Here is a 144,179-nt window from a genome sequence, read left to right on the forward strand (position 1 = left end):
TGATCATAATTTCACTAACCGTGTTCGGAGGAAGAATAATGATGAGTACCATGCCAAGAACGCCATCCCTAATGTGAAGCATGGGGGTGGTAGCATCATGCTTTGGTGGTGTTTTTCTGCACATGGGACAGGGTGACTGCACTGTATTAAGGAGAGGATGACCGGGGCCATGTATTGCAAGATTTTGGGCAACAACCTCCTTCCCTGAGTTAGAGCTTTGAAGATGGGTCGAGGCTGGGTCTTCCAACATGAGAATGACCCAAAGCACACAGCCAGGATAACCAAGGATTGGCTCTGTAAGGAGCATATCAAGGTTCTGGCGTGGCCTAGCCAGTCTCCAGACCTAAACCCAATAGAGAATCTTTGGAGGGAGCTCAAACTCCGTGTTTCTCAGCGATAGCCCAGAAACATGACTGATGTAGAGAAGATCTGTGTGGAGGAGTGGGCCAAAATCCCTCCTCCAGTGTGTGCAAAGCTGGTGTAAAACTACAAGAAATGTTTGACCGCTGTAATTGCAAAGAAAGCCTACTGTACCAAATATTAACATTGATTTTCTCTGATGTTGAAATAGTTATATTCAGCACTGTAAATACATCAGGTCCGGGGCTTCATCAGGGAATGCATGGCAAGGGACCCTTCAGCGCCCTGAACCGACGACGGGTGGCAGAAAGTCACCGCCGATCCAGGACTCATTCATCTTTATGAATGTGAGTCTGTCCACGGAGTCTGTGGACAGACGGGTCCTCTTGTCCGTGACCACCCCACCTGCCGCGCTGAATGTCCGCTCAGATAGTACGCTGGAGGGGGGGCAAGACAATAACTCCAGCGCATACTGAGCGAGCTCGCGGCAGGTGTCCAATCTGGCAACCCAGTACTCCATGGGGTCGTCGGTGCTCATACTGTCAGAAGCACCGACGGACGCCATGTAGTCTGCCACCATGTGGGCCAGCCGCTGGTGGTGACTGCTGCTGCTGCTGCTGGTGGTGGTACTGGGTCGCTCGGTTTGGAAGAACATCCTCATCTCTTCCATTAGGTCCCCTGCTCGGCTGCAGCTGGGTGCAGCCACCTGCTGGGTGAGATGAGGGGGGACAACTGGAGGCCGGGGAGTTGCCTGCTCCAACCGTCTGACAATGGCTGCCTGCAGTTCCTCCATCCGGTGCTGCCTCCGGCTGGCTGGGATGAACTGCTCCAGTTTCCCCTTGCACCTGGGATCCAAAAGGGTGGCCATCCAGAAATCATCCCTCGTCTTGATGGTCTTAACCCGGGGGTCCCTCCTGAGGCATCTCAGCATGTGGGCAGCCATGGGGAAGAGCACAGCCCGCTGTGACTCCTCAATGCTGGCCAGGTGAATGAGGTGCGACTCTTCATCCCTGAGGCGCTGCTGGTCAAACTCAGACATGCCCAACCCCCGGACTATCGGTGCCCCCAACACCGGCTCTCCCTCCTGACCAGGCCCTGACTCCGGGACGACACCAGCAACCACCTCCTCCTCCTCTTCATCATCATCCTCCTCCTCCTCCTCCTGGTCCTGGCCCTGGTCTCGGTGGAGCATTGCTGACTCCTCCTGCTCCACCAAGGCACTCTCCCCAGCCTCGAGCAGGCGATCTAGTGTCCTCTCCAGCATGAACAGTATTGGCAGCACGCTATTGAGGCCAATTTGCTCACTGCTGACCATCTTGGTCGCCTGCTCGAAGGAGGACAACACTTGGCAGACCTGGTTTATCTGCCCCCACTGCGCACAGGCGATGAAAGGGAGTTGTGGTGAAGCCCTCTCAGTGCCTAGTTCCATCAGGTACTCCCTCACCGCCCTTTGCTGCTCCCACAACCTCTTCAGCATGTGGAGGGTGGAGTTCCACCGCGTCACACTGTCCACAATCAGCCTGTGAAGGGGCAGATTGTACTTCCGCTGCAATTTGGACAGGGACGCGGTAGCGGTTGGGGAGCGCCTGAAGTGGCTGGCAATCCTACGCGCCTTTGCCACAATGTCACTCAACCCTGGATAAGTGCGCAGGAACTTCTGCACCACCAGGTTGAGGACATGTGCCAGACAGGGCACGTGCGTCAGACTGCCAGCATGGAGGGCGGCGAGTAGGTTGCTGCCGTTATCGCAGACAACCATACCTGGCTGGAGCCTTCGGGGTGTCAGCCACTTCTGGACCTGAGCTTGAAGTGCTTTCAGCACTTCTTCTGCAGTGTGTCTCCAGTCCCCTAAACTAACAAGCTGGAGCACGGCCTGACAGCGCACGTGCCCCACACTTGAGTAGCTACGGGGGCGCTTGCTGGGAGGCTCAGCAGCTGCGGAGACAGTGGCTTGAGGGAGACCAGCAGTTCTCCCCTGGACACCCCGGGGCGGCACCACAAGATCGGTTGCCGACGATCCCTCACCGACGCCTCGGAGGGAAACCCAATGGGCCGTGAAGCTGATGTAGCGTCCCTGCCCATGCCTGCTGGTCCAGCCATCCATTGTCAGATGAACCCTGTCGCTGACAGCGTGATCCAGCGACAGGGTTACATTCTGCACAATGTGCTGGTGTAGGGCAGGGACACCAGTCCTGGCAAAGAAATGGCGGCTGGGGACACGCCATTGGGGTTGGGCCTGCTCCAACATCTGCCTGAAGGGGTTGCTGTCAACTATGTTGAAGGGCAGCAGATGTTGGGCAATAACCCTTGCCAGGAGCCCATTGAGGGAACGCACACGTCGGTCTCCAGGGGGGAAGGGAGTGGTGCGGTCAAAGGCGTCTGAAATCGACGCCTGGCGCCGGACGGCAGTGCGGGACACAGACGTGGAGGGTGCTGTGGAAGTAGAGGTCTGGCTGCCGGTACCAGTACCTCTACTAGAGGGAGCGGGGGGGCATGACCTGCTGGAAACAGATGAAGATGTGGCAGGGGCTGCTGTACCCTGCTCACTTGTGGTGGTGGCGCTGCTACCACCACCACGCTTCATCTCGTCATACAACGCCCAGTGGTTTATCCTCAGGTGCTGGTTCAGGGCTGTGGTACCCACCCGAGCCAAACACTTCCCTCTCTTCACCCTCACTTTACAAATCCGGCAGATGGCCACGGTAGGGTTGTCTGCCACCAGGGTAAAGAAATTCCAGACAGGTGACTTCAGCACCGCCCTCCTGTCAGATGGGGTGACGCTTACTTGCACCTGCTGGGATTCGGTGCGCACAGGTGGAGCTGCCTGCTGCTGCTGCTCCTCCTCCTGACACCTCCTGCTGCCATCACCAGTGGAGACCCTGACGATGGTCTCCCTGGTGGTGACCTGGCGCACCGTTTCACCAGGGTGCCTACCTTCCCCGTCGTCACTGACGTAGTGAGCCGACGCGTCAGATGGCAACCATGATGGGTCACCCTCTTCGCCCCCAGAGATGTCAGACCAAGGGCTGAGATGTGTTGGTCTGAGGGAACCACGTGACATGGAGCCTCTAGCCTGGCTCCGCTGTCCCCTCACCCACGCCTGGGTCTGACTAGGTGCTGCTGTTTCCTGCACCAAAACAGCAGCACCAGTTTGAAGGGATGTCTCTGGGATACTGCCAGCAGGTATCCCATCCTCCTCATCCATCCCTTCAAAAAGGTCCTGACCATCAGGACAGAGCTGGAGGTCTGCCTGATGCATGGCCTCCCCCAAGAGATCCCTATCACTGTCGCTGTCGAACAGTAAGATGCTGGACTCTTGGGGGCTGGGGGGGGTAGTACAGGCAACGGTGTAATGGTGGTACTACTGTGAGTCGGGACCGACGACTCAGTGGCACTGCTGTGCCCCATGTAGTCCACCACTACTTGAGCCTGAGATGGCAATATCGGGCGGCTGCCCGATGGGAAGAACTCCCGGATCAGGCGTACTCCCCTTGCACCCGATCCTCTACCACTAGTAGGGGCACGAGAGGTACCCCGTGCTGGCAGCGATCCAGCACTGGGAGTAACTCCCCTACCCCTGCTGCCACGGCCACGGATGCCGCTCATTATTGCTGATATGTGTGTGGGGGGGGGGGTAAACTTTATTGGGGGGGGGGAAATGTGAACAAAATGTGTTTTTGTGTTTTTTTTACAAGACAGGCACGCAGACAAAGACGTACACAGACAGCTACTAAACTATAAGAAAAGTAGTACACCAGACAAGGACTACAAAATTAAAGAAAAAAAAAAAAGCACTAAACAAACACTAACTTTTTTTTTTTTTAAACACAAAACACAGACACTAAACACACACTAAGCTAAGCTAGATGAAATAAATGTACACTAACAGTGTGTACACTTACTACACAAAATTTAACTAAACTGAACACAAAACTTAGCTTTTATAAAAGCTCTTTAGGGAAAACTAAACAAAATTTGAACTGAGATGCCTATCAAATATCACTGAACAGCGAACCTGCAAGATCTAACAGTAACACAAGATGAACAAAACTTAGCTTTTAGAAAAGCTCTTTTATAAAGCTCAGCAAAATGTGTTCTGAAATCTCTTGCAAATATAACTGAACAGGGAGGATTGCAGGATCAAACAGTAACACAAATGAAAAAAACAGCACAAAACGGCACAAAACGTAGCTTTGAAAAAAGCTCTTGGGTCTATTGCTTTGAAAAAAGCAGTTGATATACTGGAAAAGATCCACTGGAATCACTAAATAGCAATGCTGGTGATGATCTAAATCAATCAAGAACAAAGACACAGGAAACCAGGAACACAGAAACAGCCTCCACACTCTATAGCCAGCTTCTGAATCTGCAATGAAATGGTGCTGGGAGTGAGCTTATATAATGTCCTATTGGTTGCTAACCTGTGACGAGTGTGGAAGGAGAACTCTGATTGGCTCTGATGCAAAAGGGCGGAGCAAATAATCGCGCAATATTCCTATTGCCGAATATTCGCATTGCGAATATTCGGCAATATAAAATGATCGCTTCAGCTACTCGGCCCAATGGCTCTAATCATACCAGCAATGCTTTCAGACGTCTATGGAGATCACTAGGATGTGATCTGTTTTAAAAATGAAACTGTAAAAATCGCTCTGATGCGGAAGATCGGGGCGAGGAAAATAATCGCGCGATATTGCGTTTGCCGAATAATCGCATTGCGATCTTTCTGGAAAATTCAATGAACGCTTCAGCTACTCGGCCCAGGGTCTCTAATGATACCAGCAATGCTTTTAGACGTCGATGGAGATATCTAGGATGTGATCTGATTAAAAAAAAAAATTGTAAAAAATCGAATATTCGGAATTGCGAATATTCACCGCGAATTTCGAAATATAGCGCGATTTCTCGAATATGCTATATTCGAGTCGAATATTCGCAATGCGAATATTCGTGAGCAACACTAGTCTTGACTGACTTTTTTTTTTTTCAAAGTAGAGGTGTTAAAAAAAAAAAAAAAAAAAAAAAACTACAACTGAGGTATGTTTTTAGTAGGAGGGGTTATCCTCGACTTGCCTACAGTTTTTTTTATTGTGTTTGCTGGTTTGCAATTTTCCTGTCAATAACTGACTAAAAATACTTTTATCATCGCAACTGTAAGATGCCTTTAAGTTGTAAAGAGCAGTTAAAGCCAAACTCCAACATGGTTATCACTTTAAATAGTTTGTTTGCGGCCAATGCTGGGCCAAACTAACCATTTTCTTTAAGACCCCTTTCACACTAAAAATTGCGCCTGCAAATCAACCTGAAACAGCCGCTGCTGTCTCTCCATTGTGAAAGCCCCGAGGGCTCTAGCAGGACAGTAAAAAAAAGTCCTGCTAGCAGCATCTTTGGAGCAGTGTGTATACCGATCCTGCCCATTGAAATTAATGGGGCACCGCAGCTATACCGCTGGCAGAGCGCCTCTACAGAGGCGCTTTGCGGTGGTTTTAAACCCTTTCCCAGCCCTAGCAGGCGAATAGCGGTGCCAAATTGACGTTAAAGCGCCACTAAAAATAGCGGCGATTTACCGCTGCCTCCACACCAGTGTGAAAGTGGACTTACACCCCGCCCCTTTCACACTGGGCGGGGGTAAAGCGCCGCTATTTTTTACCGGCGCTTTACCATCAATTTTGCGGTGGCATTCGGCCGCTAGTGGGGCGATTTTACCCCCCCCCCCACTAGCGGCCGAGAAAGGGTTAAACACCGCAAAGCTGCGCTTTGGCAGCGGTATAGCCGCGGTGCCCCATTAATTTTAATGGGCAGGAGCGGTATACACACCGCTTCAAAGATGCTGCTAGCAGGACTTTTTTTTACCGTCCTGCTAGCACACCGTTCCAGTGTGAGAGCCCTCTGGCAGCGGCTGTTTCAGGTTGGTTTGCAGGCGATATTTTTTGCGTTATAGTGCCTGCAAAGCGACCCAGTGTGAAAGGTCTTACTGCAGTCGCTGCCACTGCTATATAAACTGTATGTAGGATGTATTGTATTTGTATCCGTAAATCCCAATCTCCACCTCAGCTATTCATTCATAAAAATGCAAAGGCTAAGCAGTGTTGATGCTATTTTGTCCCAGTAGCATACTGGACACGCCCCATACCACTGCCGACCACAATTATGCATACTTACTGTAAGTAGCATTTGCTACTTAGAGTTTATACAAGGCCAACAGCGTTTGCAGCAACTTGGTCCAAACAAACTCTTTAAAGTGATAGCAAAGCTGAAATTGGACATTAAAAAGCATATTAACAAACTATAATAGCTCTGCAAGGTTCTAGGGTTTTCGGCTGTCGGCTTCTGACTCTTGCATTTTACAGTACTTTCTGCTTAACCTTGATTCACTCCACTGTGCACCATTTTCAGTCTACTGTTAATTATTTAACCATATGTGCACTCGCTTCCATACTACTGTAATCCCCATCTATAGATTTGCCCACACCACCTTTGCTGTCTCTAAATCTGCATTTTCCATTTACACTCCACCCTCTAGAATGCATGTGTAGGGCTCTCTTACACATAAACCTTAAAAAAAAAAAAAAGCAAAGCAGCACGAGAACTGCTGTAGAAGGCGAAACTTGTATGGAAAAAGCTCAAATTAGTAATCTGGAAATAACCGTTTTATCGATTCTGAATCAACAGCTCATTTAATGGATAACCTTTAAAAAAATAAGAAAAACCCGGTGAAAAATAACATACTAAATAGTGGTACAAATAATTCCTCTCTGTCAATGACAACATACAGTATATGGAGATTTAATGTATTGCACAGTGCGGAACTGTAGTAAGTATACGAATGTAAAGCACAGTGTGTAGTGGAAAAATGGATATTACCGCGCTTATCAAAGGGGGGGAAACAGAGAGGGGAAGAAAGGGGGAGGGGAAATGAAAGTGATGAGAAGTGGAGGTACAGCTGCGGCACTGGAAGGTGTATCAAACCATAAGCAATTGAAAATGGGGAGGGTAGTGCTGCGCTAATCAGTGGTGAATGGATAAGTGAATAAACAGGTGGGGGAGGGGAATGAAAGTAGGTGTAATTGAAATGAGGAGCAATATAGCCCAAATGGCATCAGCATAAAAATAAATATAAATGATCAGTGAACAATAACAGTAATGGTGCAAATCATATAACTACACAGGTTCCTCTTAATGTGATGAAATACACTATAAGTAATGGTGCAAAAAAATTTTTCAGGTAACTGTGCTAAGTGACACTCCTATATTGGTGATAAACAGTCCATCAACAGAGTTTGAAAAATATTAGCAAAAAATATAAGTAAAATTTCAAAAGTCCAAGAAAGCAAAAGTGCAAGTGTAGGTCCGCAATATGGAGTGAGAGGAAAATGGGTATCCAGTGATCCTTTTAGGGTAAGTAAGGATGTCCCCTTACCTTACTGCTGTAAGGTAACAGCATATAGATCCAACCACATTAGATGGTTCACTCGATGGGCTCTGATCCAACAACGGCAGGTCCTCCTTGGGGTTCTCGTCCCAGATTGGTCAGTTTCTCGCCCCAAAGAAATAAAGCATCGATGGTGTGATACCGTTTTAAAAATTTTAATTCTCAAAGAAAATAGACAGGGGTACTCACATAATCCAAAATACAATTGAGCATGTAAAAAAGAGGGGCAATCTGTCGCCAACGTCACCTCCGATACCTCTCAGTGGACTCATGCGCATTCGTCACTATCGGAGGTGACGTTGGCGACAGATTGCCCCTCTTTTTTACATGCTCAATTGTATTTTGGATTATGTGAGTACCCCTGTCTATTTTCTTTGAGAATTAAAATTTTTAAAACGGTATCACACCATCGATGCTTTATTTCTTTGGGGCGAGAAACTGACCAATCTGGGACGAGAACCCCAAGGAGGACCTGCCGTTGTTGGATCAGAGCCCATCGAGTGAACCATCTAATGTGGTTGGATCTATACGCTGTTACCTTACAGCAGTAAGGTAAGGGGACATCCTTACTTACCCTAAAAGGATCACTGGATACCCATTTTCCTCTCACTCCATATTGCGGACCTACACTTGCACTTTTGCTTTCTTGGACTTTTGAAATTTTACTTATATTTTTTGCTAATATTTTTCAAACTCTGTTGATGGACTGTTTATCACCAATATAGGAGTGTCACTTAGCACAGTTACCTGAAAAAATTTTTTGCACCATTACTTATAGTGTATTTCATCACATTAAGAGGAACCTGTGTAGTTATATGATTTGCACCATTACTGTTATTGTTCACTGATCATTTATATTTATTTTTATGCTGATGCCATTTGGGCTATATTGCTCCTCATTTCAATTACACCTACTTTCATTCCCCTCCCCCACCTGTTTATTCACTTATCCATTCACCACTGATTAGCGCAGCACTACCCTCCCCATTTACAGTGTGTAGTATATAACATGCAGCACAGCATAGAGAAATTCGGTGCTGGCTGCAGTTATAAAATAGACCTTGGGTTCATGGGCAATTACTATCATAATGTTTAATATTGATACGGAGACTGCTCAAGAACACCTATGCATCCTCGTGTGGGTAAACTTCATGTGCACAAGAACTTACAATATGCAGAAGCTTAGAATAACTACAGATTATTATATTTTAGCATACGTGCACAAAACATTGTTTTTAAATTCACAACTCTAATATTAGAAAAGGTTGGCAAACAAAACTTGCAATATGTACAGGAGGTCTGTATAATATGGATTCTATAGCGATGTTAGGTCCAGTGCTTCTTCAGGTGTTCCTTTAACTGAGGAATAGTGGTTTGCTGAACTTTGCACACATTACACTGAAGAGGAGATTTAAGGAGCTCGGATGTTCCATCTTTTACCTCCACGCTTCCTTTTATTTTTATCATGTCAATTACATCTATAAATAAATTCATAACACAATTAAGAAAACTGAGTTTTAGATTTAAAGCAGATAAAATAAATATCGAACATGTCACAATTTTTCTAGGTAAATGCATTTCTAAAGGTGCTATCGAAATGAAATTTTCACCACATCGGTAAAAACCCATGCAATCCATCCATACAAAGAAACCAAAACAAATAAGTTCAGAAATTAAGTTATGTGTAATAAAATGGTATGACACAGGGAGAAAGTATTAAACGCAAGAAAAGGGAGGTGCAAAAAGGCATGGAACGCCAAGCCATCAGCTGAAATCTATCAGTAAGCAATCCTGACCCTTATCAATGGAAATATCAGCTGGTTCAGGCTCAAGTGATGGCCTATAAAAAGGTGTCTCATAACACAAGTAACATCTCATGATGGTTAAAAGAAAAGACCTCTTTCAAGACCTTTGCAACCTTATTGTTGCAAAACATAGTGGCATTGTTACAGAAGGATTTTTTAATTCCTGAATGTTCCACTGAGCACTGTTGGGGCCATAATTTGGAAGTGGAACATCATTTCACCATAAACTGGCCACGACCAGGTGCTCCTTGCGAGATTTCTGACAGGAGTAAAAATAGTTATCAGAAGAGTTTTACAAGAGCCAAGGACTACCTGTGGAGAGCTTCAGAAATACCTGGAATTTAGCAAGAAAAAAAAACACTTAACATTAAATAAATGCATTCAACCGCCATGGCCTGTATGCACACTCGCCACGCAAGACCCCATTGCTGAAGAAAAATGTAACTCTTTGGATGCCATAACACAAAGCATGTTTGGAGGTCAAATGGCACTGCACATCACCCCAAAAACACTATACCAACTGTGAAGTTTGGAGATGGGAACATCATGGTGTGGGGCTGTTTTTCAGCATACGGTACTGGAAAACTTTATATTAAGGAAGGATGAATGGAAAAATGTATCAAGACATTCTACCAGGATGACAAAGATGAAACAAGGGTGGACATATCAGCAAGATAATTATTCCAAACACAAAGGCAAGGAAACTCAACTGGTTTCAAAGAAAGAAAATAAAGCTGCTACAATGGCCCAGCCAATTGCCTGACTTTAATCCAATAGAAAATCTATAGAAAGACCCAACGATCAGAGTTCATAGAAGAGGCCCTATAATGCTTTAAGTCTATCTATTAAGTTCTTGCGGTAAAACCAAGAAAGCTTTAGACTTCTGTAGTGTATCAATACCACACAACTCATAGCTTCCAAAAATATGCCTACACATATAAGCATGTACAATATGTACACATTAAGTAAAATAAACAGTTACTCAACGTAGGGGTCAAGATGTAATGTCCTTCATGGTTCCTTGCTCAGAGTCCAACTCACAAAGTTCTTGAGCTCCTCGCATCCATGTCTTCCTCTTTGTCCTTCCAAACACCTCTGTTGTCCAAACACATTTCTTTCAAATGCTCTGCAAGTCTCTGCCTATGTGGATTGGGGGTGTGTACCTGTCAGCTGTCTTTGCTGTATGCCCAGACTTCACTTCCAGTGCTGAACAGGAAGTGAAAATCTAACACCATATGCACTTTCTAAAGAATATATAAAGCTGAAAACAGCAGATGTGTATCATCTGAGGCTATCCACTTCACTGGGTATATGTGAGGGTTTACATCCACTTTAACCTTCCGCTGTTCACACCAGGTAAAATAAGCCTTCCAGGTGCAGTAACAGACCTTGAGAGAGGTCGATTTTCTGGCACTCAAAAGTGTAGGGAAACCAAATTAGCCACACCCCTATCTGTCAGGCTGACAAAGACGGCGCATGAGAAGCAGGATGAAACACCAGACCCTGAGACAGCAGTACCACCTTCTTGGCCAATTTGTGGCAATTGGTATCACAAGGATTCCCTCAATCCAGTGAAGTAGGCGTGGAATATTTTCATGAGGAAAAGCATAAAATCAGGGAGAAATTATCCCAAGGGGTCACCAGGGGGTCCACTGCAAAACCCATTAGGTCTTGTGACATGATTCCTTCCAATTTGTGGTTAACTCTTGACTCTCCCCATCTCCTACAAATGACCTGAAACACCTCTGGGTGCTAGGTCCATTCTTCCAAGTCTACCTGAGGAAGTTTCAATTTTACACACCTATAATGTGCACAGTGGACAATGACAAAACATGCAGAATCATGTTTTCTCCCTTTTTGAGCTGTGTAACTTCTGGTCTGCCCCGGTGGTTGATAAATGCCACTGAAAGCGCATCAGCAGACCCTGATGGAGGTTTTTCTACATCTGGAGAGAGAGAGGCGAATAGCACTGAGCTCGAGTGTTGATGGGAAATCAGGATTATCTCACTTGTCAAGGTTCCTAGACTGCCACCATCTGAGTACTGCTTGCCAGCCCTACAGGCTGGCATCTGTTGTGATTACAGTCTACAATGAAAGGATTTTCCAGATTCAAGCATTGAAGTGAATATATACAATGTCAAAGAAAGTCTGGCCTCTGCCAATCGGTTACTCCAGAGAATAAAAATAGGATGCTGTGTTGTAACTGCCTGGAGTGAATCTGGGCACACAAACCTACTTCAAAAGACCCAGACCCCTCATGCAAAACCATACTGAGGGTCAATGACAGGATCTTTAAAATCGGGATCTTCCCCTGTGGGAGATGCACTTAAGTCAGGGCTGTGTCCAGGACAAGACCCAAGTACTCTAAGCGTTTGGTTCAGATGCAGACTTCTGGAGGTTGAGAAGCAAATGCTGCAGCAGTTGAGCCATCCACTGAATGTTGTAAGACAGTGTCTGACAGCTAAAGCCATCCAGGTACCCCACAATGTGAACACCCTGGGAAAGAAGTTAGAGGTGAACTGGAGGCAGGACCTTTGGGAAAACCCAAGGAGCCATGGCCAGACCAAAAACAAGTGCCACAAACTGAAAATAATGCCTGCTCAGGGCAAAACACAGAAAGTGTTAATGTGGAGGAAAATGGGTAAATCCAAGAAAGCATACTTGATGTCCAGAGCAGCCAAGAGGTCCCCTTCTTGAAGGAAGGTGATGACTGACCAGGCCGACTACATGTGGACTTTTTAGGTATTTGTTAAGGCCCTTAAGGTCCAGAATGGGATATACGTTGCCTTTTGGCTTTGGGACCATGAACAAGTTAGAGTAAAAGCCCTGAAACCTCTTCCACCATTGTAATGGAAAAATTGCACCCAAGGAAAAAATTTGCTGGCGGTGACCTGAAGAGTCTGTGCACAAGAAGAGGTCCATCACCTACAGGCACTAGCAAAAAAACTGAAGACTTATGGAGTGGGAGAAGGTTATAGGGAGGAGGACCTCTGTTATAGCTCCATACCTTCAGGTGATTGTATTGTAAGTCATGGTGTATGACCTAATTGCTTGTGTTCTGTACTGTATGATTAAGATAAAGTTTTACCCTTATATCTACTTTAGCCGAGGCACTAAAATGATTAAGGACAAGTTTAAACCTTTTTTTATGTAATGTTTTAAAATCAAATGATAACATTTTTACTGAATAAAATAAAACACATACATTTTGTTATAGAAATCAGCTTTTTTTTTTTTTTTACTTTTTCCTGATACTATAGCAATTTTTATGGTTTTCGGAAACCAGATTTTTTATTTAGAACCATAGACATTTTTGGTCACAGCCACTATCGAGCGGTATCAGAATCCCGGGGTAAGGACTGATGCAGAGAGTTGAAGAAAAAAAAAGAGTGCCAATCCTATCTCTGCAATTAACAGAATCGATATTGCAGAGAAACTACTACCTAAGATCATTTCCCTTTATGGGCACAGCAGATAAAGATGAAGGGGCCTTTATCTTGATCTGCTGTGCCCATGAAAAGCTCACCTTTCCTCCAAACCGATCAAGATAATTACAGGAATGACATGCTAGGTCATATCTAATATTTGTGTACCAATTTAACCAGTTGCCGACCAGCCGCCACCGTTTTACGGCGACAGGTCAGCTCGGCTGCGCAAAATCACGTAATATTACGTGATTTCAGCCACTAGGGGCGTGCGCGCCGCTGATGCCGACTCGCTGCCCGGCGGGCGCGATCACCGCTGGGCACCCGCGATCGCTCGTTAACACACAGCTCCCGGTCCTGTCAGGGGGAGAAATGACTGATCGCATGTTCATACAATGTATGAACAGCGATCTGTCATTTCCCCTAGTCAGTCCCACCCCCCCTTCAGTTAGAACACACCTAGGAACCTAATTAACCCCTTCCTCGCCCCCTAGTGTTAACCCCTTCCCTGCCAGTGACATTTTTACAGTTATCAATGCATTTTTATAGCACTGATTGCTATAAAAATGCCAATGGTCCCAAAAATGTTTCAAAAGTGTCTGAAGTGTCCGCCATAATGTTGCAGTAATGAGAAAAATCACTGATCGCCGCCATTACTAGTAAAAAAAAAAAATTATATAAAAATGCCGTAAAACTATCCCCTATTTTGTAGACGCTATAACTTTTGTGCAAACCAAACGCTTATTGCGATATTTTTCGTAAAAAAAAAAAAAATGTAGAATACGTATCGGCCTAAACTGAGGGGAATTTTTTTTTTTTTTTATATTTTTGGGGGATATTTATAATAGCAAAAAGTAATAAATATTCATATTTTTTTCAAAATGTCACACTTTTTTTGTTTAATAGCGCAAAAAATAAAAACCGCAGCGGTGATCAAATACCACCAAAAGAAAGCTCCATTTGTGGGAAAAAAAGGACGCCAATTTTGTTTGGGAGCCACGTTGCACGACCACGCAATTGTCAGTTAAAGCGACGCAATGCCGAATCGCAAAAAGTGGCCCAGTCATTGACCAGCAAAATGGTCCGGGGCTGAAGTGGTTAAAAGGCTACATATTAGCCATTTTATACTTCTAAAAGTGAAAGTCCTGCTTTACAGCAAATACCACAAGACACTGCTATTAGCCAGAAGATCCTGCTTTTTTACAGCCCAACATCAGAACTAAGCCATCAAACTGGCATTCCACAACCCGAAAAGAGGGCTTAAAGTGTTACTAAACCCAGGATCCTGCATTCACGCTGGTCACCCCCCCCCCCCCCCCCCCCCTCTTTGCTATTATATAGGGATGTGTTCCCGCATGTTTCACTTAAAGTCCCACATTTTTCCCAATTTTTTTATCATTCAGGATAATACAACCACTTTCCGGCCGTCATTCTGCTAGATGGCAGGCGGGAAGTAGTTAAAGCGTTACTAAACCCAGGGCCCTACATTCATTATATCTGGTCTCCCATAGTACACAGAGCACGGAAATGCAATTATTTTAGTAAATATAAACTGCTAAATACCTTTTCTCATTAGCTGTATATAGCAGTCTTGTGACTTCCATCAATGTGTAGTTGAAGCGTTAGACCCCTTTCACACTGAGGAGTTTTTCAGGCGTTTTAGCGCTAAAAATAGCGCCTAAATACCGCCTGAAAAACTCCTGCCCTGCAGTCTCTCGGGCTTTCACACTGGAGCGGGACCTCCAGGACCGCTCCAAAAGTCCTACTAGCAGCATCTTTGGAGCGGTGTGTTTACCTCTCCTCCCCATTGAAAGCAATGGGAAACCGCGGTAATACCCCTGGCAATGCGCATTTCCGGCGGTATTAACCCTTTTTTGGCCACTAGCGGGCGTTAAAAACGCACTGCTAGTGGCCGAATACTGCCGCAATTCCGACGGTATAGCGCCGCTAAAAAAAAGTGTGAAAGGAACCTTAGAAAGAGTTTTCATTCTGCTCTTACTGTCCTAGAAAACTACTGGACATCTGATCCACTGGACAGTGCTGATTGGTCATGTGCTGATCACCCCTGTGCTGATCACATGCACTCTCCCAAGAGTAAAAAAAAAAAAAAAAAGCGATACACACCAAACTGAGCATGTGCAGCCAGTGTTAATTTTGGCCAATTTCGATTTTCCGCAGACAAAGCTTCTGACTTTTGTCTGAAGGGTGTTGGCCATGAACTTGTCTTGCATACAAATGGCACACAATTGTCGACCAACAAACATGAACGTAGTTGCGTACCATGTGATTTTTCAGCTCTTTAGCGCCACCCTTTGGGCACCTTCTGCTAATGTCGTGTTTGGTGAGCATTGATTCCGAGCATGCGTGTTTGTACTTTTGTCCGACTGACTTGTACACACGCTTGGAAAATCTGACAACAGACCGTTGTTCACGGAAAATCTTAAAGCCTGCCATCCAACATTTGTCCGCAGAAAATCCGACAACTGTCCGATGGAGTGTACAAACGGTCAATTTTTCCGCCGACAGGCTGTCAACACACAATTCCCGTCGTAAAATACGATCGTGTGTACGAGGCTTTAGTCTTGGGACTAAAATGGCATTTTAGTTTTAGTCCCATTTTAGTCTTCTGCAATTGTTTTAGTCGTATTTAGTCAACTAAATCTCCAGTACATTTTAGTCTACTAAAACTGCATTTAGTTGTCTAAAATCGAATGGGTGTAATTAAATTGTAATGCATTAGTTAACATTTCTCTACAATTTCCAAACTTATTATATACTGCTGGAGTGAAAAATCTAATATGCTATTATTTTTTGGTATTGAGGTATGAACACACACTACAGACCAGTGTTGATTTTGAAGTTTAAATTTAGCTTTAGTCTTCGTCTTTTGACTAAAATTGCATTTTAGTTTTAGTCCCATTTTAGAATTTTGACTAAAATGCCATTTAAGTTTGTCGTATTTTAGTCATCTCAGTTATTTTAGTCTTCTTTTAGTCTACTAAAATAGTATTCATTTAGTCGACTAAAATGTGTGCAGCTTGTCCCCTAGCCTCTGTTCTATCAGCAGATAGACTGGGGACTAAAAGCATGTTCATTGGGTAGGAGAATGACAGATAACATGGATTAAGTCATAAAAGTAAAGCTAACACAGCAAAGGATCATAGAGAGGAGTTTTCTATGGTGTCATTTCTAAGTAACAAAAAAGGCTTACTTTATTGCATCCTGCATTTACAAAGGCATAATTTAACCTTCAAACATTTTTTACAATCTAAACATTCATACTGAATTCAAAAAATATTTATAATCAGCTTGTATAGAAGGTGATTAGGGATTTGTTAAAATGTGAACGTAGTAGCAACTGCCATTAACTTAAAAAAAAAAAGAATGTTATATTATTCCTTGAAAAGGGCAACTCTTACCTTTAGAATCTAAAAAATATTCTGTAGTGAAAGAATTCCAGTGTTTCTTGTTTTTCAAGCAAGGAGAATCAAAATCTTGACTTATGACATGTAAATGAATATGGCTATGAAGAAGAAAAATAAACTATTACTTGCATACTGGAGGAAAATGACTTTCGGTTACCGACACAAAAATACAAAATATATCTTACCTCATGCTTGGAATAGCATGGTACCCAAGCCGAAACTTTGCTTTACTTAGAGTTGAATGTTCCTGTATAATATTCTCCCCAACTTCATACATGTGCTCTAACAAATCTAAATGTTCTGATCGAAGTGCTTTTAGACTGGAGATGGATTGCCATGGTAAAACAAGCCAGTGGTAGCGTGCCTTGGGGTACTTGTCCTTGATTACCACTACTTTATCATTTTTGAAGACCTTTATCGAAACAAGAAGAATATTCAACAATACTCAAGGTAATTTTTACAAACATAAAGCCTCTTTATTCCAATTGATAAAATGCACCTATTAGTTATGTACAATGATATCGGCAATCAAAAAGAACACCCTGAAGAAGGATACAGCTTTAGACAATCGATAATATGAATAGAAATACAGTGCACAGCAACAGAGAAAAAAAAATATCCTCATCTCCAGTCATCTCTAAACTCTGGAGAATCTCCAACCCAAACTTTTTTCTGATAGAGTAGGGATGCTGTGGCATGCTACATTGGGGAAAATAGTGAAGTTTCATTTTTATTCATTGTGTCAATGTGATAGTCGGCCTTTAAAGATGCGATTTTTAAGGGTTTTTCTGCTTTTGTTGTTCAGGTAGAATTACCTCCTTTCACTGTGAAACACTGATGAGTGGTGGTAAAGTCGACCAACTTAACACTGAGCTGTCGAGCAGCTCTAAAGTCACCAGTTTTTGGGTCATTTACCATATTTTTTGTATGGTAGAATGTATACTGTGACATGTCATTCTATGAAAAAGCACTTCTTTGACCACTTGCCGCCCGCCAATGACAGATTGACATCGGCAAAGTGGTTGTAGAATCCTGACTGGACGTCATATGACGTCCTCAGGATTCTGAGCCGCTGCGCGTCCCCGGGGGCGCGCATCGCAGCGATCGTTGTTGCAGGGTGTCAGTCTGACACCCCGCAACACCGATCTCGGTAAAGAGTCTCTCACGGAGACTCTTTACCACGTGATCAGCCGTGTCCAACCACGGCTGATCACGATGTAAATAGGAAGAGCCGTTGATGGCTCTTCCTCACTCGCGTCTGACAGACGCTAGTAGAGGAGAGCCGATCTGCGGCTCTCCTGACAGGGGTGCCACCTCATCTGTGCCCGTCAGTACTACCTCATCGATGTCCATCAGTGCCATCTCATCTGTGCCCAGTGCCACCATATCAGTGCCCGTAATTAAAAGAGAAAACTTACTTATTTACAAAAAAATTACAGAAAAAAATAAAAACGTAATTTTTTTTCAAAATTTTCTGTCTTTTTTTTAGTTGCGCAAAAAAAAAAAATCGCAGAGGTGATCAAATACCACTAAAAGAAAGCTCTATTTGTGGGGAAAAAATGACGCCAATTTTGTTTGGGTACAGTGTAGCATGACTGCGCAATTGCCATTCAAAGTGCGACAGTGCTGAAAGCTGAAAATTGGCTTGGGCGGGAAGGTGCGTAAGTGCTTTAGATTTAATGTGTCATCTGCACCTGTCTTTTCACTAATCGATTAGAATTAGTCAATAAAAATAAATGATAGGTTTCTCTTTAATATATACCTGCATCTTGGGATCCTGCATTGAAACCTTTAGCCCTTGACTCCAGTGTCCCACTGCAGACTACAGAGGGGGGGAAAAAAGTATAGAACAATTAAGAACAAACATAAATTAGAACTGAAGAAAGCACACAAGGCAAAGTAAATTACAATAATGGTACCAGAGTAACAGTAAAGAGACAAGTTTTATGGAAAAAAGGTACCTGAGAAGAATGTTGTTGCTGCTCAGATGAAGTATCATCTGCACTCTTGTTAACATCCAGCACGTCGTTAGATTGCATTTTTGAGCACTTTGTTTCTATGCTCTTATTTTGAGAATTCTCATGTGGCCTCTTGCTGGCGCCTTTCTTCTGTTGGTCCCTGGAATCAGACTGGCCTGATCCTCTTACAAATTCGATAGTGTAAGGATACAACTTATTTACCATATATAAGATATGACCAGGCTTCAGCTTTACTCCTTGATCTTTTGCAATGTCCACATTGTCAATACTAGTTGGGTTAGTTCCTATCTAGAAAAAAAAATAAAAAAAAAATAAAATAAGCTACAGTATATGAATCGGAACTTGTCTTATTAAAAGGTTGCGATTAGTATATACAAGCAGTGCCAGATTTTAATTTCTCTGCCATTATTTCTTTCATCTAACACCAGAAAGAATGTTATGATACATTTTACCCTACTGTATGTGTCAGCAACTACTGCAATGAAAACCTACAAAATTGCAGACAAACAAGCTCCCAATATAATACAATTTATTATCACAGTAACGGCTCATTCACACTAGTGCGATAACTGCTTTGTCCTTACTTGAAAAACATGAAGTCACTTCTAGGTCACATAGAAAACAATTGGTTTTCAATGTGCCCTGTTCACACTGCAGCACATCTTGGCACCCACCATAATGCACATCATAAACCAATCGTTCAGGGAAGGGATTGTAACGATCACCCTCAAGCAAGGCATAATAAAACCCAACCTCGACCCTAAAGACCCAAACCATCGCAGACCGGTAACAAGCCTCAACACCATCTCCAAGATCATGGAGAAAGCAGTAGTACAACAGCTTCAGCCCCATCTGGACGACCACAAACTCCTAGATCCCCTACAATCAGGTTTTCGCCCAGGCCACGGCACAGAAACGGCTCTCCTCAAGATATTGGATGACGCCCTCGACGCAGCAGATGACAGAGAATCCTGTCTCCTAGTGCTGCTGGACCTTAGTGCAGCCTTCGACACGGTAGACCACAACACATTGCTCACGCGACTCGAAGTAGCCGGAGTCTCTGACTCGGCCCTACCGTGCACTCAGACCGTGAAACTTGGAGGCTTTACATCAGAAACACGGACCATTACATGCGGAGTCCCTCAAGGATTACCCCTTTCACCTGTACTCTTCAACATTTACATCTGCCCGCTCCTCAATCGTCAGCAAACAGGACCTGCACTACCACTCCTTTGCTGACGACACGCAGCTTTACCTTCGAATCACCAACAAAAAAAACAATATCATGAACTAGGAAAATGCCTCGCACTGATCGACAATTGGATGACTGAAAGCGGATCCTTCACGCAAATCGGAAATCCTATTCTAGGACCACATGGACACCACCCACCATCCTCGGACAAACCATCGCGCCAAGCAACAAAGTCAAAAGTCTCGGAGTCATCTTTGACTCAGACATGACGATGGATGCACAAATAGGATCAGTCGTCAGCGGTTCTCACCATCTGCTCCGCATGCTACGTAGACTCATCCCCTTCATCCCGGAAGAGGACACAGCAGTAGTGGTTGGAACTATGTTCAACTCACGACTCGACTACGCAAACTCCCTCTACTTAGGACTACCGAAATACCAGGTTTCACGTCTACAAGTCGTCCAGAACATGGCAGCCAGACTGGTAACAGGTAAAAAGCCGTGGGAACCAATCTCCCCGGTCTTGAGGTCCCTCCACTGGCTGCCCTACAGGACCGGGTGACATTCAAGACACTCTGCCTCATGCACAAATGTACACAGGGTAACGCTCCTCAATACTTAAGCGATAAAATAAAACCCTACGTCACCAGGCGCGTGCTCCGGTCAACCAACCAAAACCTTCTCCAAATCCCTAAAATCACGCTACAAATCTAAGGGAGAACGTAGATTTGCAGTCCAAGGACCACGGCTCTGGAATGCTCTACCCACTACCATCCGCTTGGAAGAAAACTATCTGGCTTTTAGGAAAAAACGAAAGACCCACCTCTTCTGAAGGACCAGGACGACACTGGATGCAAAGTGCCTTGAGGCGATTAAGTTCGCATTTGTTACGCTATACAAGTTACTCACTGAGCTGCGATAAAAATGCAGGCATGGTGCATTTTATCACAGCACACTGGAAGGCATTGAATGTCACCGTACAGCAGCGCAACACCTGTGAATTTCAAATAAAGTTCCCAAATAAAAATAACTAGCATTACACCACCCCTCACTGCACCCAAAACGGACAGCTGAACACACTAAACCATTATGGTTAGTGTGTGGGCAGTGTGAATGGGCTCCCAAAAAAAAAAAGACAAAACAAACGCTAAGCATAATTAAAGACAGAGAAGAAAAGAGAGAGAAATGTGTTCAATCACAAAAAACTAACAGTAAAGGTCATTTCCTTTTTTGAGAAAGTCAATTTGCTCAAATTGAATGTTCAAAGACAATTTTTTTTAAAAGTACTTTCTATTGACAATCATTGAGTCATTATTTGTACTGAGAGGAATTTCCGTAACAATGTTCATATGAGCGTTTGTTCGAAAACCTACTGTATGACCAGCTTTAGGGTAGTCAAAATGTCTGCTTGAACAACTATTCATTTATATACTGTAGTAACCAAAGCTACACAAATTAGGTGTTTTATGGGAAGGAGGAGGTGGAATTTAACAGCAAAATTGCCATGTGGCAGCAGTGCCGCACTTAACAGCCACTGCCCCCTATAAGAAAATAGAAACTGGCTACCTGCCATTAATAATGGGTCTATGTCAAAGTGGGATCCAGGCAAATGGCTAAATATGTATATAAGGGTAATGCCGCGTACACACAACCATTTTTCGGGTTGTAAAAAATTACGTTTTTAAGGGTCTAGAAAAAACTTTTTTTTCAACCCGATCATTAAAACGGCCTTGCCTACACACGATCGTGAAAAAAAAAATGCTCTAGCAAAGCGCAGTGACGTACAACACGTACGACGGCACTATAAAGGGGAAGTTCCATGCAGATGGCGCCACCCTTTTGGGCTGCTTTTGCTCATTTAGTGTTAGTAAAAGACGATTCGCGCTTTTGTCTGTTACAGCGTGATGAATGTGCTTACTTCATTACGAACGCTAGTTTTACCAGAACGAGCGCTCCGTCTCCTAACTTGCTTCGGAGCATGTTTTTTTTTTTACGTCGTTAAAGCCCACACACGACCATTTTTTACGACGTAAAAAAACGACAACGTTAACGACGTGAAAAAATAGAGCATGTTCGAAATTTTTAATGGACATTTTTTACATCATGAAAAATGCTCTGGAGCCCACACACGATCGTTTTTAATGACATTTAAAAATAAAACGTATTTTTTTACAACCCAAAAAAGACGTGTGTACGCGGCATTACAGTTTAACGCCATGAGATTTTAAATTTTTTATTGTGCAGCAGCCAATCCTACGATTTACTGTGTAGCCAATCCTTTCATTTACACCCTCTGCAACGCCAGGAAGATCACACTACTACATTCTGGTTTTGCTTTATTACTTCCCAGTTTAATTTTATGGCTTTCTGCATTTCATCCCTGCTAGATGGTTAGAGTGGAAGATGCTGATGCATCGTTTAGTGAGCAGTGTGGAGGGGGACATAGAAAACTGCATGACTGAAACAGTGGTATAACTGTGCTTGTTCTACAGTATAGCAGATGTGGTGTTCACAATTTTGGCTGTACAGAATTACAAAAGCTTGAGCAAAAAAAACAAAGATGTATAAAGATCTGATTTAACAGCTAGAAAAAGGTTGCCAATAGTTGGGAGGTCTGAATTGGGTCCCCCCACCAAAATGTCTAATTGCAATGGAAGTATACATCCAAAAAAAACTGTTTGAAAAACATACACTTATGCTGCGTACACACGGTCGGAATTTCCAACAACAAATGTTTGATGTGGGCTTGTTGTCGGAAAATCCGACCGTGTGTATGCTCCATCGGACATTTGCTGTCGGAATTTCCGACAACAAATGTTTGAGAGCAGGTTCTCAATTTGTCCAACAACAAAAGTTCTTGTCGGAAATTCCAATCGTCTGTAGCCAATTTCGACGCACAAAAATCCTACGCATGCTCGGAATCAATTCGAAGCATGCTCAGAATCATTGAACTTAATTTTTCCCGTCTCATCATAGTGTTGTGCGTGACCATGTTCTTGACGTTGGGAATTTCCGACAACATTTGTGTGACCGTGTGTATGCAAGACAAGTTTGAGCTAACAATCCGTCGGGAAAAAAACACGGTTTTGATGTCGAAATGTCCGATCGTGTGTACGCGGCATAACTGTGTAAAAAGTGAGCGAGACCTCCCATAAAAAAAAAGTCCATTCTGGGGGACAATATGTCACGGTCATGAGTCAGGCTCAGAGACCAGTAGCTATAACAGAGAGGTTCCATCCGACCAGCAGGATAAGTACAGAAGCAGGTCACCCTGGCGGATGACACAGACTCATAACCGGTCTTCACCAGAGCTAATGGTGGAGATGGGTTTTGCTATGTGCGAATGGCAGGTTGCTGTCCTCAGGATCGCTCCATCAGAAGGTGAACAGGCCGGGGTGTGGTAGCAGGTAGGGATCAAATGGAGGATAGACAAGGAACAAGCCAAAGGTCAGTACCAGGTGGTTGCAGGTTGAGATCATCAACAAGAAGCATCTTCGAGGAACAAGCCAAAAGGTCAAAAACAAATGGTTCTAGCTTTGGATCAAGCAGAAGCATAGTCCAGAAACAGGCCAACATTTGGTAACGAGTGGCAGTGAAGATATTGATGGCAGCAGGAGTGAGAAGAGCACAGTAATCTGGCAAACAGGAAGTGCCAGGACATGGCTTAAATCTGATGTTCATGGGAGGAGCACAGAGTTCAATATTCATCAGAATGTACAAGGCAAGATTGCACAGCATCTCAGGTGGCACAGCAAGAAAAACTACAGGCAGACACTGCAGAGGTTGCAGGCTCAGATGCAGACCCTGACAGTACTCTCCTCCTTCCAAGATGGCCCCTGGACATCTTAGGGCCAGGTTTGTGAGGAAACCTCTGGTGGAACTCTTTGTCAGTCTGGGAGCATAAGCATTCTGCTCAGATTCCCAAGAATATGTAGTGCTCTTCATGTTTTTATGCAAATAAAGGCATTTGGGTCTCAGTTTGGTGTGCAGCCATCTGGATTTTCCTTTTAATGATTGCTTCAGCTGCGACTGGGCGAGCACCCTGCAGTGACGAGATCAGAGCCGACCCACCTGTGAGAAGCATGGACCTTTTGTAGATTGTAAATTGTTTCTAAAGAACCTGGAATAAAGGGTTCTCTCAATCACAAATTATTTTTCACCCTGTACCTCAACAGGTTGAGGAAGTGGAAGAATTTGCCATCAAAATGAAACTGCTGAAATGGTGATATGTGAAAACTGGATGAATCTTCATACTGTCAGAAAATTTTAAGCAAAAGATGACTGGGTTTATTTAAGCAGAGATCTGGAAAGGTCCCACAAGCTTTTGACCCAACTTGGCAGATGGAGCATGAAACCTTCAAATTGTTGGTACATAACAACAAACCATGTCACCCACATGCAAAGTAGGGAATGATCTATGACGCATGTCAGCAGCCTTCCCTACAGGCTCCATTTGGGGAAAAAAAAAATTAAAACATTTTTTTTACCTGCAAAAGGGCAACTAGAAGGTATTTCTGTCCCTGGGAGCAGTTCAATGTGGAGGAGGTAATTGATCGTCATTCTTTTTATTACAGACGTCTTGAAAATCATTGTATTGTGGAGGCAGGTTCTCATAACTGGGTAGTGACCACATCATTTGTGATAACTTGATCTGTGGAGAACTCATTTAACAAGGTTTTCTACAATGTTTCTTGCAATGGGGGGACGTAAAATGTATAGTCCATGCTCCCCAGTGAATGGGGAGACTATGGGTAGAAAACCAACGAATGCCCAGAATGACAATCAGCTGAAAGTCTCACAATGGTCAGCCTCAAATTGGGATACCAGAGGAACCTTTTCATGTTGGCTGTTCTGTACAACCAGCCTGTTGTTTTTTTACCCATCACTGTATGCTGATCACTGTATTCTCAAGGCTCCCCACTGTCAGAATACAATGGCATAGCAGGAGGATTCCCCCATCCACATCAAATGTGTAGATGGGGGAATGAGACAATTTTTTTTTGTTTATCCCAGCTATGTGCTTGATTCACATCACAGCACACCCTGTTCACATTGTGGTGTGAAGGGGGCACAAAGAAAACAAACGGTTTCAGCGATTTTGGCTCCTGACTCCCGCGCGCGTGCCCGGCGGTCGGGATCACCGCTGGGCACCCGCGATCGCTCGTTACAGAGCGAGAACCGGGAGCTGTGTGTGTAAACACACAGCTCCTGGTCCTGTCAGGGGAGAAATGCCTGACCGTCTGTTCATACAATGTATGAACAGCGATCAGTCGTTTCCCCTAGCGAGTCCACCCCCCCCTACAGTTAGAACACACCCAGGGAACATACTTAACCCCTTCCCCGCCCCCTAGTGTTAACCCCTTCCCTGCCAGTGGCATTTTTATAGTAATCAATGCATTTTTATAGCACTGATCGCTATAAAAATGCCAATGGTCCCAAAAATGTGTCAAAAGTGTCCGAAATGTCCACCATAATGTTGCAGTACCGAAAAAAAAAATTGCTGATCGCCGCCATTGCTAGTAAAAAGAAAAACATTAATAAAAATGCCATAAAACTACCCCCTATTTTGTAAACGCTATAACTTTTGCGCAAACCAATCAATAAACGCTTATTGCGTTTTTCTTTTTTTTTGAAAAATATGTACCCTAGATCAGTGGTCCCCAACCTTTTTGGCACCGGGGACCGGCTGCATGGAAGAAAATTTTCCAAGGCCCGGTTGGGGATGGCATGCGGGGGGTAATCGATTTTTCGCGGGCAATTTGTCAGCGCATTATTTCTATTTATTACATTGTAGTAAAAAATAAAGTTAAACCCACCATAATGCAGAATCAGTGGGAGCTTTGAGTGTGTCACTTGCCATGCTGCCTGCCACCAGATGCGGATTGTCACTTGCCATGCTGCCTGCCACCAGATGCGGATTGTCACTTGCCATGCTGCCTGCCACCAGATGCGGATTGTCACTTGCCATGCTGCCTGCCACCAGATGTGGTAAGGCCCCAACAGATGAAGCTAGTGCCCCCACTAGGCCCTGCTCACACTCACCCTGTCACTGGTAGTGTTGTCCTACTCTGGGCTCCCCCATTAACAGTACTATCATCTGCCCCTATTTATATCATAACCCCACATTACAGTCGTCAGTCCCCCCCACACATTATAGTCCTCAGCCTTCCCCCCCACACACATTACAGTCCTCAGCCTTCCCCCCCCACACACACATTACAGTCCTCAGCCTCCCCCCCCACACACATTACAGTCCTCAGCCTTCCCCCCCCCACACATTACAGTCCTCAGCCTTCCCCCCCACACATTACAGTCCTCGGTTCCGTCCCCCACACATTACAGTCCTCGGTTCCGTCCCCCACACATTACAGTCCTCGGTTCCATCCCCCACACATTACAGTCCTCGGTTCCATCCCCCACACTTAGGGACAGATCAGAGGGAGGCACAGCATGAGGAGAAAAGTTGCAGGGAGGGAGGCGGGACAGTTCTGGATGGAGGGCCGAGGTAACAAACAGGTGATTGGCTGCTAGGATGAAGGACAGTCCTGGCAGCCAATCACCTGTTTGATAACCTCGGGCAGCTCCGCCCTCCACCCAGAATTGTTCCGCCTCCCGCTGTCCGCTCTATGAGCGACGCAGGAGGAAGAAAAGTCTCCTTGCGGTCCGAATGGCAGAGTGCCGCGGTTAGGGTTGCCACCTTTTCTGCAAGCCAAACCCGAACACTTTTGCGGCGCCAATTTTTTTGTAGTACATACTATAGGATTGATAAATACCTGGGACACCTTGTGGGTTAACTCAAAGAGAGTAGTAATCAGAATGGACGGTGTCAGTAGGGCAGTGGACGGTGTCAGTAGGGCGGAGGACGGTGTCAGTAGGGCGGAGGACGGTGTCAGTAGGGCAGAGGACGGTGTCAGTAGGGCAGAGGACGGTGTCAGTAGGGCAGTGGACGGTGTCAGTAGGGCAGTGGACGGTGTCAGTAGGGCAGTGGACGGTGTCAGTAGGGCAGAGGACGGTGTCAGTAGGGCAGAGGACGGTGTCAGTAGGGCAGTGGACGGTGTCAGTAGGGCAGAGGACGGTGTCAGTAGGGCAGAGGACGGTGTCAGTAGAGCAGTGGACGGTGTCAGTAGAGCAGTGGACGGTGTCAGTAGAGCAGTGGACGGTGTCAGTAGGGCAGTGGACGGTGTCAGTAGGGCAGAGGACGGTGTCAGTAGGGCAGAGGACGGTGTCAGTAGGGCAGAGGACGGTGTCAGTAGAGCAGAGGACGGTGTCAGTAGAGCAGAGGACGGTGTCAGTAGAGCAGTGGACGGTGTCAGTAGAGCAGTGGACGGTGTCAGTAGAGCAGTGGACGGTGTCAGTAGAGCAGTGGACGGTGTCAGTAGAGCAGTGGACGGTGTCAGTAGAGCAGTGGACGGTGTCAGTAGGGCAGTGGACGGTGTCAGTAGAGCAGTGGACGGTGTCAGTAGAGCAGTGGACGGTGTCAGTAGAGCAGTGGACGGTGTCAGTAGGGCAGAGGGCGGTGTCAGTAGGGCAGAGGGCGGTGTCAGTAGGGCAGTGGATGGTGTCAGCAGCATTGTACCTCCATCCAGATCAGACAGTGCCTGTGCCCCCCCCCCCCCAATAGAAACCTCCATTAAAGCTGGACAACAAAAAAAAACGTACCTTCCATGAGCCACTGCAAATATGTTTATGTGAACCTGTTAGGGGGCGCAGTCTGTAATATCATGCAAAAGCGTCCCAGTCCAGTGGCCCTCCATTCACTGTCTCTGGTGGCGCCGGCGGCTGGGTGGGAGAGAGAGCACAGACAGTGCTGTATGACCCAGCCGCAGGATATTAGCCCCCCTGGAGCCGGAGGAAGAAGGGGGGTGCATGTTGTTTGGGGGTAGCTGACAGAGGAGGAGTGGGGGGTGACCGAGAGGAGGAGTGGGGGGTGACCGAGAGGAGGAGTGGGGGTGACCGAGAGGAGGAGTGGGGGGAGGGGGGGTGACAGAGGAGGAGAGGGGGGTGACAGAGGAGGAGGAGGGGGGTGACAGAGAGGAGGAGAGGGGGGTGACAGAGGAGGAGAGGGGGGTGACAGAGGAGGAGAGGGGGGTGACAGAGGAGGAGGAGGGGGGTTACAGAGAGGGGGGTGACAGAGGAGGAGGGGGGTTACAGAGAGGGGGTGACAGAGGAGGAGGGGGGTGACAGAAAGGAGGGAGGGGGGTGACAGAAAGGAGGAGGGGGGGTGACACAGTAGGAGGGGGTGACGGAGGAGGAGGGGGGTGAAAGAAGAGGAGGAGGGGGTGACAGAGGAGGAGGAGGGGTTACAGAGAGGAGGAGGGGTTATAGAGAGGGGGGTTACAGAGAGGAGGAGGGGGGTTACAGAGAGGAGGAGGGGGGGGGTGACAGAGAGGAGGAGGGGGGTGACAGAGGAGGAGGAGGGGGGTGACAGAGGAGGAGGAGGGGGGTGACAGAGGAGGAGGAGGGGGGTGGGTGACAGAGGAGGAGGGGGGTTACAGAAAGGGGGGGTGACAGAGGAGGAGGGGTGGCAGAGGAGGAGGGGGGTTACAGAGAGGGGGGGTGACAAAGGAGGAGGGGGGGTGACAGAGGAGGAGGGGTGGCAGAGGAGGAGGGGGGTTACAGAGAGGGGGGGTGACAAAGGAGGAGGGGGGGTGACAGAGTAGGAGGGAGGGTTACAGAGAGGGGGGGTGACAAAGGAGGAGGGGGGGTGACAGAGTAGGAGGGAGGGTTACAGAGAGGGGGGGTGACAGAGGAGGAGGGGGGGTTACAGAGGAGGAGGGGGGGTAACAGAGAGGGGGGGTGACAGAGGAGTAGGGGGGTGACAGAGAGGGGGGTGACAGAGGAGGAGGGGTGACAGAGGAGGAGGGGGTGACAGAGGAGGAGGGGGTGACAGAGGAGGAGGGGGGGGGTGATTGATAGGAAGGGGGCTGACTGCCGCTGACAGAGCAGATGAGAGCGACCTTAGGACTGGAGACTCACAGCGTGAGGCAGGACTCGGGAAGGGGTAGCTGACGGGGGTTGTCTGACAGAGGGGGGGGGGGGTAGCTGAGTAAGCTGACAGAGAAGGGCAGATGAAAAAGATACCTCAGTGAGGAGACATATCGGAGCACACGCCAGGCAAGGGGCGGGGCTACGGGCGGCCGCGATCAACCACAGTCAAACTCCAGCCCCGCTCCAATCACGGACCCTCGTATCTCGTGTGCGCCGCCCGCAAGTGACCTATTCAGCCAATCACAGGCTGAATAGGTATGCCTGCCGCTCGCCGCTGAGCCCGGCTCAGATGCGGAGCGCACAGGCATTACTGTGTGTGTGACGTGACCCTGTAATACTGATGGCGGTCGCGGGAATCGGGTTGCCCTGGTTATATGTGCCCGGGTTTCAGGCGGGTCAAAAATGGACAGGTGGCAACCCTAGCCCGCGGTCCGCATGTGGGGCTCTCTCATGCCGCCTGCTCGCGGCCCGGCTGCAGAAGTGCCGCGGCCCGGTAGTGGGCCGCGGACCGGGGGTTGGGGAACACTGCCCTAGATGATGTGTGAATAACACGAAACGCCGTCGGGTCGCCTCCACTGCCGCCTCATACTATAGAATATGCGAGTTTTTATCCAGATACATGTGAGTGCACTTGCTATCTTTTTACAATAAATACCCAGTTTTATACCGGTTTACACTATGTGGCCCTTCTCTTTCCATTTTCTTTCAACTATTTAACCCCTTGCTGAGCTGCAAAGATTCAAGGTTATCCATTTATGATCATACACTGATTGATTACTTCTATCAAGTTCCTTGGTGATTGCTACTTTGTGTACCCTATCTGGTACTTGAAGCTTGTTATGACTTGATTGACGTACGTCATTTCAGGTCCACCATCTTCGGTAAGCCTCCATTTACTACCACTGGTGGCGGTGATCACTTACTACACAATTTGTCTCGATGGGATTCTAATCAAGTTCCCTCATTTTGCACGTGGTGTCTACAGATATATGGACTTTGTGTTTACAACCATTGGACTTTATCTTTCACGAGAACTTCTTTATTGCATTTGTTACTTTATTTATGTTCCCATTTTTCCCATGAGGAACTACCATTATAGATATTAATTTGCCATAGCGCTACACAATTTTGTTTCTGTTAGAAAAATATGTAGAAGAATACGTATCGGCATAAACTGAGGAAAAAAATAGTTTTTTTATATATTTTTGGGGGATATTTATTATAGTAAAAAGTAAAAAATATTAATTTTTTTCAAAATTGTCGCTCTATTTTTGTTTATAGTGCAAAAACTAAAAACCGCAGAGGTGATCAAATACCACCAACATAAAACTATATTTGTGGGAAAAAAAGGACGCCAATTTTGTTTGGGAGCCACGTTGCACGACCGCGCAATTGTCAGTTAAAGCAACGCAGTGCCGAATCGCAAAAAGTCCTCTGGTCTTTGACCAGCAATATGGTCCGGGGGTTAAGAGGTTAAACAAAAAAGAAGAAAGAAGAACTACACTTGTTTTCTGTCTGAGGATCTACACTTCTAGGAATGAAAAGAGCAAAACTTGCAAAGTAGCACAAACATTTTATACATAATATTTAATATATATATATATATATATATATATATATATATATATATATATATATATATATATATATATATATATATATATATATATATATTACACTTCCATGCTTATTTAATTTAAAATGTTATCTTAACCAGGCCTATTTTTCAAACTTGTTTACAAGTTAATTATTTTTGTTTTTTGCAAAAAAATTACTTCGAACTCCCAATCATTTATATAATATATATATATATATATATATATATATATATATATATATATATATATATATATATATATATAATTTTTTTTTTTTTTTTTTCTAATACCCTGTTAGAGAATAAAGTGGCGGTCATTGCAATACTTTTTGTCACACTGTATTTGCGCAGCGGTCTTACAAGTGCACTTTTTTTGATTAAAAAAATAAGACAACAGTAAAGTTAGCCTATTTTTTTTTTTATTGTGAAACCTGTTACGCTTCAAAGTTGCGCCCGCTCGTGGAATGGCAACCAAACTTTTTACCCTTAAAATCACCATATGCAACATTTAAAAAAAATCTACAGGTTGCATGTTTTGAGTTGGAGGAGGTCTAGGGCTAGAATTATTGCTCTCGCGCTAACGATCACAGCGATACCTCACGTGTGGTTTAAACACCATTTTCCTATGGGGACACTACTCGTGTATGCGTTCGCTTCTGCACACGAGCTCGGCGGGACGGGCGCGTTTTTTTTTTTTTTATTTATTTTACCTTTTATTTTTACACTGTTCTTTTAAAAAAAAAATTGTCACTTTTATTCCTATTACAAGGAATGTAAATCCCTTGTAATAGAAAAAAAGCATGACAGGACCTCTTAAATATGAGATCTGGGGTCAAAAAGACCTCAGATCTTATATTTACACTAAAAGGCAATAAAAAATTAAAAATTAAATGTCATTTGAAAAAAATAAATAAAAAAGTTGCTTTAAGAGCTATGGGAGGAAGTGACGTTTTGACATTGCTTCCGCCCTGCAATGGTATGGAGACGGGTGGGGGCCATCTTCCCCTCACTCATCTCTATACCTAACAGGAAGAAGGAGGAGATCACCTCCGCCACTGTCGGCAGCTCCGGTAATCGGCGGAGGGCACCGGAGAGCGGCCCTCCACTTTTATCTGAAAGCAGACTGCCCGCTGAAGAAGAGGATACCAGGGTTATGGCAGCTAGTTGCTGCCATAACAACAATATCCTTCTTTAAACAGCCGACGTATAATTTGTTCTTTAGCCTGCAGTAAAATAGATTTTTATGGTTTCTTGAACTTCATAGAACTGACACTGATACACTATAGTAAGTCAAATTATTTTTAGAATTGCAGCCTCAAGAGAAAAGTACACCAATAATTACCTGCTTGACCTTCACATAACCTTTGTTGCAATCTGAGGTCAGCTGCACTGCAAAAAAAATTGAAAAAAAAAAAAAAAATTATGTAAGGATAACTAAATAATAATTTTAAGACTAGGATCCTCTAGGACAGTGGTTCTCAACTCCTGTCTTCAGGGTCCACTAATAGGCCAGATTTTAAGTATTGCCTTGGGGAGATGCAGACTAGAATACTGCAATCACTGAGCAGCAAATGATATCACCTGTGATGTATTTCAGTTATCTTGCAAACCTGGCTTGTTAGTGGGTTCTGAGGACAGGAGTTGAGAACCCCTGCTCTAGGACTATCAAAAATTCACACTGCTCTTCCTTACAACCCTGCCAATAAAATGATGTATAGCAAACATGTCAAAATTCCAACCCCTTGCTCATGTGATTGGATATATCGTATATGGTATAGACAGATTTTAGGCATCGCCCTGCTATAGCCATTTCAGCTTTTGAATTTTGGGGTGGCAGCTTTTCTTGCTGAAAATCTGATTAAGGGGTTACACTGGAAACAAAGTTCCTCCCTTAGCAATGTGTTTTAGAAATTTCTTGCAAAACATACAATATCTACAGCAGGGGCAGATCCAGAGGGGGGCAACGATAAATTAGTGACGGGTGAGCGGGCAGACCAGTCGGCGGGTAAGCGGGCGGGCAGGCCAGTCGGTGAGCGGGGGAGCAGAGAGATGACATCTCTCGCCCTGCAACATCACCGCAGTCCTGCTCACTCTGCAGCCGTGGGCAGGAGAGAGATTACATCATCTCTCTGCTACCTGCCTTCACTCTGGGACACAGCAAGTGACAATCCTGCACCTTACCTAGCAAGTAACAATCCGCAACTTGTGGCAGGTAACGTGACAAGTGACAATCGGCATCTGGTGGCAGGCGATGTGGCAAGTAACAATCCGGAACTTGTGGCAAGTGACAATCCGCATCTGGTGGCAAGAAACACGCTGCATCTGGTGGCAGTTGACATGGCAAGTGACACACTCGGGGCTCCCACTATTTCTGCATTATGGTGAGTTGAACCATTTCATTTTATATAACAATGTAATAATATAATGTGCTGCAATAGTCCTGACAACATATCAACCATGGTGCCATGATGATTGAAGCCCCAACACCACTGCCCTGATAAATTCTAACGTATTTTCTGGCAGTGCCCCTCCCGAGATTAGACTCTGGATCCACCCCTGATCTACAGAAGTAAGCAAGGATATGAATTGCTATACAGATAAGGTGCAAGAGACTGTTTTCTCAACAAATTTGGATATCAAGTTTTACAGAGGGAAAAAGGTAATCATTCTCAAGTTATATACACTTCAATTTTCACAAACTTTATTGCGCCCTTACTTTTTCTGTACATAATAAGAAAAGCCATCCCAGTGAGCCAAGTGAACAGTCCGTTTGCTATAATCACATTCAGACCTAACATTGCAAAAAGAAGCAACACATTCCCACAGCTAACCATTCATAAGATAAAGAAACTGGACAACAGAACTCCACATGCACATTCAAACACATCTGTCACTTAACACAATTTAATATTAATACATTTGTGTTAAGTGACAGATGCCTAGTACTGGTGGTAGCACACAATGTAAAAGCCACCACTGATGTAAGCTTTACATCGGTGGCAATAAAAATGATTAAGGGTTTGTTTTAGGTGGTGGTTTAATGATGGTGAGCGAGAATCATGTGTTACGTGCTTGTTTTTTTGCGGGGTGGGTGGGGGAAGGGTCAGAACCTCAAGTTTTTATTGCAGTCCAAGTCCCCATTGGCAATATTCAACACTTTGTACTGGTGAACATGGTCAACAACAAGGGAGGGTTAAGGGAGGGTGGTTCTGATTAGCTTAGATTAAAAATATATATTTTTTTAATATTATAGTGAACCTGTGGTCATTAGAATTGTAATATTAGGTCTAGAGTGGGCTGCACATACCTCCATATTTTTTGCAGTATGTCCTGGTAGTCCTAAATCTTGGGGTTCTAATTATGTTAGTCTCCAATTGAGCTCATGCCTGACCCCTTCAGTGGTTCATTTTTTTAGTATTGAAGCCGCTCTACTTATTTAGGTTCACTTGAAGTTACAAATGGCTAGTGGGCTACAGTGTTCTCGTGGGCATATATGGTGAGAATTTCGTTATTTTCTTGTTGAACCAGACAAAATTTGCCATCAGCCCTATCGCCACCCTTCTATCTGACAAATATTGATTGAAAAAAATTGAAAGAATCAGATGCAAAATTGTCGGCAGAAAAAAAACTACATCCAATTAGATGCAAGCACTGCTGCTGTATTTGTGGAAGTGGAAGATTTGTCCATCCATGCTTGGTAGCGGATTTGCTGAAAACCTGAGCGTAGCTTTTTTTGCTGCGCGGGATTTTGTACAGGTCCCCAAGGTAAAAAGCAGAAAAACTACTGTAATCTGCCTAAAAAAAGTTCCAGAACTTGTTTGAGCTTCAGGCGTTTTGGATCTTCTGGCTTCAGGCTTTTTGGAGTGGAGATGTGAATCCTCTCCATAGAGAATAGATTTTTTTCCCCTGCAGAGTTTTGTAGCTTCAGGCTTCAAGCTACAAAACGCTCAGGTATGAATGGGGCCCAAGAGTATGGCCTGCTTAACCTGTTCTACAGTATATCTTAGCGCCATACTATTCTTAGCATGTTACCTTGCTGTCTGGAACATTTTTTATCCACAATCTGTGTCTCCGGTCCTCGTCCAATAACCACTGGCACAGCATGTGGTAGTTTGATTCTACTACAAGTCTTTTCCATACCCACTAGCCAGCACTCCAACATTTTTCACTGTTAAAAAAAAAATTCTAATGTTGATAATTGAAATGAAATAAATAATTAAAAAAATAACAATAAAGCATATATTAAAGCATTTAGAACATTTTTTGAGCAAGTATTTTTTATTTCTTTTTTGGCAATTGTTTTTTTCTGTTATGGAAGAATGCTGTTGAACCGAGTAGATTCTTACTACCAAAGAGGCCAATAGTAGCATTCCGGTTCCATCCCATGCCACTCATATCATCACTTGCCTTAGGGCTGAATTCACTAAGTGTTATTGCATGATTATTTGCATTAAACTAACTTATGCAGTATTTACCTCAGGAATGTGCAATTCACAAAAAAAATGCATGTTAAATACCACAAGTAAATTTTTTTTTGTTTTTGTATTTGCACGTTATTTTACTGCAGACCAGTTGCAGCAGGAACTGAAACATTTAAAAGTGGTATTCTTACCACTGTTAAATGTGGCAGTTCAGCTCAGGGCTGCTGGTTGTGAAGGAGTCGGCAACCACTGGTGTCCTAACAACCATGACTCACCCCTGTTGTCAGTGTGGATTACCCGCTGACAGCAAAATGTAAATAAAAGAGCCGACAGTAAAAAATTAACACAAAAAATGCATCCATCCCAATCTACGGCTCATCCATGCCACTAAAGTGCCCATCAGTGTACCTACAGTGCCTCACAAAAGTGTAATGGTCAAATTAGATTTGAAATGTATGCCCCTAGAACACCTGATGGTGCTCCATGCATGTTGGGCCAGGCTTTGTATAAGTCTCACACATGTGGTATCCTTAAACTCAGGAGGAGTAGCAGAATATATTTTGAGGTGTATTTTTGTTATGTACATGCTATGAAATATTGTATAAATGGACAACCTTGTGTAAAAAAAAAAAAAAAAAAAAAAAAAAGCGTTTGTTTTCTCTTCACATTATCAAAAAACTTGTGGAAAAATAATTACATGCTCAAAAGACTCATTATGCCTCATAGAATATATGTTGGGGGTGTTTGCTTTCCAAAATGGGGTAATTTTGTGGGGCGTTTCCATTGTCCTGGTGCTCCAGGGCCTTCAAAAGTGAAAGAGGTAATCAAATTGTATATGTAATTTATGTTGGGCCTCTCCATGTGGCCAGGCTGTAAAAAAAGTCTCGCATATGTGGCATCGCCATACTCAGGAGCAGTTGTAGAATATGTTTTAGGGTGTAATTGTAAGTTTTCTTATGTTGTGTGAGAGAAATAACCTGCTAATATGACAATTTTGTGGGGAAAAAAATGGATTTTGAAAAGAATTGCAGGAAAAAGAATTCCAACTTCAAAAAACTCACCATGCCTCTTACTAAATACTAGGGATGAGCCGAACACCCCCCCGTTCGGTTCGCATCAGAACCTTCGAACGGACCGAACGTTCGCGCAAACATTTAGAACCACATTGAAATCTATGGGACTCGAACGTTCGAATTAAAAACTGCTAATTTTAAAGCCTAATATGCAAGTTATTGTCATAAAATGGGTTTGAGAACCCGGGTCTTGCCCCAGGGAACATCAATGTAAAAAAAAGTTTTAAACTGACGTTTTTTCTGGAGCAGTGGTTTTAATGATGCTTAAAGTGAAAAAAAAATTTGAAAAATTCCTTTAAATATCGTACCTGCTGGGTGTCTATATTATGCCTGTGAAGTGGCACATGTTTAGAACTGTCCCTGCACAAAATGAGATTACTATAAGAAAAAAAAAACATTGTTGAACAGTGGTAGAAAAATTGGGCCTTTGGTGCTGGCGCTGGTGCCACAACACTGTAAATCCTCACAGTTACTCTTGGTGGGTGCAGGAATGGGCCCTGCTGTGAAATATTAGATCAAGAATTGTAATTACATGCCCCTGTTGAACAGGGGCAGAAAAATTGGGCCTTAGGTACTGGTGCTGGTGCCACAACACTGCAACCCCTCACAGATACTCTAGTTGGAGCGCAGGAATGAGCCCGCTGCAAAGTATTGCATCAAAAATTGTAATTACACGCCCCTGTTAAACAGGGGCAGAAAAATTGGGCCTTAGCCACTGGTGGCGGTGCCCAGAACCAAAAATGTTCTTACAACCTATCAGCATGATCATTGAGGAGGAAAAGGATAGACACTCAGCATCAGCATAGGCAGTCTTGAAGGGATCTGACATTTAAAAAAAAATTATTCAGTTACATCAGCATCAGGTGCTTGGTAGCTGGTGGTGATCCAAGCCTGATTTTTTTTTTTATAAAGGTCAGTCGATCGACCGAGTCGGTGGAGAGGCGCACCCTGTGAATCAGTTACCAACCTTTCAGCAGCACTGAATGTGCGTTCTGAAAGAACGCTGGATGCAGGACAAGCCAGTAGCTCAATTGCGTACTGTGCAAGCTCTGGCCAGTGATACATCCTCAACACCCAGTAAGCCAGAGGATTTTCGTTGGTAAAGGTGTCCAAGTCTGATCTTGCCCCTAGGTATTCCTGAACCATGTAAAACAGACGCTGGCGATGGTTCCTGGAACCGGTCATACCTTGGGGCTGTGGACTAAAAATTGTCTAAACGCATCGGTCAGACGGCCACCTTCTCCACTGCTCCTTCTGTGACTGACCGAAGCCTCAGCAACACGTTGTCCAGGACCAGGATTTTGTAACCTCCCAGTCTCTGGGAACTCATTGCACAGACCTTTCTGCAAGGCCTCCCGAAGAAGTTTCATCTTCTGCTCCCTCTGTGCCGGCAAGATAAGGTCCGCAACCTTACTCTTGTAACATGGATTAAGGAGGGTTGCCAGCCAGTAATGATCCCTCTCCTTGATAGCATGAATACGAGGATCCTTCCGCATGCTTTGCAGGATCAGGGAGGCCATACAACGTAGGTTTGCTGAGGCATTCGGTGCGGAGTCCTCTGGGTCACCGAGGACAACATGATCCGCAGCCACCTCGTCCCAGCCACGTACAAGTTCATGTTTTTTTGGGACTGTAATTGATCCATTGAAGACTGCTGCTGATTCCAATTCCAGCTGAGTGCTAGGCTCCACCTCCATGCTGACACAATTCTCCTCCTCTTCCTGTGTGATAGGCGGGCAAGCAGGAACACTGTCTGGATAAAGGGGGCCTTGAGAGGTAAGAAAGTCCTCCAGGTGAATAACAGGGACAGTGTCACTGATGCATGCACTGTCACTGCTCACCATCTTCGTCGCCTCCTCAAATGGTGACAGGACAGTGCATGCATCCCTGATCATGGCCCACTGGCGTGGGGGAAAAAACAAGCTCCCCTGACCCTGTCCTGCTGCCATATTGGCACAGATACTCATTGATGGCCCTCTGCTGCGTGTGCAGCTGCTGCAGCATGGCCAACGTAGAGTTCCACCTGGTAAGCATGTCACAGATTAGGCAGTTCTTGGGCAGGTTGTATTCCTTTTGGAGGTCTGCCGGCCGAGCACTGGCATTATGACCATCGGAAATGCACACAGACTTTCCTGGCCTGCTCCTGTAAACCCGGGTACCTGCCCAAGAACCGCTGCAGCACCAAGTTAAGGACATGAGCAAAACAGGGCACATGGGTCAGTTGTTGCAGGGCGGAGAGGACTTTGGTGCCATTGTCGCAAACCACCATTCCTGGCTTAAGCTGGCGTGGCGTCAACCACCTCTGAGCCTGCCCCTGCACAGCTGACAAAACCTTTGGCCCAGTGTGGCTCCTGTCCCCCAAGCACACCAGCTCAAGCACCGCATGGCATCTCTTTGCCTGCGTACCTGCGTAGCCCCTTAAACGCCTACGGAACACCGCTGGTTCCGAGGACACATCAGCACAGGAAGAGGCCACAGAGGAAGAAGAAGAGGAGGGGGTGGAGGAGAGAGGTGTGTCACAACCAGTAGTAGCATTTTGGAGGCGTGGTGGCGGAACAACCTCCAATACTACTGTACCTTGTCCTGCGTCCTTCCCAGCTGCCAGCATAGTCACCCAATGCGCCGTGAAAGATGGGCAACGTCCCTGTCCTTGCCTGCTGTACCATGAGTCAGCGGTAATATGCACCTTACCACTGTCCATCGAGGCATGCACATTTCCTTACACATGCCGGTAGAGAGCCGGAATTGCCTTCCGTGAGAAAAAGTGGCGTTTGGGAACTTGCCACTGAGGTACCGCACATTCCACAAACTCACAGAAGGGGGCAGAATCTACCAACTGAAAAGGCAGCAGTTGAAGTCCTAGCAATTTAGCTAAGCTAGCATTCAACCGCTGGACATGTGGATCGTTGGGAGAGAACTTCTTTCGGCGCTGCAGCAGCTGGGGCAGGGAAATTTGCCTGGTACAATCTGCCATCGGTGTACCGATAGTAGATTGCCCACAAGTACTTAGCTGTGACGCACCTAATTCTACACCTTCAGTCCTATCGGTGCAGGCTTCAGAGAGGACTGAGGATATAGTGGGGTTGGAGATCCCAGCTGATGAGGAACAAGGAGAGGTCCGCTTTGTTCTTTGGTGTGGGTCTTTGTGGTACGCTTGCCAACGAACTGCATGGCAGGTCGACATATGTCTGGTCAAGCATGTGGTGCCCAAGCGGGTGATGTTTTGGCCACGCGAGATACGCTTGAGACATATGTTGCAAATAGCAGCGGTGCGATCTGATGCACTCGTCTCAAAAAAGGCCCACACCAAAGAACTTTTGGAATAACGCAGAGAGACAGCAGCGCCCTGCACATGCGTAGCTCTGAGTTGTGATGCAGTCTGTGTGCTGCCCTCAAGCTGGCCCCTGGAGGGCATCCTGCCTCGTTAGAGATGTGCCTCCTCCTCCTCTCTCCTATCAGGCACCCACGTAGAGTCAGTGACCTCATCATCCCCTCCCTCATCACTGTAGAAAACCTGGCAGTATGCTGCAGCTGGGGGAACATGACTGCCAGATTGCTGTCCTTGGGCACCCCCTCTCTCTGCGCTCACGTTACTGCCTTCCTCTAGCTGTGTACCATCATCGGAGCCTTAAAACCGCTGCGCATCCTCCTGCAGCATGTACCCAACACTGTGGTCAAACAGTTCGGGGGACTCCTCAGGAGGACATGGTGGGGCTAGGGAAGGAGTGACTGATGCCATTGAGCAGAGGGAAGAGGCCGCGTTGGCAGCTGCTTTGCCAGACAAAGTACCCTGAGCCTGGGTGAGAGAGGATGAGGACGGCTTGGTCATCCACTCTACCAAGTCTTCGGCATGTTGCGGCTCAACACGGCCAGCTGCTGGAAAAAAAGGACAAGAGTGTCCCACGGCCACGTGCTGATGAGGATGCACCGTGTCCACGACCAGCACTGTTGCCTCTAGACGCAGAGCCTGCTTGCCCTCTTTTATTGGGTCGTGACTCTCTGCCTCTCCTTGTTTGTCCTTCCAGACATACTAATGGCCTGCAGAGGACACAGACAGTACACCACGTGAAAGTACTTGCAGCAATATATCCTCCCTGTACTATTAATATGAGAAGATCTCTGCTTCTAGGAGTAAATATGATAAACACCAGCTTTACGTTAGGTGCACAATGTGCAGAGGACACAACAGTACACACACCACGTAGCTTTAGGTGCACACTGCAGAGGACACAGACAGTACACCACGTGAGAATACTGCAGCTAGCACAATCACCTGCCTGCCTGTCAGTAAATTAGGAAGAGCGGATCTAGCTAAACTATACAGTGTATAAATATATATACACAACACCTGGGATGCATATATATCCTCTACACACTGTAATTCTAACTGACTAGCCTGCCTGCCTGCTCTATCTAACTCAATTGAAATGACACTGTCTCTCTCTCTCTCTCTCTCTCTCGGTCTCTATCTTTAACCACCGCCGCAACGCACTACACAAGGCCGACTTGCAGGCGGCCTTTTATAGTGTGGGGCGTGTACCAAACCCCCTGAGCCATAATTGGCTAAAGCCACCCTTGCTTTGGCCAATTATGGCTCTCTGTTTTTTGCAAGCTGTGATTGGCCAAGCATGCGGGTCATAGTGCATGCTTGGCCAATCATCGGCCAGCAATGCACTGCCGCAGTGAATTATGGGCCGTGACACGCCACTCGAATTTGGCGCGAACGGCCCGTAACGTTCGTAATTCGACAAACTGTCGTGAGTTCGACTCGAACACGAAGCTCATCCCTACTAAATACCTTGGATTGTCTACTTTCTAAAAAAAGGTCATTTGGCAGGTACCGTATTTTCATAATACAGTCAGAGTAAAATGAAATCTCCTCCTACGAGCTTTAACCAGACACTGATAGAAGTCATAAGACTGCTATAAATTGCAGATGAGAAAAGGAATTTAGCAGTTTATATTTACTAAAATAATTGCAATTCCATTTCCTGTGTTTTGTAGGAGACCAGATAAAGTGGTACTAAACCCAGGACCCGCATTCACTATAACTGAACAAGCTGAAGATGGAAAATGTTTTTTATGAACAGCTATTCCAGGTTTTGTCTGCTCTAGTTTTTGATATATTCTGTGAGCCATTTACAAAACACAAGGCATTCTTTGCCATCAGTGTTCCATTGGGATGATTTCCCTTCACTTTTTATCCTGCAAACACAACAGTAAGTGAGAGGAAATGCCTTCTTAGGGATCGTATTCCAAGCATCTTCATCAAAAGATTTGCCCTTTATTCCTGTTCTGGTGACAAATCAAAATTTTGGATCTTTTGCACAAAAAAAAAAAAAACAGATGGAGGTTTTAAGCGTTCCCTACTCTGTCCACAGCTCAAAAACAAAAAGTATAAAGTATAAAAATATGAACAGGATCTTCATTGCACAGAAAGGTCACAAAGCTCTTTAGTGCATGCTGGAAAAATATCTGGTAATTTAAATGGGGCCATGCACTGCAACGAGTGCCAAAAACTGTGTAACTGCATGCCTCGTACACATGGCAGTTTTGATTTACTGTCTGCAAGACCTTGTGTAAAAGGTATCCATAGTGCATCTGAACTTCTATGGACACCTGTTCATGTCTGTAAGCTGTTCATGACCTGAGAATTATAATTTCTGTGCCACCGCTACTGATTACACACTACTGATGCAGCGGTAATGCAAGTGCAAAATGTGCATAATAATGGAGAAGTTAAATCACAAATAACACCAATAATCATAATGAAGAAATATATTAAAAAACATAGGAAAAAAATGTTTTTCAAATAACACCAATAATCATAATGAAGAAATATATTAAAAAACATAGGAAAAAACAGTTTTTCAAATAATAAAGTCCAGTGCAAAAAATGGGAATATCGAAAGCAATAATGTGCCTTCTTCAAGAAGATGGCGAGTGCTTGATAGACAGATGTCGGTGTCAGCGATCATACATTTGTGCCGAATCCCAAAATAGAGAGAACTCCACCACCATGTGCAATGGCTGCTCACCTCAATTCCAAACGTAATGAGCATCAAACTGCAAAAGCAATCTCCATATGCTATCCTCAGTTATTGGTCATCGCACATGTAACAAGGAAAAACGGCTCCTGTGTTTCTTCCCTTAGACTTAAGCTACTCCCAGCCTTCTCTTTCATCTGCACCTTCTCCCAGAATCAGCTGTCTGTCGCCCTGGCTTCAGCATCCGCCTCCAGCTCCTCCTGCCAGCGACCGCCTGCGGCAAAGTGCAATGTCTGATGGACCTCCGCTGGTTTCCCCTGCTCAGCCGCCATTGCGCGAGTATGACTGTGGGGTGGTTTGGGGTAGCAATTTTTGCGCTGTTTCCGTGGACAGCTGCATCCTTGTGGTGGTGAAATCAGCATTGATGCATTTGGGCGTTACGCCAGGCATGGCGCCCGCATCGTTCCCGGGGGCGGGTTTTCACCTGGGTGGCCCCCTGTGGTCTGTTTCACCAGTGGGTTTGCACCTGCCGCAGGACGTCAGTTAATTGACGTACTGACGCTAGAGTTGTTTGACAAGGAGACAGTGGATAGGTCTAGGCGGATCGATGTGAATGTTCAGGCTGAAAAGGCGAAGCAGCTTCCTCGCACATTTGGGAACTGGCTGCATGGTTTCTGCCCCTATTCAGGGGTGCTCTGTGAGAAGTTTCAGGAGCTGGGCCCTTCCCTCTTCGGATACCTGGATGGCCGCCCGAAAAGAACTGCGTTTTGACTGCCAGTATGGGAGTCTTTGGCTGCTACTCATGTGCCCTCATAGACCGATCACCTTTCAGTCCCCTGCCGGAGCATCCGCAGCATCCAAAAAAGCAACTGTAAGTGGTACACCTTGTGTCGCTTTGAGCATGAGTGTTCCACTTGCGAAGGGGCTCACCCAGCGGTCCACTGTTTCCCGGAAGACGAAACAACTAAGCAGGATTACAGACCCGACTTTCCTAAGCCGGAGGATGTAGGTGAGCATCACAAGAATGCTTCCCTGGCTCGCCCAGTACCCCCTCAGTAGGGAAGCATTGATTTTTTGGGACGTTTTTTCCCCGGGGATTTTGGATTCCCTTTGTGCCGTCAGATGAGCCCACAATGTCCCAATAATCTGAACCCCCACGCGCAGTTCGAGTCTGTAGTTGCTGAAAAAATTGAGAAAGTTACTAATGGGCCACATGGCGGGTTCGTTTGGCCTCCCTCCTTATCACAACTTGCGGGTTTCCCCGCTTGGCATGGTGCCTAAAAAAGATACTGGCAAATTCCGACTATTCCATCACCTTTCCCTTCCGTTGGGTTCTTCTGTTAACGACAGTATTGACAAGGAGGAGTATCAGGTGCAATATGCCTCTTTCGATACGGCGCTTGGTCTGTTTAGGTCTGCAGTTGCTTCTGCCCTCCTGGCCAAGGACATTGAATCTGCCTTTCACCTCCTGCCCATCCACCCGGACTGTTTCCATCTCCTGGGTTGTTTTTTCCAGGACAGCTATTATGTGCCTCCCAATGGGTTGTGCCATATCATGCTACTATTTTGAACTTTTTAGCTGCTTCCTGGAGTGGGTTTTGATTCAGTTCTCTGGCTTACACTCAGTTTTACACTACCTGGATGACTTTTTGTTTATAGGTCCTGTGGGGAATGACGCTTGCCTTCACATGTCTGCTTTTCAGGTGGTTTGTAGTTCCTTGGGCATCCCACTGTCGATTGCTAAAACCCGAGGGCCAGTCCCCTGTTTTGTCCTTTTTAGGTATCGAAATTGATTCGGTGTAAATGGTCTTCTGGCTCCCGGCAGAAAAATTGGTTTAAGGCATTGGTGCGATCCGCTAGGGACGCCAGGAAGCTCCGGCTCCAGCAGATTCAATCCCTGTTGGGACATCTCGTCTTTGCTTGTCTAGTGTTTCCCATGGGTAGTGCCTTCTGTCAGATGCTGTCCTGGATCACAAAGGGCATAGCGGCCCTTCATCATTACGTACGCATAACTAAGTCTTTGCATGATGATTTGGAGGTGTAGCTTTCCTCCTTGCAGACCTATAATGCAGACTTATAATGGTCATTCCTGCTGGCAGCTGGAGGAAGTGCTTAACTCGCAGTTGGAATTCTACACAGATGTTTTAGGCTCCTGGGGTTTCGGTGCCTTTTTTACAAGGTGCTTGGTCTGCTGAACCCTGGCCGGCCTCATGGGCCCAACTAGCTTTGTTAAGGAACATGATATTGTTGGAACTCTTTCCCATTGTGGTGGCAGTGGAATTGTGGGGGGAGGAATTGTGGAACAGGCGTGTGGTTTTTTTTTGGACTAATATGAGTGTGGTACAGGTGGTTAACTACCAACTTTTTATTGCTATCGCTGATTCCCTTTCTTGTTCACAGTTCGACTGTTTCCACTCATCGGCCCTGAATGTTTCTCCAGTGGGCCTCCCTTGCCCGAAGTTCTTGTGGACCCTTGTTTCTGTAGCTTGTTGGGTCGGTGCCTCACTCTCTCGAAATAAGACGGTGGGCTATCATCGGATTTAGTTTGAATGGGTGTCTGCGCTTGGCGGTGAGTTCTTCCTTTCTTCCCCACAGGACAGGTGCTTGGCTCTCTTTTCCTACCTGGTCCACCTGCAAGAGAAGAAGGTCTCTGGTTCGTCGGTGGCTACTGCTCTCTCCTTTTGGTTTGGGCTCCTTGGCTTGGAATACATTTCCAGGGATTTTGTCGTTCGGAGGGTTTTGCGAGGGACTGTCCCTGATTTGGAACAAAGTCCCTCTGTCCCTCATTTTAGTCTGATCTATACAGTTGTATATAAAATGCACTTTTTATCTTTTTAAAAGTGTTTCCCAGTGCTAAACCTTTCATCCAATTTCTAAATTGTTGCATTTGTAAATTTTAAGAGCCAGTATATAGCAATAGTATTGGTAAAAAAAAAAAAATGTATGAGTTTAACTAATCATTTTTTTGAATAATTCTTCTTTAGCCACTTGACTTTGTGCTGGTATATCGGAATGATGTCTACAGCTACAGGCATCATTCAGATATCAGCTTTTTCAGCCAGCCATATTATGATGTCACGCTCGGCCGCTGCATTCAAACAAATGGTGCCGTCTTGGCTGGGAAGCTGAGATTGTTTTTTAGGATTTCATGCTTCCCAGTCTAGAGGTGAGATGTAGGGTCTTATTGACCCCATAGCTCACTGTAAAGAGGACCGATCATGTCATATTTCTATTACAAGGGATGTTTACATTCCTTGTAATAGGAATAAAAGTGATAAAAAAAAAAAAAGTTAAATAAAAAAAAAAATGTAAAGCACACTTGCCCCACATGCAGAAGCGAATGCATACTCAAGTCCCATATGAAAATGGTGCCCAAACCACACATGTGAGGTGTCGCTGCAAACATTAGAGCGAGAGCAATAATTCTAGCCCTAGACCTCCTCTAACTCAAAACATGTAAACAAAAATTAAAGCGTTGCCTATGGGGATTTTTAAGTACTGAAGTTTGGCACCATTTCATGAGCTTGTGCAATTTTGAAGCGTTACATGTTTAGGTATCTATAAACACATTATGCAAAAAAATTAAGCAAATTTTACAGTTTTTTTTTTTTTTTTAAAGCATAAACCCCCCCCCCCCAAAAAAAATGCATTCGAAAAATTGCTGCGCAAATACCGTATGAGATAGAAGGTTACAATAAAAAAAAAAGTTGAATTCTCTAGGGCAGTAATGGTGAACCTTGGCACTCCAGATGTTTTGGAACTACATTTCCCATGATGCTCATGCACCCTGCAGTGTAGATGAGCATCATGGGAAATGTAGTTCCAAAACATCTGGGGTGCCAAGGTTCGCCATCCCTGCTCTAGGGTCTCTGCTAAAACACACACAATGTTTGGGGGTTCTATGTAATTTCTAGCAAAAAAAAAAATGATTTTTACATGTAGGAGAGAAGTGTCAGAATTGGCCTGGGTGCCACGTGGTTAAGGGGGCGTGGTAGGGGGGGGTGTCCGTTGCCTATGTACTTTTGCAAATTGCCATCTCAAAAAGTTGGGAGGTGTGCAATAAGGGTGTCATTGGACCTTACTAAATGATTGTACAAGAGCCACACAGAGCTTTCATACAACATGCAGCGCCCTAAAAAAAAAAAAAATTATATATATTTATATTTTGCCTGTTTCATACTACATTGCATAATTTGCGGCCTCTTACCCAATGTGTAGCGCCCCAGCTGATAACATAAAGACGTAGGCTTTACCCAACCAGCTACCGCATTAGCCAAGCTCCAAGCCACGTGTAAGCGTACAATTCACAGCGACGCCACGCCGCTGCCCAGCACGCACAACGCTGCGTTCCACGCGAAGTAAGAAGTATACCGTTTCCGGAATAATAACGTCAGCCCTGAGCGACCCCGCCTCCTCTTTTGCATAAGCTCCCGGATGCGGCTTTTGCGTTCGATCTTTCCAGAAGCTGCTAGTGAGGGGAAGGTACGGGGACGGCGGTCTCGCTTGGTAAGTATTGTAGTCCGAGAGGGCGCTTGTTACATAATGTTGGAGAAGGGGAGGTTATTTATTATAAGCGGTTGTCGGCGTGGGCTTTTCTACAATGTCGCCCTTCCATTGATTCCTATTGCGGCCTTTTCTGTGTGCAATATTGAGCCTTGATAATGTGTGTGGGATGAGGTGTACCGTGTGCGAATGGGGTTAGCGGCCTATTGGAGCCTGGCACGGCGGGTCACTGGCGGGACACCTTTGTTATAGTGCGGGAATACATAGAAGACTCATAGGGCCGCTCCTCACACGTACACCGCTCACCGGGCCCCTACACGCCTCACCCACAATGCTCAGCGGTAGATGACTGCTGATAACCTAGAGACCTGATCGCCAGGTTAGTGTTGTGACGAGAAAGGTCCCCCGTCGAATAATGCCCGCCTATGCTGTAGTAATGTACATGAGTGAAATGGCTGATCTCCAGCACACATGGCTTTTTGTGGAGTCATCCTGTCCTAAGAGTTGTACACACCAAAATTACGATGCTGTCATGTGGGATTTTGCGAAATTGTTTGTATAGGTGTAGCTCAAGCTGAGCTAAACCCCATCAATTTAACGGTTTCAAAAGACATTGAAGTGAATATAACTGTCACGTTGCTTGTGTCCGCAATCAAATGTCCTAACGGATCGCATGTGTGGTACCATGGCAACTGCAGATCAAATGCAGGCCAAGATGGCAGCTTCCATGGCTGAAAAAATAGGAGGGGTTAGATTTGCTTTAGGCCTTGTTCACACCATGGTACAGAGACTTTATTTTCTGCACGCATTTTGCTCTGTTCATACCACGATTTTTATTTATTTTTTTCTCTGCGCAGGAATCTGCGGCGTGTACGCATCAACATTGGTGACTAGAGCACATACTGTAGTGTACACAATAAATTACACATACAAAAATGACATTTAAAGCGAAGGTTCACCCTTAGAGAGCACATTTTCCCCTTAGATTAATGCTTGTTTTGTCTAGGGGAATCGGCTAGTTGTTTTAAAATATGATCCGTACTTACCGTTTACGAGATGCATCCTCTCCGTCGCTTCCGGGTATGGGCATTCCTTCTTGACAGTGTTCCGAGAGGCTTCCGACGGTCGCATCCATCGCATCACGATTTTTCGAAAGAAGCCGAACGTCGGTGCGCAGGCGCAGTATCGAGCCGCACCGACGTTCGGCTTCTTTCGGCTACGAGTGACGCGATAGATGCGACCGTCGGAAGCCTCTCGGAAGACTGTCAATCAAGAAGGAACGCCCGCTCCCGAAGACCCATACCCGGAAGCGACGGAAGAAGATGCATCTCGAAAACGGGTAAGTACGGATCATATTTTAAAACAAATAGCCGATTCCCCTAGACCAAACAAGCAGGAATCTAAGGGGAAAAGGGCAAAAATTAAATAAATGGGTGAACTCCCGCTTTAAATCCTGCAAGGCTATTTAAAAGAGAAGTGAAGTCCCCCCCCCCCCTTTTAGTTATACTTGCCTCGGTGGATGGAGCATCAAACCATTACTGCATCTGTCCCCTGGCGTTTCTGCACTGAGAACCGAGCCATTGAACAGCACCGATGGCTCGGTTCTCACTCCTCCCCAAGCAGAGTGATGCATTGCTGACTGCTCACTGGAGCGCTGAGCAGTGGAGGGGTGGGGAGAGGCCATCTCAGCGGCTCCATGAGACAGCCATCAATCAGGGCAGCTGGCGGATCCCGACTTGGAAGTCATGATGACGCGCTACCCCGACTGAAAACGGGCCACGAGTGCAAAACGAATTGTACTTCTGTGACCCAGAAGAGAAGCCCAGCCTAAAAAGCTCAGGCTGGACTTCTCCTTTACAACACCTGAACATATTCCAAAAATATGGGGATTTTTTCAAACTATATAGTCATATAGTGTAAGCCCACTTACTGCGTCAAAGTACCCCATTATCAGTGGGTCCTACACTAGTATTAGAATGAAAAATCCTGCGACTTAACCATGGGAGATGCACTCCTCTTTATGGCAGAACTAAAGGGACACCCCTTATGAACTGATGGACACTAATAAGTGTCCATCAGTTCATAAGGGAGTCCCTTCAGTTCTGCCATGGTTGAGTCGCAGGTTCGTTCATTCTAATATTGTAGGACCCACTGATAATTGGGTACTTTGACGCAGTAAGTGGGCTTGGCACTAAATTACCATATAGTGTGACTAAATCCCCCATATTTTTGAATATGTTCAGGTGTTTTTAATCAGCCTTGCATGATTTAAATGTAATTTTTTGTATGTGTGTGCTGTAATCTATTTTGTACTATTAGTCTTATAGCAGCACCATCTTGAATGTAAATGCATTTTAGGGTATGCCACCCAAGTATGATTTTGTAGGACACAAAGGACACGCATAAAAACTGATGTCTCTGCTAGTGGAATCTGCACGGTTTTCCCATCAGTTTTAATACACGTACAGTGAGGGGGGAAAAAGTATTTGATCCCTTGCTGGTTTTGTATATTTGCCCACTGACCAAATAATGATCAGTCTGATTTTAATGGTAGGTTTATTTTATCAATGAGACAGAATAACATAAATATCCAGAAAAACGCATTTCAAAAAAGGTATAAATTTATTTTGTATTTTAATGAGTGAAATAAGTATTTGATCCCCTATCAATCGGCAAGATTTCTGGCTCCCAGGTGTCTTCTATACAAGTAAGGAGTTTAAATTAGGAGCACTTTTAAAAGGAGTGCTCCTAATCTCAGCTTGTTGCCCGTATAAAAGATGCCCGTTCACAGAAGCAATCGGATTCCAATCTCTTCACCATGGCCAAGACCAAAGAGCTGTCCAAGAATGTCAGACAAGATTGTAGACCTCCACAAGGTTGGATTGGGCTAAAAGACAATCTCCAAGTAGTTTGGTGAGAGGGTGACAATAGTTGGTGCAATTATTTGCAAATGGAAGAAACGCAAAATAACCGTCAATCTCCCTTGGTATGCAATATCTTTCCTCGTGGAGTTTGTGTGGAATAAGCCCAGAACTACTTGGGAGATTCTTGTCAATGATCTTAGGGCAGCTGGGACCATAGTCACCAAGAAAACAATTGATAACGCACTACACTGTGAAGTACTGAAATCCTGCAGTGCCCGCAAGGCCCCCCTGCTCAAGAAAGCACATGTACAGGCCCATCTGAAGCTTGCTAATGAATATCTGAAGAGAACTGGGTAAAAGTTTTGTCAGATGAGACCAAAATCGAGCTCTTTGGCATCAACTCAACTCGCCGTGTTTGGAGGAGGAGGAATGCTGCCTATGGCCCCAAGAACACCATCCCCACTGTCAAACATGGAGGCGGAAACATGCTTTGGGGGTGTTTTTCTGATAAGGGAACGGGACACCTTCACTGAATCAAAGGGATGATGGATGGGGGCCATGTACCGTCAAATCTTGGGTGAGAACCTCCTACCCTTAGCCAGGCATTGAAAATTGGTCGTGGATGGGTACTCCAGCATGACAATGACCCAAAACACACGTCCAAGGCAACAAAAGAGGTGGCTCAAGAAGAAGCACATTAAGGTCAGTCTCCAGACCTTAATCCCATAGAAAATATGTGGAGGGAGCTGATAGTTCGAGTTGCCAAACATTGGCCTCGAAACTTTAATGACTTGGAGAGGATCTGCAAAGAAGAGTGGGACAAAATCCCTCCTGAGATGTGTGCAAATCTGGTGGTCAGCTACAAGAAATGTCTGACCTCTGTGGATGCCGACAAGGGTTTTGCCACAAAGTACCAAGTCATGTTTTGCAAATACTTATTGCACTCATTAAAGCGGGGGTTCACCCTATTAATAATAAAAAAATTTTTTTCCTCTAGCATAAAATGAGGCATAGTAGCGCGAGCTACGGTATGCCTGTCTGTATTTTAAAAAGTTATAACTTGATTTGCATTTTAAAGCGGTGGTTCACCCTCCATAACAACTTTTTAGCATAAAATTCGGCATAGTAGCGCGAGCTACAGTATGCCTGTCTTTATTTTTTTATCCCCGTACTCACTGTGCACTCGTAGAGACAAGATTACGACTCCCAGCGGGGAATGGGCGTTCCTATGGAGAGAGAAGGTGATTGACGACCGGCTCTGGCACGTCACGCTTCTCCGGAAATAGCCGAAATAGGACTTGGCGCTTCACGGCGCCTGCGCATAGTCTGTGCGCAGGCGCCGTATAGCGCCGTGAATAGCCGAGACCTGTTCCGGCTGTCTTCGGGGAGCGTGACGTGCCAGAGCCGGCCGTCAATCACCTTCCCTCTCCATAGGAACGCCCATTCCCCGCTGGGAGTCGTAATCTTGTCTCTACGAGTGCACAGTGAGTACGGGGATAAAAAAATAAAGACAGGCATACTGTAGCTCGCGCTACTATGCCTCATTTTATGCTAAAAAGTTGTTATGGAGGGTGAACCACCCCTTTAAAATGCAAGTTATAACTTTTTAAAATACCGGTAGTTTGTTTTGTGTGTTCTCTGGATTTTTCTTTTTTGTTCGGTCTCGCTCTTAAAATCAACCATTAATATTATAGACTGATCATTTAATTGTCGATGGACAAACATACAAAGTCAGCATGGGATCAATTACTTTTTTTTCCCCCTCACTGTATGGTCTGAATGAGCCCTAAGCTCTCATGCACACTGAAGCTGTCCCCCATCCCCCCTTCTCTTTCCTCTGCGCCAAAATGCCCTTCTATGTTATCCTTTGTGTCCATACACACATCGGTTAGAAGCAGGGGTGTCTAGGGGCATAAATCTAACTAAAATCTAATTTCAGAGAGGAGCGTTTGGGCTGAAGTGTGCAAACTCTTCTAGGCGTGTGTAACGCTTGAGCGTTCATTTCGATGGCCAGAATAGATTGTTTTGGCCAGTGAAATGAATGAATGGCCAAATGCTTAATTGCATTTGAAAAATGTAGCTTAAGGCCTGTTTGACATGGAGCAGGCTCTGCCAGGAGTCCTGTATAGCAGGGAATATGTCCACTAGTCTGTGTCCATTACGCTTATGCAGACACAGACCGCTCTCCTTTATAGGCGGTCAGATGTAAACCAACCACCTTATCCGGTTATACACCCAACTGCCATCTGATCTGTTGGAAAAACGGATCCCCACCTGTGTTTTGAGCTGGTCAGATTGGATGTAGGTCGGTGTAAAGTCTACACACCCCTCTTAAAATGTCGGGTTTCTGTGATGTGAAAAAAATGAGACAAAGGTCACCTTTTTAAAGTGACCTACAAACGGATTATTTTTACTTTCCCTCCCCCATAAAAAAAAAAATGTGGTTGCATAAGTGTGCACACCCTCTTATAACTGGGGATGTGCCTAGGTTCACACCGATGCGAATTCCAAATCGCGGTAAAATGCGCGATTTTACCGCGATTTCGCGGCCGCGATTTCGGCCGCAATTTAATGTAAATCGCGGCCCGAAATCGCAAAAAGTAGTACAGGAACTACTTTTTGAAATCGCAGATGCGGCGTCGCACTGATTAGGACAGTGCCATTGCCGCCGATTTGAGATGCGATTTGACATGTCAAATCGCATCTCAAATCATTCCAAATCGTACCCAGTGTGAACCAGGGCTGTAGCTGTGTTCAGAAATAGCATTCAAAACATGTTAAATAGGAGTCGATACACACCTGTCATCATTTAAAGTCCTCTGATTAGCCACAAAGTTCAGCTGTTCTAGTAGGTCTTTCCTGACATTTCCCTGGTCGCATCCTACAGCAAAAGCCATGGTCCGCAGAGAGCTTCCAAAGCATCAGAGGGATCTCATTGTTAAAAGGTATCAGTCAGGAGAATGGTACAAAATAATTTCCAAGGCATTAGATAGGGTTATACTGATACTAGGCATTTACACCAGTATCTGTACTCAGAAAAAATGCCCCAATACCTTCAGACTCAGTTGGGGGGGGGGGGGGGGCGGGCAACAGAGCTGTGTTGGGGGAGTGCTGTGTTTTTTCATTACTTTATCTCATCCAGATGGTAATATTACCCAGCACACTGATAGATGACGGAGACCCCCTCCCTGCTCCTCCCAATCTTGATCTCCCTAAATGCTGGAAATTGGCATCGGCAAGTACTTAAAAAAAAAAAAAAAAAGTTTCAGTACTCTGCTAAAATGGTAGTATCGGTGCGTCTCTAGCATTGGATATACCATGGGTGCAGTGAAGTCAGTCAACGTCAAGAGGAGAAAATATGGCACAAAAGTGACATTGACAAGAACTGGACTTTCCTCAAATGTATGAAATGACAAGAAGAAAACTGGTCAGGGAGGCTGCCAAGAGGCCTACAGCAACATTAAAGCTGCTGCAGGAATATCTGGCAAGTACTGTCTGTGTGGTACATGTGACAACAATCTCCCGTATTCTTCATATGTTTGGGACATGGGGTAGAGTGGCAAGACTGAAGCCTTTTCTTGCGTAGAAAAAACATCCAAGCTCAGGCTAAATTTTGAAAAAAACGCATCTGAAGTCTCCCAAAAGCATGTGGGAAAATGTGTTGTGGTCTGATGAAACAACGGTTTAACTTTGGCCATAATTCCAAAAGATATGTTGGGTGCAAAAACACTGCACATCCCCAAAAGAACACCATACCCACAGTGAAGCATGGTGGTGGGTGGCAGCTGTTTTTCTTCTGCTGGAACAGGTCAAGGGAATTATGAACAGTTCCAAATACCAGTCACTATTGGCACTAAACCTTCACACTTCTGCTAGAAAGCTGAACATGAAGAGGAACTTCATCATTCAACATGACAATGACCCAAAGCATACATCAAAATCAACAAAGGAATGGCTTCACTAGAAGAAGATTGACATTTTATTTTGTATTCTATGGAATTTTTCATGTGTGTGTGTATTTATGTGTGTCTTCACAAATGCTTTATTGCAGTTTGTCAGATATTGTAATATTTCTGCTTCTTTTTTGAAGGTTTGCATTGAAGAAACTGTTGCTTCTCTTCGCACTTTGAAAAATGGTGTTAGAAACTGGATACTATGATATATTGGGTGTTAAACCCAATGCTTCAGCAGATGAACTGAAAAAAGCCTACAGAAAGCTTGCGCTCAAGTATCACCCAGATAAGAACCCCAATGAAGGCGAAAAGGTAAATTTATGTGAAGCAGAAGTGCTTTTCTATTGCTCTGAATATACATTGTACAGTTTCCTAATATAGTACTATCACAGGATAGAAAGTGGTGTGTGTGTGTGTGTGCGTGTGGTCTTTTTTTCTTTGTAGTACAGTGAAAAACATAACAGTTTCTTGATAATTGATGGCTCAAAATATCAACGCAAGTAACATTTTGGACATGCTTTGTCTTCAGCCTGCAATAGGGTTTTTATTTTTTTTAGGCTTAGTTTACATTTAGTAGTGTTAAAGTTGCAGCCGTGTTTGGGGTGCAACATGGTACTAGGTCACACCCCTGCTGTCACGATTTAAATTTGGGGGAGGCCCCCCCCCCCCTCTCGCAGCAGATGGACTTGTAGTTTGAATAAGGGCTCACTTATCAGTATGCCTATAGTTCGTTGACACTGCCTACAGTTCAGGTACTGCAAGAGAGCTCTAGGCAGTGTGTGAGCCTGACATTGTGCCTGCAATGCTCTGCAAGTTCCTAAGGATTTTACCTGCAAAAATATGTGCATTTTATGTTTTCAAAAGGTAAAAGGCCTTTGCAAACACTAATATTGTACTTCTTGTTTGTTTTCTTGGTGCTGCCAAGCCGATATGACAGAATAGTATTAAGTTTGCTGATTGCACCAGAAGTTGAAATGTTGACACATGTAATCAAACTATGAACATCATTTTTTTTTTATTATTAACAGTTCAAACAGATTTCACAAGCATATGAAGTACTTTCTGATGCGAAGAAAAGGGACTTGTATGACAAAGGTGGAGAACAGGCTATTAAAGAAGGAGGCATGGGAGGAGGTGGATTTGGTTCACCCATGGATATTTTTGACATGTTCTTTGGAGGAGGAGGAAGAATGCAGAGAGAAAGAAGAGGTAATTGGTGTGAATGAACTTTTAAAGTGGTTGTAAATCCTGTTACACCACTTGTACCTACAGATAAGGCTTGCCTGTAGGTACTGTAAATATCTCCTAAACCTGCACTGTTTAGGGGATATTTACCATATTCGCTTGCACTGACGTCATAAGCGCATGTGCCCTGAAGAAACTGCTTGATTGTATTGTTTCTAAAGGGCCTGTTCCGTGACCGGCAGCTCCCCGCGCACATGAGTGATGCTGCCGTCATGTGCGCTGGAGTAACGTCATGGTGGCTCCGGACAATCACAGCGCTGGAGCCTGCGAACACGGAAATAATTCCGGGAGACATGTCGCTGGTTACAGCGGTGTACGGGGACCGCTGCAAAAGCTTTGATCTTGGGTAAGCATTTCGTAATGGACTAGTATGCGATGCATACTAGCTCATTATGCTTTTGTCTTGCCGGTGGTTTTTTTTTTGTTTACAGACACTTTAACTGTAGCAAATGAATAATGAAGTAATTGCGGTTAGGTTGTATACTGAAGGTGCATTTTTTTTTATTTCCAGGTAAAAATGTAGTCCACCAGTTATCAGTCTCACTGGAAGATCTATATAACGGAGCAACAAGAAAATTGGCTCTGCAAAAGAATACCATATGTGACAAATGTGAAGGTATGTGGGTATAAAATTGTTAAAATGCACCAACTATGCCACTGCAGATGATAATTTTATAAGTATATGACCATGTGCTATTAGTACCTGAAAAGCATAATCTTGTCACTGCTTTTAGATGGACAAGTAAATCATTTTTCAAACCATATTATAGCTGTTTCATACATGGAGAGAAACTGTGTTGGCTACTTCAACTTTCAAATTTCTATGTTATTTCCCATAAATGTATGTTTAGATCACTGGCATGTATTGGGTTTGTCTGGAATAAAGCAAGGGCACAAACAAGTCCTGGAATAAGTGAACGTCTGGCATCTTTTATATAAGAAAGACATCGCTTATTAAGGATCGGAGGGGCGGAGAGTAGGGGAAGTGCCAGAAGAATGAAGAGCCACTTTGGCTGTTGCTGTCAGCTTCTGGTAATTGCACAATTATTGTGCACAACCATGGGTGTATTTCACCAGGTTGATTCTCCAACATTTTTCCTTTTTCTCCTCCTAAATGGTATTTCTGCTTGTCAATGTAGTGTATATCTGTCCTCTTAAGGCAGTTTTAGAATTTATATTGCTTTCAAAGTAATGCTCCTTAAATTCTTCTCTTAGGTCGTGGTGGAAGAAAAGGAGCTGTGGAGTGCTGTCCTAACTGCAGAGGTAGTGGTATGCAGATCAGAATCCATCAAATAGGACCTGGAATGGTTCAGCAGATCCAGTCTGTATGCCCAGAGTGCCAAGGACAAGGGGAAAGGATTAATCCAAAAGACCGGTGCAAGAGTTGTAACGGGCGAAAAATTATCAGAGAGAAAAAGATTCTTGAAGTTCACATTGACAAAGGTTGGTGGATTTGAGAAGTACTCATACAGAAACGGAGCAGAAGTGTAACTGCTTTTTATAGTAACTATTTATTTTTTGTTTTGCATAATGCTAGAAAGAGACAAGGGCACCTTGCTAAAATTGTGCAAACTTTCCTTTTGTCTGTAAAAACAGTTCAGATGCTTCACTCTGCTTTCTTGAGAATATCTGCAGACTGTACCATTGTTACGTTTTTTTTTTTTATTTATTTTTTTTTTTTTTTAATCTGTCAAAGTAAATTTTAGATAAATTCACCCAGTGACTCATTGCAGTCACAAACTATTCCAAAGAATACATTTTTAAAGGGTAAGTTCACCTTTACAGTAAAATCTGTAAGGTGATCTTGCACGGGACCCTCTCCTCATCCCCACCTGTCCAGCAATCGCCCACACTGACACATCGGGTCGCCACTTCACTAGTCCGGGTCTTCGAAATCTCCTAGCGGCTCAATCTCCTAACCTTGTCAGGAGGTACTTTAAAGGAGCATTCTAATTGGTTGGCGCCATCACATTTTGTGGCACCTGCCGATCAGAACCCGCCTAGCCCGTCCTGTCACCGCAGGCGAAGAGAGAAAGCCGCTAGGATTTAAAATCCTCAGAGCACGCTGACCAACCTCCATCCAGAATGGCTTGGATGATGGGGCAAGCTTACTGAGGAGGAACAGGAAGTGAGAAATTCAGACAAAGGGGGAAAAAAACATTTAGAAGGAAAAGGTAAGTGAACCAACAATACATTTAGCTTCTTAAGGGAGCCCATTTCGAAAAAAAAAAAAAAACCTTTACAACCCCTTTAAGCTCTGATGTAATTTTTCCCAACATAACTGTACTTGTGAATACAGCCTTGGCTGTCCTCTTTTGATACGTTGGCTTTTTAGTGCTAGGAGATCAATGCTGTTAGATTTCCAACCATAACTAGAAAATTATCCCCTACCACTTTAATGGTGTGTTGTTGTTTGTTTGTTTTTTTTGTTTTTGTTTTTTGTTTCTTTCCTAAGCTAAACTGTTGTGAACTGCTGCTCATTATTTTACTGGCATACGCTGCATAAATTGTGGTAGCTTCAAGGCTTGTTCACACCACTTCTTTTTTAGCTCTGTTGATTTATATTGCACTACAACCCTCCCTTGGTTGCGGTGCCTTTTATAAAAAATGCAGACGTGCTGTGTTTTTTTTTTTTTTTTTCTTTTCCTTTTCATATCTCTCATGTCACTGCAGTAAATAGAAATGAATTAAATTGTCATTTTGTGATGGTTCAATAAAAAGGTAGATGTTGCTGAGGACATGGTGCATAATATCCACCACTTCCAGAATGGTGGATACTGGGAATGCTAGCCTGTTGAACTAGGGGAGACGTTTTTGGGGAACCTATCATTTCTGGGAACGTGGTCGTCAAAGCAGAAGTTGTCAGTTAACATCCTGGAAATTTAGGCAATTCTATTTTCATACACTGGTCATGTCTATATTTTAATGTCACCCCCATCAGAATGCCGTCATGTAATGCCTTGTCTGTAGCATACATCAACCATCAAATGGGGACAAGTGACACTGCTCAGGGAGCAGTGGATCTGGTCTTGGGTAGAACTTCATATTCTGGCCCCCTGCAGCCAGAATGCAGATGAATCCAGGAGAAAGGCCCCTTTACCTGGATGGGTTTTGCAGAGATTGCCTGCAGTGACAGACACTAAATGTGTGTTTTTTTTTTTTTTTTTTTTTTTTTTTTTCACCCAGACAACAACGTAGACAAATTTATGTCCCAAACTAGGCATCTTCAGGCATTGGAATGGATAACCCTGGTGACTCTCTGGGGATCTTTTATTATACATTTTTTTTTTTTTTGTTTTCTCCTGAGCTATGTCCTTCCGTTGCAGCTGCTTCTCTTGCCTGGTGTGCAGGCTTTAACCACTTGAGTCCCGCCACTGTTTTAAACACTCCTGCCTGATTTAGCGGCGGGGAGTGCGTATGCCTATTAATCCAACGGTTTTCAGGTGCAAGTAACATGGGCAGATATGAGGCCACCCAATCACTTTCACAACATGCCTTGTTTTGGACAGACGGATGTGATGGGGAACAGGACACTGACATGTGTATGGGGACAGGGATATCAGTGGTGCTTGGTGTACTGTTTGGGGGATCTGTGACAGCTCTCTGTATTAAATCATCCTCGCACAGAGAGCTGTCATAGAGCTACAGATGACCCCCCCCCGCACTGAGCTCTCGCTGAGCTTGGCCGGGGAGAACTTCCAAAGAGACATGCGTCTGTTTACATTGTGATGGCTGTGATTGGACACCGCCATCACGTGATCGGGAGGGCCAATTGCAGCTCCCATATGCCGATCTCTGCTCAGCTGGATCCTGTGATCATAATGATTACAGAATCAAGCACTTGTTGCAAGGATGTTCCTGATCGTCCACTTAGAACTCTTTGAACGGTCATACAACACTACCCAGATGCGCGGTCGTGCGACACGGCTCCCAAACAAAATTGAACAGTCCGTTTTTATTTTATTTTTTTTCACTCAAATGGAGTTTTCTTTTGGTGGTATTTGGCCTCTGCGGTTTAAATGTTTTGTTGTAAAAAAATATGGTCTTTAATTTTTTTTTTTTTTTTTTTTTTTTTTTTATAAAATACCGTTTGCTAAATTTTATAACAAAATATAAAACGGGTAATTTTTTTTTTCTCCTTCATTGATGTACGCTGATGGGCTGCACTCAATCATTGATGGATGGTACTGTGGGCACTGGCAGGCACAGATGAGGTGGCTGTGCCTCTTCCTCTTTGGGAATGATGTCCCTTGCACAGAAGCCGGTGATCACATTTTTTTTTCTCCTCATGGTGTCAGCGTGAGGAGAAAAAGATTACCGAGCTTCTGTTTACATCACGTGATCAGATGTCATTGGCTGACAGCTGATCATGTGGTAAGGGGCTGGGATCGGCCCCTTACTCTGATCTGTGATCACCCGAGTCTCATTGACTCAGTGATCGCAGCATGCAAAGAGTGTGCAAAGGGGAGGACATCTATTGACAACCTCCCGGCAAAGTAGGTCCATGCTGTAGCTGTCATTCGGCTATTATATATATTTTTTTCTTTTCTTGATAAAAGCTTTTGTTCATGGTGTTGCATGGATTGTTCGGTCACCCATAGCCTATTACCCCCCCCCTCCCAAAAATGGTGTTAAGAATTTAACCTGGGTGCGTTATTAATGCGTTTCAACGGGAATGTGCCGTTTTGGTGCGAAATTTGTTCATTTTTTTTCGACCAAAAAAAATCTAATTTTATCTCTATCCCCCCAAAACCCACTCGATTCCCCGATCAGTCAGTGTTGATGTTATCGTATGTAGAGGCGTAACATTTTTGGTTTCGGTACCAATTTCCATTCGCTGCACCTCTACATCCAATTTATAGCTCTCTGCCGGGAGAACACAATAGCTCGGTGGGAGGGATACCCCCGTCAACACTGGTTGCATGAAAAAATCTGTCTATGGCTGGCTTAATTCTTTTAGCAGGAGTGGAAAAGTTATTTTCAGACATGTGACTATACGAGTTTTAGGTGAGGTATAACTTTTATGCTGGGAACAACTTGTAAGTTAAATTCTGTACTGTTCATTACTACAGGAATGAAGGATGGTCAAAAAATCACATTTGCTGGTGAAGGAGACCAAGAACCAGGTCTGGAGCCAGGAGATATTATTATTGTACTTGACCAGAAGGATAATGCCATATTTACAAGGTAAAGGACTGTTAACCTGTATTTGAGATTTTTTTTACTTTACAAATGTCTAAGTATAAGCCAGCCTGTATGTGTGTATTTTATCTTCTGTTTAAAACTGGCCTCCAGTTTCCAAAATTATGTTAGCAGTGGTCAGAGGACTCATTATACACAATATTACTAAATGCATGGAGGGAGTGGGCAATGCTTGTAACCTGTATGTAGCATTCTTTCCTCTGCTGTGACAAAATTTCCCTGCATTCCTTTTTTCCTACATTCTGTCCAATCTAAGGGGGCATGTATTTGGTAGGATAAAAGTGCACCCGATTTAGGGTCAATATGAGAGAAAGTCAGTGCTTGGAGGTGCAGGCAGCTAGCAAGATAATTATACAAACTCTTAGTATAAATCCTTAATCAAATAATGAAGTGCCTCATGCAGACCAAATATACGTGAAATAAGTTCTTAAACTGTGATTATAACTTATCTGTGGACTCTCACAAAAAAAGTGCTTTGAAAAAGTGTTCATGCCCCTTTAAAATTTTCAGTTTTGTCATATTACAAACAAAAACGTAAATGTGTTTTATTGGGGTTTTTATGTGATAGACCAACACAAAGTGGCACATAATTGTGAAGTGAAAGGAAAAGTATTAATCTAAAAAGAGTGGCGTGAACTTGTATTCAGCCCCCCTGATACCCCGAACTGAAATCTAGTGGAACCAATTGCCTTCAGAAGTCGCCTAATTGAGTCCACCTGTGTGTAATTTAATCTCCCTATAAATACAGCTGTTCTGCGAAGCTCTCGGAGGTTTGTTGGAGAACCTTTTTAGTAAACAAACATAAATGCCAAGTAACGCACTAGACAGGCCAGGGATTAAAGTTGTGGAGAAGTTTAAAGCGGGTTTTATTTTTTTATTTTTTTTTTAATATATCTATCTCGCCATCATCCAAAAATGGATAGAGTGTGGCACAACTGCAAACCTACCTACATGGTCGTCCATCTAAACTGACAGGTCGGGCAGGGGGAGCATTAATCAGAAGCAGCCAAGGGGCCCATGGTAACTCTGAAGGAGCTGTAGAGGTCTACAGCTCAGGTGGGAGAATCTGTCCACAGGACAACTTGTTAGTCGTGCACTCCACAAATCTGACCTTTATGGAAGAGTGGCAAGAAGAAAGCCATTGTTGAAAGAAGCCAAAGGAAGTCCCGTTTGCAAGAAGCCATGTGAGGAACATGGCAAACGAAGAATGTGCTTTGGTCAGCTGAGACCAAAATTGAACTTTTTGGTCTAAAAGCAAAATGCTGTGTGTGGCAGAAAACTAACACTGCACATTACCCTGGTGAAACATAATGGTGGCAGCGACATCCTGTTGGGATGCATTTCTTCAGCAGGGGTCAGGGAAGATGGAGCCAAATACAGGGCAATCTTGGAAGAAAACCCTCTAGTCTGCAAAAGACTTGAGTGGAGGTTCACCTTTCAGCAGGAAAACGACCCTAAACATACAGCCAGAGCTACAATGGAATGGTTTAGACCGGGGGTTTCCAAACTATGGTCTTCCAGTTTTCAGAAACTACAATTCCCATTGTGCATAGTCATGTCTGTGAATGTCAAAGGTTTACAACAGCTAGAGAGCCATAGTTTGAAGATCCCTGGTTTAGATCAAAGCATATTCATGTGTTTTAATGGCCCAGTCAAAGTCTAGACCGAAATCCAATTGAGAGTCTGGCAAGGTTTTAAAATTGCTGTTTTGCAAAGAATGGGCAAATATTTCACTCTAGATGTGCAAATCTGGTAGAGACATCCCCAAATGGACTTGCTGTAATTGCAGCGAAAGGTGGTTCTACAAAGTATTCACTCAGGGGGAGGGGGGCTGAATACAAATGCATGCTACACTTTTCACATTTATTTGAAAACCATTTTCCTTCCACTTCACAATTATGTGCCACTTTGTGTTGGTCTATCACATAAATGTATTTTATCGGGATTTTATGTTTTGGGTTGCAACATGACAAAATGTGGAAAATTTTCAATTTGCATGAATACTTTTCGGGGCACTGTAAGCCAGTAAACCAATTACATTTCAGTCTGTGATCTGTGCCTTTTTATTACTTTGGTGTTATTCACCTTTTTAATAGTGACCGACTATACCATGTTCAGATATAGCTATTGCTCCAAGCTCTTTATGGCAATCACCAGCAGTTCTTACTCACCATATTGGCGAGATGCAGCATAGCTTTGCAGCTCCGTTTTGGGGAGCTATATTTATCGCGTGTATATAGTGTAGTAGTTAAGATTATAAAAGTCAAATGAATCTCAAAAATGCAACAGATTCAGCTTCCAGAATTGACAGAATCGACTACTCACTGGTATACCAGTATGTTCAGCTGACTCAGTCATTGCGGATTAATTGTTGCATCTTTGCGGCTCTGTGTAGCGATCATACACACATTTAAGCACAGTTTTGTAAGGTGGGGGAGCGTGTGTGTGTTTTTTTGTTTTTTTTTTTTTTTTTTAATCTTGCACCCCCACACACTTTCAAGTTTATTGCATTTTATGTTTTGCTCTATATTTTAGACGAGGAGAAGATCTGTTGATGCACATGGAAATAGAGCTTGTAGAGGCTCTGTGTGGATTTCAGAAACCCATTGTAACGTTGGACAACCGGACCATTATTATTACTTCTCATCCTGGTAAGTTTGTCGTGAGCATTAGCGTAATGGTTATGTTTAAACCAACAATTAACAGCATTATGGACTTTATTAATACATTTTTGAATCTGGTTTGCAGGCCAAATAGTCAAACATGGAGACGTTAAATGTGTGCTAAATGAAGGAATGCCCTTCTTCCGCCGACCGTACGAAAAGGGTCGCCTTATAGTTGAATTCCAGGTAGGTTGTTACTTTAAATCGGGTGTGTCCAAACTTTTTAAACAAAGGTCAAGTTTACTGTCCTTCAGGCTTTAGGGTTTCCAGACTGTGGCCAGTGTGAGTAGAAAATGTCCTGGCATCAGTAGGAGTAAACCCTGTCCCATCATTGGTTGTAAGGGGGGGAATTGTGCCCTATGGTTGGTTTCTATGGGAGGAATCGTGCTTCATCGTTGGTGTCGGTTGGAGGAACGTTGTCCCAAGGGCCGGATAGAGGCAACAAAGGGCTGCGGTTTGAAAACCACTGATTTAAATTTAATGGTTAGTTTGCTTCCCAAGGGTAACCAGGGTCTCTTTTGATTTCAATTGAGAATCTTGCAAGATTTTAAAATTGCTGTTCAGACGCTCTCGATCTACTCTGACAGAGCTTGAGGTATTTTGCAAAGAATGGGCAAATATTTCACTATTTTCACAATAAAATACATTACGTTTTTGGTTGTGACAGTGTGGAAAACTTCAAGGGGTATGAATACTTTTTCAAGGCACTATGTATGTGCAGTGGGGAAAATGTATTATTTGATCCCCCTGCAGACTTTGGAAGTGTGTTCACTTGCAAAGAAAATGAAGGGTCTCTAATTTTTATGATGGGTGTATTTTAAATTATATAGACAGATATCAACCAAAAATCCAGAGAAAAACACAATACAAATATTGAATTGCAGTTCAGTGAGTAAAATAAGTATTTGATCCCCAAGCAAAACATGACTTGGTTAAGAAACCCTTGTTGGCAAGCACAGAGGTAAGAAGTTCCTTGTAGTTGGTGTCCAGGTTTGTACACATCTCAGGAGAGATTTTGGTCCACTTCTTTGCAGATCTTCTCTAAATCCTTATGGTTTCTTGGCTGTCGCTTGACAACTGTTTCACCTCCCTCCATACATTTCTTATAGGATTAAGGTCTGGAGACTGGCTACGCTAGGCCAGCCACTCGATGAACTTAATGTGCTTAAGCCACTCCTTTGTTGCCTGGCAGTATGTTTTGGGTCATGCAGAAAGACCCATCCATGACCCACCTTAAGACCCCTTTCACACTAAAGTTTTTCAGGCTGTACAGCGCTAAAATTTGCGCTGCCATATCGCCTGAAAAACTCCTGCCCAGCAACCTCAATGTGAAAGCCGGAGGGCTTTCACACTGAGGCGATGCGCTGGCAGGAGAGAAAAAAAATCTCCTGTCAGCAGCATCTTTGGAGCGGTATGTATACTGCTCCTTCCCATTTAAAACAATGGGAAACCGCGGCAATACTGCCCGCAATGCGCCTCTGCAGAGGCGCATTGCGGGCGGTGTTGACCCTTTATCGGCCGCTAGCGGGGGTTAATACTGCACCGCTAGCGGCCGAATCCGACGGTACCCGGGCACCTGAATTACACCGGCGGGGGTGTTTTTGGAAGCACCCGATTAGAGCCATAGGCTCTAATAGGCGTCCAAAAGGTGAACAGCGGGCTCCATGCTGGGCGCTCACTGTTCACTCAGCGTTGTGTTAGGAAAGCGATTCGCTTTCCTAACACTGAACCGCCTCTTAGCCAATCGGGTGCTTGGGTCTGTTACCTGGTTGGCTGAAACGACAGGTGCTGTGATTGGGACGCCTATACAGAGGACGTAAGAAGAGATCGAGGATCGTGGAGGACACTGCCGCCGTGACCTGCTGCCCCGGTGAATGCCGGGTGGGGATGTACACTGGAAGCTTTTGATGAGGCACAGTGGCTGCAATTAGATTATTTTTTTTTGGAATTAGTCTGATAAGAAATCGAACCCAGTATTTCAGTGAGCCAACATCAGGGAAGGCCAAGTGCACTATATGCCAGACATTTCGAAGCATGGGAGCAGAAAAAGGAAATGCTAAAAATACCACAAATATCTGGAATCGTCAAAGTCCACCACCTCCAAGCTTTTAAAGGCGCTCCTCCTGAGATGTGTGCAAACCTGGTCACCAACTACAAGAAACGTCTGACCTCTATGCTTGCCAACGAGGGGTTTCTCCACCAAGTACTAAGTCATGTTTTGGTTGGGGATCAAATTAATTATTTTACTCACTAAACTGCAACTTAACCAAAATGCCAGAAAAAAGGCTATAAATTAATACTCTGTCTCTCATTTAAAATACACCTGTGATAAATTATAGTCCCTTCATTTCTTAAATGGGCAAATTTCCTGTGTATATAGATAATGAGATATATATTCTCTTATTTAGAGTGTCTGTGTGTGTGTGATAAAAATATAATATATATTTATTTTTATTTTTTTGGTGGACACATGACTTTACCAAAACATATTCAAGCTATAGTTCTATAAGAATGACAGGAAGAAAACGTCGTCTGGTAGAGACAGTGTCATGGCATGGGCATGCATGGCTTCCAGTGGCACTGGGTCATTGGTGTTTATTGCTGTGACAGGAGCAGTTGGATGAACTCTGCAGTGTTTAGTGATATACTGTAAGCCCAGATTCAGCCAAATGCTGCAATATTTGATTGGACAGCGCTTCACAGTACAGATGGACAATGATCCAAAAAGCAATGGCTGAGTCAATCGCCAGATTTACATTTTTTACCTAAATGTTGCTAATCTCTTCATAGAGAACTTTTTTCCAGTCCTTTTTTATTTTCCAAAAAATCAACCCAATGGTGATTTGAATACCACTAAATGAAAGCTAAACCTTTTAATTTGGGTTTAGTGTTGTAGGACTACGTAATTGTCATTGAAAGTGACAGTGCGGAAAGCTAATAAAGTGGCCTGGACAGGAAGGGCATGAGTGTCCAGTATTGAAATGGTTACAGTCACACGATTTCAAAGCCATGCTCAGTGTGAACGAGGGCTAAATGTTGAAAAACGTTAAAAGTGTGAATAAGGTTTGTGAAACAAATTTCCAGCAAAGGTAGCGAATTGGTCAGTAGTTGGTGAATTGAAACATGTTTGGAGCAAACTTGAGTCTATATTTGACAAATAATTTTAAAATGGGGGGGGGGGGGGCACTAAATGGACCACTTTGGTACCCAAGTCATATAAATGCTGATGATTGGAGACCCATTTAGAAATAAGCTTGTGCATAAGAGATTTGATGCGACTTTGTGCCTAAACTTTTGTGGATTATGTGACTTAAGACGCATGGAAAGTTCCCTATAATGGATCTAAACCTGGTGTGAGATGTAAAATAATGTGCTTTTATTTTTCTAGGTAAATTTTCCATCCAGTGGCTTCATTTCGCCAGATAAACTACCCATGCTTGAAAGCCTCCTGCCTGCAAGAAAAGCCATTGAAGAAACTGAGGATATGGAGCAAGCTGAACTCATGGACTTTGATCCATCTCAACAGAGGCGTTCACATTACAATGGCGAGGCTTATCATGATGACGATGATGATGAGGGCCACCCAAGAGGTGGAGTACAGTGCCAGACTTCTTAGGTCAAGTGTAACTTGTGTTATGCTCCAGGTAACTTTAATGCTGGAAATAAAAAATGCAATGCATTCTTTTGGCTTGAGGTCCACTTGGTGCCGGCATTTACTTTTGGATTTGAAGATGCCTAGAAATCATTGTGGAGCAGTGACTTCTAGGCTTCTTCTGTTGTGAAACTTATTCAATCTTTGTTTTTTAAAGCAGACACTCAGTTTACCTTCATGTTTTAATATCTGATCAAATGTGTATCAATAAAAAGGATTCTGAGAAGTTTCAAACTTCCACAGCTTCATACAGAAAAAAGTTCATTTTTGTTATACAATCTACCCTTGTGTATTAAAAACGTATGAACTTTTGTTGACAGCGTCATTTTAACTTTCACTTGTACTTTTACAATGGCTTTAGAGGACTTTGAATATCTGATTAGTAAAATCAATGCAAATTTACAGTTTTAGTTTAAATAGACAAGTTCTCAGTTGATGTATATGTGTGTGTGTGTTCAGTCCATTTGTATGGCCTTAATTTACCTGTCTTGTACAGTCTTAATTTATCATTACTGGTTTTTGTTCACTAACATTTACACTTGGTGAATATGTACATGCTTCAGAAGTTTCACCCTTGCAATTGAGTGTGAACATAGTCATGTTGCACTGTATTTAATAAAAGTCTACCTGATAAATTGAAATTGTAACGTTGTGTTTTACTGTTGGACTTCTGTCTCAAAAAAATATGCTTAACCACTTCCCACTTGCTGTATGCAAAATGACGGCTGGGAAGTGGTTCAGTTATCCTGACTGGGCATCACGACGTCCAGCAGGCTAAGCCGCGACCGCGTGCGGTGATGTGTGTTGTCAGTCTGGCACACTGTATCTCCGATCGCAGTAAAGAGCCTCTGACGTAGACTCTTTATCATATGATCTTCTGTGTCCAATCACAGCTGATCAGTGTAAATGGGAAGAGCAGTTTATTGTCTTTTCCTCCATTTGCACTGCCAGACACGGGTAAAGCAGATTGGCGGGTCTACGCGGATTCATTATCAGTGCAGCGCCCCCCCCAAGCAATGCCCATGCAGGACCACCAGGGACCTGCCTCATCAGTGCCCATCATTTAAGGAGAATACATACTCCTTTACAAAGTTTTGTAACAAACCACTTCCTTTTTTTTGCGCAAAGAATAAAAACCCCAGAGGTGATCAAATACCGCCAAAAGAAAGCTCTATTTGTGGGAAACAATACATTTTGTTTGGGTATAGTGTTGCATGACGCCGCAATTGACATTAAAATGCAGCAGTGCTGAAAGATTAAAAAATGGTCTGGGCAGTAAGGGGGTGGGGAGTGCCCTGTATTGAAGTGGCGTATCCTGTTTGCATTTTTTTTTTTTTTTTTTGTCCTTTGAGTTAACTTTTTAGATTTAAAAGTTTGTGCTGATAGTAAGGTGGTTTAAGAAAAATATATTACTGTACAGTTAGGGGTGTTCCCTGGACTTGCTGAGTACACAAGGGTTGAAAGTCATTAAACGGCTCGGTTTGGCAGGAATCTGCTGACTTTCATTCCATGTGTACAGCCCCCTAATTTTTTTTTTTTTTTGGCTTGCAGAATAGGGACCAATCTAGTACAGGCAAGAGTATTCACACATGGGTTATAGGTGTCTGGCGGGGTCTTCCACTATAACCCTAACCCAATCTCGAGTCTTGAGTTTTGTGTAGTGGCTGAAGGTGAGGGAACTTTTTTAATCTTTATGGTGAAAATGCTCCCAAACCAGATTCAAGAATAAGTTTGCCTTTTTGTAACATGCCACACCCATACTTGGAGCATAACATGTTGCAAATAGAGGTCGACCGATATTTGTCCATTTTTATGAAATCCACATCAGCTGATTATTCTGCAAACCAGGCCGATTTGCGGCTGCAACACTATACCCGGCCCGCATGGCCCCCTGCAGTACTGACCAGTGCCCCCGCAGCATGTAAAATTAATCCTTCACCCGTGCAGCCGGCCACTATAGAAGTGAAGGAGAAAGTTTCACTGCCCCACTCCCCCGGCGAGCTGTAGCAGAGGAACATCATTAGCATATCGCAAGCCTCCACCGCCCGACTAGTAACTCCCCCCCCCCCCCCCCCCCCCCCAGCAGGAGATTGTGGCCATCACTAGCTAAGCTCCTCTTCCTTCTCTGCTGAGGCAGAGCTTCTATGTCACTTGTTATGTGATTGGCTGGTCAGCTCATCGGCGTCTTATCTGCATGCACCTAGCCCTATCGGGTGCATTTAGATGGATACCAGCATGTATGAAGGGTAAGTCACAAAAACTGAGTGTGTGCTACTGTGCCCCCCTGCAGACTTTATTTAAGGATCTTTTAGGGAAACCTGGCTGAGGCTGGCATTGAGAAAATGGATGAGGAGGACTCTGGGTGGATATGAGAGTTACATTGTGGAGATCCTCTTCATGGGTGGATATGAGAGTTACATTGTGGAGATCCTCTTCATGGGTGGATATGAGAGTTACATTGTGGAGATCCTCTTCACAATGTAACTCTCATCCTCATCCATTTTCACAATGCAACTCAATCATCTTCATCCTCCAACGCATTCACAATGCGTCCCTACCTACGCCTGGTACAGAGAGGTGGCTCCACAACCACCTCTTTGTACCCCCCTCCTCCACAGCCCCCTCTCTGTACCTCCCTCTACAGCCACTTCTCTGTACCCCAGTGGCGGGGCACACGGGCGCCGCCACCTCTTTTCTATCACTTCTCTATCACAATAGATAGATTCATGCAATGCATGAATCTATCTATGGTCGCCAATGCTACTGCCCTATTCAGGTGCCTGGGCACCTGAATTACACCGGCGGGGGTGTTTTTGGAAGCACCCGATTAGAGCCATAGGCTCGAATAGGCGTCCAAAAGGTGAACAGCGGGCTCCATGCTGGGTGCTCACTGTTCACTCAGCATTGTGTTAGGAAAGCAAGTCGCTTTCCTAACACTGAACCGCCTCCTGGCCAATCGGGTGCTTGGGTCTGTTACCTGGTTGGCTGAAACGACAGGTGCTGTGATTGGGACGCCTATACAGAGGCCGTAAGAAGAGATCGAGGATCGTGGAGGACACTGCCGCCGTCACCTGCTGCCCCGGCGAATGCCGGGTGGGGATGTACACTGGAAGCTTTTGATGAGGCACAGTGGCTGCAATTAGATTTTTTTTTTTTTTTTGGAATTAGTCTGATAAGAAATCGAACCCAGTATTTCAGTGAGCCAACATCAGGGAAGTGCACTATATGCCAGAAATTTCGAAGCATGGGAGCAGAAAAAGGAAAGGCTAAAAATACCACAAATATCTGGAATCGTCAAAGTCCACCACCTCCAAGCTTTTAAAGGCGCACAGAGGGAGAAAGAAGATGCAGCGGCTTCAGCCAACTTTCAGCCCACTGTTGTACAGCTGTTTGATTCTAAAAGAGAATGGCAAAATACTGATCCCTGTCCAAGAAAATTGATACCCTAATCACAGAAATGATTGCCACAGACAACCAGCCCTTTACAGTTGTTGCAGATATTGGCTTCCAATGCTTGCTGGCAACAATAGAACCAAGATATTCAATCAAATGTGAAAAATACTACCGCACAGACATGCTGGACAGTGTGTACAAGAAGGTTGCACAGCGAATTAAGACACTAATTGCATCAAAATACTGGCCCCTATTTGTCCTCCACAACAGACTGTTGGTCAGGAGAAACAGAATCACTTATGAGCCTAACATGTAATTTTATAGACAGTAATTGGGAAAGGAAACGGGTAATTCTAAATGTCAAGGCCATGTCTGGCTCCCATACTGGGGACTATATCAGGGAGATGTTCCTTAGCATGCTCAATGATTGGGACATCAACCAAGACGGAGTGGTGCTTGTGCTGCGAAACGGTGCCAACATGATTAAAGGCCTCAGACTGGCAGATATACCAGACTTAAAGGGTCACTAAAGGATTTTTTTGCTAAATAGCTTCCTTTACCTTACTGCAGTCCTGGTTTCATGTCCTCGTTGTTCGTTTTTGCTCTGATGTTGCTGTAATCCTCCTCTGTTCTGGACACTTCCTGGTTGTCTGTTTCCTGATGACCACAGTACTGGGAAATTCTAGTTTCATTTTCCAAACCATCACTGCTCTATGGCTCTGTACATGCACAGAGGCAGGAAAACATGAAAAAACGAAACTAGAGGTACATTATATGATTGATTTTTATCTATTTTTAATCAGTTTTAAAAGGAATCGGTTAACTATTCTGTCTCCATACCCTGTAAACAGTCATTTCAGCAAAAATAAATAAATAAATAAATTCCTTTACAACTCCTTTTTAGCTGCAGTGCACACATTACAGCTTGTGGTGAAAGAGTGCTTCAGCAGTCAGTAAGTAGTGGGGGACATCGTTGCCAAATTAAAGACTTGTGCTACACACTTTAGCCACTCTGTGCTTGCAAAGCAGCATCGTGGAGCCATCCAAAAAGATCTTAGCCCCAGCACAGCATCATTCAGGATGTTCCCACCCGCTGGAACTCCACATTTACATATGTTGCAGTGGATGCTGGAGCAGAAGCCTGCCCTGAATCTCTATGTAGCAGAACATGGCAAGTTTACCACACCTCCAGCAGAACAATGGGATATCATCTCAAATTTGTTAGATACACTGGAACCTATTGAGGAAGTGACTTTGGATATCAGCAAGGCATGCATTGCTGTGCTGAAGATGGTGCTTCAGGCAGAGGGTCACACCACAAGGGGGATAAAAACACTTAGGGAAACTGTGGCAAAGCCTGAAGAGATGATTTTCAAAGATTGAGGATACCAAATGTTTGGTGCTGGCAACACTGCTTGATCCTCGGTACAAGGGTCATGTATTTGCAGGGGACACACTGAGCAAAGCAAAAACTTGGCTGTGAGAAGAACACCCTATTGTGTCCGAGCAACAAAAAAGAGCCACCAGTGGAGATGAAGTATTAGAACCAAAACGGACCAGGACAAGGGTAGAAGAGAAGAATGAACCCAGTCCCTCTGGTCTTCTGGAGAAAATGTATGCAAACATGTTGGCAGGGCCGGCCCTATGATGGGACCGGGTGGTACCATGGGTACCAGGTGGCACATTTAGGGCAGCGGCATTCTGCCGCCCGCTCCGCTGCCTGTGAGAAGCATGGCGCCGGGCTGCCGTGAGGATACTCGCAGTGGAAGCAGTCAGCGAGTGAGAAGGGCAGGCAGGCGCTGCTGCCTCTCAGGAACCCGGCGCCGCTGCTGTAGTGATGACAGGACACAGGAGCGGGCGGGCAGTAGGGATTGTCCGAATTAAGTGTGTGACTGTGGGTGATCACGTTTCGTGGCCATCCGGAGTCCCGCCCCCCCTGCCTGGCGCGCTGTTTCTTCTGACTGCCTGGGATGAGGTCTGTGTCGTCCGCTCTTCCACCCGCCCATCTGTAAGCCTCCCCTGGCTGTCAGCAACCCCCATCAGCAACACCCCCCTCTCTGTCAGCAACCCCCCCTATTTCAGCAAGCCCCCCCTCTGTCAGCAACCCCCCTTGCCAGCCCCCTCCCTGTCATCAACCCCCCTTGTCAGTGCCCCCCCTTCTGTCTGCCTGCCCCTCTCTGTAAGCCATTCCACTCTGTCAGCCCGCCCCTCTCTATAAGCCACCCCCTGTCAGCCCACCCTTCTCTGTAAGCCACCCCCCTCCATCAGCCCCTTTCTCTGTCAGCAACCCACCCCTGTCAGCCCACCCTTCTCTATAAGACACCCCTCTGTAAGCCCGCCCTTCTCTGTAAGCCACTCCCCTCTGTCAGCCACCCCTCTCTGCCTCTTTGTCAGCAACCCCCCTCCCTGTCAGCAACCCCCCTGTCAGCCCCCTCTCTGTCAGCAACCCCCCTCCATCAGCCCCCTTCTCTGTCAGCCCACCTTTCTCTGTAAAACCACTCCCCTCTGTCAGCAACCCCCCTCTCTGCCTCTTTGTCAGCAACCCCCCTCTCTGTCAGCAGCCCCCTTCTCTGTCGCCTACCCCTTCCTCTGTCAGCTACCCCACTTCTATCAGCTACCCCCAAACAGCATGCAAACCCCTCCTTTCTTCCCCCGCTCCAGCAGGGCTAATGTCCTGCAGCCAGGTCACACTGCACTGTCTGTGCACTCCAGAGACAGTGAATGGAGGGCCACATCTTTGCAGCGGCTCCTGGAAGGTAATGTTTTTTTTTGTCTTGCTGTAATGGAGGTCTTTATTGGGGAGGGGGGGGGGGACAGGCACTGTCTGATATTTAATCTGTTATTTTCTTCTCTATTTGTGGGGTGCCTGTGGATTGCTTTGAATTTTTGGGGCTTTTTTTGTAATTAAAAGGTGCTTGAAAGGGTTGTAGAATGCACAGTGGCACTTTGTGAACAGTTTGTATGGGGTTGGGTTCAGTAGAGCTGATTCAGGTTTTAAAAAAAATTCACAATTTAAAAAAAATATATATGTATATTTTACTTTTTGCTATAATAAAAAAAACGAATTTCTTCATCAGTTTAGGCCAATATGTATTCTTCTACATATTTTTGGTACAAAAAAACCCCAATTAGCGTACATGGTTAGTTTGCGCAAGACATCGTGGCCTCCGGCAATGCACAGGTCCCTTTATACTCCTGGATACATGTATAGAGCCATGACAGGTTCTCTTTATACTCCTTTATACATGTATAGAGCCATGACGTGTCCCCTTTAGCTATCATGATATAAAATAATGAATGTGGGGGCCTTTTGGTGGGCGTTATTTATTTGGGGGGGGGGGGGGCATTTCATTCTTGGTCCCAGGCAGCACAATGTCTTGGGCCAGCACTGCATGTTGGGGGCTCATGGAACTCCTGCTGAAGAGAGTGATGAGCACTTAATTTCTGAGCAGTTGGAAAAGTACCTCCGAGAGCCACTGATAGACAGATTGGTCTGCCACTGGAATGGTGGAAACGGAATGCATCCAGCCTGTGCCACCTTGCATCACTGGCAAGAAACATTCTCTGTCCACCTGCCTCTTCTGTTCCCAGGGAGAGAGTATTCAGTGAGATTGGGATCATCTATGACAAGAGGAGCAGGCTCACAGGAGAAAATGCAGAGAGATTGTGTTTCCTGAACTACAACCTGAAGCTCTTAAACTGGGAGTACTAAGAGAATGTTTAAGTGAAGAAGAGAATCGGGGACTGGAACGGAAGAAAAAAAGCCTAAAACTAAAGAAAATTTGCACTTTTGTATGGTTTACAAACTTATCTCAGTAATGGCCATTATCTATTGCTGTTTATTACGTTGATTTCTTTCAACAGTTTTGATTACTTCACCTGTTGTGTATTTTTTTTTTTTTTTTTTTTAAATATGTTTATTAGATTTTTCAAAATATATGCTTACATGCAAATTCAGTAAAGTATTACACACACAATTTGTGTTGAAAAACGCTGATACATAAGGTCAAATGAACAGTTATAACATTAATTACAACATGTAAATTTATTCATAGCAATACTTAAGTATACGGAAAAGGGGAAGGATAGAAATAGGAAGGGAAAGGTCGTTCCACTTATCGAAACGGAAATTGGTCATCGTGTATTAGTGGATTTAGTTTGAAATTCCAAACTGTAATGTGTTGACTAGTCACTTCGAAAAGAAAGATTAATCTAAATCAAATAATTTAATCAGGACTCTAGTAAAGCACGACATTCAGCGGAATTCACAAAGTGTGTCCAACAAGACCATTTAGCGAGGTACGTCCTGGAAGAGTCTCTCGATTGACTTATTAATTCTTCCATTTTGGCAATGTGGTTTACCTTGCGTATCCATTCTGGTGTGGTAGGTGGGAGACTCTGTTTCCACTTTATTGGGACACATAGTCTCGCCGCGTTGATGAGGTGTAAGATAATGGTGTCTTTGTAAATTGAGTGGGAGAGGCTAGAAAGGTGTAGTAGGTATTGTCCTGCAGTGTAATCGGGAGAGTAAGTTGTTATATGTATGATTAGTCTATGGACTTCCCTCCAGAATCCGGCTATTATATTGCATTCCCACCAAATGTGTAATAAACTGCCCGGTGCGTTATTACATCGCCAGCATAAGGGCGATGTATCTGGGTCGAATTTGTGAATGACCAAAGGGGTTTTATACCATCTCGAGTAAATTTTGTATCCATTTTCCTGTGTACAAATATTCAATGTGCCCTTGTGCAATCGTTTGAAAACGGTTGTCCATTGATCATTAGACACAGAAATCTGAAGGTCCTTTTCCCAACGAAGATTTATATTATCTAATTGAGGTTCTATGTCTGAGTTTAAAAGGGTGTATGTGAGAGAAATGAGATGCTTCTGAGGGGATCCCATGAGACAAATCGTTTCAAATAATGTCTTTGGTCTACACCATCCACTCATGGGTGTAAGTTTTTCAAGGAATTTAGTGATTCTATTATAACTGATATCGGAAACGTTGCAATCAGGGTTGATAGATTTGAAGGCATCAAAAGAAAAATGGTTATTATGGTCAAAGAAGTCTGTAGCCCTGTATGACATTACTGGAGAAACAGCAGATAGTGATGTGTTGCATTCAGGAAGGTGAATTTCAGGATTTAGGGTGATCGGTGTAAATGGTCCATACATAGAGGATACATTTTTCGTCTTACATAAGTACCTGAATATTTTCAGGGTTGTTCCCACCATGGGATGCGTTTTAGTCAAACGAGGATTCTTTTTGGGGTTGATCCATGGTAGGTGTCTTATAGGTGCAATTGAAAAACATGAAAGTTCCTCTAATGCTATCCAGTCTTTGGATTGAGTATGTACCTGCCAGTCAATTATCCTGGATAGGTGGCTGGCCCAATAGTACTTGCGCAAATCCGGTACCCCTATACCTCCCAGAAGCTTTGGCTCCACCAATTTGTCCCATTTGATTCGTGGTTGTTTCCCACCCCATATAAAGTTTAAGCAAAGCTTCCGAAATGATGTGAAGAAAGAGCCAGGTATGCAGATGGGTAGGGTTTGGAATAAGTACAAAAATCTCGGGAGGATATTCATCTTAAGAATGTTTGCTCTGCCAAACCACGAAAACAAACCCTTATCCCATTTTGTCAAGTCAGATTTAACTTCAGTTAATAATGGTAAAAAATTATTAGAGTATATGTCTTTCAAATTGGAGGATAAATTAACGCCTAAATAGGATAATGCTTTGTCTTCCCAAATAAATGGGAAGTTTTGTTTGCACAGGTTAATCTGGTCCGGGGGCAGGGATATATTAAGGGCTCTGGATTTCGCAAAATTAATTTTTAAATTAGATATGTCACGGAATAAGGCAAAGTCCTTCAACAAATTGGGGAGTGTAATGATAGGATTAGTTAGAAATAGTAGCACGTTGTCTGCAAATGCTGCCAATTTATATTGTTTATCTCCTATGTTTATCCCAACTATGTCCTGGTTGGCTCGAAGTCTACATAGGAGGGGTTCCAATATTAGAATGAATATGATTGGTGACAATGGGCATCCTTGACGAGTCCCATTGGACACAGAGAAAGCCTCCGACAGGGCGCCATTAATTTTAATCCTTGCCGTTGGGGATGAGTATAGAAGGTTGATAAATTGTAGCATACGTTCTTTCAAACCCAGAGAATCCAGCGCTTCGCGCATTTATTCCCATGCTACCCTATCGAAGGCCTTCTCTGCGTCCAATGAAAGCATAAATCCTGGAAATTTAGATTCTAGTAGCCAATTTTGAATGTTAAGGGCTTTGATGGTATTATCTCTGGCTTCCCTCCCCGGGGTGAATCCCACTTGATCCAAAGAGATTATTGTATTCAGAAGGGGTAAAAGGCGATTCGCTAATACTTTTGCATACAGTTTTATATCTACGTTTAAGAGTGAGATAGGTCTGTAGTTGGTTACCAGATTTTTGTCCTTATTTGGTTTTGGGACCATCACTATATGTGCTTCGAGCAGGTCTTTGGTCGACGTCCATTGGGCAGGTGTAGAATTAAATGCCGATATAAAATGGGGGATAAGGAGTTCTTTAAAGGTCTTATAATAATTAACCGAGAAACCGTCTGGGCCAGGGCTTTTGCCTACTTTAAGTTGTTGTAGAGCTATAAGAGCTTCATCTGTTCCCAGGGGTTTATCCAAGTCTTTGGCTATTTTCGGGTCAAATGGTTTGGGACAGTAAGAATTTAGAAAGTCAACGATCATGGATTCCCTTGATTGTGAGTCATTATTTGGTTTCGTGACTTGTAAATTATATAATTTAGAAAAATATATTTGGAATTGTTTGGCAATATCAGAAGTATATGTTAGTTTTTTTACCTGTTGAATCATTGATTGAGTGTATATTGTCAAATTTCTTTTTTGAAGCATTTAGGGAATTAGCAAGGAGTCTGCCAGTTTTATTGCCATATTCATAAAAGAACTTCTGCGAGTATACATTGTTTCGTTTGATCTTTTCTTCTAGGATATGAAGTAGTTCATTCCTGGTATTAGTTAATTCAGTGAGTACGTTAGAGGCAAGTGAGCGTTTATGATTTCTCTCTAAAACCTCTATTCGGTCAGTAAGGAGTTTTATATGTTCCCTCCTATCTTTATTCCTTTTAGCCAACAAGGAAATCAGCTCGCCTCTGACCACACATTTATGGGCAAGCCATGATGTGGGAGGATGTATATCAATGGTTGAGTTTTCCTTGAAGTAAAAAGAAATTATAGAATTTAGTTTTTGGACATTGTTTTTATCGTTCAGTAATGTATTGTCCAGTCTCCAAGGTTTCCGGGAAAGGGGTTTGTCTTCAAAGGTCAGACACATAGAAATAGGATTATGATCGGATAGGATCATGGGGTCTATGGAAGTGTTAACTAGCAATTCCAGTCCTTTTTGTGATATAAAAAAAATAGTCCAACCTTGAGTAGGAATTATGTGGGGGGGAGTAGAAGGTATAGTCCCTCGAAGAAGGGTTCATGGTGCGCCAAGAGTCGTGCAACGAAAGACGCTGCAATAATTTTTTAATCAAATTCAACGTTCTATATGGGGTCTTAGATGAGCTAGAAGAAGTGTCTAGAAGGGAGTTGAGTGCCAAATTAAAGTCTCCACCCATTATCACTAGTCCAGAAGCAAAGATGTCTAGTGTTTCTATAATATTTTGAAAAAATGGGATGTGTAGTCTATTGGGGGCGTAGATGTTAGCCAAGGTTACAGACTTATTGTAGAGTGTGCCTTTTATGAACAAAAATCTACCCTCCCTGTCTACTTTAGTATCTAAAATTTGGATGGGACAATGTCTAGATATCAATATAGAAACCCCTTTGCTTTTGGAATCCGAGTTAGTGGCGTGTAAAATGTGGGAAAAGTATTTATCAGTAAAGGTGGGGTAATTATCGGTTTTGAAGTGTGTTTCTTGCAAGAAAATTACGTCGGCACCAGTTTTTTTTTAAGAAGTAACAATAGTTTTGACCTTTTTTCCGGTATATTGAGGCCTTTGGTGTTCATGGAATATAATTTGATCTTTCGTTTCGAAGCATCCACTTTGCCAGTGGAAGAAGACATTTCAATTAATAGAATGGAATTAGGTAAATAGGTTCTATAAAAAAAGGGGGGTGGGGGGAAACTCAAATGATAGTAAATGAGGACGGTAATAAACGGGGGGAAAGAAAAAGGTATTTTTCAGTCAAATCCCTCACCAGTAAACGATCTCAGAGAGGATGTTATTAATATAATTGAAAAATAAGAAAAAGAAAATGAGAATAAAAATTCAACAACAAAAAAAAAAAAAAAAATAGGAGATATTCTACAGTATGTTCGAAACCTCCTGTAGGAGGATAGATACAAAAATATATAAATGTAACAATGTCTCTTTGCCCTATACCTGAAGGGTGAAATAAGCAAAGATAGTTGTCACTTGGGGGTTGAAACAAACCAAGTCCAAAATCAACACTAGGACTAAATCACTGCCCGCCACCACAAATATATTTACCATATATTTTGTACTATAAAAGGCGAATATATATTATATTAACTAACTACCCTTCTTATTGAAAAATATATGAATAAAGAAATAACAGGAACTATAAGTTCATCTTATATGCCCAGGTCATCTTACTTTGTTTGATTACTGCATGGCTGATAGTCATGCAGATCATCAGCCAATATTCAAACAAACATATGGCCCGTGTAGGGAACATATCCCCTTTTCACAAAACGGGATAATAATATAATAAAAGAAAACAAATTCATACAATAGCTATAACTAGTAGCCAGGAATAAGTGCGCGTACAAGAAGCGCTACTATCTAATCGTACTGTGAAGTAAGATACAACTATTAGATAGTATCATAACTAAAGACAAGCTATTTCTTGTCAATACCCATTAGGTGATATTCAGAGAAGGAGATGGAAGCTAGGAAAAAAGGGGAGAACAGGAAACACAGCAAGGGTAAAATGAAACATCACATAAGACATCAATATCCTTTCCTTGCCCTCCTGGGCTTAGGTGAAGCTGTTGCTCGAGGATCGGTCATCGAATCTGCGTTGGGGAGCAATCTGTTATCAGATGATTGGGACCGTCGTCTCCGGGATCTGGAAGAAGTTGTCTCCATCATTTCATCTCTCACAGTGTCTTTTGCAGGAGTCTTAGCACGAAAGTCTGCATACCAAGTTGGTAGATCCATATATTGTATGTTCATCGTTTTGCAGAACGACTGGAGATCTTCTGGTACTATTAGAATCGCAATGTGTCCTTGATTATTGGCTTGCAGACCGAATGGAAATTTCCATTTGTAAATTATTCCTTTGTCTCGCAATTTGTCCAATAGTGGTTTCAATTCTCTCCTATTTTGTAGGGTAATATGAGACAAGTCCTGATAAAATGATATGGTGTTACCCTCATACAGGTATTTTGCTCTCAGTCTGGCATTTCTAAGAATGTTCTCTTTAAGTTGGAAATAGTCTATATGACATATTACATCCCTGGGGTGATCAGATAGTTTGCTTCTCGGTCTAAGCTGTTGTGTATTTTTAAGATCTAGTTGTTTATCTAAATTACATACATGTGCACTGACTGGAGGCTTGTGTACTTCTGTTGTTTAATAAATGGTTAATTTAAGCAACTTTCTGTATCCCTTCTTTATTATTTAACTAAACTGTTCGATTTCATGAAATTAACCACTTCCAGACCTTAGGTGTTTTTCAGATTTGGTGTTTGCAAGACTAAAACAGTTTTTTCTGCTCGAAAATTAATTAAAACCCCCAAACATTATATATTTTTTTTCTAACACCCTAGAGAATAAAATAGTGGTCATTCCAATACTTTTTGTCACACCGTATTTGCGCAGCGGTCTTACAAGCGCACTTTTTTTGGAAAAAATTCACTTTTTTTAATTAAAAATAAGACAACAATAAATTTGGCCCAATTTTTTTATATTCTGTGAAAGATAATGTTACGCCGAGTAAAATGATACCCAACATGTCACGCTTAAAAATTGCGCCCGCTCGTGGCATGGCGTCAAACTTTTACCCTTGAAAATCTCGATAGGCGATGTTTAAAAAATTCTAGAGATTGCATTTTTTGAGCTACAGAGTAAGCCTAGGGCTAGAATTATTGCTCTCGCTCTAACGATCGCGGCGATACCTCACTTGTGTGATTTGAACACCGTTTTCATATGCGGGCGCTACTCGCGTATGCGTTCGCTTCTGCGCGCGAGCTCGACGGGGCGCTTTAAAAATTTTTCTTATTTATTTTTTATTTTATTACTTTTTACACTGGAAAAAAAAATGTATCACTTTTATTCCTATTATAAGGAATGTAAACATCCCTTGTAATAGAAAAAAAGCATGACAGGTCCTCTTAAATATGAGATCTGGGGTCAAAAAGACCTCAGATCTCATATTTAGACTAAAATGCAAAAAAAAAAAAAATTTGAATTTTTTCAAATGACAAAAAAAAAAATTGTCTCTTTAAGAGGCTGGGCGGGACTGACGTTTTGACGTCACTTCCGCCCAGCAGAGCTATTGGGACGGGCGAAGGAGATTTTTCCTTCAGTCTCGTCCCCAGTCACCAGCCGAACGGTCCTGATCTCCTCCGCCGCTACCCACGGCTCCGGTAAGCGGCGCTACCCACGGCCCCTCTCCCGCCACCGATAACGGCGATCTTGCGGCGAATCCGCCGCGGAGACCACCGTTATCGTGTACCAGACCGCGCACACTAAAGATCGATACCTCGGTTGTGGCAGCAGCTGCTGCCGTTACCGAGCTATACATCTTTAAAAAAAAAAGGACGTACATCGTTGTGCGCAGGTCTGGAAGTGGTTAAGGAAAAAAAAAAAATAAACGGCCAAAAAATGGTCATCATATATCGACCATCGGCCGCCCTGATTTCTAAATATCGCCATCGGCCAGAGAAAAACCCATATCGGTCGACCTCTAGTTACAAATCCTCCTTCTCCTTCACAGTATCGCGCACTGCGGTGATAAGGTCACTTACCAGAGCCCTATCATGTGCTGACCCAGATCCAGGGTCTTCCTCACTGTCCGTCCGATCTCGGTCCACATCCTCAGATACCTCAGGGCCATAAGCTGTAGCTGGACCCGGCTCCGCATCTGAGTTGTCCCCAGAAGATGGCGGGGGGAGGGGGCACTTTCTAGCCCCCATTTTCCCACATGCTGCTTCCACCTCGGCAACAAAGGCATCTAGGATTGCCAACATATCGTCCATCGGGTGCAGGGGCATTAATTGGTAGCTCAGGTGTTTCAGGAGAAAAGGCGTCTACTTCTGACGCCATGCTGACCCACGCGCCTGACACAGGGACTTCAGAGCAGATAGAAACTAAACCCAGCAGGGATCACCAAAAAAAATGGCCGCCGAAAGATAGATAGAGGCCAAACACAGCGCGGCCACAAAAACATGACCGCCAGTGCAGATAGAAGCAAACGCAGCATGGATCACAGCAAAAATGGTCGCCGACAGCATGGAGCAGGACACACAGGTAAGCAAATCTCTTTATGGCAGCTCATAACATCTTATTTAGCGGACGTACATGCAGTTCCCCACAGGTGAAGCCCCCCCAGGTGAACCCCCCACCCCAGAAGCCAGCCTAGGGAGGAGGGAAGGAAGGATAGAACCCCTTACTCACCTCTCCAGGAATGCCCAGCTCTGTCTTCCTGCCGAAGCAGGGGATTACTACTTCCCCTTCCTGCAGGATTGTGCTGGAAGCATCCCAGACAGACCCTCTTCCGTATGGTGAAGGAGGTGACTGTCAGCCCGGCTGCTGCGACTCGGCCCTATAGATCGGTCATATGCATGCCCTGGAGCGTATAGTTCACCGGCCCCTGTAGAGCGATGGTCATGTCATGGACAACCCAGCGTATAGCTATGGTCGGCACACGTTCGATGGCTGAAACTGGAGAGACTACAAGGATCTGGGATCCAGTCAGTTCACGGCATGGCTGGGGGGCAGAGACTAGAGGTCAGCTGACTGATGAGGAATGGGAAGTGGGGGGGCTGGAGGAGACCCTCTCTCTTGATTTCGGCATTGGTGTCAGTGCTAAGAGACACCACAGAGTTGGAAGCACAGCGAGTAACTACCTGTGATTATAGTTGCCATTAAAAGTCCCCACTACAATTCTCAGATCAGCAGATGACCTTGATCAAGAGCACCTAAGTTGGCTGATCAGAATTCCCACCAGCATTGCCACTCAGCCCCAACTCCCCGCCGGCACTGCCACTCAGCCCCAACTCCCCGCCGGCACTGCCAGTGATCCTATCCCCCCACCAAGGAATAAGAGAAGGTAAACAAATTTAGAATACATGGAAGGGAGAGGAAAAGAGGGGGAGGAACAAAGAAAAAAGGGAGAGAAAAAGAATAAGAGAAAGAACAAGAAAAACGGATAGAAAGGGATGGGGGGCAAGAAATTAGGATAGAGAGATAAAAGGGACAGAAAGGAGAACAAAAGAGAAAGAGTGGTACGTCCTAAAATGTACCATAAGTGATTTTAATAGCGTACAAGTAGAGGGGACTCGGAGCGCTAAATGTCCATGAGTTAGGGGCGCAAATTACTAGTCTTGCCTTGGGTGCCGACAACTCACGCTACGAAAATACATTTTACCGTTAGGGGTCCCCTCAACTTGGGAAATTTTATAAAGGGGTTACGGCACTAGACTGGTTGAGAACCACTGATCTGGGAGGTTGAATTGGAGAATGTTTCACCTATATCTGACATCGGTGTAATAAGGCAGAAAAGGCTACGCCTAGGTGGGATTGTTTTCTCAAAACTTTCCAAATAAAAGGTCGTCAGGTTACGCCAACAGGAGGACTCTGTAATGACTTTAACCACTTAAGCCCCGGACCAATATGCAGCCTAAAGACCCAAGGGGTTTTTACAGTTCGGGACTGCGTCGCTTTAACAGACAATTGCGCGGTCGTGCGACGTGGCTCCCAAACAAAATTGGCGTCCTTTTTTCCCCACAAATAGAGCTTTCTTTTGGTGGTATTTGATCACATCTGCGGTTTTTAGTTTTTGCGCTATAAACAAAAATAGAGCGACAATTTTGAAAAAAAAGCAATATTTTTTACTTTTTGCTGTAATAAATATCCCCCAAAAACATATATAAAAACATTTTTTTTCCTCAGTTTAGGCCGATACGTATTCTTCTACCTATTTTTAGTAAAAAAAATCGCAATAAGCGTTTATCGATTGGTTTGCGCAAAATGTATAGTGTTTACAAAATAGGGGATAGTTTTATTGCATTTTTATTTTTTATTTTTTTTTTACTACTAATGGCGGCGATCAGCAATTTTTTTCGTGACTGCGACATTATGGCGGACACTTCGGACAATTTTGACACATTTTTGGGACCATTGTCATTTTCACAGCAAAAAATGCATTTAAATTGCATTCTTTATTGTGAAAATGACAGTTGCAGTTTGGGAGTTAACCACAGGTGGCGCTGTAGGAGTTAGGGTGCACCTAGTATGTGTTTACAACTGTTTGGGGGTGTGGCTGTAGGAATGACGTCATCGATCGTGTCTTCCCTATAAAGGGAATGACGCGATCGATGCGCCGCCATAGTGAAGGACGGGGAAGCCGTGTTTACACACGGCTCTCCTCGTTCTTCAGCTCCGGGGAGCGATCGCGACGGAGCGGCTATAAACAAATAGCCGCGCCGTGGTCCCGGATCGCTCCCCGAGCGGACCCGACCTCCGCATGTAGCGGGGGGGTCCCGATCGGACCCCCCACCCGCTAATAGGCGAGGACGTACGTGTACGCCCATGTGCCTGTACGTGCCATATTGTGGACGTATATGTACATGCGGGGGTCGGGAAGTGGTTAAAACACAAAGGAAGGTCTCTGCCAGAACCCAAAGATGCTTTTCACCTGATCTACTGCAACCTCTGTAGAGTAAGCCTGGGATCCTCGTTGACTACGGCGATCATGAAGTACTCTATAAACGGAGTTAAGTAACTTTTCAGTGAATTTCTATTGTATACAGACCATAGCTTCGCTAGGAAGTAAGTAGCATTTTGCTTGTTACGGGTATATTTGACAGTCTTGCACTGTATTCCTATAATTATATGTACAGAATTTTTAATTTAGTAAAAGCACCTTAATATACCACAGAGGTCTAAGCTTCCTTGCTTTATTGCAACATGACCTTACTAGACTAATTTTCTAGCTAGATACATAAGCGACTGGATTCATGCCAATTGGTCTCTATGTAGGTCCAAGAACCTACACATTTGCTGAAACACGTGTTCCATCTTCCATGCAATAATTTACTTTATTGCCACGTGACAGAGTAATCATCTTTGTGAATGTAAAATCATACCAGCTTTATTGGCCAAATGTGGAAACCTTAAAGCAGGAGTTCACCCATTAAACTTTTTTTTCAAACAATCCCCTTAGATTAATGCTCGTTTTGTCTAGGGGAATCGGCTAGTTGTTTTAAAATATGAGCTGTACTTACCGTTTTCGAGATGCATCTTCTCCGTCGCTTCCGGGTATAGGTCTTCGGGAGCGGGCGTTCCTTCTTGATTGACAGTCTTCCGAGAGGCTTCCGACGGTCGCATCCATCGCGTCACTAGTAGCCGAAAGAAGCCGAACGTCGGTGCGGCTCTATACTGCGCCTGCGCACCGATGTTCGGCTTCTTTCGGAAAATCGTGACGCGATGGATGCGACCGTCGGAAGCCTCTCGGAAGACTGTCAATCAAAATGGGAACGCCCAGTCCCGCAGCCCATACCCGGAAGCGACGGAGAGGATGCATCTAGTAAACCGTAAGTACTGCTCATATTTTAAAACAACTAGCCGATTCCCCTAGACAAAACGAGCATGAAGCCAAGGGGAAAAAGTATATTGTACGGGTGAACCTCCGCTTTAAGATTGGCTTGTGCATTCCATGCAGCCTGGGAAAGAAAGGCATTAAATCAGAGATGGAAAAAAAAAAAAAAAAAAACAACAAGCACACACACAAAACAACCCAGAAGGAGCTGCAAAGCTCCGCAGTGGAGATAGGAATCTATTTATAAAGGACCACTACATCGAGAGCCTGCAAAAGCAACAGTCTTTTTTGCAGATTGATAGAAACATTTGAAAAGCATACAGTAAAATTCCAACCTGTACCTGAGCAACCATACAGCAGTTGTTTTTCAGGGGTTGGGCTTGGCCCCTTAGTTCCAGTGAGGGGAACTCTTAAGCCTCGTACACACGATCGGATTTTCCGACGGGAATTGTGTGACGACAGGCTGTTGGTGGAAAATCAGACTGTTTTTATGCGACATCGGACAATTGTTGCCGGATTTTCTGGACAAATGTTGGATGGCAGGCTTTCAAATTTTCCGAACAATGGTCAGTTGTCGGATTTTCAGAGCGTGTGTACACAAGTACGTCGGACAAAAGTCCAAACACGCATTTTCGGAAGCAATGCTCACCAAACACAACATTAGCAGAAGGTGCCCAAAGGGTGGTGCTAAAGAGCTGTAAAACTACGTAGTACGCAACTACTTTCGTTTGTTGGCTGTCAATTGTGTGCCGTTTGTATGCAAGACACGTTTTTGGCTCCATACTCCCCATTTTGTGGGAACATTTTGGGGATGGCCCCTTCCTGTTCCAACATTAATGCGCACCAGCTTGGCGAATGGCGCCACCATACATTCATTGTAAAATGGGGATCTTCTTCAGGACACCCAATGTTCTGCAGAGTTCCATATTTTACAATAATCTTCGCTTAGGCAGAGTCACTGAATCTGAGCTTAAAGACTGCTATTTAATAACAGGTAGCATTTCCTGAAAAAGAAAAATAACTGCAGAATGCTGGGTATCCAGGTTTTACACCCCCTCCCCCCAATTTGTGTCTAACTGAACTTGATGGATGTTGTCAAGCTATATGACTATATGCAACTTTGGTAAAATTGGCTTGTTCACTCTTACTAGTGAAAATTGTAAGCCGATAATTTTTTTTTTTTTTTGATGCTTAGGCCCCTTTCACACAGGCGATCCAATCCGGTCAGCCTGTCAGTTTTTCATACTGACCTGATCGAACCCTCCAGTCTCTTCTATGGAGCTGCAGATCCCAGCTCCCACATGTCCACTGTCACCCACCGCCATCCGATCCGCAAAAAAACAACAAAAAAAACACACACACACATAGACTGATGGTGGTCTGTTTCCCCATCCATCTGGTGGATCAGATTGATTTCCTCAGGAGGAAAGTGGAACGGTGTTCGTATCGGCTCTGCATAGTGGAGCGGACACGGACCTGTCATCGCCTGCTTAGCAGAGAGATCCTCCGCTGATCCAGCGGATTCTGCTTGAAGGAGGTGCCCATGTGAAAGGGGCCTTAGAAGCCGTACATTAACGTACAACTGGTGTGTTTAAAATGCACCACTGACCCAAGTTAGTAGGAAGAGAAGTTATAAAGACAGTGGGATGCCATAATTAGCAATTAGACATGCAAGACCTTTCATTTGAGAAAAAAAAAAATACTTTATTGAGTTGGAAAATGTAGCACAAAAGTAAGGCTAAAATGTACAAAATTTCACAATGTCCCAACTCAACTCAAAAATTATCATCAGCACGAATCCTAAACATTTTGCATTATGCCACATTGAAAATAAGCCACCAGATCCATATAAAGACATATCAATTAAACAAACACATTCTTTGTATAAGCGAACACAAAATATAATTACAGGTTTTAAAAACCATACTGGCACAGCCTAAACAGTCTATTCCCATTAAAAGAAAAGGTATTATTCTGTATTAAGGTTTCCAGAGTTTCAGTAGTCCATCCTCACTATAGGTGCCAATCAAATTCTGATGAGGATGATGTGCAATTCCTATGACATCCTTCTCATGGACCTGAAATAATAAAAAAGGCAGAAAAACATTACATAGTTATAAACAAAAAAAGTGCTTTTAAAGAGCATACTTCATGTATTTTTTTGTTGTTCATCAACCCCTTCAATACCGGGCTTTTATACCCACCTCCATACCGGGCCTATTCTGGCACTTCTCTCCTACATGTACAAATCATATTTTTTTGCTAGAAAATTACTCAGAACCCCCAAACATTATACATGTTTTTTTTAGCAGACACCCTAGGGCAGGGATATGCAATTAGCCGACCTCCAGCTGTTGCAAAACTACAAGTCCCATCATGCCTCTGGGTGTCATGCTTGTGGCTGTCAGAGTCTTGCTATGCCTCATGGGACTTGTAGTTCTGCAACAGCTGGAGGTCCACTAATTGCATATCCCTGCCCTAGGGAATAAAATGGCGGTCATTGCAATGTTTTATCTCGCACGGTATTTGCGCAATAATTTTTCAAACGCCTTTTTTTGGAAAACAAATGGTTTCATGAATTAAAAAAACAAAAACAGTAAAGTTAGCCCAATTTTTTTGTAAAATATGAAAGATGATGTTACACCGAGTAAATAGATACCCAACATGTCACGCTTTAAAATTGCGCACACTCATGGAATGGCGCCAAACTTCGGTACTTAAAAATCTCCATAGGCGACGCTTTGAAATTTTTTACAGGTTACCAGTTTAGATTTACAGAGGAGGTCTAGTGCTAGAATTGTTGCACACGCTCGAACGCATGCGGCAATACCTCACATATGTGGTTTGAATGGCGTTTAAATATGTGGGCGGGACTTGCGTGTGTGTTCGCTTCTGCGCGTGAGCTACCGGGACAGGGGCGGTTTAATATTTTTTTTTTGCATCACTCTTTTTTTTACTTATTTATACTTAAAAAAAAAAAAAAAAAAAAGTCATCACTTTAATTTCTATTACAAGGAATGTAAACATGTAATAGGAATAGTGTGCGACAGGTCCTCTTTAAGGAGAGATGCGGGGTCAAAAAGACCCCACATCTGTCCTCCAGGCTGAAAAGCAAGAGATCGTGAAAAAAAATTCACCGATCTCATGCTTACTAGCCGCAAATCGCGGCTTTATTTACTTCCGGGTACCTGGGCGTGAAGTCATCACATCGCGCCTCCGACGGTCATAGAGATGACTTGTCACCAGTCATCTCTATGCTTCCTAGCCTGCGCCGGACAATTCTTTCTCCGGGCCCCCAATGGCACGGGAAAGAGCCCGGAGAAGCAGCGGGGATGTCCCCTCCCACCGCCTATAAGAACGATCAAGCAGCGTGAACTGCCACTATGATCGTTCTTATCGTGCACAGAATCGCTGGCACGAAAGAATGATATCTGAATGATGCCTCTAGCTGCAGGCATCAGATATCACTGCACAAAGCCCAGGACGTCGTGACGTCCACCCGGGATGGGAGATCCCCTGTGTGGACTTCATATGACTATGTGCGGTAGTGAAGTGGTTAAATACCTAATCCATAAAATATGCCATTAGAAAGTAGTTCCCTGTATTCCACTTCCCACCCGTAGGACGTCATATGACTACCTGGACTTTGAGTGGCGATATCCGATGCCTGCATCTACAGATATCTTTTTCAGCCAGCGATTCCCAATCATTTAAAAGTCATCTTAGCAACTGTTTAGCCGCTGGATTGCTTTTACAGGTGGTTGCAGGAGGCTCTCCTGTGCAACCGGGGAGCCGGAGAATAAATCCGCCGGTGGCGGTTTACCATAGAGCTGGCTAGGGACCAGATGGTCCCCAGCCATCTCTATGACCCTCAGAGGCCGGGAGCGACTTCCAGCTCTGGCAGATGTAAACACAAGTTCTTTTTTGCTGGAAGGACTGGGATCAATTTTTTTTTTCCCCTCTCAGGCTTTCCAGCATAGAGGAGAGATGTGGGGACTAAATAGACCCCAGATCTCTCCGTAAAGAGAACCTGTCATACCCTATTCTTATTAAAAGGGAGGTTAACATTCCTTGTAATAGGAATAAAATTAATCAGAAAAAAAAAAAAAAAAAAAAGGGAACGCATAGTCACGCCCCCATATGTAAATGGTGATGTATCGCCAGAAATGTTTGAGCGAAAGCAATAATTCTAGCACAAGACCTCTAAAAATTTTTTTTACGGGTTACCAGTTTAGAGTTACAAAGGGTAGCCTATGGAGATTTTTTAAGTATCAAAGTTTGGAGCCATTCCACAAGCATGCGCAATTTTAAAGTGTGACGTTTTAGGTATCACCCCCCCCCCCCCCCATTCCTGTTAAGCATTCCTCTTCTGCATTAAATGCCGGGGTGTTTCAGATCTCCAACAAAATAATTACTACAGAAATGTCTGGCTCGGACCTGGCAATAGGTTGCTAAAAACAACAAATACTCATTGTAGGCAAGTGCAAGTATGATTGTTTTATGTCTAGATTTATTTTATTATGGCTAACTGCAGGCAATCAGTCTAAATGTAACATACTGGCACCAGAGGGTTAGGACACAGAAAAAGGACATGTAGCATAAAATAAAGTGTGACTGCAAAAGTAATATTACATTCTTACAAAAGGTGTAGGTGTCAAAAAGCTAAATTGACCTCCAAAAAACTCCAATAAAAACGTTGTTTTGCATAGTCTGGAAATGGTTTAGCACCTCCGCTTTTTGTCGTCATCTACAGTAACAGGCCACTAAAGTAATGACCTATTGCTTACAGATAATTATAGCATATGAACCAATCAAGTCTTTACTCACAGTCAAGGTTCTTTCCAGCTTGCCAGTTACTGTGCTGAAACAGTATAGCACAAAATCCTCTCCAACACAGTAGATCCATTCTCCTCTGGGCGATAGTGTACAGCACACAAAGTCACCACCTTCTCTTTTACCAGAGCTGAAGCTTCTAACAATCTGATGGAACATGGGTAAAATGGATTCTTAGCAAAGAGGATACACCAAGAAAATATTTATCAGAACTGGTATATACAGTGCTCAGCATAAATGAGTACACCCCTTTTTAAAAGATTTGAATCAATCTCTCAATGAACACAAGGACAAATTTCCAAAATTGCCAAAACTGAGTCTTCTCAAACTTTTTTTTTTAGCTCATTACATGAAAGTAAAGTTAATAAATTTAGATTACAAAATCTTCAGTTTTACTCAAAATAGTTGATGCAAAAATGAATACACCCACAACAAAAATTACTACATCTAATATTTTGTATGACCTTCACAATTTGCAAGGACAGCATCAAGCCTTCTAGGCACAGAATGAACAAGTTGGCGACATATTGCATCTTTTTTCATTCTTCGAGAACAACCTCTTTTAGAGCCTGGATGCTGGATGGAGAGCGATTCTCAACTTGCCTCTTCAGAACTCCCCATAGGTGTTCAATTGGGTTCTAATCAGGAGACATACTTGGCTACTGGATCACTTCCACCCTGTTCCTTTTCAGAAATACAACAGTGGCCTTAGATGTGCTTTGGAACATTTTCATTTCAGAAAAGTGCGCAACGTCGAAGGGTACGGAGTAATGGTAGCATCTTCTCTTTCAATATAGAGCAGTATATCTGAATTCATGATATCATCAATGAAAGCAGCTCCCTGACACCAGCAGCCCCACAGAAGGACACTGCCACCACCATTCATTTTTCTTTGTACTCCTCACCTTTGCGACAGTTTTGAAGGCATCAGTTCCACAAACATTTATCTTGGTCTAATCACTCCACAGTACAGAGTCCCAGTAGTCTTTTTCAGCATGGGCCCTGGCAAATTCTAGGCAGGCTATTTGTGCGTGGGCCTTAGGGCGAGGCTTCCTTTGTGGACGACATACATGTGCATGCAAATCCTCTGCAGGATACACCATCACCCCAGTTTGGCTTTCTACTTCTTTAGCCAACTGCAGTGAACTTCCATGGCGATTTTATTCAACCCTTCTCATCAGAAGAAGCTCCTGTTAAGGTGGTAACTTCCGTGGACGTCTGTGAGATGGTTGAAGTTCAATTTTTGTATCACTTTTGCTACAGTATTCTGACTGATAAGTAAAGCTTTGCTGATCTTCTTATAGCTTTCATCTTTGTGTAACAAATTATTTTCTGTCTCAGGTCATTTGTTACATTTCTCTTCCATGTGGTTCCATTGACAGCATGAAATGGGAAGGGGTTTTCTTTGTTAAGCAACTCCCTTTTGTCTGCTGGACACCAGTTTCATTAAAGCGGAGTTCCAGCTTTTTTTTATGTTTATTAAAAGTCAGCAGCTACAAAAAGCATAGCTGCTGGCTTTTAATAAACATACACTCACCTTCTCCACTGTCCAGGGACGCACCGTATGGAGCTCCGCTCCTCTCCGCCAGCGCCTCCATCCTAACTGTGGGCACCCGGCCGTGACAGCCTTCTGCTTCATGGCCGGGCACTCACTGCGCATGCGTGAGCGGTGCTGCACTACCCGACTGGACAGACGATAGCCTGGGACCTGTCACGTGTCCCAGGCGATCGCCTACAGGGAGGGGCCACCAAAAGGCGATATGACGCCAATATGATATTGCCTCAGCGGTCCCTGGGCGGAAGGAAGAAGTGGGACAGGAAGTCCCACTCCTCCCCCAAAAAAAATTACATGCCAAATGTGGCATGTAAGAGGGTGAAGAGTGGAACTCCGCTTTAATAATTAGACTCTCCTGTAGTTGAATTCTTGTTAAGTAGGATTTTGTTGTGTAAAACGTAGCTTTGCGCCTTAGACTTTCATTGGGTTGTATTCATTTTTTGCAACATGATCTTGAATGAATTTGTTAGGAAAAAACATTCCCACAATGGGCATGCCATTGCATTTAACAAACCATTCCAGAATCCACCTGGCATAGCAATAAACATTTTTTATGGCCTTGGGCCATGACAGACCCAATCAATTTAAATCAGAGAGACGGAGAATTGTGTGTATAAAGCATGTCAAAATTTAGGTTAGTGGTCTGCATAATTCAAAATTGTGAAGTTTAGTGGTCTGAAAGGTCGGCAAACACTGCAAACCAATAATCTCTCATTGTTTACACAGATATAAAATTATGGATTCCTAAATAGGATTGCTTGCCATTTGGTAAATCATCGCCACCATTCTTGGCAGAGCCATCGTAAATTTTACAATTTGTGGCCAAATAAATTGATCAGGCTTGTGATCTTACATAGTAAAGCAACGCGTGATGACATTTACACATGCTACTTACTTGTCCTTGCATATTCATAATCACAACTGTGTTTGAGCGATTGCACACGACAAAGTGCTCTGGATTTTTCGGCAAGAGAATGACACTGTTGACTGTGATGTCTGTTCCCGCAGTGCTTCCAAGTGACTTGAAGGTATTGACACACTCTGTTGTCTTCATGTTCCACATCTTTGTTAAAAAGAGAGAAAAAAAAAACCAAAAAGTGAACCTGCGTTATAGTTATGTCTCTATATAAATAGCATACCCCTTACTCGTTCACACAGTGTGGGGAGGAAGGATATCTGGAGGCCCTCTTATGTTAACCACTTCAATACCAGGCACTTTCACCCCTTCCTGCCCAGGCCAATTTTCAGCCCGGTCACACTGAGGCACGGTTCACACTGGTGCGGTGTCAGACATCGGATGTGATTCGCACCGCAGTGCAATTTTCAATCGATTTCACAGATTGTATGGCTAAATTCACAATGCATTTAAACCAAACTTGCACAGGACCCTTTTTTGGTCCGCACCGGAATCGGATCGCATGGGTGTTTACACCCATGCGATCCGCTTCCTGTCTGAATTAACAGTTCGCACTGCGATATGCAAATTGATTTGGGGGTGTCATTAACTTTCTATTGACACTCCTAGCAGTTCGCATATGGCTGCGAGTCTGGTGCGATGCGGGAACCCGCAGGGTTCTCCCATCGCACCAATGTGACCCGAACCGGAATGACAATTGTCATGCAACACTGTACCCATATGGAGCATCTTTTTTTTTTTTTAGACAGATGGTGCTCTCTCTTGGTGGCATTTTTCAAATTTAAATTTTTTTTTTTTTTTTTTACGTGAAAAAAATAAAAAATAAAAATAAAAAGGCAGCTTCAGTGTGCAGTAGCCCCCCTAATACTTACCTAAACCCATCTTGATCCAGCAATGCTGCACACGAGCAATGGCTGCCCCAGACTCTCCCTCAATGGCTGAAACAGCAGCGGGGCACCATTGGCTTCCCACTGCTGCAAGTCAAAGTCAGTGAGCCAATGAGGAGACAGAGGATGAACCTCGACTCCATGTCTGCATGGACACACCGAGCAGCGTCCCAGCTGTCCCCATAGCAAGCAAAACCACTGCACAGAGCAGGCAAGTGTTAAATTCTTATATGATATTCTGTCTCTATCATTTATAATACACCTATGATAAAAATGATAGACCCTTCATTTCTTTGTAAGTGGGTAAACCTACTAAATCTTCAGGGGGATCAAATCATTTTCCCCATTGTATTTTAAAAACAAGTTTCTACTGTGGTTTTGTACAAAGTAATACATATGAGGTTTGTAGGTAGTACAGGTCACATAGGTTCGGTTGTAGATCAACACAGAAAAAAAAAGCCCACACGGGAGAGAAATTCCTGCTTCTACAAGCTTGCAACCTATTTAAATACATATTGCATCCAACCTTAGAGGGAACCATCATTATAGAGTTTACCTTTCATACTCCAGGTTTTATTCAGGGATGAAGTATGCACTTCCCAAGGCCTGACCAGGACACTGAAAAGGTTCCCTGAACTGTCTTGGAGGTTACGGAAACCAGACTGCACGACAAATATGTAAACCCATTTTATATCCAACACACCGTGGCCTGTACTATCCGGACTACACAGTATTCTCTGCAAGCAGATTGTTACAGAAATCACGTCTCTTATAACATTTCATTTTGAATTTAATCGGAAAGAACTCCTCCTCCATTCAACAACATCTGATGGCTTGCAGTGAGCGAGTACTGGTATAGCTACAATTTCCTTATGCATTATGTGACCACAGTGACAATGGCAACTCTTGATTTCATAGGTTATATTCCAATAGCCAATTATACTACACTCATTTTAGGATTTATAGCATCATATTTACCATACCTTTACTGTGCCATCCGATGATGCACTGATGATATAGTGACCATCCTGAGTGAACGTGGCCTCATTCACAAACGACGAATGTCCTCGGAATTCTTTAATTGTTTTGCCAGATTTCAAGCCATGAATTCTACATAAAAGGAGGATTTAGAAAGAGCATTGTAACTTATTACCATACAGATGAGTCGCATTGTAAATGAAAACAGCTAAATTATAACAATTCAGAGTTCAGAGCCAATCTGCCGCTAGCAGTACTCGCAGTGTTTTCTGACGGCAGGGAAGTCTTCCCGCTGGCAAAACACAATAGCGCTGCGGGAGGGATTTATTTTCTGCAACCAAAATCGCATCTAATGCTGGCCATACACTATATAAAAAAATCTACCGAAATTCCGTCTTTTAGAGAGTTTGTTCGTTTTTCGGACAGTTAATGGCCAAAAAAAAAAAAAAAAATTGATAATCGTTGGGGCGTTTATGAGCTGAAAAAATGAAGGGCAAGTTTGGAAATTCTCTGCCGAATGAACAATAAATTGAAAGGTTAATGTGTTTCCCGTCCGAACTTTCTGCACTAGCTATATGTAAAAAAAAAAAAAAAAAAGTATTCATGTCCACTGAACGATTTATCGGTCATTACATGATGGCACTATAGCTTGCACTCACGGCCAAACGTTTGTTTTTCGAATATGGGTTTGGCTGATTTTTCGTATAGTGTATGGCCAGCATAAGGCTCGTCTTAGACTGGAAGAACTTTGCAAGCTTGCGTGCATCTTAGAATTTGTCACATCCCTCCAGTACCTTTAACAGCCACAACTCCTATCCTGTACTGCTGTCACAGGGACAGGAATGGAGGTAAAAATCTCCAACAAGTAGTAACTACTACTGTTAACTACTACTAGTTAAAACAACAATGACTACAACTACTAGTAGTTACAGATAACTACTATAACTAGTAGTAACTGATACTACCACTACTAATAACTACTACTACTTCTAGTGTCAACTACTAGTTGTAACTACTACTAGTCTGGGAGTAGTAACTACTATTAGTAGTAACTACTAGCCAACTTCTACTACTAGTAATAATAACAATTACTACTAACTGACCATTTGTCAGAGCTTTGATCAGTTTCAAAGAACGAATGCTATATCCATCTATCTATCCATCCAACAGAGAGTGCCAAGACTATTTCTGACATTTGTTGTGTACAAGGTAAAATTTGCATCTTTTACTATAAAAGTACTTAGACCCCCCAAACGTTATACATTTTTTTTTGTAGCAAACACCTTAGAGAATAAAATGGAGATCATTGCAATACTTTATGTCACGCCATATTTGCGCAACGGTCTTACAAACGTAATTTGTTTGGAAAACACACACTTTTTTTGAAATAAAGAAATAAAACCGTAAAGTTAGCCCAATTTAGTTGTATAATGTGAAAGATGTTACGCCGAGTAAATACATACCCAACATGTCACTCTTTAAAATTGAACATGCTCGTAGAATGCTGACAAACTATGGTACTTTAAAATCTCCATAGGCGACAATTTTCTTTTTTTTTTTTTACAGGTTACAGAGGAGGTATGGGACTAGAATTATTGCTCTCACTTCAATGTTCATATTGATACCTCACACTAGCGGTCTGAACACCGCTTACATATATGGGCACGACTAGCGTAAGTGTTCACTTTGCTGTGCGCAAGCTCGGAGGGACAGGGCACTTTAAAATAAAATTATTCAAATAAAATATTTATTTTTACACTGTCCTTTTGATCACGGTTATTCCTATTACAAGGATTGTAAACATCCCTTGTAATGAAAAAGCATGACAGGACCTCTTTAATGTGAGATCTGGTGCAAAGAAGGCCTCAGATCTCACATTTACACTCGAAAGAAGTGTCCCTCTAAGGCCGGAGGGCAGAAGTGACGTTCGACAACGCTCCAGTCCTCCGAGGGCATAGAGTCGAGTGGGGGTCATCATGCCCTCACTCAACTTCCTACCCATCGCTCTAATCGGATAGTTTCCTCCCCTTTACTGATAGCTACGGTAATCTGGGAAACGACCACAAAGCAGCGGGGTGGCACCTCTCCCACCGCCTATAAAAGTGATCCAATGGCGAACCTGTCACTGGGACTACTTTTTTCGGAGGCCGGATCGCTTGCCGTAAAAAAAAAAAAAAAAAAAAAAAAAAAAGGTTATGGCAGTTAGCTGCTGCCATAACCCTGATATTTAATGGCAAATCAATGACATATTTACAGTTAGCCAGTCCGGAAGTGGTCAATTCAGTGATCAGTGATAATACTATACACACCGACACTGTAGTAATAACACTGGCTGAGAAGGGGTTAACATCCAGGGCAATCAAGGGGTTAAATGTGTAATGTGTGTACGTGTGCTGCTTTTTACCAACAGGTCCCTTAGGCCAACCATTATACGGAGCAAGAAATTTGTTTAGTACCCCATCAGTGTTGATGCGGAAATCCATGCCCACCGTCAGAAGACAGTGATTATTGCAGGTAAACCAAGCATGCTGGTTGTGCCCAAGTTGATCGATGAACTTGATAAATTCAGCCTGCCCACACACAGTTCGAATATCGGCCGGTTCCTGCTGAGCGGGCCCAGATTCGAACAGTCTATTGCCTTTACTTCCCTGATAAAAACTGACAGATTGCTCCCAATGTACAGAGCTCTGTGTTGATTGTCATTACAAGGCTCTGGGCTGTGATTGCACACAGCCGATCAGCAGGCTCCGGCCGTGAATCATTGGCCAGGACTTGATGTCAGGCTCCGGCTGTGTACAATCACTGCGAGTGCCGGCTAAACCTGGAATTAGGCAGCAACATATGGGTACATTAATTTGCCTGTGAGGGCTGCCCGTCCGCAAGTGGTTAAACAGGATTTTGGCAAAGATTTTCCTTTTTTGGACCAAAACAATAAGAGACAGCAAACAGAAAAAAAACTGTATGTTACCTGATAGTTTGGTCAAAAGAAGCACTGAGGATCTGACTGCTGTCTTTAGAGAAGCTAAGGCATGTCACACCCTTACTGTGCGCACGTTCAAATCTCCTTAAACATTGCCCACTCTGAATCTTCCACACCTGTAGTAGAGTTACAAAACAAAAAAAATTTCAGGCAAAATCTTTACATGTTCTAAAACGCTAAGGGTTCTAAAGAAGCAGTATGGTCTTACTAAAGCCATACAGCTGCTAAGGGGGTTGGAAAGGGGTAACCCACACTGTGCATGCATTTATAAAAGATCTGTGCAGTGCTTTACATTTCATATAAGTAAAGCCTAATAAAAAACAAATGGAAATTAAAGAAAAAACAAAAACCAGAGGGTAAAAAGCTTGGATACATGACCGGTCAGTTACGTGACAGGTCCTACGCCAACCATAGAGCATTCTCTGCATTGGGAAACAGAAAACACTCAATGGACACAGCAGGCTCCAATGTTTTGCCTTTCATGGATTACTAGTAAAATGCAGATACTGCGCATAGTAAACTCTGCCTACTAGAACTGATTGGGTAGCGATATCCACCCTCTGTAGAGAACTATCCACTTACTTTGCAGCGGATAATAACTTTACCTTGATTTTCCCATCCTGTGCTCCTGTAGCCAGCATTTCAGTATCCCTGCTAAAGCACATGCACAATACAGCGTCATCCATCATCATGAAGTTATCTTGAGCCTGGTATTTCAAATCCTAAAAAAAATAAAAAAATAAAAGTTTTTAGAACTCTAACCTATATCAAAGACCAGGAATATAGTAAGTTGCCCACTGACACATTTGCTATCCAGCTTTTCCAACGTTTGTTAACAGACTTAAAAAGTAGAAATATTCTCACCTCAGCTTCCCCAAGCCCCCAACCCGGCCAACATCTTTGTGCAGCTGGCTTCTGGGTCTCAATCGCCAGCCGCTGTCATTGGCCAAACGGTGATGACATCACTCCTGCGCATGCACAGGAGTTCAGTTAGATTCAGCATTACCAAAATCTGTACAGTGAGCTGCGCATACAAGGCTCATTGTACAGGCAGGAAAGTAACTTTAATGCAGAAGAGACGTCTCTCTTCTGCTTTACAATTCCTGCCTGTTCAGCCATTTTTAATTCTGGCGTAAAGTTCCACTATAACTACTACCTATGGAGTAGCATATTTGAAACTGTCCCACTTAGTTTATTCTGAGACCTAGGGGTCCGATCACACTTTGTGTAAAAACATAATTCTTAAAAAAAAAATACAAAAAAAAATAAGGATTTGTGTACGCACACCATAGAATCCCTTCCTTTAGTAGTTTGTTGGGAACACAGTATGTGGTTAGACTAAGAAACAGCGCTTTTAGATCCTCCTACAGGGCATAAGTTGACCCCAGGAGTAGCTAGAATTCAAAATGTAACTTCACATAGCAAAAAACAAAAAAACAAAAACAAACACAAGCCTATAACCACGCAACAGGCTTGACAACCCAAAACCTAATATGCGCTGGGCCTGGGACTCCAAATGAACTACTCCTGCGATTTTCACACGATTTCAGGCAATGCTGGTATAAACATGAGTTCTATGGACCTCAACACGCATTAAAGTTGGACCAAAGTAGCGCAGGGACTACTTTGAAGTCGCACAGATATGAATGGTTATCATTGGGCATCATGGGGTACGACTTGTCATGTGACTCCGATGTCCAAAGTAAAAGCCGTGAAAGGGGCCTAAAGAAAAAAAGTTTACAACAGTGGAGTAAAAAAAAAATTCCTCCCATGCATTGGGGGAAATACTTCACATTTTACAGGCAACTATCAGCCATGTTAGCGCCAACTGATCACATTGCCACTTGCAAGACCTTTGTGCCTATGAAGGCTGAGGACGCCTTGTCCACACAATATCTTCAGACTTGAACTAGCATCAGCTGAAGCACACCCTACCCACTTAGAATACCATGATAAATCGGGGCTGTGCAGACAGATATGTCCTGTAGAAGGGACCAATCCAACCTCCAAGTGGCAGGGTGTATACCCAACAGTTCACCATGTCCCTCAATGAAAGCCAAGAGCTTTTATTTTTAATTCTACGCAAATACAAAAAACGGTTATATCTGCGATTTCATTTTCCTAAATTCAAATAATTATTTTGATAACTGTATGGGATTAATTCATGTACTAGACAGTGTTAATTAAAATTAAACTAAAATACAACTAAAACAAAAATTAATAATTTTAGTAAAAAAAAAAACTAGGACTAAAACGAAATTTGACGTAAAAATTTTGCCGCACTACTACACAAAGTAGGGGGCATCTACTAAGCTGCTGAAAGATTTTTTTTTATATATATATTCAGGTATCAAGTACAATGGCCTAAAAGCCAACAGTTTTTTGGGGGCTTTTATTTTCAAGTTGCACTTCTGTTTGTCAAAAAAGCAATATTCTTGTAACAAAAACTTGGTTTAATTTATAAAAGACGTTGTATATTACAACAACTAAATCTGTGTCTGTAGTGCATTTTCAAGCCTTAAGACAATACATAACATGTTATTAGATTTTAACTCCAGGAGTATATAATTTGTTTGTCAATTCTAGAGAAATGCTTAAATTTAGATTTTAGTCTACTAAATACTAGGGTTGTCCCGATACCACTTTAAGACAGAGTACAAGTACCAATACTCTCCCCCCCCCCCCCCCCCCCCAAGTACTCGCCGATACCGATACTTTTTTTTGTAATCTCATGTGACAGCGGCACATGTGTCAGTATGTTTTTTTTTTTTTTAACAATTTGTTTTTAAAACATTTTTTATTTATAATGCTTTTCATTCATAAACTGAAACATTTGTAAACACAGGTTACAATGTTTCAGTTATGTGAATGGACAGAGTCAGTGATCACTGACTGTCTATTCGGAGCAGTAAGGAGTCGGATTTACCGGCTCCTACCCCGCTCTCCATCCTGACAATTCCAGGGGGTGGAGGAGGAGCACCGAAGGGGAGAGAAACAGGGCGGCATACACACGGCGGCTTTCAGCTGCTTTAAAATCAGCGGTGATCGGTGCTTGTAACTTCCCCACGCACTGATCACCGCCGACAGTACAAGTATCGGGTGAAGCATCGGGAGCATTTGCCCGAGTACAAGTACCCGGGCAAATGCTTGGTATCGGTCCCGATACTAGTATCGGTATCGGGACAACCCTACTAAAAACGTACCGAAGATTTTCGTTGACTAAAACCCATCAGATGACTAAAATACAACAAATATTAAAATAGCATTTTAGTTGAAAGATAATGACGAAATCGAAAAATGAACACTGGTACTAACAGTATTCTTTAGACAAATTGTATTATTTTAACATTTTCAACCAAGGTGTTCAATAAAACTGACAATGACAAAGGGTGTGACGAACTATGAAGCTGCCAGAACAACACAAGCTATACCACTGTACTCTTTGAAAAATAAATCTGTAATAGTACTTGCCTTTCTGATCTTTCCTGTGGTAAAGTTCCACACCTCGATAAACCCATCTACAGATCCGGTAACCAAATACTGACCATCGGGTGAAAAGCGAGCACATTCCACGTGTGATTTCTGACCAAACTGTAAAAACACAAAAATTAAAAACAGTGTTAAACTAAAAGTAATAAGAAAAGAAAAAAAATTACACAAGCGTAATATATATATATATATATATATATATATATATATATATATATATATATATATATATATATATATATATATATATATATATATATAGATATATATATATATATATATATATATATATATATATATATATATATATATATATATATATATATAGCCGTTACTCATTAAAATTTTCATGTTCAATTAATTTTTTTTTTTTTTTTAATCGACTCATTTCGATTATAAAACACAGTTTTTAAATATTTTTTTATTAAACTCTTCCCCCATACTGTAATATCCACATCTCCCCATGCCGTAATATCCACAGCTTCCTGCTCGCGCCGCTACTAGGCCGCCGCCGGGTGTACCAAGAAGCCGCGGCCTTTCCTATGGGCGAGACCGCGGATCGTCTCGATCAAAATTATTTTGATCGATCAAAGAATTTAAACGATTAATCAAGGAATTAATTGTTAATTTCCGCAGCCCTAATAAAAAAACACACACACACACACACACACACACACACACACGATTCTGGGAAAAATGAGAATCGTGATTCTTTTGCATAAAATTAAGATCACGATTCTCAAAAATATATTTAAAGTTATTTTCAACACAAAAAACGGAGCTTATATGCCCAAATACAGTATATGTAAATCTGACGGACTGTTTACATGTTAAATTTTAAAAGCCGCAGCAAACCTGCTGACCTTACATGCTTGCTAATGTGAAAGAACAGCTCCGATTTTCACATTTAACTAAATGTGAAAATCAGAGGTGTTCTGTCACATTAGCAAGCATGCAAGGTTTGCTGCTTTTAAAATTTAACATGTAAACAGTCCGTCAGATTTACATATACTGTATTTAAGCATATAAGCTCCGTTTTGTGTTTAAAATAACTGAATGCTAAAACTCCATTGGGTGTAACAAGATGTCCGCTTGTCCCCTTCTCACTAACTTTATTGTGCAGGAATGTGGGGTGGAGAAAAATGGCGGCGACGAAATGTCACTTCCTGACGAGACAGCTGCCGCCGGGTGTACCAAGATGGCCGCCGCTCTGGAGCTAGGCCGAAGCCGGGGACTTTCCTATGGCCGCACCCGAAAATCACGGATCATCCAGCCTGGAGATCGCGGGGGATTGGGGGGGGGGTAACTCAAGATCGTGATTAATCGTGCAGCTCTAACACACACACAGTTGTGCTCGTAAGTTTACATACCCTGGAAGAAATTTATAAATATATTTTCTTGACCATTTTTCAGAGAATATGAATGATAAAAACGTTCACTTATGGTTAGTGTTTGGCTGAAGCCATTTATCATCAACTGATTTTACTCTTTTTAAATCATAATGGCAACAAACTAGCCAAATTACCCTGATCAAAAGTTTACACACCCTGGTGATTTTGGCCTGATAACATGCAAACAAGTTGACACAAAGTGGTTTGAATGGCCATTAAAAGGTAACCATCCTCACCTGTGATCTGTTTGCTTGTAATGTGTGTGTGTGTGTGTGTGTGTGTGTGTGTGTGTGTGTATAAAAGATCAAGGAGTTTCTGGACTCCTGACAGACCCTTGCAACTTTCATCCAGTGCCACACTGATGATTCTGAGTCATGGGGAAAAGCAAAAGAATTGTCAATGGATCTGCGGGAAAATTTATTTGAGCTGTATAAAACAGGAAAGGGATATAAAAAGATATCCAAGGAATTGAGTGCCAATTAGCAGTGTTCAAACTCTAATTAAGAAGTGGAAAATTAGGGGTTCTGTTGAAACCAAACCACAGTCAGGTAGACCAACTAAAATTTCAGCCACAACTGCAAGGACAAAATAGTTTGGGATGCAAAGAAAAACCCACAAATAACTTCAGGTGAAATACAGGACTCTCTGAAAACATGTGGTGTGGCTGTTTCAAGATGCACAATAAGGAGGCACTGGAAGAAAGATAGGCTGCATGGTTGAGTCACCAGAAGAAAGCCATTACTACGCAAATACCATAAAGTATCTCACTTACAATACACCAAATAGCACAGAGACAAGCCTCAAACCTTCTGGCACAAAGTCATTTGGGGTGAGGAGACCAAAATTTGGCTTTTTGACCACAACCATAAATGCTACATTTGGAGAGGAGTCAACAAGGCCTATGATGAAAGGTACACCGTTACTACTGTGAAACACGGAGGTGGATCGCTGATATTTTGTGGATGTGTGAGCTACAAAAAGGCACAGGAAATTTCGTTACAATTGATGGCAAGATGAATGCAGTAGGTTATCAAAAAATACTGGAGGAAGATTTGCATTCATCAGCCAGAAAGCTGCGCATGGGACGTACTTGGACATTCCAACATGACAATGATCCAAAACACAAGGCCAAGTCAACCTCTCATTGGCTACAGCAGAATAAACTGAAGGTTCTGGAGTGGCCATCTCATTCTCCTGACCTCATGATCATTGAGCCACTCTGGGGAGATCTCAAAACGTGCAGTTCATGCAAGACAGCCCAACAATTTACAGGAACTGGAGGCCTTTTGCCAAGAGGAATGGGCAGCTTTAAAGCGGGAGTTCACCCATTTAAAAAAAAAAAAAAAATCTCCCCTTAGCTTCCTGCTCGTTCGGTCTAGGGGAATCGGCTATTTATATTAAAATAGGTGCAGTACTTACCCGTTTTCGAGCTGTATCTTCTTCCGTCGCTTCCGGGTATGGGTCTTCGGGAGCGGGCGTTCCTTCTTGATTGACATTCTTCCGAGAGGCTTCCGACGGTCGCATCCATCGCGTCACTCGTAGCCGAAAGAAGCCGAACGTCGGTGCGGCTCTATACTGCGCCTGCGCACCGACGTTCGGCTTCTTTCGGAAAATCGTGACGCGATGGATGCGACCGTCGGAAGCCTCTCGGAAACCTGTCAATCAAGAAGGACCGCCCATTCCCGAAGCCCATACCCGGAAGCGACGGAGAGGATGCGTCTCGTAAACGGGTAAGTACTGCACATATTTTAAAATAAATTGCCGATTCCCCTAGTAATAACGAGCAGGAAGCGAAGGGGGAAAAGTGCCCTCTAAGGGTGAACCTCCGCTTTAACATCTGAGAATATAAAGAGCTTTTATCCACAAATACCACAAAAGACTTCAAGCTGTCATTGATGTTAAAGGGGGTAATACACGGTATTAAGAACGGTGGTATGTAAACCTTTGATCAGGGTCATTTGGGTAGTTTGTTATGTTGATCTAAAAAGAGTAAACGCAGTAGATTGATAATAAATGGCTTTAGCCAAACACGAGTGAAAGAAAAGTTTACATACCCTGGGAGAATTTATGAGCACAACTATATATCCAAAAATACACATATATATATATATATATATATATATATACATACATACATACATACGATATGTTGTAGGGGTGCAACGGATCGTGATCTATCCGTGATCCGAACAGGGCGACACGTTCGGATCGGCACACAACGCGATCCGCGGAGCGTTGCCTCGGCCTTAGGAGAGGCCGCGGCTTCGGCCTAGCTCTGGAGCGGTCGGCCATCTTGGTACACCCGGCCAGGCCAGTAGTAGGAGCTGTGACCCCCGAGCGCATAGCCTGTTGCACACCCCACCTCTCATCTGATTGCCAGCCCTGCCGTGCGACGTCACCGCCGCTTCCGCGTTACATTAGGTAGGAAGGTTATTGCTTAAACTGCATAATTGCGCACCTCAGTGCTGTGCAATGGCATCAGTGGGGTGTTGCACACCTCGCTGCTGTATGACAGTAGGCTACACAAGTGTCCTGAATGCGGTTCTAGTGCTCTGCTGCGCCAAAGCTGCTTACCTTTGCGGTGCACTAAAAACAAAACCAGTCTCCTCTGTTGGTGCTATACCTCCCCCTTCTCCAGGGTGTAATGCAAAAAAAAACATTCCTAAAAAGGTTACCTATGGCCACCCCAGACTACAAGCTATAGTGTTCACACATACAGCGTCACTAAAGGTTGTTTTTTTTTTTTTAATTGCTGATCTGAAAAACGAGCCGATCCGTGACTCCTGATCCGAGGATCCATCCGATCGTGAGTTTTTTGATCCGTTGCACCCCTAATATGTTGCCAATCTTCATTTTGCAGGTACTCAAAAGGACATGAAGGCACCAAAGTTTACAAATGACAAACAAAACAAAATGCCTGACCAGCATTACCTTGATATGCCTGCTGAGCTGAGTGGGGAACTTCTCCTCCTCTACATCTTTCACAGCTGCTTTACCTCTAAACAAATCAATGGTCATTCCTGGGGGCAAAAGTCCCTGATGTTGCTGCCATTTTAATGCCTGAGAAGATATTGAAGGTGGTGAAATTAATGACAGGCATACACTGTTACTATACAGAAGAACAATTATTTTTATTCTAAAAGACAACATAAAATAAAGAAGAAGAAGAATTTCAAAGGCAATAAATGTACATTATAAATTTAGCACTCAATTCACATAAAATTTGAAGGAAGGAAGGGAAAAAAAAAAAAAAAAAAAAAAGAAGAAGTAGTTCCTACAGATTTAAATGACAACTAAAAAATACAATAGATTTACAACACCATACATTCATTTGAATGTAGGCTCTTATTAATTTTCTCCCATGTATTTAATTGATAAAGTTTGAAATAAAAAAATATACATGATTATTTGTTGGCATCAATATTATGTTATTACCTGTCCCAAGAGTGCCATGAGACGTGATGGAGGCACTACGCTCACTTCTCCAGCAAGGGCCTGAGCTATTGCTGCTCTTCTCTTTTCTTTGCTGCTGCCATCAGGATAAGCCTTTGGGAAGCACACAAAAATATTCAATATAAGAGTTTATATTTTTTCTAACATGACTCAAGCCAACCAATGAGAGCCATATCACCTGCCAAAGGATATGCATTTATGTACACCCAGTCCTGAGATTTTCACAGCTCTGACACACCACACAGCCTTGTTTGGAAAGATGGGAGACCCGATTTTTATCTGCTGCAGTTAAGCAACACTCAAGCCTGTGATTGAACAGTCAACGAAGAAAGAGCAGACCAATCAACTCATCTTCTCTAGCGCAACTGCTGTGCTGCTTCTTCCTCTCCCAGTCCGCTGTTAAATACATTTCAGTAAAGTTGATACCAAGTCAAATTCTGGTAGTTAGATGGTTTGCAAGAAAAAGACTATTTGAGGATGTAATAATGAATACAGAGCTGTGTTGAATTGTGTCCTTTATATCAGATGGAAAATTAGATTTAAAGAACTAAACCCAAAACAGATAGTTACAAATTTGAAAAGGTACTAGGGGAATGAAGTACCTGCCATCTTTTTCATTTAGGGATGCCAGTGCTGAAATATCACCACAGCTAAGGTATCCCTCAACTGGATTCAGAGTAACATGATGCTATAGTATGGTCACTGTTTGACCATACTAGAAAGCTTAAATAGGAAATATACAGCCACAGCTCAATTGGCTGTACTTCTGCGGATCACAGGAATGTAGTTTGTTTTACAACACTGGACCACCAGCTGATCCCACACTCTACACAGCTCCAAAGAGAGCGGGGGGCAGAGTAAAGAGCCGGTGATGGACAGTCACAAACTCTGCTCACGGAGCTCTGAGAATTAAAGGGTCACTAAAGGAAACCATTTTTTTGCTGAAATGACTGTTTACAGGGTATAGAGACATAAAAGTTAACTGATTCCCTTTAAAAATAGTTAAAAAATATCAATCATATAATGTGCCTCTAGTTTTACTTTCGTTTTTAAACTGGTTTCATGTTTCTGTGAAGTAGAGAGACACACAGAACAAAAACAAACAAATCCAGGGCAGGGTTTTGTTTTTAAAATGAATCTGATTGGTTCTGAGGAGTTTTAGACACACAGCTTGGACCACAGTGAAAAGCTGCCATGAGATTTTTCATAAGACAAGCAGGAAGTGTGGAGATCACAGCAGAATTACAGCTACTTCAAAGCAAAAACGAACAATGAGGACATGAAACCAGGACTGCAGTAAGGTAAAGAAAGCTATTTAGCTAAAAAAATATTTTCCTTTAGTGATCCTTTAAGCGATCGGTGGTCTTTGATTGCTCAGTTCTCAGTCTTTGAGTAGGTGGGGGACAGATGCAACATCGGTCTGATGCTGCATCTACCTAGTTAAGAAGTGATTCTTTTAAAAAAAAAAAAAAAAAAAAAATTAAAACTTCCCTTTTAAGGACTCCTCAAAGTTACATTTCACTTCTGGATAGATGCTAGATAAATTAGTCACCAACCAACATTTTTTTTTCTGCACCAAAATTTTCTATGCAAACGGAGTAAGAGGTTTTTTTTTTATCATTTATTTTGTTCCTCATCAGCATCCACCTACAGCCGATTCATCATGAACATAAAGGAGGCTTCATACAATTTGGAGGTAGAGCAGGAAAGTGCACATGGCACCTATGAGGCAGAGGGGTTATCACCAAGCTGTAACCAGGGACGGACTTACCATTGGGCTTGACTGGGCTCAAGCCCATGGGCCCCGTCCAATAGGGGGCCCCTGCCTGTTAAAGTCTCCTTACTTTTTTATTTGATTATTTCTCCAGCGCATGCGCTTCCCATCCACTGATTCACGGCACGCTCTGTGTGTGCCGTTCCCAGGGCCAATCCGCCCTATACGCTTGCTACGCAATCTGCATAGGGCCCCTGCAATGTACCCAGGGCCCCAGCCTCCCCCTTGTGTCCTTCTCCATACACGCAACGTAAATAGGTAGCGCCTGCCCTGAGATATTGACTGTGACCATGTGTTCTGTCAAAAAAGTTCCCCGGTGTCTGGCCAAAAGAGTTCCCTCGGCACATAAGGACCTCCCTGGACTGCGGAGGCACAGCATGGCGCTTGCGCAGTCCGAACCTGAACTGAGCCTCCGAAAATAGCCGAACATGTAGAGCAGAGACGGAGTCAGCACTAGATATGGCAATCCGGGGATGGGGGAACTTATTCGGGAGAACACCGGAGGCTGTTGAAAGGTAAACCAGTTTCAAGGCTCTGTCTGCATAATCACAATGTAATTATTGTATAATGAACGCTTGTTGCTGCTAGTTGACCTTAGTTTTGTCGCGGTTTTTATTAGGCTGGTCAGATGGCAATTACTAGGACATGAATCATAGGAAAAAGGGAATATTTCTGTAATGACTAATGAATGATTTTTATTATTTAGCGCTCGTTTTCCCAAAGACTCCGGTGAGTGCACAAGTGGGCCTTTTGTTTCTTTTCGGACCAAGAAATATTGGTTGTGGATATTTTAGCGGCAGCGGAGTCATTGGTGTGCGGGGGATAGCAAATAGGTGTCAAAGAGCTTGTTATATGTTTAAGATGGATAGCTGAATTGATAGATCAATAGATAGATACACATTTTTATTGTGGTGTAGGATCTGGGCCTGCTGTCCCTCTATCTCTCCCCCTCCATCCCTCTCAGACTAACCACACCCCTTCCGAGCCACACCCATAATTTTGCATGAACCACACCCATTTTCCGTAATGTATAGAAGGTAGGGCCCGAAAGTGACTCAAGCCCAGGGGCCCCCACCACCCTAGGTCCTGCCCTGGATGTAATCATCCGGGTGTAACAGACCATGATCACCTTTTCCCACCCATCTCAAACAACAGATGGACTGAACCTTTTTAGAATGATCGCTGTAAAAGCAGATGTCTATAAAGTAGTACGATTTCTGCTTCAAACTTTTGTAAAAATATCAAGTACGTTAACATTTGTCAGCCCATTAACCACTTGCAGTCTGCCTGCAATGTACTGCGGAAGATCGGCCTACTCACAGGGGGTGAAATCTTCCAGAGGTCTAGCGGTTAAAAATGACAACACAGAAATCTGATTGGTTACAAACGGCTCTTATATGTCAGTTGTACAATTCTTAAAATATACCTATATAAGTCAACCTACTTTTGATCAAACATACCTCACGTGGGTCAAAATATGATCTAGCCAAGAGGTTTTCCAAGTGAATGTATCTTTCAGGCTGGGTCTGTTTTAACATGATCATGGGGTCAGTTTGCCTCAGAAGAGATCTAGCAGCTCCCAATTCACGGAGTTCAATCAATTCCAATACAACCTGGAAATTGTGACAAAAAAATTAAAATAAAAAAAAGATATCACATACATCAGTAAGTTAAAAAAATATATAAATAATTGTATACACACACACACACACACACACACACACACACACACACACATGAAATATATATTTTTTTAAATACTTTTTTTTCTTATATTACATAAGTTTGCATTAACAGAGAATAAACATATCACATATCATGTTACATTCTGGTTCCTCAAGGAGGCACCTCTATGCAAACTAAGAAAAGAGAACAATATTAGAGGTGCACCGAAATGGAAATTTCGGAACCGAAACTAAACCGGAATTAAAAAAAAATGTCAGGCCGAAACCGAAAATTACTTTTTTTTTTTTTTTATAATTGTATGTTAAAACATACACTCACTGTGCCCCCACTGTGATAGACAGAGCACAGCATTAGAACGGCATTCTGTTTATCACAGCAGGGTTAGGAGCAGGCGGGCTGTGTGCGAGCAGAGACAGTTTCAGTGTGTGTTTTACCGCTCTGCAGCCACTAGTCCTATCGGCAATTTTAAAGCCGTTTCGGCATGTCCCCAAAACAGCCGTTTTCGGCCGATATGTTTCGGCCACCGATATATCGGTGCATCCCTAAACTATATATCCCCAAAGCCCAAGAATTAGGTTCCCGCCGCCCACTAGCTTTTAGCTCCTCTACATTCATACATTAAGTTTTCAAATAAAAGTACACATTAAATATTTCTGAGGGGAGAAAGCTGACTATTTGGCTCTCCGGATTCTGTAGTTCTGAATCGGAACCTTCAATCCTGTGTCTGGGTTTTGCTACACACCTGCAATCTGTCTGAATACACAGGCATGCAGGGTCTTTATATACTTAAAGCTTTCAATTTGGAAACCACTGGGAGACAGAAGGTCTCACCCAGGGGGCCCCCAGCCAGATGTCATGTGACAGATAGTCTCACCGAGGGGTCAGAAGTGCCCCAGCCAGAAACCATGAGACAGAGTCTCACGAGGGGTCAAAGTTGTCCCAGCTAGCAGATAGCAGCTGACTTGACTCCTGAGACTGAGACCTATCGGGTGCAAGGAGAACCCAATCCATGGGCCAGAAGTGGGCCATGCAGCAAGGAACTGTGCCTAAAGGGTAAGAGAGCCAAAGTGATCCAGGATAACTGTAAGAAAAGCAGCGGTGCTGCCAACAAGCAAACAAGGTGGCTCTGCATTTTCATTGTTTGGAGTATTGTGTGGAAGAAATCCCTGCTTGGGGAACAAAAATTTCCGTTTATTTAATAAAAGCAGGCCACCCCACGCCCTAAAATACAGTTTTGGACTGGCACAACTCAATGCACCCAGCAGCGCTTGATTTAAATCCCCCCCCCCCCCCCCCCCAATACAACACCATGTTTGTTCTAGCTCACTGCTCTTGCTCAGAAAGCAAGTTTGAGCTGGCAGACACGATAAGAGCCACGCACACTCCCTGTGTGACAGACAAAAAAATAATAATAATTAATCCACTTTGCCCCTACCAGCTAATCAAGATTTAATACAGAACAAAAGGGTTAAAAAAAAAAAAGTTAACGCGTTGATAAAATTACTTTGACCACTTGTCTACTAAGGTACATAGACGGAAAGGCTAAACGTTTAATGTGGTTAATTCAAGCTCACTAGTATTAAACGTAAAAATCAGATACTGGCGCAAATCTGAAGTACAATTGAAACCCACAGGCAGCATGGAGGTATAAAACTGAATGAGTTAAAAGGACTCAAAACCCACTGCCGATAGCCAATAGAGAGTCCAGGAATTGGTCAAATAATGTCTAAGAAAAATATACGAATGTTCAGCCCGGAGGAGGTTAAATCCTACACCTGGTTGATCTTTGTATATTATTCTTAAATGCAGCAACAGCTGTGGGCTTGATGCCAGCTTAACGGCCGGCAAAGGGCCCTAGAACCACTTAAACACTTTGGGGCTCTCCAAGTCCTACTGGAAGCTTGGGGCCACAGGAAACTGCTTCCACAGTGAAAGCAGGAGGAACTCGTGGAAGATCTATTCCCTGATCCCTTCTGCCACTAATGATCCCCATGTATTATGTTGCTTTCAGGGCCACAGCTGTAATTCTACGGCTATTGTACACCTAGGATCTGTTCTCAAAAAGCTGCATTTGAGGACGGGGGAGACATTAATCCACTAAAACCTTACCTGTTCATATAGATCTACGAGTGTCTTGTCTGGCAGCTTAAGAGACTGTATAGCTTGCAGAACTGTATCCCAGTGCCCACTGTTAATGTCTGCCACAAAACTCTCAATACTGTCCACGGTGTTTAAAGACACTGTTGTTTCCTCTTGCAATGTAGCCAATGCACGATGCAAATTGTTTTCTTTTAGGTATTGCATGATAAGACGTATGACGCTGCGGAGACAAAGCAATTTTGTTTGTTAAACTGTCTACACATTTCCGCCTAAAGTATATTTTCAGTCAAAACGTTTTCATTTTGTATACAGTGGAAATTAGGGTTGGAACCTCCATCAGTTTTTAAAGCGTTTGTGAACTGTGCCAGCCCCTCTATTAGAGCCTGGCACACTGTAGAAGTCTTTTTTTTTTTTTTAAACTAGGCTTGTAAATACCGATTTAAAGCGGAGCTCCACTCTAAAGTGGAACTTCTGCTCATTGGAACCCTCCCCCCCTCCGATGTCACATTTGGCACCTTTCAGGGGGGAGGGGGGTGCAGATACCTGTCCAAGGTATTTGCACCCACTTCCGGGATTTCACTCTGCTGGTAGTGCGTCACTACCCCGCAACCCCCCCCCCCCCCCCCGTTGTGTTCTGGGAAACACACGGCTCCCAGAACACAGCGGGGACCAGTGAGCATGGCGCAGCGTGACTCGCGCATGCGCCGTAGAGAACCAGGCAGTGAAGCTGCAACTTTTCACTTCCTGGTTCCCTCACCGAGGATGGCGGTGGGGGCAGCAGAGTGGTGAGCGATCGCTCGTCTTCTGCCGCCGACTTCGCTGGACTACAGGACAGGTAAGTGTCCCAATATTAAAAGTCAGCAGCTGCAGTATTTCTAGCTGCTGGCTTTTAATATTTTTTTTTTTTACGGTGGAGATCCGCTTTAAGGCAATCTTCACGTGACTCACAACCGCTGTATACCTCAGATATATGGCTTCTGCAGGAGGGGCGAAGATCTCCCTCTGACATCAGCCAGAGAGATCACATGGCTGCTCAGCCTCTACTGCAGTAGCCCTGGAAACCAGCAGAGAGTCACATGACCAGCCTGAAGATCACACTAAATCTGTATTTACAAGCCACGTTTTTATAAAAGTTTTATATTGTGTGCTATGCCTACAGAAGGGGCAGGATGAGCTAGTTTTTTTTTTTTTTTACAGCTTAGAGAGGGGCAGATTACATAGCATAAGCACTGTGCTGTTTAATCTCCTTTAACGGATCAGGATCTCTATATATTTTTTAGGGGTTAAACACCAATGTTCTCTTTACCCTATTAGAAAGAGTGGGGGAAGCTTCAACAGACAGTAACCCAAAAACTATTTTAGCTTTTTGTAAAAAACAAATGCATTTTGAAAAATTAAAGCATAACCCACATGTGAAAAAGTTATGAAAGGGTCCTTTTCACATTATGTACACGCAGTAACAAACATCTGTTCATGTATTATGCAAGGTGACAAGAAAAAAAACAAAACATGCACAACCGCAATTTTCTGACAAATGCATTAAACAGGATAACCGAATTTGGTGCACATCCTATTCGGTTAAATGTGCCTGATGGAATTGAATCTGTGCTCTGCTGATGAAGCGCAAAGCAACATTTTTACTTAAAGTAGTTGTAAAGGCTAAAGGATTTTTACCTTCATGCATTATATGCATAAAGATGTGGCTCCGTGTGTCTTATGGATGCATAGAGTGGGACTCGAGAATGAGCATGCACCAGTGCCCCCATAGGAAGTTGCTTGCTATTGGGGGCACTGGCCAAGTGGGAGGAGCCAGGAGGGTAGAGTAAACCTGTGAGTAATTTAATCACAGTATAAATACAGCTGTGCTTCGAAACCCTCCGATGTTTGTTAGAGAATCTTGATTCTCTAACAGCATCATGAAGGCCAAGGAACACACGACAGGTCAGGGATAAAGTTCTGGAGAAGTTTAAAGCAGGGTTAGGTTATAACAAAATATACCAAACTTTGAACATCTCACAGGGCACTGTTTAATCCATCATCCAAAAAATGGAAAGAGTATGCCACAACTGCAAACCTACCAGGACATAGCCTGCCACCTAAACGGACAGGCCGGGCAAGGAAAGTATTAATCAGAGAATCAGCCAAGGGGCCCATGGTAACTCTGGAGGAGCTGCAGAGATCCACAGCTCAGGTAGGAGAATCTGTCCATAGGACAACTATTAGTCGTGCACCTCACAAATCCGCCCTCTATGGAAGAGTGGCAAGAAGAAAGCCAGTGTTGAGGCTGGGTTCACACTGCTGTTTGGAGCGGCTCACAGCAGGGGTCCGGTGAGTCTCTGTTCTCCGTTTCAGGGACAAATTTTGGGCTGAAACGGACCAGAAGATGCACAGAACTCTTCTGCGAACCACTCCGCAGCTGTCCCGGTCCTGTGTGAACCGACTTCACTGAGAGCCGGTCACAGTCTCCTGACATGCGAATTGGATGCAGGAAAACATGCATTTAATTCGCACTAGTGTGAACCCAGCCTCAAAGAAAGCCATAAGAAGTCCCATTTGCAGTTCATGAGAAGCCATGTGGGGGACACAGCAAACATGTGAAAGAAGATGCTCTGGTCAGATGAGACCAAATTAAACTTTTTGGCCTAAAAGCAAAATGATGTGTGTCAGAAAACTAACACCGCAATCACCCTGAATACACCATCCCCACCGTGAAACATGGTGGTGGCAGCATCATGTTGTGTGGGTATTTTTCCCAAGCAGGGACAGCAAAGCTGGACAGAGTTGACGGGAAGATGGGTGGAGCCAAATACATGACAACCTTAGAAGAAAGCCTGTTAGAATCTGTAAAAGACTTGAGACTGGGGTGGAGGTTCACCTTCCAGCAGGATGACCCTAAACATCCAGCCGGCTAGGCTGTTCTTACCAGCCCACAGCTAGAGTCATGAAACTTGCCGCAGGGACAGTCTCTCTGCCAAAGTATTGTCGGGTTGTAAAACCTGTGATGCATACCCCTGGCAGTGTGCAGCACAGGTCCAGCAACCACTCCAGACACTCTGCCTCAACCAATCCAGACGCTCGGCCACAACTAATGAGGTATTTCAGTGCAGATCGGCTGCACCTCCCAGCTCCTGCCCTGCTGTTTACATCAGTGTAATTTCGCATACAGTGGGGTAGATTCAAAAAGCAATTGCGTCTGCGTAACCATAGCAGGCTGCCCCTGCTATTAGCAGGCGCAGCCAATGCTAAGTATACCCCTTCGTTCCCGCGTCGCGAAATTTGAAAATTACGTCGTTTGCGTAAGTGAATCGTGAATGGCGCTGGACGCCATTCATGTTTACTTTGAAGCAAATGACGTCCTTGCGACATCATTTACTGCAATGCACGTCGGGAAAGTTTCCAGACGGAGCATGCGCACTACGCTCGGCGCGGGAACGCGCCTAATTTAAATGATCCACGCCCCCTACGGGATCATTTAAATTACGCACGATTACGCTGGGCATTTTTCAGGAGCGCCCACGCAATTTACGGAGCTACTGCTCCGTGAATCGAGCGTAGCGCAGGTAATGTACGGAGGCGCATCGGCAAAACGGTGCGCTGCGCCTCCGTAAAAAATGCGCAAATGTACCTGAATCTACCCCAATGTGTCTGTGTAACAGCAAGACAGGAGCCAAGATGAGGAGGCACAGAAATTTTATTGAGAGCACAAGCAAATGTGACGGTTAGCAATCCTGGTACACTGGGAAGGTAACTGTTTTAACTGTTGGGTTTTGTTCCACTTTAAAGCAGGTGGTGAAGAGGCAATACAATTCCTATCAAACGCTAAGAGTGATCTGAATAGATTGCTCTTCAGAGGGCCACTTTAATATAAACTAGCCCGAAGGCTAGGTTTACATTTGTGCGGGTGCATATAAATCGCACACAAAATGCAGGGCTTTAACCGCTTCCGCTGCACAAAATCACGTACCTGTATGTGATTTTGTAAACTGCAGTCCTGCAGCTCATACACTTTGTCCACACAAAGGCAGAACCACACTGACGCAAAGCTAGCCTCACAGGGCGGAGAAAACCATCAGTGAGCCCTGTGATGTGGGGGCAGCCCCATAATAAAGGAGCACGTTTCCTTTCCCTGGAGTACAGCTTTATTTTGCCTTCCCCAATATCAGAAAAGGGGTAATTTTTGTATTTATTTTTTTAAATGTGTTTGATCTCTAACCATCCCCAGACAACAGTCCGAGCACACACCACACACGTTTGTTACCCCTCCATGAGAGGAACATAAACAGAGCCGATTCCAGGCCCAGTTATGTAGCAGACGGGTCCTCCCCGAACACCCACGACGTGATCGGAGGATCCCTCACACCGCCCCAATTTACTCACTCGGACGACTCGATCTCGATGGACATCTTTGCGGCGGTTTCTCTCTATGCAGCAACAAACCTCAACCCGAAATCCTCACACCTTCCGTCACCTCAGCTGCGCCGTCTGCAGGTTTATACGTCACTTCCGTTTTTTAGCCACGTTGAGGATATTCGCTGCGAACAGAAGAGGGCGCTAAACGGAAGTAAAGGTGAGCCTGAGGGAGAAGAAGTAAAGCTTGGAGACGTGAATGCTGCTGCAAGTTTATTGTCTTGTTTTATTTGGTTATTAAAAAATATCCTTTTGTAAGGAGCGTGGTTATTTAGATTATATACATGAGCTTTTCCCATTGTGACATGTTTTGGCTGCTATCATAAAGCCAGGATTAGAACTGTAAAGTGGGTGTTTAACGTAATATTAATAAATCTTTTTTTTAACCACTTGACCCCCCTGGAAAAGTTTGTATGGGTTCTGTGATACGCCCATCCTACCCAGGGGCGCTTCAGCGCCACCTGCAAATGCCCAGTGACATGGGTCTCCACCAGCACAATAATATCTGCTTTTTGTCTTATAAGAAATGTTAGTACAGCTGTTCGGTTAATTTCATCACGCATACCTCGCACATTCCATGTCATGAATTTAATATCTGCCCCGTTGGTCATGGCTTACTGGGGGTACATATACCTGCAGGGTAGTGTCACTTACTAACACATATTGTACATTTATTCTAAGAGCATCACTACAATTCACACAATAACCATGCATTTTTGGGCTTCTTTTCCAACATAAAAACTTCCCTTCCCTCCCAGCTTGTCACCTCCCCAACTTGGTTAAAGCATACAATACCCATGAACATGGGCATCCGCTGAAATTTTTTCAGGGGGGGCGCTTCGGGCAGCGGCTACACACAGTCGCATTTAACCCTTTCTTCGACCGCTAGTGGGGGTTAAAAGTGCACCCCCTCCCACATTAAAATGTAAAAACACCTGACTGTGGCCCCTGCATCTTTCAATATCTTTGTCACTACTGTGTACCCCCTCTCCACAACTGCACCTCTGGACCCCTTTACATTACACAGCACCCCACAGCTCTGGAACCTTTTACATTACACAACCCCCTGTACCTCTGGACCACTTTACATTACACAGCACCCCACAACTCTGGACCCTTTTACATTACACAACCCCCTGTACCTCTGGATCCCTTTACATTACACAGCACCCCACAGCTCTGGACCCTTTTACATTACACAACCCCCTGCACCTCTGGACGCCTATACATTAAACCGCATCCTGAAGCCTTTGGGTTCACACTGGTGTCCTGGAGTTTGTCGCAGTGCTGGGGTATATGCAGTTTTTCTGCATTTTATTCCCATTTTTTAGCTGCAGTCCCACAGACGTCTATTAGCTTGTGTAATTTTACTGTGTTTTCTGAAAGCGCACCAAAGATTCAGTATAGAGAACATTTGGTGCGCTTTCAGAAAATGTTGCAAAAATGTGTAATCTAAGAGAAGTCTGTGGGACTGTAGTGAAAATGGAGGTAAATGCAGGAAAAATGCATATACCCCAGCACTGCAACTGAACCACAGTGCATCAGTATGATCCCACTTGAGTCCTGGTTCACATATATGCGATGCAGGAATCAGTGCGATTCCAGTGCGGAATCCTGTATTGCATGTTGCTTGTCGGACGTTCATGCTGTCCTTTGCAAACTGTTACGGGTGTCAATGTAAAATTAATGACACCCCCAGATCAGTTTGAGAACTGTGAAATGGTACAGGAATCGGATTGCATAGGTGTAAACACCCATCCACTTTGATTCCAGCGCAAACCAAAAAAAGTGTCCTGCACTGTTTTGGTGCAAATGTGATTTCAGCCATACGGTTTGTATGGCTGAATTTGCATCGCACAGACATCGCATGTGATTTAGACAGCAATGCGGTGTGAATCACATGCAATGTCTATGATCACATTAGTGAAACCTGGCTAAAGGAACATGATGGGGCCAACTATCAGCATAGAGTTAATAAAAGGCTCTGCTGGAGGACAAGAAAGGAAAGAGGGGACTCTGGAGTGAAAGATTTGGGAGAGAGAGAGGGCAGAGTACACAGTGACAATGCACCTCTGCCGGGTTAGCCCCCCCATATAAGAAATTTTGACTTTTTTTATGCAGTTTGTTAGATCTTTGTTAGATCAGGTTAGATCAATCATTGTTTGCGTTAGATCTCACACAGAAGAAGCAATATTAACAGTTATTTGCTGGGGGGGCTAACCCGTCATCAGCCCCCCCTATCAATTTTTCTGGCCAAAAATCATTCAGGCTAATAGATATTCGTTAGATCCGGTAAGATCAAGTGGTTTTAACGTTAGATCTCACATAATTAGAGACTTATTAAGTGATTATGAGGGGGGGCTGGCCCCCCCTTATCAATTTTTTTGGGCCAAAAATCATTCCGGCTAATAGATATTCGTTAGATCCGGTAAGATCAAGTGGTTTTAACATCAGATCTCACATCGTTTCCGAGATATTCCACATACAAAAATAGATTTTAGGTGGTACACAATGACAGCCCCCCCTCATTAATCACTTAACAAGTCTCTAATTATATGAGATCTAACGTTAAAACCACTTGATCTTACCGGATCTAACGAATATCTATTAGCCTGAATGATTTTTGTCCAAAAATATTGATAAGGGGGGGGCCAGCCCCCCCTCATTAGTCCTTGTATACACCCAATATCTGTATTTGTATGTGGAATATCTCTGAAATGATGTGGGATCTAACGTTAAAACCAGTTGATCTTACCAGATCTAACGAATATCTATTAGCCTGAATGATTTTCGGCCAGAAAATTTCATAAGGGGGGGCCAACCCATCCATATGTCCATGCATATGTACCACCTAAAATCTATTTTTTTATGTGGAATATCTCGGAAACGATGTGAGATCTAACGTTAAAACCACTTGATCTTACCGGATCTAACGAATATCTATTAGCCGGAATGATTTTTGGCCCAAAAAATTGATAAGGGGGGGCCAGCCCCCCCTCATTAATCACTTAATAAGTCTCTAATTATGTGAGATCTAACATTAACACCACTTGATCTTACCGGATCTAACGAATATCTATTAGCCTGAATGATTTTTGGCCAGAAAATCTGATAGGGGGGGCTGATGACGGGTTAGCCCCCCCCCAGCAAATAACTGTTAATATTGCTTCTTCTGTGTGAGATCTAACGCAAACAATGATTGATCTAACCTGATCTAACAAAGATCTAACAAACTGCATAAAAAAAGTCAAAATGTCTTATATGGGGGGGGGGGGGGGGGGAGGGCTAACCCGCAGAGGTTGACAATGCTGATAACCTACTTGATGTTCCCAGGATGCTCACAGTAGTTGGTGGCTCAGCTGTCGGCTACTTGTTTAAATGTTCCCGCCACACATCCCTTTCAGACACAGCACACGAGTCCAGAGGTGTCCAGCACAGAGCATGGACAATGGTACACAGGAACAGAGGGGAGGGAGGGGCAGAGCCGATGCAGTCTCTTCCATTTCTGTGGAGGGGGGGGGGGGGGTTGTACTCACTGGGACGTTGAGAGTGAGACACACAGCATTGTGACAATGGGTCAGTCCACCTGAGTTCTCCCTGCGCTGTCAGCAGATCACATCGCGGCTGCACTACTAATCCTGTCCTGCTCTCTCACTGTTTAACACAGAGGAGGATGGGGGAGCTGCCTGAACCCCCCCCCCCAATGTGTGGCACCCTGGGGGTGGAGAGCAGCCCTAGTCCCCCGGCCAGCAGGCAGTAGCAGAAAAAAAGTACACGGCAGCCCTCCCTTGCCTATGGAGCGGACGCCCATGCCCATGAACCAGTGTTCGGACTTTCTTCCAGCCTTCCAAACTGACTGGAGGTGTTCTACTTGAACCAGTTATGGTATGAAAAAAAGCTATGATGAAAAAATAGGCTGTATATGTGAGATGGGGGCGATTTCTCACTGCACAGCGCATGGGAAGGGAGCAGGTGAAGTCCTATGTTCAGTAATCCTTCAATCGAACGAGTCTCTTGCCGTTCAGGATTCTGGAACACTTGAGTGCAAATTATGTGACCATTAGGGATGAGCTTCGTATTCAAGTCGAACTCATGTTCGACTCGAACATTGTATGTTCGATCGTTCGTCGAAATACGAACAAAACGGGTCGTTCGCGCCAAATTCGAGTTACGTTTCAAAGACCATAATTCACTGCGGCATCACTGGCTGATGATTGGCCAAGGGTGGCTTTGGCCAATTATGGCTCAGAGGGTTTAGTACACGCCCCACACTATAGAAGGCTGCCTGCAGGTCGCCTTGTGTAGTGTGTTACGGTGGTTGAGAGGACAGAGAGAGTGTCATTTTTTTCCAGGTAGATAGAGCAGGCAGGCAGGCTAGTCAGTTAATGTTACAGTGTGTATGGGATATATATACATCCCAGGAGTTGTACATATATTTATACACTGTATAGTTTAGCTAGATCAGTTCTTCCTAATTTACTGGCAGGCAGGTGATTGTGCTAGCTGCAGTATTCTTACATGGTTTATTGCCTGTGTCCTCTGTAGTTTGCACCTAAAGCTACTTGGTGTGTACTGGCCGTGTGCTCTGTAGTTTGCACCGAAAGCTACTTGGTGTGTACTGGCCGTGTGCTCTGTAGTTTGCACCTAAAGATTCAGGAGCAGTGATTTTAATGATGTTTGAATAAAAAAAAAAGAAAAATTCCTTTAAATATTGTACCTGCTGGGTGTCTATAGTATGCCTGTGAAAACGTCTTTGAGAACCCGGGTCTTGCCCGAGGGAACATGTATCAATGGAAAAAAAGTTTTAAAAACTGTCGTTTTTTCAGGACTCCTGAAAAAAACTACCGTTTTTAAAACTTTTTTTTCATTGATACATGTTCCCTCGGGCAAAATCCGGGTTCTCAAAGACGTTTTCACAGGCATATTATAGACACCCAGCAGGTACAATATTTAAAGGAATTTTTCATTTTTTTTTATTTAAGCATCATTAAAATCACTGCTCATGAAAAAACGACAGTTTTTTAAAACTTTTTTTCCATTGATACATGTTCCCTGGGGCAAGACCCGGGTTCTCAAAGACGTTTTAAAACAATAACTTGCATATTAGGCTTTAAAATGAGCACTATTGAATTCAACGTTCGAGTCCCATAGACGTCAATGGGGTTCTAAATGTTCGCGCGAACGTTCGGTCCGTTCGAAGGTTCTGGTGCGAACCGAACAGGGGGGTGTTCGGCTCATCCCTAGTGACCATATAGTTCAGCAGTGTCTCATGGTGGGTCAGATTTTATCACATTGTGAGTCAATGTTGGTTATAGAGCATTGTTGCCCAGGCATGCCCTGTGTATGGGGGCATTGTTCCCAAAGGAGATAAAGACTAATGTTTTTTACCCCTCCTTGTGTGAAGCATGATTTAATCCCCTTGCAGACAGTCCTGGGGGGGGGGGGGGGGGATCCGTGTGTAAAGTGACACAGGGGAAATGGGGAGAGCTGTGGGGGGTAAATCCTCCATCATTTGTGGGCCAAGGTAGTTGTACTCACTCAGTTTCTATAGTCAGTTAGCTGGATTCATGTACAGTTACGACGGCGTATCAGTAGATACGCCGTCGTAACTCCGAATCCGCGCCGTCGTACATTTAAGCGTATGCTCAAACTGAGATACGCTTAAATGTTGCTAAGATACGACCGGCGTAAGTCTCCTACGCCGTCGTATCTTAGCTGCAGTGCTTTGTGAATACTGCACTTGCCTCTCTAAATTGCGGCGGCGTAACGTAAATAACATACGTTACGCCCGCACAAAGTTAAGCCGCCGTACGTAAATCTTCCTAAGTGTGTTACATCTTGTTATCCACGTTGATCCAGCCAGGCTGCTGCTGCCTTAGGATTTTCAAAGAACTGTACATGGCCATCTTCCTCCACTCTTATGCCGCATACACACGATCGGTTTGTCTGATGAAAACGGTCTGATGGACCGTTTTCATCAGACTAACCGATCAAGTGTGGGCCCCATCGGTTTTTTATCCATCGGTTAAAAAACTAGGAACTTGTTTTAAAATTATCTGATGGTTAACTAACCGATAGGAAAAAAACGATCGTGGGGTGGCGCCATTGGATTTGAACTTCCCCTTTATAGTGCTGTCGTACCTGGTTTACGTGACCGCGTTCTGACACGATCGTTTTTTTAACCGATGGTGTGTAGGCACGACTGATCATTAGTCAGCTTCATCGGATAACTGATGAAAAAATCCATCAGTCCGTTTTCATCGGATGGACCGAACGTGTGTACAGGGCATTAGTCTAGCAGGGAAGTCTAGCAGGGAACAGCATGGCATATTTGAGATGTAGTGCTCTAAGCCGTCTTTTAACATCTTGGAACTGTGCTCTTCTCTTTTGAACCTCGTTAGAGAAATCAGGGAAGACTGCCACATGACCGTTATCAAGCTGAATATTTCCTTTCTCTCTGGATAGTCTCAGTATTTATTCTCTATCCTTAAAATTGAGAAACTTTGCAATAAAGGTCCTGGGGGGGGGGGGGGGGGCTCCTGCTGGAGGGGGTTTTGCTGGGATGCGATGAGCTCTCTCCACTGCAAACATGACAGAGAAAGCCTCCCTGCCATATTGATCTAGGTATTCAGTGGGATTGTTACCTTCAGTTCTCTCCGGCAGTCCTATGAACCGAAGATTTCACCTTCTTAGTCTGTTTTCCATTTCATCTTCATGTGCATGCAGTTGTTGTATTTGCCTTTGCATGTCTTCTGCAGTATGGCCTAAGGGGTGCAGTATATCCTCTGCTGCTCCTATGTGGGTCTCTGCCTCTGTGACCCAGTCCCTCACAGTAGAAAGATCTTGTCTAAGCAGGGATATATCGATTTTAACCTCATCGATCTTTGTAGTAAGTGTCCCCTGGAGGGTGGCTATGGCCTCCAGTACTTTGGCTGTGTCTGCACCTTGATGTTCTGCTGCAGAGCACATGTTGGCGCCATTTTGGTCTGCCTGGCCTTTATCCTGGTGTCTGAATTTCGCCAGCTTATCCACCGCATCCGTGGTTCTTTTGGGTGGCGAAATGGTGCTGGTCCGTTCCCCGCTGTTGTGCACTGTCTGGCAGTAATGTTTTTAGGGCTATTTTGTGAGCTGGATATCAGGAAGGATATTTATCAAGAGGAGCTCACTCTGCCTGCTTCCTACTCCATTGCCATCCAGGCCACGCCCCGGAGACACCTCTTACAGAAGAGAATTTCCCTTCCTAGGGGTAGATTTCCTCTCACTTTCTGTTGTCTCCTTCGGTTTGCAAGTAGGAGTCGTTTGTAAGTTGGATGTTTGAAAGTAGGGGCCTGCCGTATATACTCAGCAGAAATTTGGCCCTTAGGTGTTGGTGTTGCCACAACACTGTAAGCCCTCAATGTTAGCCTTGGTGGGCGCTGGAACGCCCTACTCTGAACTATTATATCAAGAATTGTAATTACATTGCCCCTGTTGAACAGGGGCAGAAAAATTGGGCCTTTGGTGGTGGTGGTGCTTGTGTCACAACACTGTAAGCCCTCACAGTTACTCTTGGTGGGCGCAGGAATGGGCCCTGCTGTGAAATATTAGATCAAGAATTGTAATTACATGCCCCTGTTGAACAGGGGCAGAACAATTGGGCCTTAGGCACTGGTTCCACAACACAGCAACCCCTCACAGATACTCTAGTTGGAGCGCAGGAATGAGCCCTGCTGCAAAGTATTGCATCAAAAATTGTAATTACACGCCCCTGTTAAACAGCGGCAGAAAAATTGGGCCTTAGCTACTGGTGGTGGTGCCACAACACTGCAACTTCTCACAGATACTCTAGTTGAAGCGCAGGAATGAGCCCTGCTGCAAACTATTGCATCAATAATTGTAATTACAAGCCCCTGTTAAACAGGGGCAGACAAATCGGGCCTTAGCCACTGGTGGTGGTGCCCAGAACCAAAAATGTTTTTACAAGCAATCAGCATAATCATTGAGGAGGAAAAGGATAGTCACTCAGCATAACAGGATAGTCACTCAGCATGACAGGATAGTCACTCAGCATGACAGGATAGTCACTCAGCATCAGCATAGGCAGTCTTGAAGGGATCTGACATTTCAAAAAAAAATATTCAGCATCAGGTGCTTGGTAGCTGGTGGTGAGCCAAGCTTGATTCATTTTTATGAAGGTCAGTCGATCGACCGAGTCGGTGGAGAGGCGCACCCTGTGATCGGTTACAAAGCCTGCAGCAGCACTGAATGTGCGTTCCGAAAGAACGCTGGATGCAGGACAAGCCAGTAGCTCAATTGCATACTGTGCAAGCTCTGGCCAGTTATCAATCCTCAAGACCCAGTAACCCAGAGGATTTTCGGTGGGAAAGGTGTCCAAGTCTGATCTTGCCCCTAGGTATTCCCACACTATGTAAAACAGACGCTGGCGATGGTTGCTGCAACCGGTCATACCTTGGGGCTGCGGACTAAAAAATTGTCTGAACGCATCGGTCAGATGGCCACCTTATCCACTGCTCCTTCTTTGACTGACCAAAGCCTCAGCAACACATTGTCCAGGACCAGGATTTTGTAACCTCCCAGTCTCTGGGAACGCGTTGCACAGACCTTTCTGCAAGGCCTCCCGAAGATGTTTCATCTTCTGCTCCCTCTGCGCCGGCAAGATAAGGTCTGCAACCTTACCCTTGTAACGTGGATCAAGGAGGGTTGCCAGCCAGTAACGATCCCTCTCCTTGATAGCACGAATAGGAGGATCCTTCCGCAGGATTTGCAGGATCAGGGAGGCCATGCAGCGTAGGTTTGCTGAGACATTCGGTTCAGAGTCCTCTGGGTCACGCAGGACGACATGATCCGCAGCCACTTCCTCCCAGCCACGTACAAGTTCATGGGTTTCTTGGGACTGTAATTGATCCCTTAAAGACTAATGTTGAGTGCTAGGCTCCACCTCCATGCTGACACAATCCTCCTCCTCCTCTTCCTGTGTGATAGGCGGGCAAGCAGGAACACTGTCTGGATAAAGGGGACCTTGAGAGGTAAGGAAGTACTCCTTTTCCTCCCTCTGTTCTGCCTCAAGTGCCCTGTCCATTATTCCACGCAGTGTGTGCTCCAACAGGTGGATAAGAGGGACAGTGTCACTGATGCATGTACTGTCACTGCTCACCATCCTCGTGGCCTCCTCAAATGGTGACAGGACAGTGCATGCATCCCTGATCATGGCCCACTGGTGTGTGAAAAAAAAAACAAGCTCCCCTGACCCTGTCCTGGTGCCATATTGGCACAGATACTCATTGATGGCCCTCTGCTGCATGTGCAGCCGCTGCAGCATGGCAAACGTAGAGTTCCACCTGGTGAGCATGTCCCAGATTAGGCGGTTCTTGGGCAGGTTGTATTCCTTTTGGAGGTCAGCCATCCGAGCACTGGCATTATATGACCATCGGAAACGCACATAGAGTTTCCTGGCCTGTATCAGGACATCCTGTAAGCCTGAGTACCTGACCAAGAACCGCTGCACCACCAAGTTAAGGACGTGAGCAAAACAGGGCACGTGGGTCAGTTGTCCCTGTCGGAGGGTGGAGAGGAGGTTGGTGCCATTGTCGCAAACCACCATTCCTGGCTTGAGCTGGCGTGGCGTCAACCACCTCTGAGCCTGCCCCTGCAGAGCTGACAGAACCTCTGCCCCATTGTGGCTCCTGTCCCCCAAGCACACCAGCTCAAGAACGGCATGGCATCTTTTTGCCTGCGTACCTGCGTAGCTCCTTGAACGCCTACGGAGCACCGCTGGTTCCGAGGACAAATCAGCACAGGAAGAGGCCACGGAGGAAGAAGAAGGGGAGGGGGTGGAGGAAAGAGGTGTGTCACAAGCACCTCCAACACTACTGTACCTTGTCCTGCATCCTTCCCAGCTGCCAGCAGAGTCACCCAATGCGCCGTGAAAGATAGGTAATGTCCCTGTCCATGCCTGCTGGACCATGAGTCAGCGGTAATATGCACCTTACCGCTGACCGCCCTGTCCAGGGAGGCATGAACATTGTCTTCCACATGCCGGTAGAGAGCCGGAATCGCCTTCCGTGGGAAAAAGTGGCGTTTGGGAACCTGTCACTGCGGTATCGCATATTCCAAAAAAACTCACGGAAGGGGGCAGAGTCTACCAACTGAGAAGGCAGCAGTTGGAGTGCTAGCAATTTAGCTAAGCTAGCATTCAACCGCTGGGCATGTGGATGGCTGGGAGTGAACTTCTTTTGGTGCTGCAGCAGCTGGGGCAGGGAAATTTGCCTGGTACAATCTGACGTCGGTGTACCGATAATAGATTGCCCGCAAGTACTTGGCTGTGACACACCTAATTCTACACCTTCAGTCCTATCAGTGCAGGCTTTAGAGAGGACTGAAGGTATAGTGGGGTTGGAGATCCCAGCTGATGAGGAGGAAGTAGAGGTCCGCTTTGTTCTTTGGTGTGGGTATTTGAGGTACGCTTGCCAACGAACTGCATGGCAGATCGACATATGTCTGATAAAGCATGTGGTGCCCAAGCGGGTGATGTTTTGGCCATGTGAGATACGCTTGGACATATGTTGCAAATAGCAGCGGTGCGACCTGATGCACTCGTCTCAAAAAAGGCCCACACCAAAGAACTTTTGGAATAACGCGGAGAGACAGCAGCGCCCTGCACATGCGGAGCTCTGCGGTGTGATGCAGTCGGTGTGCTGCCCTTAAGCTGGCCCTGCAGGGCATCCTGCCTCGTTGGAGATGTGCCTCCTCCTCTCTCCTATCAGGCACCCACGTGGAGTCAGTGACCTCATCATCCCCTCCCTCCTCATCACTGTACCAAACCTGGCAGTATGCTGAAGCTGGGGGAACATGACTGCCAGATTGATGTCCTTCTTGGGCACCCCCTCTCTCTGGGCTCACGTTACTGCCTTCCTCTAGCTGGGTACCATCATCGGAGCCTTCAAAACGCTGCGCATCCTCCTGCAGCATGTACCCAACACTATGGTCAAACAGTTCTGGGGACTCCTCAGGAGGACATGGTGGAGCTAGGGAAGGAGTGACTGATGCCATTGAGCAGAGGGAAGAGGCCGGGTTGGCAGCTGCTTTGCCAGACAAAGTAGCCTGAGCCTGGGTGAGAGAGGATGATGAGGACGGCTTGGTCATCCACTCTACCAAGTGTTCGGCATGTTGCGGCTCAACACGGCCAGCTACCGAAAAAAAGGACGAGCATGTCCCATGGCCACGTGATGATGAGGATGCACCGTGTCCACGACCAGCACTGTTGCCTCTAGACGCAGAACCTGCTTGCCCTCTTTTATCGGCTCGTGACTCTCTGCCTCTCATTGTTGTCCTTCCAGACATACTAATGGCCTGCAGGGAGATGTAGCTGCACAAATACTGACAATACTTGCACAGGGAGATGCCTTGTTTACAAAGGCATCCCCCATTCTACCGTTCCGTGACCCGATCGCGGGACACCGTCGGACATCGAGTCACAGAGACCACGGCGGGGCATGTGCCCACCCGCTTGAGATGATGCTCCGATAAGTAATAGGGGGGCTGCTGCATGCTGGAGTTTTTTTTTTTATCTTAAACCCTTCCTTACGCCTTTAAAAAAAAAAGACATTTGGATTTAGATACATATAGCTGGATTCAGGTAGGGGCGCGCATCTTTGCGGCGGCGTAGCGTAGCGTATTTACACTATGCCGCCGTAAGTCAGAGAGGCAAGTACTGTATTCACAAAGTACTTGCCTCCTAAGTTACGGCAGCGTAGCGTGAATAGGCCAGCGTAAGCGCGCCTAATTCAAATGAGGATGTGGGGGGCGTGTTTTATGCATATTAACTGTGACCCGACGTGATTGACGTTTTTTACGAACGGCGCATGCGCCGTCCGTGTACATATCCCAGTGTGCATTGCGGCAAAGTACGCCGCAAGGACGTATTGGTTTCGACTTGGACGTAAATTACGTCCAGCCCTAGTCACGGACGACTTACGCAAACGACGTCAAATTTTCAAATTTCGACGCGGGAACGACGGCCATACTTAACATTGGCTACGCCACCTAGGGGGCATCTTTATCTTTAGGCGGCGTATCTCTTACGGAAACTGCGTATCTTTACTGCGACGGGCGCACGTACGTTCGTGAATAGGCTAAATCTAGTGATTTACATATTCTACGCCGAACTCAATGGAAGCGCCACCTAGTGGCCAGCCTAAATATTGCACCCTAAGATACGACAGCGCAGGCTGTCGTATCTTAGCTAGGTTTAAGTGTATCTCAGTTTGAGAATACACTTAAACTTAGGACGGTGCAGATTCCGAGTTAGGTCGGCGTATCTACTGATACGCCGGCCTAACTCTCTCTGAATCCACCTAATAGATTCTTGTGTAACTCACACCATAAGGAGCCAATTCCATCTTCTCATCAATTGATTGCCTTAAGCAAAATATCGGTTATTTCAATATCGGTGTATCCAAATTGGAAGAATGGGAACGAGCAAAGATTTGTTTGTGAACTCACCACTGGGTGGCAACATTGTACAGTATTTGCAAAATATGAAACAATTCCTAACAACATTCAGTACCTCGTCTATTTCTAAATACTGGAAGACAGATTACCCCTCTAGTCCTAAGTAAACAGTTTTGCCATAACGAGTGACCAGGGTTCATATTTTCCTTTCTCACAATATGAAACCATAAATGTGATTAGTTACTCTGATCAAGTACTCAACATTTGTCCATTCCACTATGTCTACTTTTCACTTAGGCTAAGTCACACTTCTCGTGTGAATAAAAAATTCAGGTAAAAACTGATATGCATTTACCTGCGTTTTTATGCATGTTTTTAAAATGCATATCGTGTTTAGCTGCCTTTTTTTTCTGTGGGTTTACCGACTATTTTCTGGGTCAGCATTTCCTTTTCACAAAAAATACAATGAAATTATTTTTAGCGGACACAAACACAACATAACAAAATTCCTGATAAATCTAAGAGATAAAACTGTATTAAGGTAATAAATAAAGCTCTGTGTGTGAGATCTTGGGGCTCATTCACATGGGTGCTGTGGCTTGTACAGTGTGAGCCAGATTTTTTACTGTAGTTGTTGGCTTTTAAGATGAAGGATCCAGCTAGGGTTGCCACCTCATCCCTTCAAAACCAAAAACATATTAATTACACAGGTTCTGTGGCTGATTAAGGTGGTAATGAAGCTCACTTAGTACCGTATCTGCATTAAATTAGCTACAGTAATTAACATGTGTTCAGTTTTAAAGGGATGAGGTGGCAACCCTAGATAACCAAGATAACCAAGCCAAGATAACAAAGGAGTGGCTAAGACCCCATACACACTATTAGATTTTCTGCAGATTTTTATGTTCAGATTTACCAAAACCATGTAGTGCAAGGGTCTGCCTGATTGCACACAAATTGAAACTCTTATGCCGCGTACACAAGATCGGCCCATCCGAAGTTCAATGCTTCCAAGCATGCGTCGACTTGATTCTGAGCATGCGTGGATTTTTAACCAATGGTCGTGCCTACTAACGATCGGTTTTGTCCTATCGGTTAGGAATCCATCGGTTAAATTTAAAACAAGTTGGCTTTTTTTTAACCGATGGTTAAAAACCTATGGGGCTCACACACGATCGGTTTTGACCGATGAAAGCGGTCCATCAGACCGTTGTCCTCTGTTTAACCTATCGTGTGTACGAGGCCTTAAGGTTTGACTTCATATTCAATGGTTTTGGTAAATCTGAAGACAAAAATCTGCTGAAAATCTAAGGCCCCATACACACGAGAGGATTTATCCGCGGATACGGTCCACCGGACCGTTTCCGCGGATAAATCCTCTCGAGGATTTTGATCCGATGGAGTGTACTCACCATCGGATCGAAATCCGCGCCGAAATCCCATCGCGATGACGTGTCGCGCCGTCGCTGCGATGATGACGCGGCGACGTGCGCGACGCTGTCATATAAGGAATTCCACGCATGCGTCGAATCATTACGACGCATGCGGGGGATTGATTCGGACGGATTGATCCGGTGAGTCTGTACAGACCAGCGGATCAATCCGTTGGGATGGATTCAAGCGGATAGATTTTAAAGCATGTCTTCAAATTTTTATCCGCTGGAAATCCATCCCAGGGGATAAAAATCCGCGGAAACAGATCCGCTGGATCGTACACACCAGGGGATCTATCCGATGGAGCCGGTCCGCGGATCAATTCCAGCGGATGGATCCTCTCGTGTGTATGGGGCCTTATAGTATATATGGGGTCTATGGGACAACTCTGTGAATGTCCTTGAGTGGCCCAGTCAGAGCCCAGACTTGAACCCAATTGAACATCTCTGAAGAGATCTGAATATGGCTGTGCACCGATGCTCACCATCCAACCTGATGGAGCTTGAGAGGTCCTTCAAAAACGAATAGGAGAAACTGCCCAGAAATAGGTGTGCCAAGCTTGTAGCACAATACTTACTGTAAATAGACTCAAGGCTGTAATTGGTGCCAAAGGTGCTTCAACAAAGTATTGAGCAAAGACTGTGATGTATGTTTTGTACATGGGATTTTTTTTTTCGTTTTATATTTTGAACAAATTTGCAAAGATGTCAAACAAACATCTTTCACATTGTCATTATGGGGTATTGTTTATAACATTTTGAAGCAAATAATGAATTTAATCCATTTTGGAGGGGGGCGCATGCGCGGCGCGATGCTGACCGGTCTAGCCTGAGCTACGCTCCACGAGACCCGGGCCTTCTAGGCGGATTTCCCAGGGCTATTTAACACCTTCATCGGCGTTTTTACTCAGCACCCCTGCGTGAACATCTAGTGCATGCCATCTGCTAGGAAGAAACGAAATCAGAGCTCCGGACACAACCTAACAAACTTTCTCCTCACAATGGAACAGAGACAGAGGAAGGAGTCCCAAGATGGCGCCGGCCAGCACATGTGGACACAGCCCTGCACGGACAAGCATCCAGATAAATCTGTCCCCACACAGCCCCACAACAGTGAGTACAACCCACAGCTAACTAAAGCGGACCTGGATGAGAGCCTGACTGCTATTTTTAATAAATTAGTGGACAAAATTGAACATGAAGTTCACAAATCCACTGCGGCTCTGTCCCATGAGATTGCCAGCATTGGCAGTCGCACAGACCTTCTAGAAACTAAACATGATGAGCTATCTCTGGCTCACAACGACCTCAGGAAAGACTTTGAGAACCTAGCAGACAACTTTGCCTATATGCAAGCACAAGTCGAGGACCTTGACAACAGAAACCGCCGCCATAATATCAGGCTGCGCGGTGTCCCAGAGACAGTCACTGATTTAATGCCAGCAGTATTGAAGTTTTTCCAAAACCTTCTACCAGACAAGCCCCCCTCTGCTTTTATCTGTGACAGAATTCACAGAGCATTGCGGCCCAAACCTCCTCCGGAGGGTCCCCCAAGGGACATAGTGATGTGTATGAGGGACTTTCTGATCAAAGAAGATATCATGCGTGCTGCCAGAAATTCTAATAATCTGAGCATTGATGGCAAAAGAATCCAGATATACCCGGATATATCGCCAGCGACCCTGGACAGGAGGCGCAGGATGAGAGAAGTCACTGCTGTGCTACAAGCTGCTAGAATCAGGTACCGTTGGGGCTTCCCCTTTAAGCTTACGATCCCACACAATGGGTCCACACATACCGTCTACAATGCCATTGAAGGAAAGGAATTATTGGCAAAATTGGGCTTGATAACCCAGGATCCTCCTGTACGTCCCCCTGCTACACCCAGGCCTTCCCCTATTTGGTCAACCCCATCTACCAGACGCAACCAGAGAGACCAAAGGAGACTGTTCTAATCTTCTCAATCGTTATCGGTTTTGACCCTGGGGGTCCATCCTACTATGAATAGTGGAATCGTTCTAAACTTAATACTATTCTTTATATCTCTTAAAAGATGCCCCAATTTTTATTTTTATTTTTTATTTTAGTATTTTTGTGATTTTTTTCTCCTTCTCGGCTACATCTCTTCAGTGAGTGACATTAGCACAAGATCATCAGTATGCCCATCAGACACTCGCCTTGCTTGTGCTATGTAGCGCTGAGTACTGACTGCTTGGCAGAATTGAACCCTCATAGTAGCAGATTTGTACCCACTCTATTGGTATGCAGGCAGACCACTTCATCCCATTGCATACTACTGAGAAACTACAAACTCCATGTTGCTCCCTGAGTACACATGCTTATTTCTGCCTTGCTTGATCCTGTTATGCTCATCCTGGTTTGACATTCGCACATATCAATACAGATGTATTGGGATGGGGGCTCCCACCCGAAGTTATCTTTTTCAAGTTTGTTTTTCCCTCACGTTATACTTTTTTTTTTTATGTTGAACTCCTTCCAGTTCATTGTCAATTTATACCGGTTTCTTAATGCACTACGCGTTTATTATTCTCAAATTCAAGATGCCTAGAACATCCGTCGTCGCTAGATTGCCCTCACTTCCACAATCGTTCTCGACTGCTACTCCGTCCACGGATGGAGCGGCACCCGAGCTTTTTGTGGTCCAGGGACAATTTGGTCCCATCTTATACAACTAATTGTTGTGAATTGTTTGACAGGGTACCTCCTGTCCCCAAAACATTTTCTACTATGCTGATAGCTCTGTGGTATATGTTGTTGGCCTCTACGGCCCTCTTTACATTAGATAAGCTTACTTGGAGACAGTCATGTAGTTTTTTTGTTCACACTATACTCATGCATTGTACATATGATGATCTCATTGCCTTATACAGTCTAAGTGTATATGAACCACTCACTTCATACAGCTATACCCAAACCCTCGGAGATAGTTATTACATTCACAAGATATTGGTGTTACAAAATATAACTCTGTGGTACGCCTCCCTTACAAAACTCACTCAGAAGATAGCAACTCTATTATTTAGCTATGGGTTTTAGAATAATTTCCCACAACACGCAGGGATTCAACTCACCTCATAAACGTAAAAAAGCATTTCAACATTACAAAAGAATTGGCGCAGATATTATTCTGCTCCAAGAGACACATTTCGCCGCCGCGAACCATCCCACTTATTTCCACAGAACATATAGCCAACATCATTACACCACTTATACTAACAAAACACGTGGAGTCGCAATTTTTATTCGAAACTCAATCATCTTTGATATCCAACACATATATAAAGACCCCGATAGCCGATTTATAATTTTAAAGGGAACTATCAATAACAAAGGTATTACAATAGCATCTATTTACGCTCCAAACGAATCCCAAACAACATTCTTCTCGAATTTTTTTAATATTCTTGATAGATATCATTCCCCACACTTGATCCTAGGTGGAGATTTTAACCTAACTGCACACCCAGCCTTAGACAGAAGTAACATTTCACCCCATTCTAAATCATTCTCTAAAACTATTAATAAACTCATCAACAAAAACCTACTAATAGACACATGGAGGGCTCATAATGTGGGAATCAAGGCTTTCTCACATTACTCGCACCCACACGATTGCTATGCCAGATTGGACTACATTTTTTGCACCCCTGTTTTACTAGCCAATTCATCCCAAGCCCATATACATCCTTGCCCATGGTCTGATCATGACATCATATCATTTGACACATCTCACATAGGCCTTGCCCCTTCAACATATAACTGGAGACTAAATGATGCCCTACTAACGGACCCGGTAAATAGAGACTCGATAGCATCACATATAGACAATTATTTCGAAGAAAACATTAATGAAATTACACCCCCCACATCTATTTGGGTAGCCCATAAGGCAGTTCTTAGGGGCCATATCATTAAAATGGCCGCAGCAAAAAATAGAGAAAGAATTGCGGAAATTAGGAGTCTGACAAATGACCTGAATCAACTATATCACAAATTACAACACTCAACTACATTAGAAATCACTCATCAGATCCAATCTAAACGTAAATCTCTCGATCTTATACTATCAGCTAACACTGAAAGATCTTTGAGATTTTCGAAAGCCAAATTTTTATTGCACAGCAACTCTCCATCGGCAATGTTTGCCAGAAAATTGAACCAAGACATTAACCCCACTCACATCTATAAACTTCGTGACAACCAAGGCAACATGGTAACACATCCCAAAGGTGTACTTAATATCTTTACTAACTTCTACAAAAAACTGCTGTCAGACCCAGGCACGAACCCAAACATACACGCTAACTCATGGTTAAATGATATTAGACTACCATCCCTTGATCCAAACCAAACTGAATCCTTAAACAGACCCTGTACTATAGAGGAGATTGCCCAGGTAATTAAGTCTCTTAAAACCTCAACGGCCCCAGGCCCAGACGGTTTTACTACCACCTACTACAAAAAATTCTCCCCCCGATTGGCCCCAAATCTTATGAAACTCTTTAATCACATCCTAGAAGGCAACCAATTCCCAGAAGAGATGCTGTTGGCAAATCTCTCCCTGATCCCTAAACCTGATAAAGACCACACACTCCCCCAAAATTTTCGCCCCATTTCAGTATTAAACAATGATCTCAAGATTTTTGGTAGAATTCTTGCTGACAGACTTGCCTCCGTTATCTCCCCATTAATTCACCTTGACCAATCAGGATTCATACCAGGGAGACAAATAGTAGACAACATTAGGCTAGTGACTAACATCATCCAAGACACTAATTTGAACTCCAAACAGGCCTGCCTTTTAAGCCTTGATATTCACAAGGCTTTTGACAGCGTAAGCTGGTCCTATTTAAATAACCTTCTCCCTAAATTTGGTATCACAGGAAACTTCCTATAGGGTTTTAATGCCCTTTATCATGCCCCACAGACTCGGATCAAAATCCCGGGATATAACTCGGAATTTTTCCCCTTGGGCAGAGGAACCAGGCAGGGTTGCCCCTTATCCCCTCTCCTCTTCGCGCTAGCCATTGAACCCCTCGCTCAAGCCATTAGACATAACACCGACATAAGGGGGTATCCTGGGAAAGACTCGGAGTTTAAGATCAGTTTATATGCAGATGATGCACTAGTATTCCTCACAGAACCCCTCCTCTCTATCCCTGTGCTGTTAAATACCCTAAATACATTTTATGCTGTTTCGGGCCTTAAAATTAATCCTGCCAAGTGCTCAGCCCTCTCCCTAAACCTACCTCCTAACCTACTGGCTAGTTTAAGCAGTAATTTCCCATTCATTTGGTGCAATGACTCCTTGAAATATCTGGGAGTCAATATCACCCCTACATATACACAACTATATAAAGCCAACTACCCCCCTATCATTGCACGTATTAATCACCTTATGAACTCTTGGTCCTCCCACCACATTTCTTTTCTGGGTAGAGTCTGTGCTGTCAAAATGAGCATAATTCCTAAACTTTTGTATTACTTTCGCTCTCTCCCCATTTTAGTCCCCAAAACCAAGATTGAGGGCATTCAAAGATCAATCAACAAATTTATCTGGGAGGGTAAAAAACCCAGATACAGCTACGCACTCTTACACAGACCCCAATCAAAAGGTGGCCTGGGTCTACCTAACCTCTGGCATTACTACCTAGCCACAAAACTTTCCCAAATATCACAATGGTTCTCCCCCATGCTTAACATTCCCTGGAAGAGGTTTGAAACCACCTCTATCCTTCCGTACCACCTTCAGGGCATACTTTGGTCTCAGGGTGTTCTCTATAGAAAACTATCCAAAATTAATCTAGTAGTGGCACATCTCTTTCAACTTTGGGCGAAGATCAATAACAGCTACCTCCTCTCCTCCCATATTTCCCCCCTTACTTCATTCTTAGGTGACACTAGACTCAATATGGCATTCACCAACAAAAGTCACTTCTCACTATGGATAGATAATAACCTAACTACTCTTTCCTCACTACAATCTAAATGGGAATTTAAAAGTTTTGAAAGTATTCAGAGAGACCACAACCTCCCATACTCGGAGATAGAAAACTACAGACTTATAAAGTCTTTTTATGCAGAACATTTCTCACTGTCCATCCACCCTACCAAAACTTTGTTTGAGAGGATTTGCCTCACCTCCTTACGGGACAGAGGGATGATCTCTCTTCTATATAGCTATCTCAATAACTTTAACCTGGAGGAAAAATCCTCTCAGATGCTACATTGGGAAACGGAACTAGGCGTCACAATCCCCTCGGAAACTTGGTACTCCATGGTAGAAAATCTCTGTAAGTGCAATAAGGCTATCTCCTTTAGAGAAACTCCAATTAAAATATTCTCCAGGTGGTACCTCACACCCTATAAACTGCATTCCTTTTATGCAACTGTCTCCCCAAACTGTTTCAGAGGTTGCCATGAACAGGGCACTATGCTACACACCTTCTGGAGCTGCCCACTCCTCACGCAAATCTGGAAAACAGCAGCAACAAAATTTGAAGAGACATCGGGCTATAAAATCCCCTTCACCCCTCAAATCTACATTCTATATGCTGGTATCCCTGATATTCCCACACCATTCGTCAGATTACTACATTCACTGTGTAGCTCGGTACAGTGGATGATTGCACTAAACTGGAGATCCAATAACACATCTTGGCAACAGGTACTAGATAGGATGGAGTCTCTTAAGCTTACGGAAATAGTTTTTCACACCCTTAATGATAGCATGCATCTATATAACTCCAAATGGTCCAGTTGGTCCTCTGCTCGGTGACCCCTATAAGATAAACTATACTGTGCCATGGTAGAATACATCGTTTTCTGTCCACCTTATATGTGAGTTATAAGATCATCACACAATGCTGTATTTGTTTGATTTTTGTTGATACTTTATTGAACACTGTACTGTCCATAAATTTCTTGAATTATATATACTTATCCACATTTATACTTAAAATAAACTTTGGTAAACAAAAAAATAATCCATTTTGGAATAAGACTGTAACAACAAAATGTGGAAAAAGTTAAAGGGTCACTAAAGGAATTTTTTTTTTAGCTGAAATGACTGTTTACGGGGTATAGAGACTTGGGGCCAGATTCATAGACAGCGGCGTATTTTTGTTCCGGCGTAGCGCATCTCATATGCGCTACGCCGACGTAACATAGAGAGGCAAGAGCAGTATTCACAAAGCACTTGCTCCCTAAGTTACGTTGGCGTAGCGTAAATGGGCCGGCATAAGCCCGCCTAATTCAAATTAGGAAGGTAGTGGGCGTGTTGTATTTAAATTAGCTGTGACCCCATGTAAATGAATTCCCGAACGAACGGCACATGCGCGCGCATGCTCAGAATCACGTCGCATATACTCCCTATGATACGTCGGCTGAATGCTTTCAAATTGAACGTAACCTACGCCCCCAGCCCCATTCACGTACGACTTACGCAAACGACGTAAAATCCGACGGCTTTTCCGACGTCCATACCCTAACATGACTTACTCCTGCTTTATGAGGGATAACTATACGCCGGACGTACGCCTTACGTAAACGGCGTAGCTTACTGCGACGGGCGCAAGTACGTTCGTGAATCGGCGTATCTAGGTCATTTACATATTTGACGCGTAAATCAACGGAAGCGCTCCTAGCGGCCAGCGTAAATATGCACCCAAGATACGACGGCATAGGAGACTTACGTCGGTCGGATCAAGCCAAAATTCAGGCGTATCTTGCATTGAGAATAAGGCGCATAGATACGACTGCGCATCCATGGACTTACGCGGCGTATATAAAGATACTGGTGAATCCGGCCCATAATAGTTAACTGATTCCTTTTAAAAATGATTAAAAATAGATAAAAAACAATCATATAATGTGCCTGCAGTTTAGTTTCGTTTTTGCTGTTGTTTCCAGGTTCTCTGATGTACAGAGCCAGAGAGCCAATAGAGGGCAGTGATGGATTGTAAAACGAAACTGGATTGGTACTGAGGAGTTTTAGACACACAGGGCCGGATTCAGATACCTGAGTAACTAACTTTGGGCGCGAGTTCTTTATTCAGAAAGAACTTGTGCCCTTAGTTACGGCGGCGTAACGTGTGTGTTGCGGCGTAAGGACGCGTAATTCAAATGGGGATGTAGGGGGCGTGTTTTATTCAAATTTGTGTTGACCCTGCGTTTTTTACATTTTATTTGAACGGCGCATGCGCCGCCTGTAAAATATCCCAGTGTGCATTGCTCTAAATGACATCGCAAGGACGTCATTGCTTTCGAAGTGAACGTAAGTTACGTCCAGCCGTATTCGCGAACGACTTACGTAAACGACGTAAAATTTCAAAACTTGGCGCGGGAACGACGGCCATACTTAACATTAGCTACGCCTCATATAGCAGGGGTAACTATACGCCGGAAAAAGCCGAACGCAAACAACGTAAAAAAAAGCGCCGGGCAGTCGTTCGTTTCTGAATCGGCGTATATCCTAATTTGCATATTCCTCGCGTAAAACATACGGAAGTGCCATCTAGCGACCAGCCTGAAATTGCAGCCTAAGATCCGATGGTGTAAGACACTTACACCTGGCGGATCTTAGGGATATCTATGCGTAACTGATTCTCTGAATCAGTCGCATAGATACGACCGGCCAGACTCAGAGATACGACGGCGTATCAGGAGATACGCCATCGTATCTCTTTCTGAATCCGGCCCACAGTAATCACACCTCCTTGATTAGTGAGAAATCTCCCAGTAATGTGGTTATCAGGAAACCAGGAAGTGTCCAGAACAGAGATGAATTACAGCAACATCAGAGCAAAAACAAACAATGAGGACATGAAACCAGGACTGCAGTAAGGTAAAGGAAGCTATTTAGCTAAAAAAAATAATTCCTTTATTGACCCTTGAAGTGCTGTGAATACTTTCCGGATGCACTGTACGCCCTGTTATTTCCTGTTATATAATCTTTCTTTTGCAAATAAGCATTTCATGAAGAGTGCAACCATGTCCTAGGATTCACAGAATGTTACAGGATCTCAAAGCTGTTTTCTTTCAAACTCTCTCTCTTCAAAATTAAACTTTGTACCCCAATCTGAACAGGCAGGCAGGGGGATAAGTTGCTACTCTAGCTCATTCAGTTATGTAGTCAACGTTCAGTTTGAGCTATTGATATCTGTAAACAACAAGGGGAAGATTCAGAAAGAGATACGACGGCGTATCTCCTGATACGCCGTCGTATCTCTGAGTTCCGTCGGTTGGATCTATGCGCCTGATTCATAGAATCAGGTTCCGCATAGATCTCCCTAAGATCCGACAGGTGTAAGTGACTTACATCGTCGGATCTTAAGCTGCAATCTCACGCTGGCCGCTAGGTGGCGCTTCCGTTTGTATACGCGAGGAATATGCAAATGAGGAGTTACGCCGATTCAGAAATGAACGACCAAATTTTTTTTACGTCGCTATATGCGTCATATCTTATGTTAAGTATGGCCGTCGTTCCCAGGTCGAATTTTGTACGTCGTTTGCGTAAGTCGTTCGCAAATACAGATGGACGTAATTTACGTTCACGTCTAAACCAATGACATCCTAGCAAAGTCATTTGGAGCAATGCACGCCGGGAAATTTAGCGGACGGCGCATGCGCAGTTCGTTCGGCGCGGGGACGCGCCTGATTTAAATTTTACACGCCGCGGAATTTGAATTTCGCCGGGGGATTTACGATACGCCGCCGCAACTTTACAGACAAGTGCTTTCTGAATAAAGCACTTGCCTCAAAAACTTGCGGCGGCGGATCGTAAATCAGATAGGTTACGCGGATCTAAAGATCCGCTAACCTATCTGAATCTAGCCCCAAGTGTTTTTCAGCAATGCAGATAAATGTATACAGGTAAATGTAAAGAGGATCCTAAAGCTCAACTTACTGGCTCTCAATGAAAATACAAAATAGTCATGGGCAACATTTTATAATAATTAGACCAAAAGAGAAAACATATTTTAACAATCATATTTATAGCCCTGATTATTATTATTATTATACAGGATGTATATAATCATAAAAGAGGAACGAAAATCTATAGAAAACCTCTATTAATTCTCTTTAAAGTGGAGCTCCACCCAAAAGGGGAAGCTCCGCTTGTTCGCACCCTTTCCCCCTTCCACAGCCACCTTTGGCTCTTTTTGGTGGGGAGCGGGTACCTGGTTTTGACAGGTACCCGCACCCACTTCCCGGTAAGATCACAGCAATCTACATCATGTACAGACCCTACTCCTTCCCCCTCTGCCTTCTGGTCCCTGTGTGTGTCCCAGAAGCCGGTTTCCCTATACTTGCAATGCCGGCGCCTGCACCCGAAGCCGATGGCCAAATTGTTGGCAACAACATCGCAGGATCCCTGGACAAGTTAGTGTCCTTATATTAAAAATCAGCAGCTACAGTAATTGTAGCTGCTGTCTTTTTTTAGGCTGGAACTTGGCTTTAACCACATCCCACCCGGCCACTGCTTATATATGGTTGGGTTGGCGCTCCCTTCTTCTGAGTGGACTTTCAGGAACGTCCCTCAGGAGGGGATCATGCGTGCGCCTGTGTCACCCGGACACTGCGCATCTCCGATCGGCAGGAGGGCTCTGTGATTGGCCCTCCTGATCACATGACGGCCGTGTCCAATCACAGCCGTCATGTGATGTAAATAGAGAGCCGGTTGATCGGCTCTCCTCTCCTCACACGGAAGTTGTCGGTGAGGAGAGGAGAGCGGATCTCTGCAGCCAGATGGTGATCTGTGAGTATGAGCTGTTTTTTTTACAGCTTTTTACACACTGATCACCAGCCTTGTGTTCACACACATGTCCCCACACAATGTACCCAAAACTCATGTCCCCACACAGTAAAAACACCTGTCCACCACATATTGTGAGAGAACTGATCATTCGCACCTGGCGAGCATGCGTGCGTTCCCGAACAACAACAGACTTCCAGAACTCCAGTGCGCATGTGCAACGAATGGCGTGCACACGCAGGAGTGCGTCCCTAAAGCCAGTTGGCACCAGACGGCCTATTTAAGGGGCTCCCGGACTCTCTACAGTGCTGACTGGTCTTCAACTGTGTCCTGATCCACTGAACTCTGCTTATACCTGCATGATACTCGTTACTGATCCCGGCTTCCTCTGACTCTGCTTGTGTACAGGGCATAACAGTAAAATCATATGCCCCAATGATCATCTGCACACTTATGTGTGTGATCACCTACGCACATCTGTAAATGATCATCTGCGTACATCTGTCCGTGATCACACAAACCAATTATTATACAAAGTCATGTAGCAGAATACATTTTGGCTTAAATTCATGACAAAACTCGATTTTATTGGATTTGTTTTAAAATAGAAAGAAGAAAATATTGTTTTTCTTCCAAATTTCCACTCTTTTTTTGCTTATATCACAAAAAAAAACTGGGTCGTGAATAAATACCACCAAAAGAAAGCTCTATTTGTGCTAACAAAATTATAAAAACTTAGGCCCAGATTCTCAAAGGGCTTACGACGGCGCAACGCCATGTACGCCGTTGTAAGTCCTTATCTGGGCCGTCGTATCTATGCGACTGATTCTTAGAATCAGTTACGCATAGATATCCATTAGATCCGACAGGCGTAAGGCTCTTACGCTGTCGGATCTTAAATGCAATTTTATTTTTTGCCGCTAGGTATCGCCGCCGTGGTTTTCCCCGTTGAGTATGCAAATTAGTTAGATACGCAAATTACAACGTTTACGTTAGGTTTGCGCGGCGTAAAGTTGCCCCTGCTATATGAGGGGCAACCAATGTTAAGTATGGCCGTCGTTCCCGCGTCAAAATTAAAAAAATTATGCCGTTTGCGTAAGTCATCCGTGAATGGGGCTGGACGCCATTTACGTTCACGTCGAAACCTTGCGGACGGCGCATGTGCAGTACGTTCGGCGCGGGAACGCGCTTAATTTAAATGCTCCACGCCCCCTACCCGGCTAATTTGAATTAGGCGGGCTTGCGCCGGGTGATTTACGCTACGCCGCCGCAACTTTACAGGCAAGTGCTTTGTGAATAAAGCACTTGCATGTAAAACTTGCAGCGGCGTAACGTAAATGACATATGTTACGCCGCCGCAGAGATACGCCGGATCTACGAGAATCTGGCCCTATATTTGGGTACTGCTTTAAATGGCCGCGTAATTGTCATTGAAAGTGCGAGAGCGCTGAAAGCTGAAAATTGGCCTGGGAAGGAAGGGGGTAAAAGTACCCGGGATTGAAGTGGTTAAGAACCTCTGCTGGCTGATGGCTGTATCCTTACAGCTGCCTTAGGCCCCAGCACCTGCACACAAGAACTAGTTGTTGCTGTCTATAATATCCAGAAGTATAAGAAAGTATTCCTTGTGTTTTGCAGTATCATGATCTGTTGTACCGTGGCAACACTTGGCCTTGCTTACTGTCCAAAGGACCAATTTGTTTTGGGATATTTTAGTAGTTATTCTACAATTTCTTTGACACTTCTCTCTTATTTTCCTTGAGCCTCATTATTTTTAATACCGTATACTTAATAGGAGGCATGCCTTACAACCACTCATATGTACTTAGGCACTGGCGGCTGATGCTCAAAATGTTTGGAGGGGGGCGCAAACAAAAAAAAAAACAAAAAAACAATTGCAGCCTCACTGTGCCCATCAAATGCAGCCACTGTTCCCCCTCAAATGCAGCCACTGGGCCCATCAAATGCAGCCACTGTGCCATCAATTGTCACCACTGTGCCATGCCATCAAACGCAGCCACTGTGCCATCAATTGTCACCACTGTGCCATGCCATCAAACGCAGCCACTGTGCCATGCCATCAAACGCAGCCACTGTGTCATCAATTGTCACCACTGTGCCATGCCATCAAATGCAGCCACTGTGCCATCAATTGTCACCACTGTGCCATGCCATCAAACGCAGTCACTGTGCCATGCCATCAAACGCAGCCACTGTGCCCATCAACTGTCGCCACTGTACCAATTGTCGCCACTGTGCCCTTTAATTGTCGCCACTGTGCCCATTGTCACCACTGTGTCCATTGATGCCACTGTGCCCATTGATGCCACTGTGCCTATTGTTGCCACTGTGCCCATTGATGCCACTGTGCCCATTGTCGCCGATGTGCCCTGTAAAATGCCCCTCCCCCGCCCGGGACTTACCTTTTTGGAGGTGAGCCATCCTCCTTCCACGTCCCTCGATGTCTTCTCCCGCCCTTGATAACGCTTCAGCCAATCAGGTTACTGGTAACCAGAACCAGTGAACCAGATTGGCTTAGACGCCTGTCAGTCTTATCCAAGGAACGCACCCCCCGTACGTCCCTTAGTTAAGTTTCCGTAAGCCGACTACAGCCTGAGGGCTGTACTCCTTAAAGCCTATCAGAGCCGCTGGCTCTGATAGGCACTTCCACACAGCCAACCAGCTGCCGTTATTCAGGTGGCCGGCGCTTACCATCCGGCCATCTAAATAGTCGGCGGGAGCGGCAACAATAACATAGATTTATGCAATGCATGAATCTATGTTATTGTAATCAGTGGCGGTGCGAGAGCCAGAGGGGGCAGCGCTCTGGCGCCCTCTATAGACGCACCGCCACTGTACTTAGGAATGTGTCAAGAAATCTAGTGGTAGCCAGTTCATAGAGTGCACAGGGGCCTAGGTCCCCTTATCAATGCATCTGGCCCCCTGATCTACATATCAGAGCACTGCGCTCCAAGCCAGTTGTGTGACGATAACGAATGAAGTTCTTCCCCACCAATCAGAAGGCAATTTGTGAGACCTGTTTCCTGATTGGCCAAAGCGTCATGCGATCCTATTGGAAGCCTAGCGCTTAGGTGGAAGAGTGAGGAGACACACATCGGCGGAAGCTGCTGGAGGAGTGGACACCAGAGCCGCTGCCCGCACCCCACCGCACACAGGCACGGTGGGCAGAACGTGCTGGAGGACACCACCACTGTATAGTGCTGTGCCACCGGCTGTCCACGGGGGGGGGGGGGGGGGGGGGTTGTTTGCCGTCGCTCCAAAAGAAAAATCCATCAGCCGCCAGTGCTATGGAGTCAAGAAAAATTGTAGCCATTAGGGGGTTATTTACTAAAACTGGAGTGTGCAAAATCTGGAACAGCTCTGCATAGAAACGAATCAGCTTCAGGGTTTTTATGTCAAAGCTTAATTGAGCAATCTTAAGTTAGAAGCTGATTGGCTGACATGCACAGTTGCACCAGATTCTGAGAGTTCCAATTTTAGTAAATCAACCCCTAGATTTCCACAATCAGTAGCCTTTGATATTAACATGCAGTTGCTATATTGTATTACTGTCAGGAAAGGTTCCACACGCTGGTAATACCATCTGATATTTGGCGTGCAGTACTGATGTCCACCAGCAGGTGTCTCCTGGCAGTTTGGAACTGTCAGGAGAGCCTTTCCCTGCTGGTGTCATGTGATCTTTGGGCTGCAGTACTGGCATCCACCAGCAGGTGGATCCTGGCAGGATGGAGCATATATCTCCTCCTGCAATTAGGAATCACCTGAACCTGATAGCAGGTAATGGTATAAAAACCTGGCAAGTTCAACATACTTTGCCTTGGCTTTGTCTTGTGCCCTGATTGGAACTTTTCGATTCCGAACCTGAACCTGAACCTGTTCCTGATCCCGATCCCAAACCCAAACCTATTTGTACCTGTTCCTGTCAGTCCTGTATCCCCGGATCCCTGCCCTGCTATCCGATCCCTTCCAGCCTCTCCCTGTCCATTGCTCCTTGTCCCAAATTTTGCTGATCTCCCGTTATGACCCTGGCTTAGCTAGACTACGATTCCGGTATTCCCTTTTGGCTATATTTATTCGTCTGATTATTGTTATTTTGGGGTCTTGTCTTATATTGGTTTGTTGTGCACTGTGTATTATTGGAGGTGGTTGCGTTACATTTTATTCACATTTCATTAATAAATTATTACTTTCTTCACCTATATACGTCTGGTTCACTTGTGCAGTCCACACAGTTCTGATCGCATCTGATTCATGACAATTACTGTTAAAGGAAGCGAGGAGAAATTTCCCCTAAGAGGCACAGACAGCAACGATATAACCCTACATAGATTCTTTTTTTTTAGTTCATTTATTTTTTATTTGATTTTTAAATGACTTGGTCCAACAGGCAGTTGTTTAAACAGGTAGCACTGTTACAACATACAAACAACCCTACAGAGATTCTAAACCAAACATACCGTACATACAGTATGACTAAGTAAATTTTACCATGGTTTCAAACAAAAAAAAACAACAAAGTAAAATGAGATTGCAAAATACATCATGTTATGGTTAATCAATAAAAATAAATTAAAGCAAGTTGCTCCTGGGAAGTCATGGCATGCATCATACCAGTGGCAGTGACCTGTTAAAATAAAGTTATTTTAGACCAATAAAATCAGCACAGAGCAGGAAATAGATCATATTTTACATTTGACTTATTAACCTACATATCATAAGAGATGATCGCCTATGATTTGTTTTTGTATGTAAACTTTGTTTCTATGCAACCCTACTCTACCTCCTGTCTGATTTTACCTTATTGTGTACTTTGTACTCTAGATAGCAACTGTATTATCATAAGAAAAAAAAATGTTTTGCATGTAACCAGGTTCAGTTGTTGGAGACACAGCTAGGCATTTGAAAGTGTGATGCCGCGTACACACGACCGTTTTTCAACCCGATCATTAAAACGGCCTTGCCTACACACGATAGTGAAAAAAAAAATGCTCTAGCAAAGCGTGGTGACGTACAACACGTACGACGGCACTATAAAGGGGAAGTTCCATGCGGATGACGCCACCCTTTGGGCTGATT

At 44.1% G+C, this 144,179-nt stretch overlaps 3 protein-coding genes and 1 pseudogene across 5 annotated transcripts; 2 read left to right on the forward strand and 2 right to left on the reverse strand.

Annotated features, from left to right (window-relative positions):
* Positions 1–8,788: 8,788 nt before the first annotated feature.
* APTX (aprataxin) lies at positions 8,789–46,032 on the reverse strand. Of its 3 annotated transcripts, none has more exons than XM_040325494.1 (8): positions 45,892–46,032; positions 34,236–34,371; positions 31,546–31,587; positions 18,409–18,714; positions 18,210–18,269; positions 16,633–16,859; positions 16,442–16,545; positions 8,789–9,270 (listed from the first exon to the last, which is right to left on the reverse strand). In XM_040325494.1, exons 2-8 carry the CDS (start codon positions 34,305–34,307, stop codon positions 9,119–9,121), a joined length of 963 nt encoding a protein of 320 aa, XP_040181428.1. In that variant the 5' UTR covers positions 34,308–34,371; positions 45,892–46,032; the 3' UTR covers positions 8,789–9,118. The 3 variants fall into 3 exon arrangements, with proteins under 3 accessions (XP_040181428.1, XP_040181418.1, XP_040181436.1); XM_040325484.1 differs by having other exon boundaries at positions 31,546–31,592; positions 45,892–46,031; XM_040325502.1 differs by lacking the exon at positions 31,546–31,587.
* A 51-nt stretch (positions 46,033–46,083) lies between these two features.
* Positions 46,084–66,407, forward strand: DNAJA1 (DnaJ heat shock protein family (Hsp40) member A1). The gene is made up of 9 exons (XM_040325470.1): positions 46,084–46,190; positions 53,142–53,316; positions 54,033–54,213; positions 54,761–54,865; positions 55,465–55,692; positions 59,322–59,436; positions 61,987–62,102; positions 62,200–62,300; positions 65,503–66,407. Exons 2-9 carry the CDS (start codon positions 53,185–53,187, stop codon positions 65,728–65,730), a joined length of 1,206 nt encoding a protein of 401 aa, XP_040181404.1. The 5' UTR covers positions 46,084–46,190; positions 53,142–53,184; the 3' UTR covers positions 65,731–66,407.
* A 1,594-nt stretch (positions 66,408–68,001) lies between these two features.
* LOC120931803 lies at positions 68,002–71,191 on the forward strand (annotated as a pseudogene).
* Positions 71,192–85,659: 14,468 nt separating this feature from the next.
* SMU1 (SMU1 DNA replication regulator and spliceosomal factor) lies at positions 85,660–114,523 on the reverse strand. The gene is made up of 12 exons (XM_040325515.1): positions 114,396–114,523; positions 110,028–110,238; positions 107,693–107,845; positions 104,441–104,551; positions 103,937–104,065; positions 99,597–99,716; positions 96,731–96,847; positions 96,114–96,241; positions 93,151–93,277; positions 91,260–91,427; positions 88,804–88,956; positions 85,660–86,054 (listed from the first exon to the last, which is right to left on the reverse strand). The coding sequence occupies exons 1-12, from the start codon at positions 114,419–114,421 to the stop codon at positions 85,956–85,958; spliced, it is 1,542 nt and encodes a 513-aa protein (XP_040181449.1). The 5' UTR covers positions 114,422–114,523; the 3' UTR covers positions 85,660–85,955.
* Between the last annotated feature and the right edge of the window lie 29,656 nt (positions 114,524–144,179).

Source organism: Rana temporaria, chromosome 1 (assembly GCF_905171775.1).
Source record: "Rana temporaria chromosome 1, aRanTem1.1, whole genome shotgun sequence".
In the NCBI taxonomy this organism is placed as follows: Eukaryota; Metazoa; Chordata; class Amphibia; order Anura; family Ranidae; genus Rana; species Rana temporaria.

Bases quoted from the DNA above. Each gene is read 5' to 3' on its own strand.
- APTX (XM_040325484.1), bottom strand. From the start codon at position 34,365: ATGTTGGAGTGCTGGCTAGTGGGTATGGAAAAGACTTGTAGTAGAATC. The intron at 18,715-31,545 runs GTAATTATTGGT...TTTTTTTTCTAG, and splicing joins GTTATGTGAAGGTCAAGCAG to ATAGGAACTAACCCAACTAG. The intron at 16,546-16,632 runs GTAAGATATATT...TCTTCTTCATAG, and splicing joins CATGCTATTCCAAGCATGAG to CCATATTCATTTACATGTCA.
- DNAJA1 (XM_040325470.1), top strand. From the start codon at position 53,185: ATGGTGTTAGAAACTGGATACTATGATATATTGGGTGTTAAACCCAAT. The intron at 53,317-54,032 runs GTAAATTTATGT...TATTATTAACAG, and splicing joins ACCCCAATGAAGGCGAAAAG to TTCAAACAGATTTCACAAGC. The intron at 62,301-65,502 runs GTAGGTTGTTAC...TTATTTTTCTAG, and splicing joins GCCTTATAGTTGAATTCCAG to GTAAATTTTCCATCCAGTGG.
- SMU1 (XM_040325515.1), bottom strand. From the start codon at position 114,421: ATGTCCATCGAGATCGAGTCGTCCGA. The intron at 93,278-96,113 runs GTAACATACAGT...CCTTTTATGTAG, and splicing joins TCTTTTGACCAAACTATCAG to AATTCATGGCTTGAAATCTG. The intron at 91,428-93,150 runs GTATGGTAAATA...TTTTTAACAAAG, and splicing joins CATCGGATGGCACAGTAAAG to ATGTGGAACATGAAGACAAC.